The sequence below is a fragment of the Dermacentor variabilis genome, chromosome 4 (genome assembly GCF_050947875.1).
Source record: "Dermacentor variabilis isolate Ectoservices chromosome 4, ASM5094787v1, whole genome shotgun sequence".
NCBI lineage: Eukaryota > Metazoa > Arthropoda > Arachnida > Ixodida > Ixodidae > Dermacentor > Dermacentor variabilis.
In genome coordinates, this window is record NC_134571.1 from 135,045,363 (window position 1) to 135,169,911 (window position 124,549).

The 124,549-nt window shown below is 44.8% G+C and overlaps 2 protein-coding genes and 1 pseudogene across 2 annotated transcripts; 2 read left to right on the plus strand and 1 right to left on the minus strand.

Moving 5' to 3' along the window:
* The first annotated feature begins 4,633 nt into the window (after window positions 1-4,633).
* LOC142578343 (uncharacterized) lies at window positions 4,634-6,066 on the plus strand. The gene has a single exon (XM_075687741.1). It carries the CDS (start codon window positions 4,876-4,878, stop codon window positions 6,064-6,066), a length of 1,191 nt encoding a protein of 396 aa, XP_075543856.1. The 5' UTR covers window positions 4,634-4,875.
* Window positions 6,067-20,872: 14,806 nt separating this feature from the next.
* On the minus strand, window positions 20,873-102,911 carry PolD1 (DNA polymerase delta 1, catalytic subunit). Its single transcript, XM_075690387.1, has 20 exons — window positions 102,706-102,911; window positions 91,275-91,497; window positions 89,312-89,601; window positions 80,508-80,601; window positions 76,630-76,801; window positions 71,489-71,703; window positions 62,547-62,713; window positions 57,653-57,898; window positions 53,608-53,718; window positions 51,357-51,548; window positions 49,177-49,490; window positions 48,520-48,667; window positions 45,833-46,066; window positions 40,782-40,954; window positions 39,394-39,546; window positions 35,839-36,074; window positions 33,607-33,720; window positions 24,302-24,357; window positions 23,604-23,701; window positions 20,873-21,445 (listed from the first exon to the last, which is right to left on the minus strand). The coding sequence occupies exons 2-20, from the start codon at window positions 91,456-91,458 to the stop codon at window positions 21,349-21,351; spliced, it is 3,294 nt and encodes a 1,097-aa protein (XP_075546502.1). The 5' UTR covers window positions 91,459-91,497; window positions 102,706-102,911; the 3' UTR covers window positions 20,873-21,348.
* LOC142580600 (U2 spliceosomal RNA) lies at window positions 40,430-40,590 on the plus strand (annotated as a pseudogene).
* Window positions 102,912-124,549: the final 21,638 nt, after the last annotated feature.

The window sequence follows — 124,549 nt, forward strand, 5'->3', positions numbered from 1 at the left end:
CATAACTGCCACCTGTACGGCCAACATGGACCACACCCGCACCGTCCCGCAACATAGAATAAAGAACCAACTTATAAAGCCCAAACACACGGCTGCACGCACACATCACGACAGTACAAGCGAGACGCCATGCTGCTACGCTGCTACTGTTGCCGGATTAAAACTGACTACTGTCACCAAGTCTAGCAAGCGTCTCAGGAGCTGGCAACCTCGGCGCGTAGCAACATGGCGGCGCTCTTGCGGTTCCCGATTTCAATGCATGGGCCCTATGGGTAGCTTGTCCTCTAGAGTCAGTATAGTAACTCTATGGTGACCACCTTACAATCCATTTTACTACGCCATCGCGCTCGCGCCGCACATCGCAACATTCGAAAATAATCCGCGATTACGGGAGACTTTCAAGCCATTAATACTGCTTTGGAAAAATTCATTGACGAGTTCTTGCCACAGTTCTGGGAACGCACAGTGCAAGAGAACTGGCGATTATTTCAAATGCAAGTCAAAGCACTCATCGATAAATATATTCCGCTACGAAGAATATCTAGCAAGAGGCGTTCGCCGTGGTTCAACTTGTCATTAAAACGCTTACTAAACAGGAAAAAGCGCATGTTCCGCCGCTGCAAGAATGTTATGACTGACAGAGCAAGGTTAGCTTATCAATCTACCGCTGCGGAATATAAACGTGCTCTCGTCGGTGCTAAACACAATTATTTTCATTCAACCCTTCCCTCTTTACTTACTTCAAATCCACGCAAATTTTGGAATGTTATCGGCATGCGCGAATCCGAAGAAGTTCGCTTGAAGAACGATGAAGGATTATTTGTATCAAATAAACAGTGCTGTATCTTACTTAATGACACATCATATTTTTCACATGTTGCACCAATAACCGTTCCTATTATTTCTGCACCTGACTTCTTTCAAATGGACCCTATCCTTATCGATTGGGAAGGCATTTGTAAACTCATTCAAGTTGCGAAGCTTTCATCGTCAGCTGGTACCGATGGTATTAACTACAAGTTTCTGAAAAACACCCCGACTTATTCATCCATTATACTGTCGTATGTCTTTTCTCAGTCATTACAGAGCGCCACGTTACCGGACGACTGGAAGGTGGGAAAGGTGGTTCCGGTGCTTAAATCTGGTGATGTTCATAGCCCCCACAACTAAAGGCCTATCTCATTAACATCAATTCCATGCAAACTGCTTGAACATATAATATATTCTAACCTAATGTCGCATCTAGAATCGAACTGTTTCTTCACACCTAATCAGCATGGTTTTCGCAAACACCACTCCTGTGAAACTCAACTGGTCGCGTTTACTAATGACTTGTTTTCCATTTTGGACTGTTCATCCCTTGTGGATTGCATTTTTTTTAGATTTCGCGAAAGCATTTGATACTGTGTCACATAAACTACTACTTCTCAAGCTTAGTAAACTCAACCTTGATACTAATCTGATGAAGTGGATCGAGTGTTTTTTGCAGGGCCGTACCCAGTACGTTTCAATTAATGACTGTGACTCACCTGTATGCCCCGTAACATCCGGAGTCCCCCAAGGCTCCGTACTAGGTCCTCTGCTTTTTCTAATTTATATTAACGACCTTGCTGATTCCATTGACTCACACATTAGACTCTATGCTGATGATTGCGTAATATATAGACAAATATATAAACCTTCTGATGCAGCCATTCTTCAATCTGATCTGGATAACATCTCCACTTGGTGTCACACCAGGTCTATGAAACTAAATATTGGTAAGTGCAAAGCAATGAGAATAACGCGAACGCCTAGCCAGTCTTCATGCACCTACTTCCTTAATAACTCTTCTTTAACTTCAGTCTCTGATTATAAGCATCTTGGCGTATACATTACTGCCAACCTATCATGGAAAAAGCACATTGCACATATCACTAATAATGCTAACCGCACACTTGGTTTCCTTCGACGTAATTTTTCCCTGGCTCCTGTGTCCCTAAAACTACTTCTATATAATACTCTTGTGCGCCCGAAGCTAGAATATGCTTCTTCCGTTTGGGATCCTCACACCAAATCGCTCATACAAGCCCTCGAATCCATCCAAAATCGTTCTGCTCGTTTTATACTCTCTAATTATTCTCGTTCAGCCAGTGTAACGCTAATGAAGAAAACATTAGATCTTCCTGACCTTTCCTTACGCCGTCGTATTTCTCGATTATGCCTATTTCTCAAAATATATTTCACCACTGACACTCTTAAGCAATCACTCTTTATTACTCCTATTTACTTTTCATCCCGCATGGACCACCGGTTCAAAGTTGGCGTGCCAAGCTGCAGGACTAATCTTTATTTTGATTCGCTTGTTCCGAAGACAAGCGCGGACTGGAACCACCTTCCTGCCTCCATCGTGTCCATCGCAGTACCCGAAGTCTTCAAGTCTACTGTACATGATCATCTTCATTAACCTGCCTACTAAAAATATATTCGTGTATAGCCATTTGCATTTTTGTATAGCCCCTCCTCTCTGTAACGCCGAACGGCCCTGAGAGTAAATAAATGAAATGAAATGAAATGAAATCAGCTTCGCGCCGTTCCTACACGTTAGCAAGACAAAAGAGCTTCGTACGTTTCTCCAGCTTTCGGCTGTGCTACCCACACCTTCGTGTGCAACTGTGCTGTCCGGAAACCGCTTCAACAACACTAGTCCGGTCGAAATCCCGTTCTCGAGTGCTGCCCGAGTATATCTACGTCGCGAGCATCAACGGGCGACCTGACACAATTGCGCTCGAGCGCCTCAAGCCCACCTGCATTGAGGCCACCTTGCAGCCTACTCCGCCGCTGTGCGACTTCACTCTACTGCCTTCCTCCAGAACACCGCCCCAGGTGACTTCCACGACACCCCGCGTCATCTGGAGTTCACATAGCTCGTGGAGTTCTCCTCTATATAGGGGGTTGGGGGGAGGGGAGGGGGGGCTCTGTAGCGGCAGGAGCATTGCCGTCGCGTGAATAAAGTAGCAGACGCTCGCATTCTCGCGAGCGTTGCGCTGCGCTCGGCACGCACCACCACCTAGCCTGAGACATAGCTGACGTGTACTGTCTGCTATCTTCAGAGGCCTGTAGAGAACTACGGGTTCGCAATGTCACCCGTTGCCACAGGTGTACCAAGGGGACGCAAGGGTGCAGGTAGCCTTAAATCGATAGCGCCCCATCCGCAATCGACACGCGTAGAGCGCAGTTCGTTGCAACGAAGTTGAAGCCAGGATACCGTAGGGATAATGGGGGTTGCTACGGCGTTTGAACTGGGGTACTGCGATAACACGATATACTATGCGGTGGTATCATTTAGAATTGTGGTTCGCAGCGAAATTGCCACGTCATCTGTTTGCTGATGTGCCCATAAGGTTTGGCGATTCACGGATGGCATGGGGATATGAAGCAGATGACACAAGAAAGCTATATCGCTGATATTGACGATCATATTCGATTCTCTTTCTGCAATCATTTATTTGTTTTTCTTTTAGGCGTGCACTCATCCAGTCTTGCACTGGTCGTGAGCTTCAGTGAGTACGCCGTCGTCTTTATCCCACACCGTCGTGATGTGCGCGCATTTCCGCACAATTGGCAGGTACACCTATACGCCACGAAATAGAACACCGTTGTGACGTGCCCTCAGTACTTTCGTGATACAGAATGTTGCCGGTGTGGCCTTCTTTGAAACACCGTCCGAGATGGCCTTGACTGACGCTGTGCACTGCTTTAGTGCAGGTATAGCCCAATACTTGTTCTAAACGGAGATTATTGAAATCATAATAAAATAAAGATAGCCCAAAAAGGACACGGAAAGGACTGAACAACACAAGCGCTTTTTACTATATATGCCATGCAACAATCAGCCCAGCCGCAAACCTCGTGGGGCTTCTTGACTTCGCGAATCCTGTACAATTTAATGAACGGCGAAGCGCGTGGGGATCCACATTGATCATTGAGATGCACTGAAAAAACTTGGACCACGCTTAAGCTTCCCCTTTAAGAGTGGAACGCGACAGCGTTCAAAGATCCCCGACTGCTTCTCACGCTTCCCGGCAACCGCAGCTTATGTAGCCGTATTTAGCGGGAAACACTGGCGGCGAACGCATGTACGCAGGCGAGCTTTCTGGTAGAAACGCGGCCTCTTGCGTGAGCCGATCCAGGAGGCAATGCCCACATCGTGCCAAGAGAAATTACATCATTTTCAGGTTTCTCTTATTGTTTCGCACTTTTGATATTTAAGTCTGAGAAGATTTGGCATAAAAGGCATGTGATGTCGGTGTTGTGATTCATGACATTTGTTTGTGGGCTGTCATTCTCAAAATTTCGAGGCATAACTTTGAAAAGAATGTAAGACAAGGTATGAGCAACTTCATTGATGGAGTGGTGTGGCAAGATAACCCGCATCTACCGCACGTCATATAGCAAGGATGCTACATATATACCTAAATATGTACAAGAATGTTCGCTCCCGGATAACTCGGCCCACGCCGACACCGGATTTTCTGCGACACGGGGCCCTTAAGCTATCGCGTTAAAAGATAAGTGACCCCGAACAAATGCGGGCAGCTGTCATACATCAAAACGCGACAGCGTTCCCGTCGACCCGCCAAGGGGTGTAAGACAATGGGCTACAGCGCAGCGACTACGCGCCCCGCATCGGACGCGGTGAGCGTCGAGCAACGCAGCGTTCGGCGCGACAACGAAATGTGCGCCTGAGCAAGCGACGCACGCCTGAGCCTTAGAAACAGCTCGTTTCTAAGGCAACACCGCGTTCACTAGAGGCGCTTTTGTACCGCTTTGAAGCATCGAACTCGTGGCTCAGTGAGACGCGTCTTGGCTACCGAAGTGGAAGGACGTGCTATCATGTGCTCCCTTGTAGGGGCGGTTTCAGCGGCCCGTTTGGGCCGTGGTATCAGGTGTACTGAAAAGCCGGCTGAAGACTACCAGGTTGTTCTGCCTCATCTGCCCACAGGTGCTTCTGTTTTAAACACCGTTTTTTTGCATGCCGATGTGAAAGCCAGGCCATATCGAGTGGAGCATGTCCGAGATAGCCTTGCACGTCTTTCGTTGCTGCCGGAAGTGGTTGCCCTCGGGGCATACCAAATGAATCACCTGTGGGCAGTGACGTTTAAGGACGAGGAAGGCAAGAGGAAGATATTAGAAGCTGAAGCGTTCAACGTTAAAGACCACCGCTGCATGGTCATCGACCCGCGCGATCGAGGTGTCCGACTGAAGCTATACTGGCTGCTTCATGGCGTACCGGACGAAGACGTGCGAGTGGCTTTGGCGCCGTTTGGAAAAGTGACAGAAATTAGCAGAGACAAGTGGAAGGTCAAGGGCTGCATTGACAAAGGATCAACCACCCGCTCGGTGACGCTGAAATTAAATGTGGGCCTCACTGTGGACGACCTACCACACCAACTGCGTGTTGCTGAGGATATGGCGCTCGTCTTCGTTCCTGGCAGAGCGCCGCTCTGCCTCCGATGCCGTGGCATTGGACACATCCGGCGAGAGTGCCGCGTTCCACGATGTGGGGTCTGTCGTCGCTTCGGCCACGATGATTCCCAATGTGTGCGCTCTTATGCCAGCGTTACAGGCCCACTCCAAAGGGACGTAGTATCCGAACACATGATGGACGCCGCAGATGCCGAAGAAGCTAGCAGGGAGGACAACGACGTGGCAAAGACTCCTGCAAAGCCCCTTGAACCCTCCACAGGAGCTGTCCAGGAAGCGAACCTGGGGGGCGAGCCCTTGGCTGCAGCCCCGGAAACGAAGCCAGAGACTGCAACATGCGACGCAGGCGTGAAGGCAGCAAGCGCGTCATCGTCACTGCCGCAAGAAGTCGGCCAGGAAGCAACGGACGTCGAGATGCTTATGACCGGAAGCATCGCTGCAAAGCGTGCTCACGAAGACACTGGCAATACAGGAATAACTACTGCGTCAGGCACCGGCAAACCTCCAACGAAGGCATCGACTACGCGGCGGTCTATGCTTAAACCGAAGCCGAACGTGCCGCCTGGCAGTAGGGTGGCCCCTAAAACGCCTCCGCCCTAGCGGAGGACCCGTTCCAGTAGCCTTCAACGATGACCACAAGAACCCCACAGCAGCGATGTGAGTAGGACGCTTGGCCAAGCAACCCCATGAGATGGCGTCTAACTTTAAATCTAGCCTACGCGTTGCGACATTGAATGTGCGAGGAATGTGTTCGCGCAGGCGGCAGTGTCAGATTAGTCGCATGCTTTTAGAGAATGACGTTGACCTTCTGGCTGTACAAGAAACAAAAATTGAGAGTGAGGAGCAAACAGAACAGATGGTTCAAGTTTTTCGATCTAGATACAGTGTATGTGTGTGCCATGCTGTTGGGCGGTCAGGAGGCTGCGTCATTTTTATTCGCAATAGCATATCGGTTGTAGAAAAAGTGTCCACCTGCGATAGTGGGAGACTTGTCGCATGTGATTTTATTTTTGCTGGTCTACTGTGGCGCGCTGTGTGCATCTACGCACCGAACAAAATTCATGAACGCGAAATTTTTGTTAAGTATGCTGAAGGATTTTTGAAAACAGAACGACATGTTGTGTTTCTTGGGGATTTCAACTGCGTCTGTACAGCTGAAGATAAAACGACTAGCCTCAAAGTACGCGATAGAAGCGCTGAGCTGTTGAACGCGATAGTAATTGAGAGAGAGCTTGAGGACATTGGTTATGCAATGACGCGAGATGGCCAAGCACGGTATACGCACTTTCAAGGTGATTCCCATGCGAGGCTTGATAGAATATACGTACCGGCGAAGTTTGTACCACTGTGTTCCTCTTATGAAACACAATATCTCAGTTTTAGCGATCATAGTTTGGTCTCGATTACGATTGGCGAAAAACGAAAGAGTGTCAAGTTTAATTGGTTCCTGTGGAAGTTCAATGAAAAACTGCTGCAAGATGAATTGTTTGTCACGAGAGCCAAGGAGTATCTTTCAAATGCCCTGCATACGGAAACCAACTGTTTCATATCAGTATGGGAGCAGTTTAAATGCGACATTAAAATTGCTGCCATCGATAGAGCATGCGTATTGCGTCACAAGGAAAGGCAACTAGAGAAACAGTTACACAGTGCACTGGTGTACATGCTAGGGGTAGAACATGAAGTGCCTGGAGCGTTTAAAAAAGAAATACCAGAGGTGAAAGCGAAACTCGAGTTGATCGACGAAGATAAGTACCGCGGCGCAATGATAAGGGCGCGCACTGAAAAGTTGTGGCTGGGCGAAACGCCCACTAAGCGTGTGCTAAGTGAAGAAAAGAAGCATGCTGCAAATAAGGAGATAAATGAAATTCGATATTACAACAAAATTACACGAGAAAGCGAAGAGATAAAATGTGCATTTGTTGAATTTTATACCGAACTTCTCGGAGGAAGAATTTATGACCCCGAGTACTTCAAAGCCCACTTTCTAACTCTTATGCCAAGATTAGAGGACACGGTTAGAGAATCACTGGAATCTGAAATTAGCGTGGCCGAAATCGAAGCGGCAATCGATGACTTGGGTAATGGCAAATCACCTGGGCCAGATGGACTGGGTGCAGCCGTATACAAATTTTTTAAGGCAGAAATGGCAGTGGCTTTACACCGAGTGATCGCTGAATGCTATGAAAAAAAGCAAGCGCCTCTCTCGTTCAGGACAGCGCACGTAGTAATGATCCCCAAAACTGACGATCCTGCAAAATTACTTTCAGTTGAGTCCTACCGTCCCATTAGTTTGACCAATACAGATTATAAAATATACATGAAAGTGTTAGCTAGAAGGCTCCAAAACGTTATTAAGTCCCTCGTTGGCCCGCATCAAACCTGTGGCATTAAAGGTAGAACAATTTTTACGAACATACACATAGCAAGAAGTATTCTGGAATGTTGTGACGCAATGCATGACCGCGTAGCTATGATTCAGCTAGATTTACATAAAGCGTTCGACAAAGTTGTACATGAAGTTCTGTTTTTATTGCTGGAGCACGTAAATGTTGGATCTGTAATTACTGAAGGTGTTAAAATGGTGTATCATGATTGCACAGCCAAATTAGTGATCAACAAAGAATTAAGTATGTCAATTCCTGTGCGGTCGAGTGTGAAACAAGGATGTGCGTTGTCCCCTCTACTTTTTGCGATATACTTGGAGCCGTTTTGTTTACGTTTGTTTGCAACACCATGTATTCGAGGCTTCACTTTTTTCAGCAGTGAAGTTAAGGTCTTAGCGTACGCGGACGACATAGCCGTGTTTTGCACTGATGCTAGAAGCGTGCAGGAAGTTGTCAGTGTTGCTAAGGCGTTCTGCACAGCAACTGGTAGCGTGATCAGTTGGCCGAAATGCCTTGGATTTTGGCATGGCAACTGGCAGAGCACACCCGAGGTGTACTGCAATATGAATTGGACCGTCTCCCCCGGAAAGTACCTCGGTGTCCCGCTAAATAACTACCTCAATGCTGATGAATATTGGTCTGAGGAAAATAAACGCGTCAAAAATGCTACCGATAAATGGGGCGGCCATAACTTTTCAATGTTCGCAAGAGCTTCCGTTTGTAATATGTTTTTAATTGCAAAAGTGTTCTACGTGTTGCAAGTGATGGCCATGGCAAGAACTTCGGTTCAAAAAATTCACCGAGTGTTTGCGACCTTTATTTGGGGATCGCAATGGGAGCGCACAAGCCGGTGCAATTTGTTTCACAAGGTGAAAAATGGTGGACTAGGGCTCTCACACCTGTTTTTCAAGCAGCTGGTAAGCAGATTCTTCTTTGTGCGGGACCAAACTGATGTGTTTTTGAGAACTGTGATCCAAGCACGATTGCATGATTATCTATCTGACTTTGTCGTGTCAACTGTTTCTTTCGGAGCTGGGCCACTCAGTCCTTATTTGCGTGAAGTGGTTGCTTCTGTACGCCTGCTCAAGGCAAGGTTCTCATATGAATACTTGTGTGATGTCACGAAAAAGCGTCTGTATTCTGATATTCTCGATGTATTTTTACCATTACCGGTTTACCGAGCTGCCTACAGGCTAGGTCCTGAGCGCGATGTGCTAAAGCGCGTTAAAAAAATGCCAGTGAGACCCTCTGCTAAAACGTTCTTTTTTCAATTACATACCGACACTCTCCCTGTAAAGCCATGGTTACAAAGCAAAGGTCTTTTTGTACCTTGGTCGGTAAACTGCTTAATCTGTAATAAGCCAGAATCAATTGAGCATATTTTTATTGACTGCCATGACGCCCTATTTCTGTGGGACGTCCTACAAAGAACACTTAAAAAAGAATTGCCGATAAGCCCTTTTGGAATCCGGTTTCTTCCACGTGCAGAAACAGGGGAAGCGCCGAGTGATATGCTAATGCTGCTTTGCATGCACAGCGTATGGAAGACGAGAATGGACATCAGGCATTGTCATATACAGGCTCACTCAGCAAGACACTATTTTGTTGAGAGCATTATATACACACGCGACTTGTTCAGAGCACTATGTGAACCCCCGGAATGGCTTCCTGTACTTGACCAATTGGCTTCTGTGAAGCCCTTTTAAACACCTTACACTGGCCGAGCTGTAGCTGGTGTTTTTAGAATATGTACATGTCGTGTATTTGATCTTTTTGTTGGCGTTTGTGAAAAGGCAATAAAAAAAAAAAAAACTCGTGGCTCAGTGGTAACGTCTCCGTGTCACACTCCGGAGACCCTGGTTCGATTCCCACCCAGCCCATCTTGGAAGTTGCTTTTTATTTATGAAGTGCCTGCCGTGATTTATCGCTCACGGCCAACGCCGCGGACGCCGGCACCGACGACACCGGCTTTTCTGCGACACGACCTCCTTAACGCTATCGCGTTAAGAACGAATTAACCGAGGTCGCTCGCCTAATGCCTCACCACTGCCGGCGTGCAGCCGTGCACTTAGAGCAGGTGCATTTGTTTTCTACCAATAGCTCATGTCTTGAGCAGACACAAATCAGTTGTGCGCCACGAAAGGGCGCAACCTTCGATCAATAAATGCCGATTCTTGAGTCGCGACGAAAGTGCGGCAGAGAGAGAACAAACATTTTAACGCGATAACGTTAAGAGGAAGCTTTAGCTCGGGTGGTCTCATCTAAATACATGTAAAAGAATAATTCGTTTTTCTCGGCAAGCACAGCGCCAAATTTGACGAAGTTTGTTGCATTTAAGAGAAAAACTCAAAATCTAGTGACTGTTGATTTCGAATTCTTGATTTATGTCATACATTCTTTATTACAACTTGGCAAAAATCAAACATTTTCAAAAACGAAACTATCAAGTTTAAAGCTCTGTAACTCAGCAATGAAAAATGATAATACAATCCTGTGAATTATATCTAATAGCACACTTAAAGCGGACAAAATTGATATGTTACACATGATTCTTAATACATTTAGTAATATGGAAATACAGCTTTTGCAGAACCATTGTAAATAACGTAACGAAGTCATGTAAGATATAAAATGACATATCGAATTTCTCCGCTTTCAATGGTCTAATGGATGCCGTTTTAAGAACCGCGATATCTGATCTTTATGCAGCGCTATGAATTTGTAAACTTCGTGCTTCTATTCGTTTTTTCAAATTTCCGAATTTTTAAAAATTCTTGTAACAAAATTCAGGACCTAAATCGGAATTCGGCTTCCGACAGTCACTAGAATTTAACTGTCTCTCTCAAATGCAATACATTTCATTAAAATCGGTCCAGGAGCTATCTCATAAAAACGTTTTTTGGGTTTTACATGTATTTGAATAGGCCGCGTCGGAGTTAAGGCCCGAGCTAAAGCTTCCTCTTAAGAGTAAGTTAGGCCAGTTAGGCTGAGTTAGGCCCGGAGCTAACTCAGACGCGGCCTATTCAAACCGTATACGGTTTGTTCGATGGTGTCGATTATTTCATCGGCGCTGCTGCCCATTGGCACGCTGAAGGTGCCTTGGGTGAGGGTTTACGGAACGCTATCCTCGTCGAGTTGGATGGCTAGATGTAGCCCTGGCTACCACGGCGGGACGCGCGGCGCCTGGGCGTTGCTCACGCTGGTCGATCGCTGAAAAGGCACGCTTATCGCTTATCAGTAGACAGAACTTCCAGCGTCGGCGTCCCGTGTCGACCGTCGTTCCGGCAAAAATTACTCCGAGCGATGCGAACCAAACCATGCATATACCCAACCACGCAGACCCTCCATGTAGAGCAAGGAAGTTACGGAATTGAATTTATGAAAGTAAAATACGTCAGAAAAAATCGTGAAGTACGACTTACACACAACCTACAGACACGATAGCGTCGGAGATTGTAATTTGAATATACGAGAAAACATAATTCTGTTACGCGGAAACTCAAACAAACCCCTTTCCAGTGTTTCAACAATTCATAGATCGGCCACGGCGTCCGCCATTTGCGCGCAAATATTTGAGGCCACGGAGCGGATGGCTGCGTTCCTTGCAACACCTCCAGATGGCGCTCGCCTCCGCCGCATCGTTACCGCATCGCGGCCCACGCAATAGGCCGCGTTTCTGCAAGAAACCTCGCCTTCGTGCATAGCATTCGGCGGCAGCGTTTCCCAGTAAACATTACGCTTACATAAGGTGCAGTTGCCGGGAAGCGTGGGAAGCAGTCAGGGATCTTTGAATGCTATCGCGTTCCATGCACTCTTAAAAGCGAAGCTTAAGCGTCCTCCAAATTTTTAGATGCGACAGCAATTACACGGCCACTGGATAAAAAAAGAAAGGTACCAGTCGGGGTCTGTTGTCCGGGATCGGCTTAGAAGATGCATGAGGAACGCGCTTCGAACGCCGTCGCCTGTGGAAACCAATTAACGCGTCCCGTCCCCGAGAGCTAGCGCCGTTCGGCCCAGCCAAGCGGCCGAGAATGCAACTACGGCTGACACATTCGCTCCCATTGCAGCCCGCCTAACATATCAGGCCGCATCTTTCTTTTTTTTTTTTTTATCCAGCAGCCTTGGCAATTATATGGACACTTGAGGAGAAATTTCGCCTTTGGCGTCGCCGTGATATTCTGCTGTAGGCTTATGCCTCAGGCGCGAAGGAGAAAGCTGACCCGATTATCAACGCGGGAAAAGAACTGCGAGCCGTGGCTTCGCGTGCCACGACCAGCAGCCGTCTTTATTTGCCTCTCATGCGGGCGCGCGCTATCCAGGTTCTAGGCGCTGTCCAAGGGAGGGCGCTACAGGGCCCTCCGCCTATAGACTGGAAGTCGGAACTGGACTGAGGGCCGGCTGTGGCACTCTAGCACGAGGTCAGGCGACGATGCGAGGCTTTCCATCGCGGTCTCCACAGACGTCCGCACGCCAAGTGACATCCTATAGACGCCGGCGCTCGTTTCTCCCCAGGCGGAACGATTTCACCTCCTACGGGTCTACGTCTCCGCCGCTTCCCGGCTTCCCATCAAGGTCGCGCCCGCGCTTAGTTCGCGCTGCGCACGAAACGCCTCTTGTTTGCGACGGCGCCTCTTCGGATGACTGGAAACTATTATCGCGTTGGTAACTGTAACGACAGCAATGTAAATACGAAAGGGTTGATGCCTCCAGTGAAATTCTGCCGATTCACAAGAAAATCGTACGAAAAAAGCAGACGACGGACATGGATTATTGCGGTGAGCCGAAAGAAGCGCACAACTGGCAAACGAGGCGATCTCGTTCATTGATCACTCGTGAGTGTACGACGGTTTTTACATGTAATCCGCATGAATTTCATGATTACTGGGTATATAATCATTTTAGTCAAATAAAAACTTTCACTTGTTCGACCAACGCTTGTCCCGTCTTCTTTCTCGTGTTTCTTTTGTGTGTGCGCTGCCCAAGAATGGAAACCACTTCTGTTGCATGCGCTAGCAGTGGCCGAAGTACACGCGTGCCGAGAAATTGAATATGTGCACGATGCATTCAACATGACCGGAGTTCATTCCTGCATCACCACTGCACCGATCGATCGAGTTACTGGACGATACATGCCCGCGTCTTGGTTGCGCCGGCATTGCTGAAGCAGAAATGATTACTAATACTTTCAACTTCCGTCTTTTGAGCACTGTTAAAAATTGTCGAGTGCAACGCTCATGCCATTCCGTACACTCACTTGCGTTGCGAGGCGGTTGGTCGGCTTCCCGTGTGGCGGCCTCTGCAAATACACACGACTCGATTCGGCATAAAACCGTAACTTTTGCCGCCGATACCCGGCCGCCCTTTCGCAGCCCTACCTTTTACTGGCCCTAAGGGCTCAAATTGCCACAGGCACGTTCGAAATAGCTCTGAAGGCCTGCCAGTACATTAGGCGTATCTATGCTCGTACTGTGACAGGAGAAAACGGGTGCACGCTTGTATAATTTTAGAAATACAATTGTCTCTAACCACTTTTGGTATGCGTCACCACAATACTTCGCGTATGCTTCACCGCGTAACAATGCCATATTGAGGCGACGCGGACTTTCGCGAACCGCATTATACAAAGCGTCGTACGCGTTCCGAGCTTCGAAGTCATTGACGAGGATTACAAAGGCGAAGTTGGCGCCAGTACTAACAGCGGCGAATTTCTTTTAACGAAAAACACGGCACCGAACAGCAAGAAGCTTGGTGGCGAACGTCGAAAAAGCTAGGCCTAGTGTTGCCGCGGTGGTGGCTACGGCTGCTAGCGGATCTGCGTACGAGAGCGCCTGTTCGAGGCGGCGAGATAATCAAAATGGCGGCGGTGGTGGCTTCCATAGGGTTTCTTACAATAATTGTATGAAACTCTATGGTGGCTTCGATCAATGCCATTTTAACGTGACAGCGTTAAGGGCCCCGCATCACAGAAAATCTGGTGTCAGCGTCCGCAGCCGAGAAAATCATCCCGATCGAACGACGCATATTGTACACGGCACTAAAGTTGCTCATACCTTGTCTTAGGTTCTTTACAAAGTTATTCCTCGGAATTTTGAGACTGGCAGCCCACAAACTATACCATGAAACAAAACAGCGACAGCACCTGCCCTTTATGTTAAATCTTAACGAAATATCAAAAATGCGAAACAAAAAATTGGCAGTGGCTTAGCTCGACTATGCCATGCAGGATATATGCAGCGAAAGCCAAGACAGCATGGTTAGCCTTAGTTAATCTTGATTGCAAGTCCAGGTTAGTCTGGTTGTCTATCTATGTTGCGGCGTTTAGCCAGTCGTTCGGCGCGCTGTTCGTCTGTTTCCTGGGCGACTCGTTTCCTTTTCATCTCGTTCCGATGTCGATTCCAGGCCTCCTGCTTATCAGAATTGTCGCCGTCCATACTGCCGCCTCAACTGTGGTTGTGGCGCACGCGAACTATCATCCTTTTCAATCCTCCGACATGTTATCAGGCATGCGACGCAGCTGGCAAAGCGAGCGAAACGACGAGGAATGCGGTGTGACGTCATACGAAACGGAGGAAAGGCGGAACACCTGTGGCTCGGTGCCACTAGTGGCGCATGCGCAGTAGAGACTAGGGAGCGAGAAACATCCGCGGAGAGGCGCGCGTTGTGACGTCATGTGCCTCCTCGGAGCACCCCCACGGCGAAATTCCAAGTTCGCAGCCAGTATAAAGCTTTCGGTTTAATAACAGAAGATCGGCCCACCCAAGAGGCCGCGTTTCTACCAAAAGCTCGCCTTCGTGCATAGATTTCGCTGCCAGCGTTTCCCTGTAAACATTATGGTTACGTATAAGCTGCAGTTGCCCAGAAGTGTGAGAAGCAGTCAGGGATCTTTGAATATGCTGTCGTGTTCCACTCTTAAAGGCGGAGCTTAAGCGGCCTCCAAATTTTTGAACCTGCAGTCATGGCAAAAAGTCTGCAAAATCGGACGACGAAGGGCTTTTGCCTCCGAAATTTCAGACATTCTTATACTCTCTATCGGGTACCGTGGCGGTGCTGCGAAGGCGTCTAAATTATAGGGCGTGTCCGAAAAAAATCGGTCGGTGACTGTAGTAGCATAACCCTACTGAAAATATTGCATCGTCGTGAAAACGCGAAAATACCGCCCTTTTGCGCAGTTGCACAAATGACACTTGAGTGGGCGCAGCCAGGAGCAGGCAAGTAAAATTGTAGCAAAATGGTGCAAATGGCGCAGTTGGACCACCACTGTTTAAATTAATAAGCAAGTTGCCAGGCACGCACAGGCAAACACGAAGACATATCACTTGATGACCGCAGACGCTCGCTTTCAGAACGCTGGCGTAATGAAGAGCAGCAGCAGCGGCGACAAAATTCTCCTTCGCGCTGCCTCTCGCTTCAATGCGAACCAGGCGCGCGAGAACACAGCCCTTGTGAAGCCATCACCTATCTTGGCCTCCCAGCCTTCTAACCCATCGCAGGTTACCTCCAAAATAGGGCGAGTACGGCCGCGCTTTACTGCTGCAGCCACGTTTAGACGAGCACTAACCTGCCCCTCCCCCTTACGCTATTGCACGCACATCGCCCCTCCTTCCTCCCTCGAGTGCGAGAAGACGCCGCCGCATCAAGCCACCATACTTCTTGGTTCACCCTCGCAATCTTTCTCTTGCACCTACAGCATACAGCGCGCGGTTGCGGTGTTTCGCACTTGCACTTTATAAGGAACATCACAGCGACGCCGACGGCGGAAATTTGTCTGGAGTGTCTTTGCTATCGCAATAAAGCGTCCCAGAACTGCGGCCTTGGCCACGCGGAGCTCTGCAGTCACAGCGGTCACGTCCGACACTGCGACCCGCGACTTCGGTCGTCTCGTTGCTGGGCTCGACTTTGCCTGGGTGGTTTTTTCGTCAGTCCGCAAAAAAAAAAAAGGCACTGTGCACTACTCGCAGTTTTATGACGTCTCCCATCTGAGTGGCCCTGGTGCTCATTTGGATGCTCTTTGCAGTGGTTGCTTCAGAGCTGACGAGGTCATCATTAAAGCGGGCGGAGTGTTTGCCAATGCGTCCAACAGTATCACCCGGTCACATTTCCATCCAGCGTGCGGCAAGGTCGAACGGGGGGTCCTTTTGCATTCAGGCGGCGATCTGGCGTCTGCATCACTGTTGTCATCACCATGGAAGCCTTCGCATCAGCAGGCATGTTCTCCATTTCCGAGTCTTTGGAGTCGGAGGCTCGATTGATTTCCTTTTAGAACAGCAACCTTGCTTACACTTGTTTTCGGTTCCTTCTTTACTGGTAGGCCTTTTTTCAGTTGATCACTTTCACATTCAACAGAGCGGAGAGTCTTTAAAGGTGGCATCGATGGCGCCAGAGTTGAGCGGAGATAAGTCCTCCTGCAGTTCTCGAGTTTCTGGCTCAGGAGAGGCGAGTGCTTTGATGAAGACTCTCTTGTTGATGGGGTTATAATGACTGCTGGAACAGTGGTCTTTCCGATGCTAAGTTTTTTTCAACTTCGCTTCATTGAGAGAATGTTTCTTTGAATCTGCAGGTGAGTGCGGTCATGCTGAGACCTTCAGGTTGATGTTCCTCGACAAAGGGGGCATTGTCCAACTCCCTCTGCGACTTTTCTTTCATGGACATTGGCGATACCGGTACAAATGCGAGATAAAAAAATCGCTGCTAAGCTGTGTATCTTGTGAACGGGGTGACTGCGAAAACTACAGCAGCAATGACGATGTCTTCATCTTCTTTGCGCAGTCCAATAGAAAGCATACACATGGTGGTACATTTCTTGTTTCTTAGATAAAAAGAAATTATGCAACTTCAACACACACGTCCTATGTAAAATGCAGGTTCAGTGACGAAATTAATTAAATGTTTTACAACTAACAGCAATGTGCACAACAGTTTACTTTTATCCTATATGCAACACGTAGAAATCTCATGTCATGTTTATGTTTACCCCCTACAAAAGTGACTTCATCTTCATGCAATTCTTCTGTTTGGACATTGCACCACTAGGACATTAAGAGCGAGAAAGGGAGCTGGGTAAATAAGTAATGCATAGAGAAGATAGCCAGCGGTCTACATTGGAGCTACTGATTGGGTGCCAAGGAAAGGGAAGCACAGTCAACGATGGCAGAGAATTAGATGGCGTGATTAAATTAGGAAATTAACAGGGACAATTGGAGATTGCTGGGATGCGTCTTCATCCTGCAGTGGAATAAAAAAAAGTTGGTGATGACACTACACCATTCACATGCTAATAAATTTAACAAGTGGGCTGTAGTGTACCTACATGTGGTGGGTCAATAGCTCTATTTGGTATCAGCAATTCTTTAGCACACCACAGGTCCAGTTGACTTTTTGCCTATGACCCATTAAATGCTTGCGTTCACTCTGAGGCCATCACATGACCTTTGGGCACCAGGAGAGTTTCATCAGTGACATCGTTTTCCGCATAACTTCACTCCCCATCCTCCTCTAGCAGTGATGGCACATGCTGCCGATATGTGCCTACAAGGGCTGAACAGTTCCACACTCCCCATGGTGGGCTTTTTCATAGCCTTTAAAGGACCCCTCAGTAGGTCTGGCCATTTTGAGCTGATGAGCGCAGAGCATACATTGTGATAACAATCATGTCTGCAAAGTAGTACATCGCTACGCACCGCGGAAAGATCTGAAATCTCAATCCGAACGCCGTTTCCCGCTTCACTCGCAGCTGCCATGCTCCAAGCCAGACGGTGATGTAATCGTGCCCCTGCGCCTACGTAATTGTGTCCGCCGTGTGACGTCACTCATGGTGACGTGACCGAGAATTATTTAAGACATCTGTTATCTGTGCGATCTGTTGGTTGAATTGATGAATGGAAGTTTAGAGAAAAATAATAAAACACACAAATGGAATGTCTGGGTGTTTTTTGTTTTACTTCGCACCGAAGTAAGAGATGTACTTCCGCTTCGTCTGCTTGTTCCCACAGTCATGGTCACGTGCATGCCATTTTCTACCGTGTTCTAGTGCGCAATCACGCTTTGCAATTCACTTGTTCTGCCTCAGTATTTGTGTAGCACTGAATTATACCACTAGTCATGTTTCCTTGTGCACAGCACACAAAATCATGCACTGCGCAAACGAGACAACTCGTGCGCGGCATGGTCAGCGGAAATGCGTAGCGCGGGGGGGGGGGGGGGGGGAAAGCAAGGAGAAAAAAAAAATGAAGGCGGGGCGTGTGACGTATGCGTCATGCGATTCTCAAGGTCTGGTATGGGAGAACGCAGGGAAGGAATTTCGCTCGCGAAGGCTAGATGGGGCGAGTGGAGCCCACCTGCCAAAATCATGGGTTCACGACACTGAAATATTTCTATCTTGGCTATTAATGAGCCAATTCGAATATTTTTGTCGCAGAATGCTCCCCAGAGGACACGTAACAACTTCCAGCGTATAACCCAAATTTGCTATGGGGCCTGGTGAGGGGCCCTTTAAAAGGAAAGTCGTGAATGTCCACTATGAGCCCCAACTGAGCCATGCTGCCTGATGAAAGCATGACTTAGTCAATACATGGTGTGCTCCCCTCACATGCAAGTTTATTCGTCCCTTACGCAAATTCCACTTCAAGATCGTGCTAGAAGATGCCACATAGTTTAACAACTACAGTCAATGACAAAAATCAGATAGCTTTTCAAATTCATTTTCAAGCTAAGCCAATGTAATAGAAAATTTTTTATTTCCCAGGTTTGAATCTTTTCTAACCAAATGAACAACAAGCACCTATAATTAAACTATGGCACCGTCCAACAAATAATGTTCATCCCAGAAGGAAACTGTGGCACAAATCCATGGGTGAGTATTTCTTTAATGGCTTAAAAAATGGCAGCAGTACAACTTCAGAAACTGCTAGTAGCGAACATATTCTAGGAAAGAAATGCCTTTTGTTACTTAAACTGACTTTTTTTTTTCACCGATATAAAAGCTGCAGCATACTGTAAAATGCTTTTACGTTGTGGTGTCTTAAGCATGGCTAACTGTGCAAATTGAGAAATTCATGAGATGCAAGGGCGCATCAAATTTCTTGCACAAGGAGTACAATACACCATGTGACACATGCATAAAATGCCGGTTTCTTGGAATATTTTGGCCTAAGGATACATTTATCTTAAGCAAACTTTTTTTGACCAAAATTAAAAACGCCACTCTGACACGTTCAGCCAATCAAGAACGAAAACATTGAGCAATGACAATGCCATGACTCACAAAGACATGCATAGCCGCATTGTGCAAGTTACTTGTTGGATGCACCCTTGACCAGACAAACCAAAGCCACTTGAAGCTCTCACAGCAATGCAGTTTACCAGAGATAGTTCATACAAGAACACTGTAGGGAGAAAATACTGCTACACAAGTTTAAAAGCAAAGGCGCACGCATTAAAGGGACACTGACAAGAAATTATAACTTAACCTAGATTGATAGATCACATCAGTGGAAATGTGACTAGGCCAGTCTTGACGAGAATTGAGGCTTGCCAAGACAGAAAAGGTGAGAAAAAGAAATGGGCAGCTGACGACACTTTAACTTCGTGCCCCATTTCATCGTCACTGTCAGCTTGGCACTAGTGCACAATTTACCAATAAAAAAATTGCATTGCATTTGGAAAGGCTCGCACTAACAAAGATTTCGCAACTCATTCCACATAAATGTGACTTAAGTATGCAAGAATACCGTAGAATCTATGACATTGGGTTTTTGCCAACAGTGCTACGGTTCCATTAAGCAATTCAAGAATAGAACAGCTTGGACCTTTGTTTTATCAGCAAATGGCCAACCTTCTCCCACAAAAGTAAATGTGGGTAGCATCTCGGACAAACGTAATCCACAATTTCAGGCTCATTTCATTGTCTCCTCTTTAATTTAGGCCCTTATAAATTGAAAGGTTCCAAATTTATGTGTACCATAACTGTAGTGACACTCATCAATGCATAAATGCAACAACTCATCAATCATCAATGCAACATTTGCTGGACAGCAAATTCCACAAGAGCAAGGTGACTCTGTACCTCCAATTTAACAGAGCAATATTTTTGACAATTTTCAGCACACGGTACATACGCAGATAGCACTCCGACATTAACATTTTTTTACATAGCTTCTCCAACATTAGCTAGGCAGTCTGCACCAGAAACAGGCATCATGGACAGAGTAACATTAAATTCTCAAGTACTAAAAAAAAAATCAAATGAGCATAGGAACGCAATATTTCTGGTAATGACTGTACATATGCAACACCCTGTTTCCTGGACAGCAAATGCCACCAAATCAGGGTAGCCTAGCTGCACTTCTGATTTAGCAGAGCAAAATGTTTGACCATTTTTAGAAGAAGGTTGTACACAGATCTAAGAACACTATGCCCACTTGCCAGATAGCCCAAAAAATAAGAAAAGGCTTGCTAATTTGAGGCCCTGTAAACAGGACACCCATATGAGCCACAAGATGTTAAGCTCATTTTTATTCCTTGCCCCCTGCAGCTACGCACATTTTATTTCAAGCATGTTTGTTTCCTCGCCATGTGGGTTTTCTTCGAACCCTAGACAGCACTAAGCCTCACAGCACATGCATTAACACCAGGACGTGCACAAACTATAGTACAATGCCATAGATGATTATCTTAAGATAACACTCTGAACAAGAAAAGGAGAGAATGCCAAACCGGATTCTATCTGTAAATGTACGCATGCACACTCCAGTTTTCTACATCAGTTTCATTAGCACACATACACAATCAACACGGTTACTATATTATGGTAAAAAGGCTTTACATGAACAAGAACTAAAAGCTATATACAAGGAATCTTTGCAACTATTAATGCCACGCACACCGTTGCTTAGGAATTACAGCGTGGGTTAAAGAGTTTCTATTTTGCATTACCACAGGCGCTGGCGTCCATTTTTGTTGTGGAGGCACTTCAGATCACAAGCCCAGCCAAAAAAAAAATAATAATAAATAAAATAAAAATAAAAATAAAATAACAACCTTGCCAGGCATTTTCCTTAAACATAAAACAACTAATTCTTGCAGTTGCTAGACAACAAAAATACTCAAGGTGGTCCACTGGAAATTTACAGCGCCATGTTTGTGTGGCAGCACTTATGGGCTTGCATCTAAAAGCACAAATCAGAAGCGAAAGGTAGAAGTGCAAGAGTTTCTGAATGCAGTCTCACTAAAGCACACAACAGTTTACTCGTCTGGAGAGGGAACGACCATAGCAGGCAGTTCTCGAGGCATAGCAGGCACCAGATGTCACAAGACAGCCAGTCCAGAGTTGATGCAGGTAAGACACACCACAGCATTGCTGGGAGTGACACCCCTCACATGATCATGGTGGCACTTGGCTGAAGTTAAAATGCAACACTAGGTCACACGTATATGTACAAATGGAGACAGCTGGAGAGTAACACTAGTAACTATTAGAAGCTGCCTCTCCTTCTCGTCTTCACCATTCTGGTGGCCCAAAGCGATGGACCACCTTCTCTTGATCTGAAAGGTCCTTCTGTACTTTCTTGCGCATGTAGAAGATGGGACAGTCACGGCTGTAAGCAAAACACACAGCGGTCATTCGAAATCACAGTGCTTCATTGCTGCTTCACTGACAACTGGTTTAATGTAGTTATGCCTGAAAAATCCAGTGTACAGATCCACTCTCTACCAAATAAGGTTAAGCATCGCACATCCCCAAACTGGGATGCTTGCACTTTGCAAAACTACAGCAAAACCTCACTAATTCGGAAAATCATATAACTCGGACTCGTTCTCTGGCCCCGGCAGACGTATGAATTATTTAATGGCATAAAACTCCCCTTAATTCAGACGTGTTTGGCTGCACTGGTTACATTGGGCAACCCTTGGAGTGCAGCGAGCACAGAGCGACACAAATGTGCAACGCGAAAGAGCAAAAGCGGCACTAAACGAAGAGCGGTGTTCACATTGCCATAGGTATTAGTGGAAACCGTATGGCAATAAGAGGAATACCAGAAGACTTTGTACCTATTTGTACCTTTATAGCCTTTCTTCTTGCGTTCACCGCCACGTTGGCCTCATGCCTTTGATGATGACTGAAGTTTATTGGCGCAAAGCATCTAAGGCCAAAGAGCGCCAGGACATGTGTTTTGATTTAGCAAGATTGTGAGTTTAGACTATGTCCTAACGTAAAGGCTGTATAGAGGCCTACACGTAAGATAGACCTATAGATATTAGTGCATCAATTCCAAAATAATTACTAAAATAAACATAAGGCCTTAAATGCTTTGGCAACAAGCACACATGTTAAAATATTCTGGATTGTCCGAGTCCCTTGCTGTACAATTCTTGCTGACGCAAGAAGTGCGAGAGCTCAGACATACTTTTGTGCATCAGACCATATCTCACCTGTGAGGCACAATCTCATGGTTAGGATGGAATGAGATGATGTCTAGAAAGTTAACTTGTGCAAGACATTTAAGCACTCTTTTAAAGTTAAAAAGTGCATCGTCTGGTAAGAACATCGAGGGATGGGGGTTGGGGGGGAGGGTGTATATGGTGTGAGTAGAGTTCCCTAAAATGAGCCACTTGCTCTCGGTGAAGTTCAGGACATTGAATGTGGACATGCAGGATGGTTAGGTTCTCACCACAGTGTGTGCATGTCGGCGGGTCACTTGCAGTCGAGAGGTATTTGTGTGTCTTGTGCCTTAGTTTAAATCATTTGCGCTTAGTTTTCCAGTCAACACATGCCTTCAGAACGTCGTGGTCACCATCCATCACTATGTTGATAGCGACCACGTTTTCGTCAGCAGCAGTTGTGGCAAGCAGTTGTTTCATTTTGACTCAGTGCTCTGCTACCACAACATCACAAACATGGCAGAAGCTGTTGAGGATGAAGATCAATCCTACTGTGGCCCAAAAACTGGCATCAAACCTGCCGACTACATCGTAATAGGCGAGTTATCTGCTGCTGACCAGCTTGCCGGCGAAAAAATAATCAGGATGTGCATGCAATAGTGAAATGCATGTCTCCACAGAAGACAGAGACCTTGGGTACCAGCTGCACTGTGAAGGAAGTTGCGAGGCGTTCATGGCCGAGAGGGCTAATCAGTCAAGAGATGACAAGAATTGCAGTTTCCGCACCACTTTTGCGCAAAATAGAAGAAAGATTTGCACACTCATTGAGAAAACAAAAGCCATTTGATGTAGAAAGCATTTGTTTATTTTTCTCTTGATACCTTTGGTGATTCGACACATGGTTAATTCTGACATCTCCGATTCACTGCAGAAGGCATCTGCCAAAACTCTATTGCTATGGAACGATGAACTGCAAGTGAATATTGCAAACGAGTTCTGCAGAAATCCTCAAGGTGAAGGAGAAAAACTGTCGTCCACCCAGGTGTAGCCCAAAGCTGCAAAGAATTCCCGCTGAACCCATCTGCCATATTCACTAACCCTGCTCCTCAAGTTGTCAATCAATTCGCCCTCCCCCTGCGATCTGCTGGCCTCCTGGCTCAACGTGAAGCATGAGCCATAGCCCAGTGAAGGTTGTTGGTTCCTGGTTTGATACCCGGATTAGCACATATTTTTTATCAACTGTGAAGCGTTCCTTCAGAGATACCCATGTGGTTTTCCATTGCAGCCTACCGTACAGCCTACCGTACAATATACCGTACTATGAAAAAAGGAAAAAAAAGAACTAGCAAAATCCTTATCACACCACCCACCCACCTGGTACAGAGCACCTCCTCATGAAGGCTCCCCGAGCAGCGCTGGCACTGGGTCCACAGCTGCGAGAACTTCGACTCAAGGCTGCTCAGGTGGTTCACCTGCACCACACAAACACGGGTTATGCACCACCACCTCCTCATGAGCAACAGCTCTGAGCACAAGCACTTCTTCTTTGCCCACTGTACTCAGCGTATCAAAAAGAAACTTTTCTCTGCCAACTGCTCTTAGGTAAGGCCTTGATACTTGAAGCCTTAACAATTGTTCCTGTACATAAGAACAGCTGAGAAGAACAGGTGTAGGGAATTTGGAATAACCAACACGACAACAAAGGCACTGACCAATAGCATGCAGTTTGTAAAAAAAAAGAAAGGAGGGAAGATCTGTGACTTGGGCCAATACCGTGCATAGACACTAGAGAGGAGTGTCAAGCAAAACCTAACAGCATGAATGAAGTACTTGCACCAGATTGGTATCAGCTAAACCAATTGCATGCTTTCACACTGGCATGCATGCAAGTTGTGACAAAGCCTCATGCATTTCAAGAGTGGGAATCAGCAAAACGAACATCCAAACAAAGAAGAGAGCCAATCAGGACAGACAGACTGCTGAATGTTAACGTGCCAATTGGCCCACCAAGCTATGCTATTCACGCTTTGCTTTACATATAAGAAACACAATGCATAAAAGACACTACTCACCTCTACTAAGTAAATCTCAGCCTCCCTTGCCTTGCAGTGCTTGCACACAGCAGAATCTAGTAAAATAAAAAAAAGTTGATTATACTGGCTGCTATAGAAACTTCGCATATCAAGGAAGTGCTTTCAAAGAATGCAAAGCCTACAAAGTTCAGCAAACATGATTTAGATTACTTATATCCTCACTCAGGAACAGCTCAGTAATCCTAGATCTACTAACATATGTAGGAATATGAAATGATCTACTACTTTACAAATGCTTTTCACAGACGGTTCAACATGTCTGTTTATCACAAGTTAGAAATATTTTCTTAGGAAGGAACATGCGAGTACATTTGCAGCATTACTTTGGTACTAATAGAACAGTTGAATTGCCAAAATTCTTGCACACAGGAAATGACTGCAAGTGGTGCAAATAAAGCTTGATTTGTGCATGAGCAGCAGTCCCTCACAGCAGTGAAGCTCTAAAGCTATTGCATGCGTCTTGTAGGAGGTCGCAGGTCTCCTTTAGTGTTTGCAAGCTATCTAAGAGATGCAAAGGATCAGTGCACCTAAACACTAGCTTACTTTCAGGCTATGGATAAACAACTGGGTTTCTTTGTCTATGAGATAGAAAAGAGTAGTATTTTCAAAAAGCAGCAATACAAGCAACACAGTGTCACTTTAATTCCAATTTTACACTTGCCATACTGCATATACTTGCCACGTGGAACTCACATATGAAGCGTGTACTATAATACGGTAAATAAATCCTTGCCGACACATTACTGTTTTGTTACGTTTCGCAGTCTTTCTTGCTCTGGAAGTCCAGTCCTGTTTATTTTCCCATAGGATCATTTGTATTAGCTTCCTGTTCGTTATGTTTCCCTTCTCGGTCACAGCGCCACATTCGCAAGATGCTGTCGTGACCTTCGGTACCTTGTACACTTACTTTGGTATACATGGCTGCGAGGAAACTGAAAAAGACTGCAAATGCTCGAAGAGAAGCTATTATTATTGGACAGTTGGCCCAAGTGCACGATGGAAATCACAAGATTCATTGTATGAATGAGATGAAGGGAAACAGAGACACTTGATTTTTGTTACTCACAACCATATAATGGCAATAGGCAATGAAGCCAAGGGAGGCATAGGGCCAGTTAGCTGTGGTTGAAATTGAAATATAGAAATTAATGAAAGAAAGGGAAATAAAAGTTAATGGAAAGATAAGTTGTTGCTGGTGGGAGACGAACCCACAACTTTTGTATTATGCATGCATTGCACTACCACTTGTGCTGCAGCGACGGACAACAATCCATCCACTATCTTGGGCATTTATTATGGTAATGAAAATATCTTGTACAGTTGAATCTCGCTAATTCGAGCATGCCTGAATCGAACTTTCGGTTTATTCGAACTGGCGCTGCGGTCTCTTCAAAGTCATGTGTATTTCAATGGGCGAAAGCGCCCGGTAATTCAAATGCACAAGCATTTGCAACAATTAATTCAAACATACTGCACCCCAACAATGCTCTCAGCAGCGCACCAAATCACGCGGCAGTGCCTCTGACCAGCATTTCTCTAACCCCGCCACAGAGGAAGAGCTTAGGAGGGACCCCTCAACGCCGCACATGAAGAAAAAGAAAACCGTGGCGAAAATTTGTGTGCAGGCGTGTGCAGGCGCATGCCACCGATTACTTCTGTAACGACAGACTTTCCGGACCCCCCATTTTTCGGACATCCCCGATAATTCGGACGCCACGTACCACAGAGAGTCAATGTATAAGATCATCTGAAATTTTGGACCCAAAACAACCTTCGCCGTTCGATTTGCCGGACTTTTTACTATGATCGCATGTCCGAAGTGGCATTAATGGAAGTCACCACCCCCGTCATTTTGATTATCGCACCGCCTCGAGCCAGTGCTCTCGCACGCAGATTAGAGCTGTGCACGGGCTCGGGCCGGCCCGAAAGCCCGGACCTGGTCCGGCCCGCGGGCCGGGCTTGGGCCATTTGGAGATTCTCTTACTCGGGCTCGGGCCGGGCCCGGGCCAGGCTTCTCATGTCTTGGACGGACCAGTCGGGCTCCCCGATGTCGACTGCGTACCTTATGCGAAAGTATGCTTGTCGTCTCGCATGTAGGTACAGCAGGAAGTGCAATGTATTTATTCATCAAAAATGGAATCTACAGGGATGGGAGAAAAGTACAAACGCTAACAAAAGGCCAACGAAAGCTAGTGGAGGCTCGGAATGCGTTTTTAGTTCTACCAAGTACCGATGCTTTGGAAAAGCCGCCGCTTGCAGGCGCCTCTCAGTAAAATGGCTGAGAAGGGAAGCGTTTGGGAAGTGAAGATAAGTCTGTGTACGGCGCACGCAGGGTCACCTTTGCCACACATACAAATTAGCCAAGTGGCGGCGGCGTATAGGGGGCTTTTCCAATGGGCAGTGGTATTGCTTGAAGACTGGTCGTTGACCGAAGTCGTCAGGAAGTACACGTCGTCACTGCCCATGCTAGAAAGGTCACTGTTTTCTTTCAGCAGCACCTTAGAAATGGTCGGCGTGGGCCCAGGCTGGGCCTTAACCCGGCCTAAGGCCGAGCCAGGCCAGGCCGGGCGAACTCAGGCTTCTTTAGCGTTGGGCCAGACCGGACCGCCTGTGGTACTGTAGGGCCCGGGCCGGTAGCAGGCTCAGAATTGCAGCCCATGCACAGCTCTAACGCGTATCCGCTGGCAGCCGTAGCCACACCACGGCAACGCTAGGCCTAGCTACTTGCTGTTCGGTGCCGTGTTTTTCATTAAAACAATTCGCCGCTGTTAGCAATGGCGCCGACTCCGCCTTTGCAATCCTCGTCAGTGGCTTCGGAGCGCGGAAAGAATAACGCGTTGCATAATGGCGGTTTCCGAAAGTCAGCTTCGCCCCGGTACAGCATTGTTACGCGGTGAAGCATACCGAAAATTCGAAGGGGCAGTTATCACGGGATGGTGTTTCATTTAACTATACACGCGTGCACCCGCAGTCTCTTATCACAGTACGAGCACCGATACGCCTAATAACTGACTATATTTGTAATACGTGTGAATTAATCTTGTGGAACTTCCTACTCATGTGTTAGCTCAGTGCACACGCACCACTGCAGGCAAGTCCTCCCTTCAATTAGCTTCCTTTAATTCTAACTTCTTTTAATTAGAAAACATTTTCGAGCTCCTTCGAGCTCGAATCATCGAGATTCGACTGTAGTAGAGTTTTAATCGAATATTGAATCGAATATAAGAAAATTTAACACAAACTTTTATGCTACCAAAGGCCTACCACATTATTTAACGGGACTCTTGCTAGCTATCAGTAACTTAAGCACCTGAGAATTGAGATACATGGTATGCTCTCTCTTTATTAAAGGGAACACAAAATTAGTATGCCAGCACTGACAACAACTCGGTTCGTATACAGCTGAACCCACTTATAACAATCTGTTGGTAATAACAACCACATTTCAGTGCATTAGCGATTTTCCGACCCTGACGATTTAAACTGCTTGCAGATATAATAAATATTTTTAAAATTGCGACGTTGCTACAACGAATGCTTCGAACCCAGTCACAGTAAAAAAAGGAAGCATGCAAAGTATGAAAGCACAGAAGCATGACCAAACTGGGCGCACGACAGCACCTGCCCCACTCCAGTCAAACTGCAACGTTGACACAGCCTTCAAGATGAGCGAGCGACTGCCGCATGCGGATTTCGGAAGTCACGAAGAAGGTCACTCGCATTTAGACAAACCTAAAGGGAGGTGGAGGCATACCGCATAAATAGCATGGTGTAATATCGGATGCCACGATGGCTGCACTCTTGTTGTTGCGCAATTGTCTGTGAGGCACCACACGCACTATGCCTACTTCAACGATTTCTTAACGACCATCTATGCTCTTTCACCATGGGAACAATGGCCGCTCAAACATTTCTGTCGTTGCTGTCTATATTCATGCGGCTTAAGTCGGTGCGCTGCCACCACACAATGTTGCCAGGGATAGGCGGTTACCATTACGTTATCAGGAGATCACAGTTCGGTGACGCTTCGTTTACATTTTACAGACTGGTGACAACGGTTCGCGGTCACGTTATACCTTTCGAACATTGAATTTTTTTTTGCCCGAAGTGACATAGGTAACATTATTTAATGGCTCTTGTGTGGCTGACGTGGAGTTGTAATGCAGAGACCCCGATGTCCAAGATGTCACAGTAGTGTCTGCGGTCGACTAGCCAGCAACTAACGCGAGCATGCATACCAAGTTCGTCTGTGTGTTTGCATGTGGCTAGAAAGCTCCAAACTGTGCGAATCTGCGTGCGTGAACTCTGAACTTGTGTATTTGGTGCAATCGGTATGCCTTCCAGTGGCTGCTGCAAACACTTGTGCCGTGTACCATGTTGAAACTCTACTAGTAGCTCGACGTCAGTGTAGTGCTGAAAACGTGCGAAGCGAAAGACTGCAACTCCACTTTAAAAAAGAATGCGGCCAGGGCATCGTCCTAGTTGTCCGGACTGCACCGTGAGCCATGTAGTTGCCGCCTTTCATTGACGGCTAGCAAATTTAACGAAAACCTGTGCGTTACACTTGGGCGACACTTAACAACGTCCTAAACCCTCAACTCGTGTTGCGCAGTGGTGCAATAAATGGCAAATGGTTATGAACACTGATAAAACTGTTTCCATGACAATGACGAAGAAAAAAGGGCCACTAAATTTTGAACATCGCATTAATAACGTACCACTACGTAAAGTGCATGGGTATCGATACTTGGGCCTATCAATAACTTCAGATCTTAGCTGGTCAATGCACATTCGGAATGTCACCAAAAAAAGCTACGAATAAACTGTTCTTCCTTAAATGGCCACTCCGTTGTTCTAACCCCAGCACAAAGCAACTCGCATACATCACCCTCATTCGTCCTGTTCTTGAATACACCAATATAGCCTAGTTTCCGCATGTGAAAAATGAAGCAGCCGTTAGAAAGCGGGCAGCGCGAGACTGTTCGGTTTATCTTCAACAGATACCGTCAAACCGATTCCCCAACGGAACTGCTGCATCGCGCATGCCTCTCAATGCTGAACAATCGAGCAAAGGTACATCGCTTGAAATTTTTATTCTTACCGCTCCACAATTGCTTTAATATTGATTCCTCAGCCTTTATAAGTATCAACCGTTCCAGACACACACATCACAAACATGCTGTCACACTTCAGCAATTTTCGTGCAATAACAACACGTTTTTCTATTCCTTCTTCTAACTCGCAGTGCGCGAGTGGAACAAACTGGATCCGGTAATTACTATACAGAGCTCTTCTGAAATGTTTGTGCAGCTAGTAGAAGAAACACTACTCTGGCCAAACGCACAATGAATATTTTTCCTGATATGACGTCATCATTTTTTATATTGATACCTTTTTTTCAGTGTGTATGGTTACACTTGGTTCTGAATACAGCGCAGTCCACTTATAACGATATCGAGAAAGACAAAAAGTATGATCGTTATAACCGATGATCAATATATCTGGACTGCAGTTATTAAAAAAAAATTTTTTAAATAAACGCGGAACATACCTTTGCAGCTCCGAACTCGAATTCGCTACTTGTTCTAAAGAATAGATGATGTAGAAAGTAGGCCGTGAAAAACAAGCTTTATTTCTAGCGCCAATGACCGTGTCAAGGGTTAGGCGCGCCGAAATAGTCCGAAATCTGCACTTGCTTTTGCGGCAGCTTCAGCTTCACAACCGCAGTGTGCATGGATTCCAGCTGCTGCGCGAGCACTGGCGGCACTCCTTTAGCATGCATAAAATCAATTAAAGAGTCGATCGATGACAGTGCACTTTGCGTGGACATCGAGGTCGGGATCAAGGAGCCACTGTCAATCTCTTTGTCACTGTCGCAGCTGCCGTCGCCACCGTCGCACGACTTTGCCATCTGTTGAGACAGCACATCTTCGGCAATTGCCTCGTCGGTGACCTCATCGCAGAACGAGGCAGCACTGTCTGCAGTCAAAAACTCCTCCTTCGATGCACTACTTCTGTCACCAGTAGGAACGAGCTCCCAGAGCTCGGTTATGTCAGTGACTTCCACCGTGTTGGTCTCAGTGGGTTGGGGAAGTTCGTCCTTACGCACAAAGCCCGCCTTTTTGAAGCAATTCGTGATAAACCACTGGTAAAGCGCCTCTTCAACATCGGCGTACAAAGGGTCTCTAACCTTTTCCGCTGATCGGCATGGCCGCTGATAGCTTCTGCCTTCCCAATCGCGGTGCTCCCGGTTTTCAAGATGGTTGATATTGTTAACTGGGCGAGCTCATACTTCTTCACAAGGGCGCTCACCTTGAAGCCGCATCGAGAGCCCGGCCAAATATCCATCTTCGTGTCAAGCGACACAGCTTTGCGCTTTGTCAGCGCCATCTTTGAACTGGGTTGAACCGTTGGTTGCATGCTGCTTCGGTGGCGTCAGCCTGCTTTCGCAAGAGAGGGACGCGGGATGGGCGCTGCCGCGCTGCTTTGCTTCTTGCTTTTTTTTTTCTTTCTCTCTCTTTCGGAGCGACTGTGGCCAACGCGCATGAAGCAGCTAGCGCCATCTTGTGGCGCGCTACACCTACTCAGCTATTCTCCGGTGCGCAGGCGGGGCGGGAAGCGCTGCGCGGTAATGGCGGCAGATACGAACTTACGGAGGTAAGCATCGCCTCGTCTCAACATCGTTTCAGGGAATTAAGCAACGCAAATGTTATGATTATTTGGCATGGAAAACGCCGTCCAGACGGCAAAATTTTGATCGTTATATCCGATATGCGGTGAATAACCTATCGTTATAAATGGTTTTCTTCCCCCTAGACCTAATGCATAAAATGACACTCTCATGTCGACCCATCATTATAACCGATATATCGTTATATGTGGTATCGTTATAAGTGGACTGCACTGCATATGTTAAGCGCCTTATTGTACCACTTGTTTTATGTACGCACACTGATACACAATAAAAATTCTACTGCTCGCCTATTTGTGTGTAACTTTCGTCGGACTTGCACTGTAATTATTTTAAGCAGTCGATTGTACCGCTCTGTCTCCTGGTATATTTGTTTAATCCAAACTCTGTACCAACATGTTACTGTACCCACCCCTGTTACAATCCCACCAGGGATTGACAGTATCTTGAAAGAAAATAAAATGATAAGTACATCCCGTTGCTAACGAAGTCTTTTTGCATCGTCATTCCTCACTTGCTGGTGGTGGCAGCGCATGCCTGACTGCACGTACTCGTGCGCTGCAACAATGGGTCGATACGAGATCGACAAGACGCTCACTCCGACGACTGACCGTCTATTGTGCGTCACCGAAACATGTTTATCATACCAGGGCCACAACAACGCAACCGAAGAGCGCGAGTTGTACTGCGACAGGCTTTCTTGTCGATGGCACCAACAAAATCAGGGTGCCGACTATCGTTCGACCAAACCCCGTGCGATCGGCCGTCGAACCGACAATACAATAGCGACAGCGTCTTCACTTGTATAATTTATCGTGCTCAAAATGAGTCAAATACACCTGCCAAGTTGAAATGCATAAGCTTTAACCCTCTAAAGCCGTGCCCATGAAGTTTGAGCCAATGTCGATCCTGTTCAGCGAAGGTTAACCTGGCGCCGTCAAGTTCGTTCACCTGCTATCGGTGGACATGAACTGAAATGTAAGCAGTTAGGTAAAACGAAACTGCTTTTAATGTTCAGTTCTGGCCTTAGCGATTTGAAATCAACTACACTTCACTTCGCACAGCGGGTACACAATAAGCGGTAAGCAGCGACACAGCGCTGTGCCAACATCTGTACGTCACCGTACCTGTAGGCTGTCGGCCGCATTCGCTACGCATATGGGTGGGCCTGTACATGTTGCTTTGCCGACACATTTTTCAATTTCCTTTGCGTCAAGCGGCAAACGAGAGACTGTATTCGGTATACAGCAGCATAAACAACCGCCTCGCTCAGTTATACCAATGCCGTGTGAGCGACAACACCCGCGCATTTTCGTGGGAGAACAACACGGCCTACAAATGAGCACTTATGCGAGCACATTTTTCTCTAATAATGTTCTATGGCATGCCAAAACTGCAAGTATGATGGAGTTAAAGAAAAGCGAGAATGAGTCAATTAACAGACCGTAATATATGTCACAGTTGCCGTTGTTTAGGTGGTTCAACCGCTCATATTGACTCGTCTCAAGGTGTAACAACACGGCACATATGCGCAGATATGCATGTTTTGCTACGTTTTGACACTATTTCATCTCAGCGATGCACCTTTTCCACAATATTTGACGATGACAACGATCTGTGGCTGTAGACGTCGACGTAAACGAGTGCACCGCTTTGATAAATCTGATGCAAAAGGCTGCACTCGAATACTTCTTGAGTATGCAAAATGTCTAAATAATGTGTAACAAGAATACAAAAAGCGATGTCCAAGTGCGGAAATCAGTGACAAATTCCAAGGCAGCCGTGTCGCCTCACAGAACTTCGTGTGCCTTTATTGGCTGCACAGTTTGCAGAACAGCGCACTCAGGCCTGCTCACCCAGTAGTCGGCGAGTGCTACACGGCTTCCAGGAACGACATGCTGTCCCAAAGAAGCCATTAATAATGACTTGCGATCCACAAAACGTACAACCGATGCACACTCAACGTGGGCGCAGGTAGACAAATCAACTGGCGAAAGCCCCGGGACCCTTCCAAAACGTTTTCAGCGGCGTGCGACAGAGGGCAGCACAGGGAAATGAAACAGGCAGATTGTCTGCACGTGTGCCATGCAAACCACTTCCTGCTCAATTTAAAAAAAAGAAAAGGAGTGCTTTACAACAATAGGGTAAATACCGTATTCAAACATTGTGAGATACGGTTATTGCTTAAAAATCTGCCTAGGGCGGACGCAAAATAGTTGTTTTTGATGAGAAATGGCATAAGCTCAATGCCCTCCCCCCCAAGGTCTACTGAGACAGACACTGCCACTAAAGTGTCGTGCTGACTGGTTAACTGCGAATTATCTGGCGAATGCCAATTTTAGGATCAAAATAGGGAAAATCAGGGCCCATAGACATGCATAGGTGCCGGCCGGAACCTTTGGCCAGGATCAAATTAACCGAAAAATATAATTAACAGAAGTCGAATTAATGTAAGTCTACTGCACTTATGGTCACATTACGATAATGCAAATGCACTGTGCAAGACTTCCATCCGCTATGCTACCCAGCTCTATTGCAGGAACATTTTCTGTTGCAGTCACAAGAAACAGTACTTTGCATGGACAGTACGCACTCTGATCTTCCAGCACGGCCCGGCAACCGATGCAGGTGCTCTTCTTCTTCGTGAAGGCGGCCAGGGCACCAACCTTGGAGTGCACCACGGTCTTGGTCCGTGTGTGGTCGCCGCCTGCAGTATGGGACATAAGAAAATGAGAAAGAAATTACTGTTGGACCTCAATATAGTGAACATGAATATAACAAATTATCAGATATAGAGAAGTGAATGCAAAATGTTTCTTGACAAAGTACCATATTTACTCGCACAATGATCGCACTTGCGTAATGATTGCACTTCTGAATTTTGTCGTCAAAATTTGATTTTTTTAAAGATTTCCCATGTAATGATCGCACCCCGAACTTGCCGCAGCAATATGTCGTGTGCCAAGTCTAGTTAATATTGATCGTGCTTACCATCTGTCGAATGCTACACTAACGACTCTTCAAGACAAACCAAGCGGTCTACACGCACCAAACATTCTTAAGTAGATGCCTCATTTCATTACTTTCATCACTTTCCGCACTTCCATGACTAAAAGAAAGCTGCAACCAAACTTGCCTTTATTATGTGTAGGCTTTATAACGGTTGTGGTCAGCAACAAAAAGGTGCCTTTCGATTCTTCTCATCTGCACTCGTGGGCACGCAACAAATCGCGAGCGGCAACGATAGTAGCCACGTTTACAGTGATACGTTAAAAGTGTACCCTGTTCATTCGCCGACACTTGTAACACAGCTAAAATATTCACCCACCCTTAGCAGCAACGTGCCATATCAGGATAGTAGTGAAGACAGATGCCGCAGTTTCCACAGCCTGTCAGCCATGTGTTTCTATGTCACTGGCAGCTAAGCGCACCCATCTATTTCTGTCCTCTCAAAGTGGACATGGCTATGTTATTGCCGCGAACTTGCAGATTTTAAAGATATTACTGATTACAGATACGGAAGAAACTGTTTCAATGCACGTAATGTACTCACGAGAAGAAAAAAGAAATCGTGTTCGGCTTGCTCCAGCGGCTGCCACTTTTGTTTTGGTGTTCCGCAGCAAATGCAGGATGAAAAAAAAAATTTTTTTTCTTCTCGCGGGAAACTTAACCCGTGTAATGATCGCACCCCTGATTTTCCGTCAATTCTTCTGACAAAAAAGTGCGATCATTATGCGAGTAAATACGGTATAAATACGGTATGTGTGTAATGAATCTATGCCTACAATTAATAAATTATATCACAAAGGTGTCTTCATCTCAGATGCAACTATGTTGCAAAGATGTTGACTGTACTTGCATCACTGAAAATGCAATGATGCAATTATACATAGTTTCCTTAGATACAGGGCTAGTTAGAAAAATAAACCACAAAATAATTTTTGCTTAGCTGATTGCCCCTCTATTTTTTTAAGAAAGGACTGTGGATGTGCAATGTGTGTTTCTGTTGTATTTTGTTACAGAAGTCCAATTTATTGGTGATTTACTATAAGCACAGCTCTGTTGTTTTCTGCCCTTGAATTTTATTTTCAGACTGCTTTACCTTTGGAGTTCTGAAAACAATACCTGCACTGGAGACTTCAGAATTTTCTATGCTAGCTACAATGTAAGCCTTCAGAAGCTTACCAAAATATGCACTGAGTGGAAGAATGGTGGGATATTTTAGCCTGTGTCTCAAGCAAGAACAGGTTTGGTTTTTTTCTGTTTATCTCATCAGCAGGTAAGTGCAGTTTCACAAGTATCTGCCCTCACAGAACAAGGCAATACTGTGAAGGTGCGCGAGTGTGGACGTTTGATTGATGGACTGACTGATTGGTTGGTGAGTATTGATATAATTGCAGAGAGTTCCAATTTGCATTTGACCAGTTAGGGATATACAATGTGCTGCCATATCTAATCATACAAAATCGATACCAAATTATGGGATTTCACGTCTCAAAGCATCACACGAGCTACGAGAGATGCCTTAATGGGGAACTCTGGATTTATTTCACCCACCGGGGTTTTTGAACCTTCATCTAAATGCATGAGTGCTTTTACATTCCACACCGCTGCGAATGCAGCAACCGCGGCCTGGAATCGGACTCGTGAACTCGTGCCCAGCTGCACAAAGCCACAGCCACTTGAGCACACAAGGGTTCTTATGTTTCAGCACCTTCGGAATGCGATGCAGCCACCATAGCTAACAAATCTGCCGTTGTAATGTACATGCACGGCGGAACGCGTCAACAGTGCAAGAACCATCGCGACTGGCAGGCGCACTCACGCAGCAGCACGGACTCTGCCTTTGCTTCGCCAAGGATGGGCTCGAAGATGCGCATCAGGGGTTTGCTCAGCTGGTTCTCCAGGTAGTACTGCGTGTCGATGGGCACACTGTGCTCCAGCACAAACATGGGGTCCTCCGACTTGAGGTAGGCAGCCGTGCCCTTGGACGCCGCCACAATCACGTAGGGCACACGGTCACCCAAGTTCGGAGCGCTGCCAGCATCTCGCTTGCGCATCCTGTGTAGAGATACACAGTTTCATGAAATTTCGGACAAGTGAAGAAAAGAGAAAGAGATAACGTGGGAAAAAGAAACATTCTGCAAGATTTGAAAATATTAGAAAGATATATTTAAAGATATTATAGCAATACAACTAAAAATCTGTCTGTCAGGATTGTGCTGCTTCTACTTATGTGATGCCTCCCCCACATCAATGCCCCATATATGGCTTGTAAGGCATCTTCAAACAAACAAATAAATGTCAAACTTCCGAGTGTACACCGTAACATGTGCAAAGTGTCCATTTCTTTGTAAGCCTTGGGACCAGAAGGACATGTCAAAGTATCGCTGTATCGTACGTTCAACTGGCTCCTACCACACTCCAACTCGGTTTGCAGCAACACGGAGCCTTCTCGAGATTGGAGCCAGAAAGCCGAGAAAGCCGAGATTGTTGCACTACCCCAGTCAAACATTCAGCTGCTTCCAGTGCAATCAGACAAGCCATGTGATTGGGATGTTCCCTCAGATCTTGGTCGCACTCTCAGCTTGAAGGCGAGTGAACTCCTGAGCACTCTGAGCTGGAGCGGGGCACTCTGAATGAACCAGCTGAATGTAAACTGCACAGTGACAGCGCTTAGGGCGCTTGAAAGCGACCAATCGAACATGCCATTCAAAATTCTGTTTTAGGTGCATGTCATGTGGCCAGAGTCATGTGGCCAGAGGGTCTGCCCTAGGAAATGACAGTGTGAGGGCTCCCAAATTTTAGTCGCAGCAAGCAAGGAAATTCTATGGAGCCTTTCCCTGATAGAATGAAACTTGAAAGCCAAGCCAAGTTCCATGAGGAACTCACTGGAGTAATCTATCTATTTCAATTACAAGCAACCGCTACTGGTGCGATTCTTCTTCTAGTTCTTCGGGCCTTCTTTTGTGCAATTGCAGTTAAAAGCTAGAATGACACTACAGGACGGCAAGCTTCCTTTGAAGCCAAGGAATGAGTTACAAAGCGTAGCTATAAAGAATGCCGCAAGGATTCGTCAGTCTCTCAATTCGCACGTTTTCGACCTCCATGAAGTCAAGTGCTAATTTCCGCCTGCAAGTCCACTCATTCATAAAGCTGTTAAATTAAGCTTTTGCAGACTCTCAGTGAATGATACCATGACTGTCCTTATTGTCATATTTCATCCGTAAAAGGTTTCGTCACATGCCTTGCAACAGGCAAGCATAAAAGCTTGCAGCTTGGAAAAAGGAACTCTGGAGATATCACATAGCATACAGCATCAAAAATGCCACACGTACCAAGCAAAATATATTCTCTATTTTCTCCTTTTTTTTCAGTGTACCTTAATATGTTAATAGAGACCGACAGTCTTTGTTCTTCTGTTTCTTACAGCAACAAAATAAAAGAGAGAGAGGGAGACAACTGCTTGTCTTTCTTTACAAATTCTTCACTTCTGTCAGGAGTGCTTGCAACTCTACTTGCCACTGTTACATAGCCACCAAAGAAGAGCGAAATACAGTAAAATATCATTGATTCGAAATCTCTTAACTCGAACTAATGGATAATTCGAACTGCTCTGTTGGTCCTAGCAAAGTCTTATGTACAGTCGCCGACTGATTTTCTGGACTGCTTCGCGGCACCGCCACTCTCCCCAAAGACCATAATGTATAACAACTGCCGAAAGTTCGGACACCTTGCAACCTCTCGTCTGATTTTTTGGACACTCCTTGAGCCAACTCGATCGAGAGCACCATGCACCGACTCTGACCGGTGCATGGTTCGACTTGCTGAAGGCCATTTTTGTTTTGAACGGAGCCTCCTAGCTGCCCCACGAAGTGGCGCTACTGCAAATCCCCGCTCATCATCATCGTTCATCCTGGTTCGATAGAGTGGTTCTACAGTAGTTCCAATTTCAGCTTAGTAAGCCATGTCAAGACAATCCAGCAGCTGATTTGTTTCTTCGCTCACGATGCTGCGAGTAGGCCACGTTTTTCGTTTGTGTGACTGGTGTCGGCAAGGTGGTGTTTGCTTTGAGTGCTGTGTCGAGGTTCGGGTGATCCAACACGGCATACGGAAACATCGCGTCAAGTGTCTAATGGCGCCGACAGTGCCCGCGCAGACTGCGCTGGGGAATGCCGGCAAGCGGGTGCCAGGAGGCCAAAGATTTGTCGCCTTCCGATGTGCTCCCTACTGACGCGGAAAATGTTCTGCCGAGACCTGAGCAGTAGTTGCATTGCGATTCCGGACACCGTCTCATTTGACAGTTTCACAGGTGCTGACACTGCTTTACTGACATGCACAGAGCTCGACAACGGCGAGATCATTCGTCAGGTTTCTGCTGCACCGCCGGACGATGACTCCCGGGTCGGAAGATGACGCACCATATGCTACGCTGCCGTCGCATGCGGAGAATGTACAAGCAGTGACTGTGCTTTCAGCCGCCTATAGTGACCATACGACCCTCTCAGAGATTCAGGCTTATCTGATTGCGCGTAAACGGAACAGCGTGCAACGGCGCATTCACGATTTCTTTAAGACTACTGCCGAGCCTGAACAAGTGCGTGGAAATAAAGGATTTCATTTTTTTCTTCGTAATCTGCTTTTTCAGACACCTGTCTATTCGGACATTTTCGCAGTCCCCGTGAGGTCCGAATAAATGGTCGGCGACTGTATTTGAATAGAGAGACACTCCCATGAATTCGAACTCCAAAAACCACACAACGGATACTTCGAAAAAAATTATTTCGAACAAAAATCCATGGGACGTTTTTTATAAAAACCTGAGCCAAAGGCGAAGGTTCTATGCGTTGCTACCTACTGTGAAGTTGTGCGCAGTAAAAATCATGAAGAAAGACGCATGGGAAGCTGAGACCGAACCAGATCAAGAAGAGTGTAGTGTGCCCTTCTTTCCCAGCCGGCTTGGAAGGTGCAGGGAGGAGTCTCCAGCGCACGTTTGATCCCATTACCGGGTGCTCACCTATGCCTGTTCCCCGCTCCCAGCACTCAGACTTTATACGGAACCCAAGCTTCTTTCGTGATATGTTGTTGTGCACTGACGAAGCAAAGATAAGATTTTTCCTACGCGAGCCCAGTGTTAGTTTTGGTTTTGCGCAATGTACAACACGACTGATCAGGTGCTGTATTTAAAGGAGCTCCCCTTAATTCGAACTCCGGTTTATTCGAATAAATTTCCAGGCCTCTTGAAGTTTGATTTAACGAGATTCTGTGATACATTCTCAAAAGTTATCTCGTCGTGCCAAGTCCCAGGAATTCCATTGCAACCTTGCTTTAACAGTGAGCAACGACTTCAGACCACTCAACAAGCAGTCACCAAACTCACCGGTGCGCCAATTCCACGTGAGCCTGCTTGGCAGCATACTCGCCGTCGTTCTTGGTGAGCTCCTTGGTGATGACTAGCTGGGAGATGTCCACTCGGTTGCAGAGCAGGTCCGATATTGTCTGCTTGGCAAATTCCACTGCCCCATCGGGGTCCCTGCACAAAAGGAACAGTTAATGCTACCACAAAAGCGACAAAAAGGAAGAGAGAGAGGAAAGAAGAAAAAAAAATAATGAATGTTACCATATTTACACAATTCTAAGACAATTGTTGTTTTACACAGAAATGAAGCCATAAATTAGCTGCGCTTTACAAGTGGACGCAACCGTGTTCACAGCGTCAACAGCAGCTTAAGCACTGAGCCAGTGCCATCACCATTGTCATCAAAAGATGGTGACACAGTAAGTTTCTGCGTAAGTTGATGACAATGACAAATCACTTTCATTATGAAAGCTCATCCAAAAGAAGTAATTTTACACCGCAAGCTGGTTGCAACAGATCCACAATGCATATTATTGGTGTTCTGAATACTTGGGTGCATAGCAGGATGCAATGAATACGCTTCGGAGTGAATTCATAGCTTATTTTGGCAGTGCAATAAGACAAGGCTTGCTTGTACTCCTTTGTTGCACTGCCAAGATAAGCTATGAGTACATTTAGCTACTGTACAGTTCTCTGTGTTATCAGTTCTGAATGCATAAAAGTTTCTTCTCTTGCAATGTACATTCTACTGCATCAGATGTTGTGCAATGCAGGGGCGTGATTACAAAAATCATGAGCCACTCCACTCTGTGAAGGCGGACGACCAGCGAAGCTGTTTAGCACATGACATAGATGTCACACAGAATTTTGAAGAAAGGCATGAACTCATTTACGATGATTTTTATATACAATTGCATGGACGACAGGACTGCCATCCCGAGGAGCCGGAGGAAACTACACACGCGTGGCGTTTCGACGAGACCGCCATCGTGGGAGAGTGGAAGGAAAGTAGATACGCAAGCGCTTGGAACGTTGACAAAGAGACGGCGGTGCGAACTTAGATGTGGCTGATGCGGGTCAAAGTGTAGTATCTGTTCTTATCAGCTTAATATCTGATACGGGTTTTATATGGACCCAAGATATTACACATATTTTTGCAAGCTGGTCGGCCCACGGTTTTCGCACATGTTGAACAAAAATGTGCAGAACCCTAGCCATAAACAGCTGCACTGTAAAGTAAGACACATGTACAAGAGGACTGAGCTCAAATATATATTAAAGACTTTTATGCCCTTTCATTGAGTACACATTTTCCCCTTAATCTTCCTGATAAAGTTTTTTGAAACAACAGGGGCAAACAGCTTGTGCACCCTAAGAAACCCTATCAAGACCACGTTCAATGCCCTCACCGATTGATGAGGATGCGCTCAAGACAGGTGTTAATGAGGTTGGCCACCAAGGGGCAGTTGTCTCGTCGCACCGTCTCAATGCCCTTGCAATCCATCTTGTCGTACGTCTCTGGCCGTGTGTACAGCAGGCCTGCATAGCGCTTCTTGTTGATCAGCAGGTACGGGTAGTACACCTGAGGCCAGCAAAGGAAAGGCAGGAAGGACAAGAGGGATGCTATTTTCATCACTCTATTGGAGCAAACATCCGGGCAGCTCATGAAAGAGTCAACATCAAAACTTAATGCAAGTGAGAGAGGAAGCGAGAAGTGAATGAAAAGGTTGCAGCAAGCTATGTACTCACATACAATAGAACTTAGTTTGTGTGTTTTGGAAAAACACGCAAAAAAAAAATTTACTAACTGTGAAAACGCATGATCCAGTCACTAAAAAGTTCTACAGACTCTACTATGGTTGACATCTGTGTAATGCGAAGTGTTGCAGCACGAGACACCTATGCGTGCTGGCCTGGTGCAGCCCAAGATGCACATTGTCGTTTCAGGACAGCGATGGGAAACAGAAATGAAATTGGGCCGGTGGGTAACACTGGAATACGATGCCACGATGCTGCCAGAACGAAATAGTATGACATTGGCTTAGCACTGCCTGCTGCAGCAGTGAACGGCAGCACGTTTGGGTTATCGCCTAATAAATGTGTGCAGTACGCTTCCTAGGACACGTCCGCTGTGAAACAGATAGGCGAAGAAGCTCATCGCAATGGGTTGGTGGCAAGAGCTGTGAATGGTAACGTGCGATGACCTGCAAGGTCATTTTCTAGTATATAAATAATAAATTGAGTGCGTGGCAGCATTTTAACATGACACAGGGATGCAAGTACTGCAGAGAAGTTGCCAATACAGGCACCCACTTCTCTAGATCGCACCTTTTCTCTTTAGATGGAATACTGTGGACGGAAAACATAACATAATATCACAGTTTGGCGATAAGCTAGACGTTGGTACGGAAAGATAAGTGTTTTCAAGGAACGTATTAACCGGTAAAAAAGAAGTGTAACTGTATTGCATCATATTTTTCGTTCTCGATCGCACACACTGGCGCCATGAAGTCGTACAAAACGGGATCGTATCAACAAGCTTCTGTACATGATGTAACCACAGACAATTTTGCAGGCAAGGCACAAGAATTCCTCATAATATTATCGCACATGTGTATGTGTACCCTTCCTACATCTTACGGGAATGCATACTACAGTCGAACCTCGATATAATGAATTTGTACTCACAGCAAAAAAACTAGATTAGATTGATTAGATTGGAAATTTCATTAGTTAGAGGTTTTAAAGTTTCAGCAGTAAAAGTCAGTTCACAAATTTCTAGAACATTCCTGGTGGATAGACAGTTTTAGAATAGCATAAAATGCTTGCGTTAGCGCTAGTGCGCCATGCAACGCTAAGGCTAAGAAAGGCTGCACTGCATGGCACAAATTAGTCCTTTAGAAGAGCGGAATGGAGTGAAACGCTAACGCTAACGCAAACATAAACGGTGCCATCCAGACGCGGTTACAGCAAACATGAACAATCTTTCTCGTTAAGCCTAATGCGCTGCTAATCGAGGACGTATCTTGAAAACAACGCCTATTTGTAATCTTTATGATGTTGTCGAAGCATCATCCCACAGATCTAAACAAACATGAGCATTAGTGGGGAATGAATGAGCGGAACAGTGCAGGCCGATGACTTGACAGATCCGAGTCGTTGGCCTGCACTTCTCACTTTCACTGGCGCCACCTGTTGCTGTACACAGGGCTCTCCTTGCGTGCGTTAGCATTCAACGCTAAATCCCAAATAAAGTGTACGTACGTAAGAGATCCAGCACCGTTTACATACAATGCATGCGCAGTGTGGAGCACGCAACGCAAACAATTTGCGTTTGCTGCTATACGCTATACTAAAGCAATCTAGTATCTCATCAGTAATCACTTATAAACAAATCGCAAGAAGGTTGGGTTATGATAGCGTGGTTATGAAGATCCATGCATGCGGTGTAGAACGCACTGAGAGCAATGCTTCAGCATGCATAATGGCATCCGTGATTACTGTGTTGCGTCATGTGGCCCTGTAAATCTTGGATGCCATGGCTGACCACACTTGATGCCCACAGTCGTCACCAGAAGGCAACCTCAAGTTAAAAACAAAAGTGCGAGAAGGTATGGATATTTGTCCCAAGAAAAGAAAAATGAAATGTCGCACTTTCACCAGAAAGGCAAAGCATTGATGGTGATAGAAGTAAAGTTAACAGTTTTAAGAGTGTCACGCATGCTCAGGCAAAGATCTGACTAGATGACCAAAAACACACACTCACTGTCGCAACGAGTATAAATGCTTTGCACTGTGCCTCACAAACTTGAGATTATGTGTCCGCCAACCCTAGAAGCCTGGGAATAAAATATGCATTAAGACACCAACCATCTCGTATCAGCTTTGCCTTTGCCAAGGACGAACTCTAAGATACAGCATGTGGTGTGCATATGAACAGCTATGCACAGCTACAGCAGGGGTAGAGGAGAGGATATTGTCACGTGGTAGTGACTGTGAAGAAATCAGCCAAACTGAGAAAGGCGAAACTAGCGTGTTATTGAGCGAACTTTTGCCTTAAAAAACAGGCTACGCTCATAGAACGGCGACAGCGGGCATCGTCAAAAATCTGATCAACGGGTCGAACGCGTCGGCTTTTATACATCAATCGTCGAATGTTCCAGACTAATCGCTGGGACCCGGGTGCCTTCCACAAAGTTCTACATTATTCGCGTCGCGCACACATGCAATCAGATTACACAAGCTTCGGTCAAGGACAATGGATGGAACCATCGATTCCAGAAACTTCCCACACATGCAAGCATAACATTTGTTAGGCGGTGAAACGTGTCACCCAATGAAGACAAGTACACGTGTCAATATGCATTCACTAGGGCAAGAGGACGGATAGGTGTGAGTTTCCTGCCTCCCTCCTTTTCCCCCTCCTCTGTGTGCTTGATCACATTACCGCACGCTCACCTTTTCTCCACCATTTTTTTGCCGAAGGAGCTGTCAGCTCTCACGTTCCTCTGAGTGCTTCAAGCTGCTGCAAGCACTGCGGTTTTCGGAAATTGTTACAAGACAAATGGTGCAGCAGCGTTTCCTGCATGCTGCATCCCGGCATGCGTGCTTCAACAGCGTTTTTGCTGCTGAAACTTTTCTTGTGGAAGAACGTTCGCAAATAACCTTTTCCTCAGCCGACATTTTTATAGTTTCTTTGCTATATTTATCAGCCATGCAGACTACACGTACACGCGTGAAATGGCCAAAAACTTTCTTGAATTGAAACCATGTCACGAAATTACTTCATGAATTTGCAAAAAAATAAAAAGTACATGGTTTTTAATGTAACTAAGATAAGGAAATGAAAACAGTTTGTTACAACACAAATTTCTTTAAACTGAGGTTGTTATATCGAGGTGTGATTGTGCTGCAAGCGTTAAGTCTGCAGACTACAACACTGCTCTTATGGCATGAAGGTGCAGCTTGGAATTGGGATGCGCACTGCATTGGCAGAAGGTGCAACTGCGAGTTTTATCCTAAATGTGTGGCAACATGTGAATCCCACGAAAAGAGACGACTGCAACAGCAATTAAAAGCTTTAAACTAGGTTTACTGTGTCCATCTGTCTGTCCATCTGTTCGTACATCCATTCTTTCCATTGTACCATCCCTGAGAAGCCATCTCATCCTCAGTTTCATTCTCGCAATATGGTGCAGAAAAAAAAACAACTTCACCCACTATCGCCAACACTTTACCTTTGACAGCTTCCAAATAGACAGTTTTAGTCGGACGTCTGCAGCAGTTAGCGTACGCAGGAAACCTACGGAGGCGACAGGGCACATACGCAGGAGCACGCATGGTCTCTTGCATGCACCTGCAGCTTTGCAAAAGCTGCATAGTGTCCGCTGCAGGCTGTGCAACCTTTGCGGGATGTTCTCGCGTGTCCTCACGTGCCCACGAGAGCCCATTTTTGTATATTGCTCTAGCCGAAGTTATGATTCCGGCTTGTGGTTTGACTTCGTGGCGGCTGATACTGGCTACACTGTTTCAGGAGCTGGCATATGGCGGCGCTGAGTAGCACACTACTGGCTCCTGCGCGTGCAAGTAAGCAGACGCCCAGCTAAAGCTGCCTAAGGAAGTGTCTTCAACAAGTAGTCCTTTTTTTCATATTTTTTTTTCTCGGGTAAACTAAGTAACTATACTAACCTTGTCAGAGGAAAGAAAAAGTACTTTTCAGCTCTATTAAGATTCAAAGGTTTACAAGGCTTTAAAAATGTAGGACGAGGAGTGTTGTTTGCTGTAGGCAGACACCTTGCAAAATATGCCTGCTCTGCCATAGCATCACTTATTAAATACCAATAAGGCTCCGGCACCTCGCAGCAGTGGGACTTTCGCCGCATAATCCTAGCCATTACACTGCTTGGACGCAGGGACCACATTATCAGTGCCTCCTGGACTTTATTAGATCTTCAAATCTTTTTTCATTTATTTAATGATCCTTATTCACCCGCATCCCATACCCCTGATGTCCTGAGACATTAACCCTCGCAATAAAAAAAAATGCAGTATAGCCTGAAGACTGTGCACCATCTGGTAACCAACCGGTGCACCATCCACTCGCAAGCCATTCATCCCACCTTGCCCTGTTGAGTCAGCCACAAGGCTCATCATTCACACTCCAGCTCAGTATCGCGGAGGAATTTCACGGGGAGCCGAAACACCTCCCTTCTATATAACCAACGTCCTCTCGGAGACAAGATGACGCACTTGCATGCAGGACTATTCTATGCTTGAGCCAATCTGTTAAAACTTCATGTTCTGTAACAAATTCAGGACACTCTAAAAAATGAAAATGGCTGTTTGGATATTCAAGGGCTTTCAGGACCACGACGAAGCCTAGGGCCAGAAAAATTAGGGAAAAGTTAAACAGCTTTAGGGAACAAGCCTCTGCCCTTTAATCTGACTGCGAGCAACTCACCTTCTCGAACTCAAGGTTGATGGGGCGTACAAACTTGGCGGTGACATAGTTCGCCGCCTCGCGGCCGAGCTCCATGGCCTTCTCGAGCGTGTCGGTACCGAACCGGATCATGACAGAGTCAGTGTCGCCGTAGATGACCTTGGCGTCGTGCTCGTAGCCGTTGGCCCGCGTGTACCGGGCCTCCACTTCCTGCTTGGTCTTCTCAATCATGGTTCGGCCGAATGCAGTGACACTCTGCAACCAAGACGAAGGCACAGAACGCTCAGTGGTTCACGGTCCTCATGTACTCACGGTCAGCACAGTGAGCCTTTCTCCATAAAGAACAACTGCTACGAGATTTCACATTGAATGAACTGGTTATAACACGAGTAGTACTGTAGAACCTCATTCATATCTTCTGGGAAAAAAAACGCAAGAAAAAACATACTAACCGGGAGAACGTACGATCCGAGGTAACTAAAAAGTTTGGTAGGCTCAACCATTGTCGACATCTACAGAATGCGAAGTGTCGGGTGGATCGTTGCGGCACAAGATGCGTTTTGTTGTTTTCTATTACGTGGCGCTTTAAGAGGGCGACGGGAAACCTAAATGAAGTCGAGCTGGTGGGTGACACTGAATGCTACCGAAGTGAAACATGACGCCCACATCGTGCCACCTGCAGCAGGGAATGGCAGCACATTTAGATTATCGCCCACAAAAAGCGTGCAGCATACTACTAACGGCACTATGCACCAGCTGCTGTAAAACAGATAAGCGAAGATGCTTATCGCAATAGGTTTGGTGGCGATAGCTGTGAATGTGGCGGGCAACAACCCAGGTGGAGATTTGCTGGTACTGGAATAAAAAATTGTATGCACAGTCGTTCTCACGCGAGACAGGCGGATGTATACTGTTCTCGATCGCGCGCGCCTTGAGCCTTTTCTTGTTCACATGGTACATCTAGAAGCCGGAAAACATATACGATCGCAGTCTGCAGCAGGGAACGGCAACGTGTTTCGGTTAACAACTATTAACCCTTTGAAGGTCAATGACGTAAATATACGGCGCTGCGAACAAGTCCGAAAATGGTCGATGCCGTATATTTACGGTGCCATCTGTACGTTTAAAAGCGCGCCAATTTCCTAACCTTTTCTTTTCTGTCATGTGCTGCCACTATGTGGGAATACAGGGAATTTTTTTCGTGCGCCTCCCTCTCTCGGTTTTCGTTGCATGATTTTTTTTAGCGCTAGTTCGCTCCCGCGCGTCTATATAGTACCGCCCATGGGTGGGTGGCGGTTCTTATTTTGTTTTCGCGGGCGGTTTCGGCTTCTTGCACTTGCAAAAGTGATGGCTATTTCGTTACTAATCGCTCAAAGGGCGACCGCATCTTTCTCGCTCGTTCAGTGTTCACAGGGTTGCGCATAGGAAGGATGACCCCGTGCATGCGTTTCCGTTGCCTTTTTTTTTTTTTTTTTGACACTCGGGAAAACTAATTGCCTCTGGTTGGCGATAAGATGAAGATTAGCGGAAGTCTGTCACACGTGCTTTTATGGCGGGCACATAACTACACAGTTTTCTTGAGTGCGGAATCTAGCGACCGGAAAACGTATTGTACGATTACAGTTTGGCAACATGCTGAATGTCAGTGCCGAAAAATCATGTCTTCCGGGAATGTAAGAACCGGTAAAAACTCTATTGGGTCACTTTTTGTGTTCTCGATTGCATTGGCACCGGGAAAATATACATAACGGGAATGTATCAATGAGGTCTTACTGTATATGTTATCGAAGCAATCTTGGCAAAGCTACAGGGCTGTAATTGTCCAATTTTCTTGTTCACAGCCTTCTGAGCATACAGCTCATGCACCTGGTAGTTAGTGGATGTGATGCAAATCTCAGAACACAACTTCTGAGATCTTCATTGCACAGCAAGAGCCACCCGATCACGGATATCATTTGCAGGTGGCACGCTGGTCTCAGTTTTCAGGGTTCTGCATTGTTTCTGGCAAGTGTTAATGGTAGAATTTCGTTAAGTTTTGGAGTAAAAAACATCCACCTCTGCTAGCTTCTTGTGATGCATCCCTTTATGTCTCAAACAAAGAACTTGCAGTTAGGCTGCACTATATTTATGCTACCTAAAACTAGCCTTTTTACAAGGTCCAAATTTTGTTGCAGTTTGTTTTAAAGTACCCATTTTTCTGAGAATCATTCTTCCCAGTTTCAACAGGTCAAAATTTATGTTACAGCAGGAGTAGGAAACAAGAGGCACTGAAGGTAAAAATTATGCACACTGAAGTAAAAAAAAAAAAATTCTAGCACAAGTTGCGAGAACACTAGTGGGCAAAAATAACAAAAGTTTCAACTTTAAGACTTCATCGCCTGCTCGCTCCCTATGCACACAAGAAAACACAATGAGCATCTTTGCTAGCAGTGTAGCTAGACTGCTTTATTCAATATTGCCGAAGTATAGTCTGGCCATGCAACATGCTGTTAGAAGAACAGAGGACATGGGTGTTGCTCGAAAGCTTGGGCTACCCCAAGGACAAATAGTTCAAGAACCTACAGACAAACGAAGTAAACAGAGTAAAAATTATTTTCTTGCAACTTCGCCAAAGTTCAAAGGACCAACAGCAGCTGGAGTGAGAGATGGACCAAGTGTTGCTGGTTTGTGACTACAAATAAGCGTCCTTGGGGACCTTGCAGACTCACCTTGGAGATGGCAAGGCAGGGCAGCTTTCCGACCTGCGCACCCGTGAAGCCATAAACAGAGTTGGCGCTGATCTTCAGAGCAAGCTGACGGCCGTCAAGCACCTTTTTGCGGAATGGGTCCGTCTCATTCTTCAAGTCAGTCTTGGCCCTGGACAGTCAATGGAAACGATGCCCATTTAGCTGACTGCTCGTTTATTCAATGTTGCCACATGTGCATTGTTTTAATTTTCGCTCGTAACCGCTTTCACCAAAATTAACCCTGTTATCCCATTAATGAGGTCACTGCTCTTGCATAAAATGCGCCTGCTTGTGAATTTTATCACTTTATTAGCAAGACAAGACCATCCTAACCAGATTTCATGATTACATTGCATGCTGTAGTATGAGGTGGTACCAAAATTTGTGATACTGGTTCTGCTATGAAGAAAGTACAGTATAATCTCGTTAATGCAAACTCCAAGGGGGCCGGAAATTTATATGAATAAAACAGAGTTCGAACTAAGGAGAACCCCTTTAAATATAGCGCCCTATATTTTGTGCGGTACAGCGCGCAAAACCAAAACTGTCTCTCGGCTTGCATTGAAAAAGCCCCACCTTTCCTCCATCAGTACGCAACATGTGCCAGTACCACTCTACAAGGTGCCATTCTGTACTTGCCTTTTGCGAGCACTGAGCAGGTCCTCAAGAATCTCGGGCAGAAGTCCCTTACGGACGGAGGCCTTGACAAAGTGGTCGCCCGATGGAGTGCGGATAAACTGGTCTGGCTTGAGCTGCTCCCTCTGGCGGTTGTCCAGCACAGTCGTGTAGCACAGGTTGTGTGCCATCATGATGGACGGATACAGGGACGAGAAGTCGAGCGTTGCAATGGGCACGCTGTAGAAACCCTTGGCCGGTTCAATGACCGTGGCGCCCTCGAAGTCCTCGCCGGCCTCCGAGTGCACCAACGGCATGATCAGGTCTTGCTCGGCAGCCTGTGATGCACAATAGCATAATGATTGACCGTAACGTCAATGCAAGTTTTCGTCTACAGTCAAACACATAACAAACCTTGATTTAATGAAATTTTCAGCCATTTCGAGCACGTACGTTGAGCTCATACGGCTGGCGAATCTGGCAAAAAGGTGTAAAAATGACGGCTGAGGCAAAAGTTATTGGCAAGCGTCCTTCTGCATGAAAACTTTGAGCAGCAAAAACACTGTCAAAGCGGGTATGCCGGGACGCAGTGTGCAGGAAACATCGCTGTGCCATTGGTTGCACTGATAAACAACTTGCGGAGGCCGCAAGGCACACGGCAGCTCGAAGCGCTCGGACAAACACTTGAACTGAAGATTCTTTCAGCGCACAGGCGTTGGGGAGAGGGTAAAGGCATAGTAATGTGATAAAGGGCTCGCTAAGAGAGGGAAGAGGAGACGGGGAGGCAAGGGTAGAAGCATAGACGCACATGCTAGGAGGACAGGGCAGTAATCGCACATCTGCCCACCCCTAGCAAGTGTATTTCCTCCTCTACCCTTGCCATGGCTATGACATGGCTGCCCATACATGGGCCACCGGCCGTACTTGGTAATATGCTGCAAGTGCAAATGTTGAGTGTTCGCAGTCACATTATATCAAGTATCCGAGACATGGTGCGAAAAGTGCGAGACACGGTGCGATTGTGAGTGCTTGTGGTCATCGATTGAGATTTGTTCATGTTTCCCTGAATGCGCGACATTTTCAATGCAAATTCTACCGGATAATTTGAATAGCCCGTGGGGCTCTATCCAGATAATTCGTAGTTTCCAGCCGGCAGTGATGTGCGACTCTTAGGTTAGAGCACTAAATACAGTCGCCGACTGATTTTACGGACCTCACGAGGTCCGAGAAACAGACCAAAAAACTCGTTCAGTTAAAAAAAATAACACTTGTTAGGCATAGAGTGGCTTACAAAATGTCTAATAATGCCCTGCTTCACACTATGCTTGGAGATGAGAGTGGTTTTCCAAAAACACATTAACCAGTAAAGAGGAAGTATGAGTGCACTGGTTTTTTTTTTTTCATTTTCTATCGCGAACGTTGGCGCCGGGAAATGGTACGAAACAGGATCATATATAGGAAGTTACACTGTATTTCATTTCATCGCGCCACCTAGTCTTCTGCCGTCCTCGACTGTGGAAGACTAGGTGGAGTGATGAAATTAGGAAATTTGCGGGCGCTAGTTGGAATCGGTTGGCGCAGGACAGGAGTAATTGGAGATCGCAGGGAGAGGCCGTCGTCCTGCAGCGGACATAAAACAGGCTGATGATGATGATGACTTATTTAGGGCTGAATTCATTAAGAATTCACAAAAGCCCTCTCATTTTTTCTTTTTTCATACAATTTGGCCAGTGCTCATTCTCATGAATCATTGGCGCTATGGTGTTCCGCTGCCGAGTATGAGGTTGTTTAAATTCTTGGCCACAACAGCTACATCCTGATGGGGGGAAGACTGCAGAAACACACACACTATTAAGCTTTGGGTGTACAACCGTGCAAGTGGCACAGTTAGTCAGAATTAATCCATACTCTGCCAGCAAGACGTCTCTGATGGCCCACGTTGCTTGGAATGTTAAAGCCAATCAACCAAAGAATTAATTTAAACATCCAATCAATCACCCCATTGTCTAATCAATAATTCAATCACTGATTCAATAAATCACACAAGACCTTCCATCTTTCAATCAACCAATCATTTGCTCAATCACTGACTCAATCAATTAATAATTTGAACAATCAATTGTTCAACTGATCACTGAATTGCTCACTCAATCTGTTCTTGTATGCCACATGTGTTCACACTTGCATTTAAAAAGACCGCTGACCTTTCTAAGGAGCTGAGAGATGACCTTGATCTGCTGACCCCGGGACAGCAGGTAAGTCATAGGCACCCCCGTGACACGGGCCATCTCCATGTAGTTGATGACGCTCATGAGCTTGTCCAGCAGACGCAGTGGTAGCATGGCGTCCTTCAAGCAGTAGACAGCCAGGCGACGACGTGTCTGGTCTGTGCCATTCTGCACGAACAAAAGATAAAACAGAAATGACTTTGAAATGCAGAGCAGTCGTAGCGAAGGAGGTCTGCTGTAGAGATTAGTATGAGCTCGCAGAGAAGACAGGCCTGCCTGATCCAAAAGGGTGGGTGCTGGACATTTTTCATCACGTGTGGCAGTCTTGACATGCGAGCCACTCACACAGACAACAGGCAAGCACAGGAGAGAAAGGAAGCAAGGAAGTCATTAATTATAAACAAACATTCGGTATCTCACATGTTACATTTTTTGAAACTTTGGTGTCATATTCTTTTGGCATACACCTGATGGCAGGATTTGTGCTTTAAAACTTCCTTTTTCACATGAAACCTTACCTTTTCCTATCTTTTCTTATGTGTATAGCTACAATTGAACCTTGTCCATACATTTTGAAAAAAAAATGAGAAAGAATGTGCTAATCAAGAAAACATATGAACTGAGGTCGCTAAAAAAGTTGGCAGAATCAGAGCTGTAATTGACATCTAACTAGCACAAAGCATTGCGTGAGTCATTGCGCGAGTTGTTGTAGCACAAGATGCCGACGTGCGCCAAGTTGGTGGACCTATGGACCACATAAGGAGTAAAATCTAGTGGTATGAATTAGCGAACAGAGGTAACCGATATGCTAGCTGCCATTAACGTGAAGAAATAGAGCTAGGCTGGCCATGTAATACACAGAGCAAATAATCGGTTGTCTGTGAGAGTTACGGAATGGCTGCCAAGAGAAGGGAAGCGTAACCGGAGACGGCAGAGAACTAGGTGATGAGATAAAATTAGGAAATTTTCAGGCATAGGATTATGTCAGCTGGCGCAAGACGGGGGTAACCGGAGATCACTAGGAGAGGCCTTCGCCTTTAAACAAAAGTAACGTAGGCTAACGACGACAATTACAGCGTTGGCGATGATGATTACAGGTGCCAGAACCTGCTGGCAAAGAAGAACAAGGGGTACAACAACAGCAGGCAAAAAGGAACCTGCGATTATCCAGATGTACATACAATGCCATAACTCTGGACAGAGAATAATAAACTGATTGTACATAGACCACCTCCGAGTTTCCTGTGCATCTGGCACTGTGGATGCTATCATGAGTAACACAACTACAGCCAAATCTCGATAATTTAAACTCGAAGGGGCCCGAAAATTTGTTTGAATTAAAACAAGGACCTGTTCTTGAAGCATTCGTGCACCACAGCACGATGCATGAACAGCGCATCGCCCTACCAGCTTCGCCCTACCATCTGCTAAGCCGCCTGGTTAGCTCAGATGGTAGAGCGGCTGCCCCGGAAAGGTGGTGGTCCCGGGTTCGACTCCCGGACTAGGACGAATTTTTCTTCAACTGCAAGGCTTTTCTTTCGAGGAACCCATATCGGTTTCATTTGTAGCAATTGCTACGAACGGGTGGACGTCTGATTTTCCCTTTATTAATTACTTCTCTCCACCTTGCGGGTTTCCGCAGAACTATTACGTCTCTGTCCTTTCCTAAGTGTCATTTCCTAATAATTGTTTCTTTTTTTTAAATATTTCTCTAGGCCTTTAACTTGCACAGCAACATCCATGTTCTTGGTTCTGTTCTATTACCCAGTCCAACCCCGCCAGCCCATCTCACACCTTCCTTTTCATTGGAATAGTTTTTGGGTCCCGTTACCTCGAAGTTGCCCATTACAGCTTCTTTGGCACGACTTTTACAACAATACTACTGAGAATATAAAACTTAAAGTACAGCTTTGTGGTAGCAACAAACAAGGTTTAAAGAAATATATGCTTGCAGTAGCATCCTTTACTGCTACAGTGGTGCTTTATGGCTATTATGACTTTGAAGGAACATTTAGACAAATTCTGTGCAGCTTGGTTGCACAAGGTAGGTAGTTTTGCAGCACACACTGGATGGACATGCAAGCTGAAAGAACCTAGAAGTCATTTATGTTTGAAGGGTATTTTGAAAACCTACACAGGATGACGCATATAAGTACTGTAATTGATACTACCGCAAAAATGCAAGAGGAGTCAGTGGTCCTCTCGATGAGCGTGGAAGTGCGCTCACCTGAAGGTCTGTGATGATGCTGTGCTGGACGTCTTCCTTCTGCTCCTGCAGGAAGTGGTAACTGACCGCATTGAGCGTGTACGACCTCAGCTTGTAGTCACGCAGCAGCACCTGGTGAACACAACAGAACACAGACAGAACAAGAGCTTATTCACACCCCACAACCCGAAGGCGACACGTCCCAGATTCAATCGAGTGCGGTTAGCCAGAGAAACATGTTTTTACATGTACACTCTCAGACTTTTGATGCACGCTCAGCAAGCTCAAGCAATTCTTGTAAGGCCGTGCTCACACGAGCTATTAACAAAGGTTGTGCAGTCGAGCAAAATTGGCAACCAAGAAGCAACTCGCAGCGACCAATGTTTACACCAGCACGTGCAACCTGCCAGTCACCATCTGGCCACCCATAAACGAAGTCTATACCTTCATACCGCACATGCTTGCATCCAGCTGCCTTTCGCTTATGTTATTCCATCAGTTAATTTGATGACAAGTGCATAACAAGTGCCTTGAAATGTACAATGGTATCAACTGTGAGAACACAGTCTCCGAGAAAGAAAAAGAAAAAGCCGCACTGCCACCACTATGTAAAGATTAGCGCCTACGTATTCTGACACCTTGCTCTTAAGCACTGCTGACCAGTTCAGCACCGTTGCAATTTCAGTCACCAAGCTGACAAATAGAGCATCGAGCAACCAACCTGAAATTTGCTTGTCAGATTCATGCCATGACATTGGTTGTATTTCACGTATGCAATCATAGCTGCACTAAGCAATTGCCATGCAAAGCACAATCCAGCCGTTAAAAAGGCTTCAAAATCAAACTTTGCTGGTCCATGTCACACTGTATTTCATCATCATTCAATAACAAGTTTCCCAAAGGCTCCTTCTTTTAAACTGTTAAATAATCTTAAAAACTACAGCTTTATGCTTGGGTGTTTCCAGCAACTGATCTGGCTGAGATTTGCAGGGCTGCCAAATCTATGGTGTGAATGTGACCACAGTTATGCTGTAGAAGATGTATCAGAACACATAAAGAGTTAGTTGCATAATTCTCTCCACCACCATTGACACCATTGACAGGCACATTTACCTCAATGTTTCCACTGAGTAAGAATGACTGCCTGTTGTATTATTTTCTGCACAAGAAGAAATTGACAACAGCCCAGAGTTCAACTTTTAAAAACTTTATTTTCTATTGGTGTAGCTGCATAGATAACCACAATGAACTAGCCAAAAAATTATGCAAATTTTCAGAACTCATACATCATCCTATAAACTGCGCTCTTTCTGAATGCACATTTAAAAGCAAATCTGCAAAAATATGGCAATGCACCAAGCTGAAAAATTTCTGGTGTCTAACTATTTTACCAAAAATATGCATTACACTGCATACCAAAACAAGCCAAGACAGCATAGCAATTTAGTGTTTTAGTACAGTGAAACCTCAATATATCGAACACGGATATATCAAATTATTGCATATATCGAACACTTTTTATTTCACACATTTTTAATTTTTTATTTCGAACGGGGTCGGCCGTAAAATGGATATATCGTACTCCACCCCCCCAGACCACGTGCGCTCTGTTGACAGGCGGTGAGCTTTTCCATAATGCCCTCGAAGATAGCGGTGGCACGATGGTCGTTCCCAATTGCTTCCGCACTATAGCTGCACACATCGGTTGTGCCGAGGGCACTATTTGAACGTAGCGGTGTACACGAGGCGGCTTGGCTAGTTCGACGACGTCAACGACGCATTGCATTTGCCACACTGACTCTTCCTCAGTGCAGCGCTCTGCGCCTGCCACAGCTAGTGAAAACTGGCGGTTGCACTGCTCACTGGGCTCACTCATAGACGCTTTGGCAGACGGCACTTAATACTTTGTTATTGACAGTGTTTCAAAATGCTTCGATTGACAGACGTGGAGATTGCAGCAGAAGTAGTGGCCAAACGAGGAAGCTGCCGAGGTTGATCCCGCAAGCGCTGATGTTGCCCCGCTCCCGACTTCAACTGAGGATGTCGCTGCTTTGGCCATTCTAAGCCGCTACTGCGGTGCAATAGAGGGCACCGGCTTATCGCTTATAGATCGTGTAGACTATGTTGAAGACACCACGTTTAAGCATGTGGCTGCCAATGAGAAGCAGGCTACACTGCTGCAGTACTTTCAGCCAAATAAATATTTTGTGTGAAGCTTCAAGTGAGTATTTACTGTGTCACGATTGAGGTGTGATCGGGGATCGTTGTTTGGAGCATGCGTTCGGTTGCACTGCGCGCAATTCACCTAGACTGCGCCGACTTCACGCAGCTGACGAAGTTGAATCGACCGCACGCTCCCGTGGCTCACGACGCCGGCACGGCCTAGGCCAATTGTGTGCAATGCAACCAAACGCGCACTCCAAACAACGATCCCAGATCGTGCTCTTGCAGAAGTTCTTTATATGTTTTTTACGTGATTTTTACGTGATTTTATTGATTGAATTCTGGCTATATCAAACTATTTCGCGATCACCGCGCTGTTTGATATATTCTGAAGAAACAGGGTCTAAATACATAACAATAATATTAAGTCTGTGGTGTCACATACAGGTCAGTGGCACAGCAACAAGGGTGTGCAATTCGGGGAAAAAGATTAAGGCCTTCCCCCCACTCTCTAGTATACAACTGTCTCCTACTAAAAATTGTAACCAGAAATGCACCCAGAGCTTAATATGAATCACGCAATGAAAAGGAAGTTGTGCAGATCCCACACACTGTGGGAATCAAGGTTACACGAAGCATATTATGGGCACCTGGCTATCTAGCATTGTTTCACGTTCAACAAAGCGAAACCAGATGGATCAACCTGTTTGTGTAAATTGAACGTGTGTGTTGTGAACGTACGTCTGTGACGACAGCAGCACGGCGATAACCATGTTGAAGAGGATCGTATGGTGGCAATGCAACACTTTCTACGCCGGCCGTTGGATGTGAGCTTAAAACATGGCAATTGTTGATTTCTACATAGGTAGTGGACGAGCATTAAAAAAAAGAAAAAAAAAAACAAAACGCCCAGATGGTGATGTCATCAGTGACTACGTGCTACACAGTCATGCGTAGCTACAGCTATGTCATGTGGCTTACGTAAAATGACGATGACATTTGTACTCCGGCGAAGGAACGTTAAAAGCATGATTAACTTAAGCTATCATATAGCTGGTACAACGTCGCACAATTTCTACGTAGCGTTCTACGTAGCGTCCTATGTGAAAAGTACTGAGGAAAGTGGGCTGGTCCCGGAGACAGTGCATGGCACCTCAGAGAGGAAGCTCTCAAAAAGAAAGAAGCCGAGGAAGTGGCACACGTCACACACGTCGAACATTTCGAAGAGCTGGCTGGCGTTGGAACGAGAGAAGTATGCGTGCGATTGTGGCCTAATGGTTAGAGCACCGGGCTGCTGTGCTCGATGGCAGGGGTTTGATTCCACCATCGGCCACACATTATTTTAATTTTATTAAAGCGAGGCAAGACACCTACCTACCTACCTATCTACTTACCACCATGTGCCAAGAATGAGGCAAAGGATGCTTTGCATTAAAACATGGCGCTTCTCTTTATCATCCTACTTACGGTACGTCCACTGAAGGGCAAAGGGTTCTTTTAGCAAGCTTCAATTACACTTCTCTTGCATCACCAAACTCCATGCAGAGAATGCAAGTTTCGTAACTTCCAATTGTCTACCGCAATTGACACTGTTTCACTTTCACAGGTACCTAATCTGTAGCTCTAGTAGACCAGCAGTTACAAGCCCTACCCATTACACAACCTACCCAAATCCATTTGCCCCTCTTAATGTCAACAAGAATATCAGCCAACTGCTCTCTACATGACACTGCCATCTTCCCATTTCTTAATGTTACACTTATCGTTTTGTTGTCTGAATCACTCATTGCATGATCCTTGGCTTCCTTTCTATTCGGTGTCCATCTAACAGCATGCGGCAGTGCTACTGTGATACAATTTTAACGGCAATCCTGTAAAAGAAAAACACTGCAGAAAGCCCCACCTGCAGGAGGTCGAACTGGACACGGCCCTCAATGGTGACCACCTTGTTCTCTCGGCGGCCCATCTGCTTGGACTGCATGATGGCGTCCTTGAGCAGTGTCTTGCAGTTGCGGATGCGCCCCAGGAATGGGAACAGGTCTACCCGCAGCTGCTTGGCCCGGTTCATCAGGTAGGGAAAGTCAAAGTTTTGGATGTTGTAGCCCGTAATCACGTCTGGGTCGACTTCGCGCAAGAAGTCCGACCATTTCTGCATGAAAAAGGAGACATGTACCTCAGTTTTGCTGGTGTATCTTGCACCAAGAGTTGGAGAGTTGGAGAAATATTAACAATGAAGTCGTGGTGCATACTATATACAGTTAAGTCTTGATATGAAGGTCGCAAAATTTTACTTCACTATATCAAAATTTTGCTACAATGAAACTAAACTTTCTAGATGAAGTATCATCACCAACCGATCCTTTCTTTTTTTACACTGAAGGGGCACGTTAAAGAATGTCCGAATAATCGGGCAGTCTGAAAAAAAGAATTTCAATCACCAAAACAAAAATACCTGTTAAACTTGAGAGCTGGCGACCACTTTTGTGATTTAATACCACAACGACAAAGTCCTTTTCACAGCAGCCCTATGGCAAGTGGAAATTTGAAAGAATGAAATCAAAGTCCAACGCACTGTGGTGATCGGCGTAAGGGATGCTTTCGCATCCATTCCTCCACTGTGGCTTGCCAACATAATCTCGGGTGTCACCCAGAATGACAAGACACCAAACCGAAATGCTGCTCTTCACAGAGTTCGAGGAACGAAGCATAAAAACCCATTGGATGCTGCAAAAAAAAGGTTTGCTTTAAGATCGCATGGAAGTGAGACGACAACCTGAGTTACGGCAACTTTGTTCATGGCCGTCACCATATTCAGTTTTGAAACATCGCACGTGCTTCCTTTCCGAAAAATTGAGCAAGGGATGGGAGAGAGGCGCGCGGAAATGGCTAGAAAATGAGCGCGCGGCGGCTGTTGGAGCCCACCGTGCAGCGGCTCGAATTTCTCGTTTTCTTCTCTTTCTTTTCAAGGATTTCACATTTCACTACCTTTCGGCTCGGACACCCAACCGTGAATCTTCATTGTTATAACCAATAATGCGGCATCAGGGCATTGTAGTAAGTGGGTTATTTCACCATGGAAAACATTAAAAAGTTGATAGTGCAGCAGCTTCTCATTTTAATAACCAATGTATTGTTAAAACCGGTATCTTTATAAGTGGGTTCGACTGTATCGAACTAGGGGGCCTCCTGCCAGTGCCATAAAACTGTTTAAATGCCACAAATATGGGGTTCAGGAGAGTCGCTGTGTGCAAGAATGCCTCGAAGCGTGCCACAAGCATATCAGGGCTATGAAAGTGAGATCATATTGAGTTGGCATTCTTAACCATGCTAAGAAATTATTGTAGGCACAGGCAGAAAATGCAGACGCAAAATACTGTTCACTATGTCTAGTTTTGTTCTGTGAAAATATATTTCTTTCTTGCTTCTTTCTCTGCTAGAAATGACTACCATATACACTCACACAATGAACATGCATTTTTGAGCACAGCCCTTGGGTGCTCATTCCTGTGCAGAGCATCGGCGTCTTCAAGCAAACAAACAGCGAAGGATGAACGAGTGAATGCAGAGGAGAATGGTGCAGCGGAACCATGAGGCGGAAAGCAGAGGAAAAGGGTTGGCGAAAGTGTGAGAACAAAAGCAGAGTGCCATGCAAGACGGGCTCTACGGCGGCGACGACCGCTACAAGATGGCGCCAGAGTAGCACACTGCTGTCTGTTCATCAATGATACCATCGATAAGGTATGCTGCGAGCGCATCCACTGATACCATATGTGGAAACAAATCACTGCACGAGCGGAGGTCTGTATGCGGCAGCAGCTGCAAATCACACCCGCACGTCACCCTGCCTCTCGCTATCTCCTGATTACAGTGAAATCTCACTATAACGAATTATGCAGGACCGCCGAAAATCGTTCATTATTTTGAGAGGTTGCTGTAGTGAAAGCCCCAAAATGAACCAATCGGTCCATCAACCCATCAATTCATAAGGTGTCACCGTTTCAGCTACACATGAAAACGTCGCTGTTGGCTCTCGGCCCCCACTGTTGCTATTTTCCGTAGATACCACCGAAGCACTGTATAACAGTGACGCGCTTAAAGCAGAGGCTAACACTGAGAAAACTGACAAAAAAGGACGCTCCATGCTGCCTCTAAAGTGCACTGTTTCTTGTTGTTTGTTTGTCTTTAACATCCCTTGCTGTGGACATTGCAACTGCCCCATGCAAGGCATCACCTGAACTATTCCAAAGCACAAGTGCTTGTTAATGACACCGTGCAGAAAGTGCAAAGTGTGACCATGTGGCATGCCCACGAGCACAGAGGTTACATTTCTCCACGCCCGTAACTAGTACGGCCACTGAAAGAAGTACGAAAGAAAGAGGCGTGCACAGAAATAAGGATGAAAGAAGGAAGAGACACACCTCCATTGCCAGGCGACACTTGCCTGAGTGGAGCATGCGCTTGCAATACCTGATGCATCATCGCCTCTGCATGAGATTAAACAAAAATTTTCTCCCACATTTTTTTACTAAGCGCCATCTCAGGTTTTCCAAACCCATTTGCCACAGCGTCCGTTTTCTGCACCTTGTGTGCTAGCCTACTGTCTCAGCTACCATGAAGGATAGACAGAAATCTAAGAATCCTAAGATTGTGGAATATTAGTTTGTAGTATTAGTCTGTAGGAGATTTCTAAAGAGTTCGTTATTCTGAAAAGTTTACGTAGTGTTCACAGTAACGAGGTTTGACTGTAACGAGGCAGTCACAATACACTTCACTCCGTTTGCAAAGTGCCACACGCAACAGATTGTCTACACCAGCCCATATATCGAGAAATGAAAACACGTATAGAGCTGCGGTCAAATTTCGCATTAGGGAGTATCGTGATCGCCAGTGAATTCTTTTCCGGAAAAACTGAAGCAAAGTTGGTGGGTGTACTTATTATTTGAAGTAAACTGGTATGGGAACCTTTCCAAAACAAAAAAAAATTTAAACGTAAGACAGCAATTATTTGAAACATGCATCCTATAACTTACCTTCATAGTAAAAATACACACATACTACTAGCAAACTATAACAGTGTCTTTATTGCACTTTGAATGCGTGTGGCCACCTCCAGCCGTCTGCCGTTGTCGCAAGCATCACGTCGAAGCACTGCTTTTCAGTATATATTTGTTTTGATAACCACGCCAAGCACGCTGTGTGCACTTCTTTCCTCGACCATCCTGCTTATAGCCATGTCAAAGTTTATCAGTGTCTGATCAGAACTTCCATTTTGTGCGCAGATAGACTCTTTGTCCCGCAGCAGGCATATAACTCCACTTACAGGCCCATTTACCACAGCGAAACGAGAGAGGCAGAAAAGCAAGCAACTGACTCGACGAATTTGACACTACGCCTGACTATGCCCACTATGCCGACCAAGTGCCGGCTGACCCTTCTGCAAATGGACTCTCCCATGCACTTGACTCTGCTGCGCACACGGCCAGGCATCGCGCGCACTCTCTCCCCCACGAGGCCAAAGTTGCTGTTGCAGAGAGCGGTTGCGCATTTTTTTGCTCTCCCAAGTCTCCGAGGTGCCTTTTCATTGACACTGGCAACGAGCATGCAGTAAGAACAGGCTGAGCATCATCGCGGTTGCTCTCTCCATCCGATTCCGAGCAACCGTGACAATGCACAGCCTGTTTGCATTCTTGCCACCAGTGTTCTCCCATCATGGCTTTGCCATCAGCTCCTCCATAATCAAACCCATTGCCCCTGCCGCTGTGCCGCCATGGCATGTTTGCTGCTAGCATGAATGTGCAGTCGACATAAGTTAGCTATAGAATATTGTTTATGTCCTTGGTGTTTGTCACATGGTATTAAGTATTTCCAACACAGTGATGGGCAGTGAGTGTGCTTGCTCTAAACACGTGTGTGAGAGCAAAAAATTTTATATCCTGCAAATAAGTACAGCACAGCCGTTCCATCGTGGGACTGCACAGGAGCAAGTTGGGAGTGCATTTATTATGCAAGTGCATTCATTACGGAAGTACATAGGGTCATCCATATAATGAACGCTTTACAAAAGTTATTTCGTGAAAACAAGTTTGGAGTATACAGTGGAATCTCGTGGATATGATCCGCCCGGGAACGGGAAAATAAAACATATCAGCCGAAAATCGTATTATCCAACGCAAGCTCCAAAAAGTATTAAAGTAGGCCTACTCGGCAACCAACTCCATAGCAAAGGTTCATGTGGCGTTAAGTAATACTGCTCCCCATAAAACAGCTTAACTCGATGCCACGTGAACAACAGCCACTGCACTTTTTTTCAGCAATGTTCAAATAGCTTGTCAGTTTACGCTGAACTTCCTTTTTTTCAATGCCCAAAAAGGTTCTGGAATTTAAAAAATAAGCCGCTGCTTCCTCACTCAACTGAACAGCGGCACACTGCGTGTGTTTTTCTTCCTGTGTGACTGGGGCTTAATAAATTGTTCGTAGGTCATTGGAATGTTATTTAAGCCAGTACACTTGAATATAAAGCTATGAGCTTTAAAAATATCAGTAAAAGCCCGCTTTTGCAGTCGAATGACCTAATTTCAGGTGAAAGCACGATCACAATAACCGTATGAGAACACTTCGCTCCTGGAAAAAGAATGTATTATCCTGAAAAAGGCATTCAGCAGAATCGTATCAGTGGGATTCCACTGTATCTAACTATATTTAGAGCATAAGCCTATTCCTGTATCACTGCGCTTGACTGTACGTACAAACGGAGAGGGACAAAAGGGCTAACGGGCCACCTGAAGTTTTCCACCCACCTGGAGCAGGTCCTTTTCCTGCTGGTAGCAAAGGACCTCGCAGCCCGCGATGGGTGCACAGGTGTTGAGGGTGAAGACGTTCCGGATGAATGGGTCCTTCTCGCCCTGGCGCACCACCATGTTGGCGATCTGGATGACGCTGTCCTTCTCCGGCTCTGGGAATATGCCTGTATTCCACGTATCAGGAAGACCACATCTCAATGTAAACCCAACTCTTTCTGCGATGGCATTGTGAATAGAGAGAAGTATGAGGAGAACAGAAGGGCTTGATTTTTAAAAGAGAGCATTTCTCTGACTACCCCACACCACTTTGGTCTGTCTAGCTGGCCTCGACGAGATAACCACATAAAAAAGGATTATTAAAATGTAGCCCTTCATGAGAAGTCGAACCTGTGCCAGCAGCATGGTACGCGAGGACCTATCCTTGGCATCATGCCAGCAGTTCAGAAGGAGCATGGAATACGTGCGACAGTAGAACAGAAAAGCACCGCCGCTGTCAAGCTGTCACGACAGCCAGGCCACTTAAATGACAGGAGAGCAGGGGTACCACCTAAGAATGTAGAACAAAGCCTGTAGCACGAGGTTAGCTTCATATGCAAACCATGTTGCTGCCTTACATTGACATGATCGAAGCGTATCGCCAGGGGCAGCAAACAAGGCCAAAACTAAGCCGATGATACACAACTTTCTTCAAATGGTTCAACCTAGTACAAATTAAGCAATGTAATATCTTTCAATCTTAAACACTCTCACGGGCAGTGTTCTGGGCCAATGCTATAAAGGCGGTTATATTTAGTTACCCTCAAGTATTTTTAGTTACCCTAGACGCTAGAACTATACTATTCCTACGCAACCTTGAGCGATCGGAAAGCGCGTTTTCCACGCCTGGCCGGCGGAGAGGGGGGGCTTCGTTCCGGCCGCGAAGCTCTCCACATCCCCGTAAGGAGCCTGGTGGTGGTCTCGTGCGGACGATGCCCTCTCGGTGAGCGCATATTTCCCCCCTCATCTTTTAAGAGATTCAATACATACAAGCATTTGTCTCGCAAACCAGATTTATTTCAAGGGAATTTTCCACGTCTCAATTATTTCTCTCGTCGTATTCGAGTGCTCATTGCCGTGTTATAGTTTGTTAACGAAGCTTCCCCTCAAGTCTAAATATTGTAAGGCAGTTTGTCGTGTGCGTATCATGGCCACGCATGCTTATATCGCCTTTCCGTTTCTCTACCACGGTTGCGCCTTAAAACCACGGCGCTGCAAAGTTTGCTTTCTTTTCCTTCCCTCTTCTCCGCCCTTAAACTGGCTCTCTTAACTACTACACGCAGAGGCAAGAAACAGCGCGCGCTTTAGATACTATAGATGAGATGAATATTTACAATTATTATTAGGGTTATAATTATATTCGAGTGCTGATTGCCGTGTTATAGTTTGTTAACGAAACTACCCCTCAATTATAAATACTTTAAGGCAGTTTTCCTAGACTCTAAAGCCGCTCGAGTTCACGCTGCTCCTCTGGCGGCCATTTTTCCAAGAAATTATGGCTTCCACTGTAGGTTAAATGAGGCGTACAACTCCTGCGGGACCCGCCGTGGTTGCTCAGTGGTCATGGTGTTAGACTGCTGAGCACGAGGTCGCGGGATCGGACCCCGGCCACGGCGGCCGCATTTCGATGGGGGCGAAATGCGAAAACACCCGTGTACTTAGAATTAGGTGCACGTTAAAGAACCCCAGGTGGTCGAAATTTTCGGAGTCCTCCACTACGGCGTGCATAATCAGAAAGTGGTTTTTGTCACGCAAAACACCATAATTCAATTTTTAATTTAACTCCTGCGGGGACGGTAGAGTATCCGTCTCCAGTGCAAGAGGACCGTGATTCAAATCCCGGTGCCGCGCAATTCTCCTCCGGGAAATACAAAAAAAAGAAAGAAAAAAAAACCCGTGTGTTGAGAAATTGCACAAACAGGCCTGGAGTGCGGCCTGATCCCGGTGACCAGAACCGGTAACGCACTCTCTCACCAGAGCAGGATTGGCCACCCTGGTGCAGTACTTGGCCACAACCTCCTATATGAATACAACAATCAAACCCCGGCCCTCAGTCCCCAGCAGCCGCGAAGCAACTGACCACGGCGGCGGTCAGATCTGTAACGCTGCAGAGGGTGCTAAGAATACCTGGCTCCGGACAGGCCGCCATTGGAATCTGAACCTGGCAACGTTTAACGTTAGAACGCTATCTAGTGAGGCGAGTCTAGCAGTATTATTGGAGGAATTAGAGGGTAGTAAATGGGATATAATAGGGCTCAGTGAGGTTAGGAGGACAAAAGAAGCATATACAGTGCTAAAAAGCGGGCATGTACTGTGTTACCGGGGCTTAGCGGAGAGGCGAGAACTAGGAGTCGGATTCCTGATTAATAAGGAAATAGCTGGTAACATACAGGAATTCTATAGCATTAACGAGAGGGTGGCAGGTCTTGTTGTGAAACTTAATAAGAGGTACAAATTGAAGGTGGTACAAGTCTATGCCCCTACATGCAGTCATGATGACCAGGAAGTCGAAAGCTTTTATGAAGACGTGGAATCGGCGATGGGTAAAGTCAAAACAAAATACACTATACTGATGGGCGACTTCAATGCCAGGGTAGGCAAGAAGCAGGCTGGAGACAAGTCAGTGGGGGAATATGGCATAGGCTCTAGGAATAGCAGAGGAGAATTATTAGTAGAGTTTGCAGAACAGAATAATATGCGGATAATGAACACCTTTTTCCGCAAGCGGGTTAGTCGAAAGTGGACGTGGAGGAGCCCGAATGGTGAGACTAGAAATGAAATCGACTTCATACTCTGCGCGAACCCTGGCATCATACAAGATGTAGACGTACTCGGCAAGGTACGCTGCAGTGACCATAGGATGGTAAGAACTCGAATTAGCCTAGACTTGAGGAGGGAACGGAAGAAACTGGTACACAAGAAGCCAATCAATGAATTAGCGGTAAGAGGGAAACTAGAGGAATTCCGGATCAAGCTACAGAACAGGTATTCGGCTTTAACTCAGGAAGAGGACCTTAGTGTTGAAGCAATGAACGACTATCTCATGGGAACCATTAAGGAGTGCGCAATAGAAGTCGGTGGTAACTCCGTTAGACAGGAAACCAGTAAGCTATCGCAGGAGACGAAAGATCTGATCAAGAAACGCCAATGTATGAAAGCCTCTAACCCTACAGCTAGAATAGAACTGGCAGAACTTTCTAAGTTAATCAACAAGCGTAAGACAGCGGACATCAGGAACTATAATATGGATAGAATTGAACAGGCTCTCAGGAACGGAGGAAGCCTAAAAACAGTGAAGAAGAAACTAGGAATAGGCAAGAATCAGATGTGTGCGTTAAGAGACAAAGCCGGCAATATCGTTACTAATATGGATGAGATAGTTCAAGTGGCTGAGGAGTTCTATAGAGATTTATACAGTACCAGTGGCACCCACGACGATAGTGAAAGAGAGAATAGCCTAGAGGAATTCGAAATCCCACAGGTAACGCCAGAAGAAGTAAAGAAAGCCTTAGGAGCTATGCAAAGGGGGAAGGCAGCCGGGGAGGATCAGGTAACAGCAGATTTGTTGAAGGATGGTGGTCAGATTGTTCTAGAGAAACTGGCCACCCTGTATACGCAATGCCTCATAACCTCGAGCGTACCGGAATCTTGGAAGAACGCTAACATAATCCTAATCCATAAGAAAGGGGACGCCAAAGACTTGAAAAATTATAGACCGATCAGCTTACTGTCCGTTGCCTACAAAGTATTTACTAAGGTAATCGCAAATAGAATCAGGAACACCTTAGACTTCTGTCAACCAAAGGACCAGGCAGGATTCCGTAAAGGCTACTCAACAATAGACCATATTCACACTATCAATCAAGTGATAGAGAAATGTGCAGAATATAACCAACCGTTATATATAGCTTTCATTGATTACGAGAAAGCGTTTGATTCAGTCGAAACCTCAGCAGTCATGGAGGCATTACGGAATCAGGGTGTAGATGAGCCATATGTAAAGATACTGGAAGATATCTATAGCGGCTCCACAGCCACCGTAGTCCTCCACAAAGAAAGCAACAAAGAAAGGCGTCAGACAGGGAGATACGATATCTCCAATGCTATTCACAGCATGTTTACAGGAGGTATTCAGAGGCCTGGAGTGGGAAGAATTGGGGACAAAAGTTGATGGAGAATACCTTAGCAACTTGCGATTCGCTGATGATATTGCCTTGCTTAGTAACTCAGGAGACCAATTGCAATGCATGCTCACTGACCTGGAGAGGCAAAGCAGAAGGGTGGGTCTGAAAATTAATCTGCAGAAAACTAAAGTAATGTTTAACAGGCTCGGAAGAGAACAGCAGTTTACGATAGGTAGCGAAGCACTGGAAGGGGTAAGGGACTACATCTACTTAGGGCAGGTAGTGACCACGGATCCGGATCATGAGACTGAAATAACCAGAAGAATAAGAATGGGCTGGGGTGCGTTTGGCAGGCATTCTCAAATCATGAACAGCAGGTTGCCACTATCCCTCAAAAGGAAAGTGTATAACAGCTGTGTGTTACCAGTACTCACATATGGGGCAGAAACCTGGAGACTTACGAAAAGGGTTCTGCTGAAATTGAGGACGACGCAACGAGCTATGGAAAGAAGAATGATGGGTGTGACGTTAAGGGATAAGAAAAGAGCAGATTGGGTGAGGCAACAAACGCGGGTAAACGACATCTTAGTTGAAATCAAGAAAAAGAAATGGGCATGGGCCGGACATGTAATGAGGAGGGAAGATAACCGATGGTCACTAAGGGTTACGGACTGGATTCCAAGGGAAGGGATGCGTAGCAGGGGGCGGTAGAAAGTTAGGTGGGCGGATGACATTAAGACGTTTGCAGGGACAACATGGCCACAATTAGTACATGACCGGGGTAGTTGGAGAAGTATGGGAGAGGCCTTTGCCCTGCAGTGGGCGTAACTAGGCTGATGATGATGATGATGATGAAGTATAAATTGAAACACAAAATGAGTGACTTTGTGGCTCATATCAGTGGTGCTTTGACAAAATGCAAGGCAGAAAACAATGAAAAATTACAAAACTTAGGTTTCCATTTGTATATAGAAACTGCAAGCATACTTTTAGTGTGTCAAGTGCAATGACATCATTGGTTTCACCACACTTTCAGACTGAAGAAAGACATGGAGGCCAGAAGATTTCCACAATACATTCTATGTACTTGGAAATCAACATAGACAGAAATACTTCTGTCAGTTAAACTCCGGTTAAGTCAATTTGAACCAAAGGTCCCGGCTCCCAGCTGGCGCTCATGCATTTCTATGGGTTCAAACCGTCATAAGTTCGGCCCTAAATTTGGCCTTCGGCGGATAATTCAAACTTTACTGGTAAGTACGCAAGCGCCCTATTCCAGTGGTGACCCTTATAGCAACCCCTTTAGTGGCAGCGTCTGTCTTGCCAGAACTTGGGAGACAGTTAGTCCTTCGACATAAAAAAATGACAAGAAAAAAAAAATAACTCCTTTGCCGAAAACACCTATTTTTGTCCTGCATTAGGAATATTTTCAAGCAAAAATGGTAGTTTGCAATGAATGACTACAGTAATCCCAATTATAACGCACACCTTCCTTTTAATCGGTTTGAAAATTGCCTGCCTGGTGCAATCAGATATGAAACCAAACCGCATCTGCGACATCTGCAACAGTATACCATCAGAGCCAGCCTAGCCAGCATCATCGCCATCTTGTGTCATTGCCATTGCCATTGCCATCACAAGATGGCGACAACAGTACCTAGTTCTTGCATAATGTGACCACAGCGTTGTGTCATTTTTGGTCTTTGATTACGAAAGTCCATTTAAAAGATGACTTATTTTACATGATAACTAGCGACAAGTCATGTCATGCTTTTTCCGTTCAGGATAATTGCATGTGTCACTGGACAAACTAGTGAAATCATTAGTCTAGGCCACCATCCGGTTTGCGATTGTTGCAGAGCTGTTTGATAAATAAAGAATATTAAATGCACAGTAAGCTGTGTAGAGGAGATCTTGTGGTTCACACACAGCAATAAAGTGCTGTCTGAGAATGATGACAAGGGACAGTAGGTGGAAATAAATTTCTATACTGTTTTCTTCTTTGAGAACATAGAAAGTGGGTGTGCATTTGATTTGGGGATACATTAAAATGAAGAGCATACTGCCAAATGAGTCAGCTATGTTTTCGCAGTTTTTTCTACCTCTTATTTGGCCTGTGTAATAATTCGGTCAATTTAGGCAGTCCCATTAAGGTAGAAATAACAAAAATCGACTATATATATATATATTAATAAGAGGGGTAGGAGTGTGTGATTATCAAATAGATTTCAAATTGAATATCAAGTTGAATCAAAAAAAAAAAAAGCTGCATACCAAATCGAATATTGAATATTTTCACAAAATTTAATGCTTACAAATTTTAGGCAAATACGGTGCTGCACACGCTCTGGAATCTCCTAGCATTGCAGAATAAGAATGTTGTAAGCTATCGGTAACTTAGGTACATAGAAATCAAGACGTACAATAAGGGCAACTCTTATTAGAGGGAACACCAAATTAGTATGCCAGCACCGATTACAGCTCAGTTCTAGTATGTATGAAAGCCTGGAAAATATTTTTTTATCAATATAATTTCTGTTGAATAGAATCAAGTGCTCTTTTTCTTCCTCTGTAACTAATGAATTAGTGATGTTCTGTTGTACTGAATACCAATGAGGTTCTCAGTATAACAGTGCACCTGTGTTTTGCAGCAATCTATTATTTATTGCATAAATAGTTTTTTATCCAGTTTTTCTCCAAAATACAGAAGGGCAAAACCACCTTTACGGCTGTTGTGTTATCGTAAGGCCAATCTGCGCAACAGACAATAGGACTCGATCGCCACTCCGCGCATAGCCGGCACCGACAGCAAAGAGCAGGCACCATTTGCGTTGTTTCATTGTCAGGTTCGGCGCGATTTTCCACCTGTCAATGAATTTGAAATCTGGGGACTCCTGACAAGTTCGCATGACGTGTGATACTTTCCCCCTATGCTCCCTTATCGTTCTTCTGCCGTCTTTCGCCTGGCGGTTTGTCAGCTTTCTGAGTGTCGCGTGGCTGCTGCGAATAGATGTGTGTCTATTTGGCAAAACCGTAACTTTAGTTGCCAACATCCAATGAAGCAGCGTCCATTAGGCTTAATGGCGTAGTCAGCGTGGCTGCCACGAATATTTGCCACTTACCGTGTGGTACCGGACCGCGAGCCACCGCAGTATGTTCATACGGGTGACTCATCAGTGACTGTTCCCGAGATAACGTGTGCAGGTTAGATCGACAGCTGTTTGAAGCAACGTGAAGTTCGTCACCACATATCCAACATGATCAGCTTGCCTATCAGTGGCTAATCAGAACCGATCTTCGCACATGCTCTCGCACTTCCCGAATTATGCGCTGCTTTTTGTTGCCGTTCCTTCTGTCCGGGCATCTCGTTATCATTTCGATCGGTCCCGTCAACCCGGCCGAACCTTGTGCTAACAGAGGCAGCCCCGGCCGACACAACGCCATGCCATGTGTGCGATCCCCACATCGAATAGACGTCGGGGAGTGCTTGCATTGGCAAAGTCCACGACTGCGTCAGCCGAGGCGGCCCGTCCGTGGCATGCTCGGCACTTCTTTTGTACCGAGAACGGAGTGAAACACTCGCTTGGGCGAACTCGTGCACGAGGGGCTCCACAGCGCATGCGACAGTGTGCGAGTCTACACTGAATACACCGAACAATCAAGAAATCAAATAGTAGATATTCGATTCGATGCAGTGATATACGTGTGTTTGCATGCCCCTAATTGAAAGTCGCCTTTTTCATTTATGGACAGATCTTAAACAAATTTTCACACCTTGTGTATTTTGATATGCTGACCCAAGAAATGTAATTCTTGTCCTAAGACAAACAACTTCCTGATATACCTTAAAAGCTTGGTTCCTTTGTTTGAAGAAAAATTAGTGTTTCTAAAAATAAAGAAAAATGAACACAGGTGGTTAGGATATAGAAACTGTCTAGAATGCCCACCACATTATGTGCTAGGGTATAAACGAAATGTCCTGAGTGCATTTGAACTACAGCTGAAGCCCATCAAAGTTGCTTGACAAAAAAGAAATGCCATTTTTACATGTGATACACATGGCTATTTAGAAAAATTATCTGAAAAAAGGTATTAGAATAAAAATTGGGCTTAGCGCGTCATCCATGCATCTATATTTTAGGTAAAAAAGGAATTATTACAAGAGCTAAAATAGAACAGAAGCTGTCTTCTCTGTAACAGTGCAGATGCGTCAAAACTGGTTGTTTTAGGAAATCAAGGAAAAATATTCCAAAGCATCTTTATTGGGTCAAAACTTATAAAATCTCATGGAAATCAAGGGTCTTGGAATCATATGGACTAATTTTATGGAAATAAAGGGTCTCGGAAGTAGGAAAATGACAAAACAGAAGATATAAATTTTGCGCCGATTTTCAGCCTTTAATTAAGCTTAAGCTTTCTCCATAAATTCCATGCTTATATCTCTGCACTTATATATTACCATTAAAGCAAAACAGATTATTTCCCTCCCATGAACCATAACAGGGCAAAATAGACTACCCCATTATGTTGCAACTTATGCCCAGTGATTTATTTGCTTCGCTGTCATAAATTGGAGTTCTGTATTCATGACACATATTTGCTACTGTTAATAATGTGCATCTTCCATTACATTTCCATCAACCTTCTGCTGTCATCACTGCACTTTTAATGTTATTGCTCGGAACTGTGGGCATACGATAAATAAATAGTCAAAACACTGCGCACCCCCAGAGTTAACAGTGATGCTGCAGGGGCTGCACAAACATGCACTACACGCACCTTTGCGGCCGGCGCACTCGATGTCAAAGCTCAGGATACGCAGAGGAGCAACACGTGCCCAGGTGCCCTCTGGCGAGTGTGACACCATGTCATCCCATGCCACGTCCACTTCAATTTGTGCCCGTGACACTCGACTGCGGTCGTCACGAACTTTGTACTTGCCCCGGGGCAGCTCGATCCAGCAGCAGCCCACAACGTGCGTGTCCACCATGAACCTGCATGCATGCATCCCCACCCGGATGACAAAAACATTTACCAAGAGAGAAAAGATAGAAAAACAAAAGCCAGCAGATCCCACGCCCTGTGGGAATCGACGTTATGCAAAGCAGTGTGCTAAGGGGAGCCTGCCAAGTTAACAAAATGAACATGAAAGCACCAAGACGTAGGCGGCTGTTTCATGACCTACATGACACGCATGTTATGACATTCATGTTCGTCATACACTCTTGTCATACTACGCCAATTTTGGTACATACCAAGTTAACAAAATGAACATGAAAGCACCAAGACGTAGGTGGCTAGATAGATAGACAGATAGATAGATACTGTCAAAGTTGCAAATGTTCCCCAAGAAAAACTATGCATTTAACTGTCTTCTTTAACGCAGTGTGAAATATTAGTACATTACTGTGACTCTTGCCTTGCCTGCGACAACTCAAGCCAAAATGGAAGTTAGAGACTTTCTTGGGAAACTTTGATACAGCCAAATTTGCAAGTAAGAAAATATTATCCGAAAACATATATCACTTAAAACGACAGAAGTAAATACATACAGAAAGCCACATGCAAACACATTTATCTGTCTTTCCGCTTCTGGAAGTTATCAGCTTCTGCTGGTGAATGCTCAGAAAGGCACAGTTGTCTTTCACCAGACAGGAACTCCGTCTGGCATTTGCATTGTCCTTTACCATGAAACAGTTTCGGAGTACACCAAATTCATCAGTGACAGCCTGAACAGAAGTAGTCAATGAACATACGGTAGAACCTCGTTGATATGTTTCCATTACGCACGTTTTCCCAGCACCAACGTTCGCAATCGAGAACAAAAAAAATGACAAATAGAGTAACACTTATTTTTTACGATTAATATTTTCCCGGAAAACACGATATTTCGGCCACTAGATCCCATGTAAACAGGAAAATGCATGAGGCGCACACGATTGAGAACAATATATAGCTGCCTTACCTCATCCCCCCCCCCCCCCGGTCCTACGTGAAAAAATACCGGTGTACACTCACATTTCTCATTTCGGTACCAGCAAATCTTCTCCGGGGTCGTCGCATGCAGCATTCCAGAGCTATCACCACCAATCCTATTGCGATAAGCATCTTCGCCTATCTGTTTCAAAGCGCTTGGTGCCATCGCAAGCGTATCGTACGATTTTAACAGGCGATAAGCGAAACACGCCGCCATTTCCTGCTGCAGACTGAGATCCTATACGTTTTCCGGCCACCAGATCCCATGCGAACAAGAAAAGGTGTGAGGCACGTGTGATCGAGAACGGTATATAGCTGCCCACCTCACATGAAAATGATGGAGCGCACAGTTTCTTGTTCTGGTACCAGCAAATCTCCGCACAGGTCGTCACAGACCGCATTCACAGCTATTGCTGCCAAATGTATTGCGATGAGCATCTTCACCTATCTGTTTTACAGCACGTAGTGCCATAGGTAGTGTACTGCACATATTTTAGTAGGCGATAATCACAATGTGCTGGCGTTTCCTGCTGCAGGCGGCACAATGTTGGTATTACGTTTCGCTTTGGCGGCATCTGGATCCGCCCATCAGCTCGATTTCGTTTTGGTTTCCCATCGCCCTGTTAAAATACCATGCAGTAGGAAACCAACAAAATCAGTCTCGGGCCAAATGGAGCACCCCCAGCTCGATGCATGTTGGTGTCTCGTGCTGCGACGTTTCACATTACGTAGATGTCAATAGTTGAGTCTGTCAAATTTTTTAGTTACTTCAGATAACACATTCTCTTGGTTAGCACGTTTTTTTCTTGCGTTTTTTCCAAAACGTATGAACGAGGCTCTACTGTACTTCTCGTAAGTCGTCACCAGTGTTGCTTTCGTCTCAAGTTTTGTCTTCTTGCATTTCCACCTTGACGTCTACACTTGGTAGCTTGTATGTCAGAATTTCGTTGCTTGCATGTAAAAATTTCATTGTCAAGTTCCATGAATTCTTCAAACACAAAACCAATACCAATGAACTGCAGTTTCTCTTCTAGGTCGTGGTCATCACTAATGCAACAGTCAGGCACCACGGCTTCTGGTTGACACCAAAAAGCACACTTTTGGAACCAATCTTTCATGGTTTCATGACATGCTCTCTAAACATACAATCAGAGTGCATTGCATCAAACAATGTTCGCCTTTCCAGGCTCCTCTTCTCAGGATACCGTTTTTACCCAAGTAAGGCCCACTCAGTTTAAAAATTTATGAAAAATTGGTTGGTCCCACTTTCAAACAAATTGTGGTCATAACACAAAAGTGAAACATGTATTCTACGAAGCAGTGGCAGCTTAGCCAGCACATTCCCAAATACAAGTTCATAAATGTGAACCGCCTTTTATTAATTACGGTTTCACTCGAAGGGCAAAGCAATGACAGCGAAGCAAGCATGCGAGGCCTGTGCTGCTGCGCTGCGCAAACAGCTCCTCGAAGGCTACCAGGCATCACAGGTATGCCTGACACGATGATGAGTGTGTATGTGACAAAACTGCGTCATTGAAGCTCTGACAGAATTGCGCACGAGCACCCATCCGTATGTTCAAAGGTGAGCAGGTGCACGTAAACAGCGTGAGCCGTGGAAGCACCACCAAGCAGTGACGGTTGTTGGGGATCAAAAGTGTTGGATGGGCTGTATAAATTAAAGCCCTATTAACTCGAAGCTGTAAAAACTGCAAAATATGTCAAGATAAGCGGAGTTTCGAGATCAGCAAAATCATGAATACAGAAGCCTGTTGGATGAGCATAAACCAGGTGGAGCTCTTCCATTATGCCGCCAGTAATACAGTCAAACCTACTTATATCACTCGTTTAACCGCTTCCTGGCCGCTCCAATTGCGTGTAATAAGCCGCGGCTGTCGGCGTTAAAGAATGGCACTGCTATAACAACTGCGAAGAAGGATCATGGGTGGCAAACTATATGCGAGCACCACCGAGGCATTGCGTTGGTGGCCCCAAAAGGGGCCTTTTAAAAATTGCGAGAAGGCTGTCACAGCAGCCTGTCAGCTTGAGAAATCCAGAAGAAACGCTGAGGCGAGATCGCCACACGCATCTTGCCACGCACTTCTCACTGGCTAGCATGAGAAAACCCTATGTCCGTCAGCCTTGCATGCTCCACAAGAAGCTTGCAGACATCCTTCTCTAAGGCATCCCGGTTCTCCAAGTAGTGCAGTGGAAGGTTCCTCACGAAAACGAAGCCCCGGAGGGACTGAATCCTCTGCCAGGCCTCCTGTGAAGACAACATTTTGGAAGCCTGCCCTACCGCGTCATCGCTGCCGTCGTCGCTGTCGCTATCTGATGCAAGCACGTTCGCGACGATCGCCTCCTCGGTTAGAAGCACTTAGTTTCCAAATCTATAGCCGTGTGCTTTCTTTTCACCGGCAATGTCATGCTTTGCCGATGACTAGCGGGCGGATCAGCCATCTTCCGCTTCGCCGGCGAGTCAAACCAACTGTTGGTCAAACGAAGCTGAGAAACGGTGTGGCCAGGAACGATTTCGACGCAACCAACAAAGATGAACGCGAGTGAATAAACTGTTTGCAGAACTGCACTGAGTGAGGAGCCAGCGAGCAATCTGCGAGCAGTGCGGTTGGCGCGGTCCATTCGTGTTTTGGAGGGTGGAGTGGCTTAGAGCTATGGGTGCAGCCCATTTGTTTTCCGAGGGGTGGAAGGGCGAAGAGAGAGAGGCGTGTGGAAATCGCTGGTAGATGAGCACGCGGTGGCTGTTGAAGCAGTGGCCCATAGTGCAGTGGCCCGAATTTCTCGTTTTCTCTTTTCTTTTCAAAGATTTCGCATTTCCCTACCTTTTGGCTCGGGCACCCAGTAGCCACACTTCGTTAATGTTAACCGATAATGCAGCATCTGGGCATTGTAGTAAACGGGTTATTCCACCATGGAAAACATACAAAAAGTTGAAGGTGCAGCAGGTTCTCATTGTTGTAACCGATATATTGTTAAAACTGGTATCGTTATAAGTGGGTTCGACTGTTTTCTCGGCCACCTTCAGGTGCATCGGCATCTACGGGCAACAGCTTTACTTGCGCTGTGGCAAGACTGTGTGCTTGGCACTGAGTTAAGACGACTGATATTAGTGCAACATTTGAAGCCAATCATCCAAGCATAACCAGTTAACAGTTCCAGACATCCAAAATGCTGACGCTGATACTTTATTCATTGTAATGAGCTCCAGACAATTTCTCTTAGAAAAGGGAAACTGAACTGGGAAAGAGCGCAACTGTCATGGCCGCGGCAGACTTGGCATTTATGCCTCACTGTCGCATGCTCATGAAGCAAGCGTCCTTACTCAGCTGCAATCTCATTTAAATGCTCTGGGATCGCATGCTGGCTTCTTTTGAGTGTGGACCAGTCATGCCTGCTCAAAGGCGCCAATTGTCTCATCAGAGTCCCGGTTAATACACTGCGACCATATTGAGGCGTCACTGATGGCATCCTAAATCAGAGGAGAAAAAAGTCATCGCTGCTGCGTGAGGCCACAGCAAAGTAGCAGCTAGCAGCTGAACAGGTGCAAGTGAGCAGTGATACAAAGAAAAAAGTGGAAAGGTGTGCCAGGAGCAAGGCCCGATGCAGCGTTTGGCTCAGCGCCAGCACAACCACTTGATGCCACAGAGTGAAAAGCTAGTGGAAGCAGAACTGCCCTGTTGCCTTTTGTCTGGTATATTCAATGAAAAAATTTTGAGATATATCTGGAGTCCGACACAAGAACTTTTCAAGATAAGGGGTGAAAAACGCATGGGTTGACACCACCACAGCCTGAAAAGAAATTTCAGCTTAACTGCCGTCACGGTACTAAGTCACAAAACAAAAAACAAAAACAAAACAAAAAACACAGTCAGACACAGAAAATGTCATTCTGCCAGCAAGAGAAGGCAATGCGAAAGGCACTGAATCACCTGATTTCAAAGTCAACGTTGCTCTCAAAGATGCGGTAACTGGGTGCTCCATAGTGATCTACAGACACACTGCCTGTCTCCAGCAGCCGCTTGGCTGGTGCAATGAGCCGGGGCAGAACCATGGTGACCTTGAGAAAGGGTGTCTTGCCCTTGCTGTTGTAACCATAGATGCCTGGAAAAGTTTCAGTAGGCTAGGCTTAGTAGATTCAGTGGTATCGAATTATGGCCAACACAACACCAGAAACAAACCAGCATTCATTCTTCTTCAATCAATGTCAAAGTGCTTGTATAAATGACATTTCATAATCGCATAGCTTTTTTAGAAAATATAATGAGAAAATAATGAAGATTAAGTAGTCCTCGTTAAACTGAGCTTACTGAGTGCCTTTTACACCACGTTGGCGTTTTTTCTCCAATATATGCTGCTCTCGGGAGAGTGTACAAAAGTTTCTAATAAAGCGAAATTGTCATTTTTTTTTTAAATACAGTCAAACCTTGATACTATAACAAACACAGATACAGTCGAATCTTGATAATACGAACTCGAAAGGACCCGAAAATTTGTTTGAATTAAACGAAGTTCAAATTAAAAGAAGGTCTTGTTCTTAAAGTATTTGTGCACCATAGCATGATGCACGAATGGTGTGAGTCGTGAAATATTGCGGTATGCAAGCACACAGCGAGCGAGGACTACGAAACTGCCCACGCCAGCCAACACTCATTCCCAATAACGGCAGAAAACGAAAGTTCAAGGAGTGGGCTAAGCTGGCGCCGGGCTGGCTGCGCTGGCAGTGCCGGCGTGGAGGTGTGTGCGTGCAGAGACAGTCGAAGGTGAGTGAATTACGAGGGAGTTGAGAGGGAGCGCAAGGGTAGCGTAGTTACGAGGAAGGGTGGGAAGGACGCGGATTCGCTTTCCCACCAGCTTATCGGATGGCACTAATTACCGAGGCCAGGACTGGGCCTCCGCTACAGCTTTGCTCTGCATGCTCGCGTGTTTTTTCCTTCGTCTGCTGAGAGATCGGCGCTGCGTTTACATTGTTCGTATTGCGTTCCTAATGCGAGTCATGCCTTATAAAGATGAAGTCAGTGCCACTGATCGTAATCATGTTGGTGTGCTCCCTTCTCTTGCAGCATCATTGCGTTCAAAAGACAAGGAGAATGAGATACTGGGTATTGCCTTCGTGTCCTTGTATTCAGGGTCTGTTCTGTCGTCCAGAATCAGATATGGCACACTGTCTCCAAGAACCTTTTTTGGTTTAGACCCACCATTGTGAAGAAAAAAAGCGCGAACGGGACCAAAACAAACCAACCAAAACAAGTGTGAGCGGGAGATGACGCGAGCAGACGATAGTGCGAAACAAGCGGTTTGGTTGAATCAGATGCAAGTACGAATAGAGCGGTCGGGCGGGTCTGCATGATACCAGTTTCCCGCACGTATGTCACTGTAGGATCCATTCGTATTGGTCTCCTCCGCTCGCGGCTTACTTGCCGCCACGGCGAGCCATTAAAAATCATCCCAGGGTCGATCTCTCCTGCAGTGCGCATTTTACCACTAGTGTGGCTGGGGCATTACGACGCAACACAGATGCGGCGACCTTGCCATTTGAGAGAGGGTAAAATTTTCGCCACAGTCCTTTCTTTTTTTTTCATGCGCGCCGTTGAGTGGTCCTCTATGGCTGGGTCAGAGCAACACTGGACGGAAGCACTGCCACGTGATTTGGCGCGTTGCTGAGAGCATTGTCAGAGCACAGTATCTTAGAATTAACCATCGCAAATGCTTGCCCGTTTGAATTATCGGGTGTTTTCGCTAATTGGAATACACAACTTTGAGGGACCACGGTGTTAGTTTGAATAAATCGGATGTTCAAATTAAGCGTGTTTGAATTAACGAGATTCAACTCTATAAAGAGTAATTGGATATAACAAAACAAAGTAGAAATTTTGTTGGTCATGTGTTGTTTCTTTGAGTATTATTCTGCCTAGTGAAGTTGAAAATACAGGATCTAACACAGTACTGGATATAGCGAAGCAAATTTTAGTTTAATGTTGCCCAAAATATGTATTCTGGTAGCAAAACTGTCAAGCGTGGCCACCAACCAACTTTCATGACACCATATTTTTCAGACCTGTGCGATTATTCAGACTTCCCAACAGCACACCACTACCTCTAGAACCAACGTAAAAATGGCAAGAAAAATTTTTGGACACCACACGGTATGCTGCTTAAGATTTTCAGACATGACCCGCATGTACGATGCTGCAAATGGCAGCCGTATTAGCAACAGTGCAAGCTGCATGTCAGTAAATAACTGTTGTTCCTGTGCCAAGAATTGGCACAGCAAGCCGTCGATAGGCCGTAAATATCTGGAGGGGACCCTTTGCTAGGCTGTCAGAGACATCGGCTTTTCATTTCTCTCACACAGACCTGTTTGAAAATTTGCTTTTTTTTTTTCCTGCCAATATCTGCATGTATGCTTATAACGAATAACAGATATGGCACAGGTATTTTTTTTTTCATTAAAACTTCATCACAATGAAGTTTGACTGTACTTCCCCATAGCACTTTCTGTTTTATGATTATGTGTTGTTTTATGTTTGTGTTCACCAGCTCACTTGTATGAAATTTATAAAACACCCGTTGGACCAAGACAAAAGCACTGAGCTGCTAGAGAGTGACAAGAATCAAAAGTAAGGAACTCGAGGGATGACCATCACCACAGCTCAATTTGCAGACGACCGGACATGTCACGTGGAGCTTGTGGCTTTGGCTCCTACCAGGTTGTGGGTTTGGCTTCTACCAACAAAAGAGTTAGTCTTTTCTAACAATTTTATTTCCTTTTATCCTTACTACGAATGTGAAGTTAATTGCACATTCAAGCCTCACCCATAATTATTTTTACAGTTCAGATAAAAAAAGACACTTCATTTCTTCTTTCTTTTTTTGTTCCTTGTCTGTTGGCTTCATAGGTTGCTAGTGGTCACTTGTACCAATAAAGATTAAAGAAATCAGACACCCTTTTTCAACAGAAAGTGAACCTCATGTCTGCACTGATAATTTCAGCACGAGATTAATTAGCAGAAGGGTAAACACAAGCTGGCAATAACTTAGCCTACTGCTATGGCTGCATACAAGTTGAAGCAGGCTGCACCAGTAGTGTGTTATGATGAGGTGTCAAGCGACGCATCGAAAATGACGAAGCGGTGCAAAAGATATGCAAGCATGTGCACCGTCCCCAACAAGGACGACGCCTCGCTGCACGTGCACTTGTGGGGTGGCTAAGGAATAAATCAAGAAAATAAGAAATAATCAAGGAGAGCCATACAAGGGTATCAGCGAATGAGAAGAGAAGCAGGGAAGATGCATTGGCTTGATCGGGCATCAACATTCGAGAGGCCCCCCCGCAGCCTGGAAGACCCTGTCGAGCGACGACGCCCAAGAGGGCCTCGAAGCAACATGCCTTCCCCTGTAGTCCCTCAGCAGATACACAGGATTCTGCGAGAACCCGCCTGCCGTCTCTCCTCAAGCAATCCATCGAGCGAGGCCGCCATGTCAGCTTTGTTGTACGCAAAACCGTGTCCACATACAAATGCTGTGCCCCTTTGTGCCCAATGTCGTGTTTGTGTAGCTTGCTATTTTTATGCATGAACATATGCTTGCGTGCTGCGCCTGTCGCCATTTCTTTCTTGCTGCCCTTGGAGGCGTCTCTGACTCTCACAATTAAGCCTGCTCCTCGTACCGAATCTTAACGTCAGTGGCGCAAAGTTTACCGTAGCCTGAATCTAGTCAATGCAAGCTGCTAAGACCAAGTAAGCAGCTTGAGAAAAAGGCATCAGATGCACAAGGACAGAGAGAGGTACAACAAAAAAGTGGCACGCACTCTGCTTTAAGACCATGTCGATGCCAACAACTGTGTCTGACAGGTTGTTCTTGTTGGAGCGCATGTCCTTCAGCACAGCCTTGTTCAATGCTTCCTGTGTCCAGAAGGGAGAAAAATGAAACACATAAGGACTGTAACACGGAACACGAAACTCTGACCACCAAATTACAGACACACACACGCACACACACATGCATGAACACACAAGAAGCACTGCTGAGTGTTTTACGAGGTTTTACCGTACTATATGTCTCAGAGTTGTTTTCTTAATTCAAATTTCACGGGAACGAAAAAAAAATTATAAATGGCAGAAATAATCGAATGTCAAATTATCGAGGGTATCAAGAAAACAACAATATTAAATGCTTGCTGTGCCAATTCGCCTTTATTTACTGAATAAATTTGCATCCCTTGCTTCTTTTTCACGCAATATCAGAGCAAAAGTGGCAATTATCATCATCGTGTGATTAATTAGTACTTGCACCGGCGAGGGCCTCGCGACTTCCTTTGCAGCGAGGCCTGTTTGGCCATGGCGCAAGGCCTGTGTCTCCATCCAAATACGTATACATGCTTTTTACTACCGCGCGCACATCTCAGTTACTTTTTTTTCCAGTGAGCTGGTCAGCAACAGATGCCAGCATGTGGGGCGTGGTAGAATCAGTCATCATCCTCATCAGCTTCAGTCGTGTTTCTGCCATTGTGCATACATTGCACTGAGTCAAAGCAGAACTACTGCTCACTGCAGCCACTGTGAACAAAACCATGGTCACTATTGGCACAATCAGAGGATGATGACTGCGCAGTTCTGAAGGCATATTTATTTATTTATTTCAACATACTGTCAACCCTTTGACAGGGTTATTACAGGAGTGGGGTACAGAAAGAAGCAGTAATAACAGTAATTGTCAGGGGCCGATATGTTAAACAAGTACAAATATGTGGCCAACGCAGTGTCATGTGAGGCAGTAAACATATAAATGCACAAATAGACACAAAGAGTTTGGCTTTTCTTTTGTTCCCGTATGGTTTCCTCTGATTACTATGGCAACGCATACTCCGCCGCTTTGTTTAAATTTGCTGCTTGAACCTCTTTGCTCTTTTGCGGCACACATTTGTGGTGCTCTGAGAGTTGTCCAAATGAATCGGTGAGCAGTCACATACGTCTGAATTAATGAGTTTGATGCCATTAACCAATGCATGCGCCTGCCGGGACTGAAGTTCGATTCAAAATTATCCAATTTTCCTAATTAACAAGAGTTGAATTAACTAAGTTTTACTGCACAGTAAACCCTAATTATAATGAAATCGCTTCATTCAAGGTATTTCACATTTGTGTGTTACCGTGAATCTCCTATAGCTCCCTCACTTTTAACGCAATACTGCTTATAACGAAGTCAGTTTCTTGTCCCAATGACTTTGTTACAAGAGTTTACTGTATATCTCAATGTGACACTTTAGCTAGCCGAGGCATCGAGGAGGGGAGAAAAATTCAAAATGCAGTCAGCGTGAGAGCTCATCAAAGGACGTGGAATGCGACAGTCATAGCAAGATTGGTTCATCTTGTGGCCTGAGCTTGGACTGGAGAAGTGCACTGTCAAACATACTTCCAACTCTCAAATTGTAGATGTGGTTTTGCATCCCTAGCCTACATTGTGGGTTGCAAGGGGTGCATTAGTGGAAGGCTCCAGATTATTTTGACCACTTAGACCCCCGTTGCCATGCACCCAATGTGCGTCCGTCCTTGTGTTGACGCACGTGCGCATGTCCTTTACACGGCCACGTTTTTCACACTGTTCCTGCTTCAATGTAGATCGCTGGTCAGCTGTTTCTGTTTCAAAAAAAGGCTGCGATCTGATGCCTATTGCTGATACAAATTGCTGATGATATTGCTGTTCCCTTCTGCTGCCTTTGTGTTTTATGGGGTAGTAGGACTAGACAAGCTGCCGTCAGGCAGCTTTTATTCCCCTATCCCTTGCCACTTATGTACATTGTGGCATCTACCAATGCAGTGAAAAATAAATCAACTAAAATCAAATCAACACTAGCTACAGCCAGCATGGTCATGTACACTGCATGCTATCAACGAGGTCAGACTTCAGAAGTGTCTTTTGCATTTCACTACTTTCGCTCTTGTTTCTGCAACCAATATTTTAGCGTAAATAATTACTATATGCTCTCAAAACGAGATGCACAGAACACTTGAAATAACGATTAAATTTTTAAAAAAGCATTGCAACCATGACACACACAACTTTGAAAAAAGGCCATCAGAGTAGCACAAAACGACCGGCAACTTTCACCTAGACCAAGCAGCAGTGACAGAAATGCCTTGGTCCTCTGCGTCATTACCTACTAATGACCAAAGAAATATACAAGATACGCGGGTGGAGCATTTCAAGAAACAAGCCAAGAAAAGTGCAATTGACAAGGCCCTTCCTCAAACAAGACACACAAATTCGGACATCCATGACGTTTTTTTTTTTTCTTCTTGTGATGATGATATGTGGTGTTTAATGGCGCAAGGGCCAGGTATGGCCAAAGAGCGCCATGACAAGTGGTGATGTTGACGATGTATTATGGACATGTGACTTGGCTGTAAAGTGGCCTAAAAATAGTTGCTGTAAAGTGCATAAAATCTACGTGATATAAAATTATGGCGATGACTAATGACGAATACTGTGAAGATTAAAATCCATCGTAAAAGAATGATGCATTGTTTAAAATATTCGAGACGTTAAATTGCTTACAGCACTACTGCCTCGCCAGAGCCCTTGAACCACAAGGGCCTAGAGGCATGTGCTATTCAAAATAATTATCGTAGCGGCATCCTCTGAAGAGAGGAAGCGCTACGAGCATGTGGGGCTAATAACATGCAACACAACATCTTTCAAAAAAGCTAAGATGGCGTTGGTGTCAAAGAGTGGTTCTGGACCAAGTAACATAACAGGATGAAAGGGGATGTGGTGCCTGTATGCTAAGAGAAAATGTTTTTTTTCTTTCGGGTTCGGCTTCCCGACACTCCAGTAGGACGTGGAGGACGGTCAGCCTCTCCCCGCATCTACCACAGGTTGGAGGCTCGTTTCCCGTGAGTAAGAAGTTATGTGTGCCAAAAGTGTGTCCTATTCTTAGACGGCAGAATAGGACATCTGTCCGGCGGGATTTTGTTACAGGAGGCCAGAAACCTAATTGTGGCTTTATTACATGCAGTTTATTATTTGTTTCCATGTCCCACGAGCGTTGCCAGTAGTTCCGCAGTTTTCTGCGCAAGTAGGGCCTCAGATCTGTGACAGGGACTGCTGCGGTAGGATTTACAGAATACGATGCAATTGATGTGGCCATCTGGTCCGCCAGAACATTGCCGTCGATGCCCCTATGACCGGGCACCCAGCATATGATGACATGCTGGTTACATATATACGTTTTACATAGGACGGAATAGAGTTCGTTGATGACTGGGTTTTTGTGCTTAGAAAATGCCATTAGGGCCTTCACAGCACTTAGGGAGTCCGTATATATAACTGATTTCTCGAGTTTTGATTTCTTTATATACTTTACAGCCGACAGCAGTGCGTAGGCCTCAGCCGTAAAGATGCTTGTTTCCGGATGCAGTACATCGGATTCCGAGAAGGATGGGCCGACGGCTGCATAGAACACCCCCTCGCGTGACTTCGATGCGTCTGTGTAGAACTCCGCGCAGGAGTGTTTGTATTGGAGTTCCCGGAAATGCATTTGTATTTCAATCTCTGAAGCGTGTTTTGTGACTTGCATGAATGATGTATCGCATTGTATCAACTGCCACTCCCAAGGAGGTAGCAGCTTAGCTGGAGGCATTAGGCGAAGCTCGAGGAGTGGAACATGCATTTCATGACTAAGCTCCTTAACACAAAGCGAGAAAGGCTGTCTTATGGAGGGACGATTATGAAAGAGTGTAGCATGTGTCATGTCATTAACGGTATTATAACACGGATGTTGAGGATTAGAGTGCACTTTCAGAAAATATGTGTGGCTGATGTATGTTCTCTGGAGATGAAGTGACCACTCGTTCGATTCTGCGTATAAACTTTCAACGGGACTTGTCCTGAAAGCGCCCGTGGCTAAGCGGATACCTAGATGGTGGACAGGGTCTAGCATCTTTAACGCACTCGGGGCGGCAGAATGATAGACCACGGCGCCATAGTCTAATCGTGATCGAATGAGGCTTTTATAGAGTTTCAATAAACAATTCCTGTCACTACCCCATCTAGTCTGGGATAGGAGTTTCATTATGTTCATCGTTTTTAGACATCTTTCTTTAAGATGTTTTATGTGGGAAACGAAAGTGAGTCTGTGGTCAAGTGTAACACCTAGAAATTTGTGCTCTTTGTTTACGGGTATTTGTTGTCCACCCAGTTCTAAGCTAGGATCTGGGATCATTCCTCTCTTTCTTGTAAAAAGAACGCAAGAGCTTTTGTTAGGATTGATCTTAAATCCATTCTTGTCTGCCCACATCGACACTTTGTTCAGGCCATGCTGTACCTGTCTCTCGCACACTGCGAGGTTACAGGATTTGAAAGCTATTTGTATGTCGTCCACGTAGACAGAATAAAAGATTGCCGGTGGTAATGAAGCGCGAAGCGTGTTCATCTTCACGATGAAGAGTGTGCAGCTGAGCACGCCTCCTTGCGGTACACCCGTTTCTTGCGTAAAAGGACGCGAAAGTACGTTACCGACTTTTACGCGGAAAGTACGACTGGACAAATAGCTTTTTATTATGTTTAGCATGTTGCCGTGAATGCCCATTTCTGACAAATCTCGTAAGATTCCGTAGCGCCATGCTGTATCGTACGCCTTCTCCATATCAAGGAATATCGATAAGAAAAACTGTTTGTGTACAAACGCGTCACGAATATGTCCTTCAATACGTACAGGATGATCGGTTGTGGACCGCCCTTCTCGAAAGCCGCATTGATAAGGATCAAGCATTTTGCTCATTTCAAGGAAATGGATCAGTCGCCGATTAATCATTTTTTCAAATACCTTACAAAGGCAACTTGTGAGGGCTATCGGGCGGTAACTTGGCACTGAGGAAGGATCTTTACCTTGTTTCAAAACAGGGACCACAATGGCTTCCTTCCATGCGGTTGGAAGGTACCCTGCATCCCAGATGGTGTTGAAAAGTGTGAGTAGTGTAACTTGCGTGTCATCGTGTAAGTTTTTGAGCATTTCATACATGATTCTGTCATCTCCCGGTGCAGAGCTCTTGCATGAGCTCAAGGCAGCTTTCAACTCGGCAATACTGAATGGGCAGTTGTAGGATTCACTCTGTGGACATTTTCTTTTGAGTAGCTTACATTCTTCTATTTGCTTATATTTCAGAAAGGATTTCGAATAATGTTTTGAACTTGACACACTCTCAAAGTGCTCCCCAAGTGAGTCTGCCTGATGTTGCAGCGTATCACCCTGTGTGTTTACCAGAGGGAGTGAATATGTTTGTCTCCCTCTAATTCTATTTACGCGGTTCCAGACTTTCGCCTCATCTGTAAACGAGTTGATGTTCGATAAAAACTTTTGCCAGCTCTCTCTTCTGGCCTGTCGGCGGGTTCTCCTGCCTTGAGACTTAACTTTCTTAAAGTTAACGAGATTCTCTGCAGTGGGCGAAGCGCGTAGCAACCCCCACGCTTTGTTTTGATTCCTACGTGCGACTCTACATTCATCGTTCCACCACGGGACATGCCGTTTGCATGCCGAGCCACTTACTTCACGTATGCATTTAGATGCGGCATCTATAATAGAAGCTGTAAGGTAATCCACAGCAGCATCAATTTGTAACGAGGACATGTCATCCCATGATATGCTAGTTATGGTTCGGAATTTCTCCCAGTCGGCTGTGTCGACCTGCCACCTAGGAGCCTGTGGTAGATATTCGTTTTCTTTAAGTGTTCTTAATAGTATGGGGAAGTGGTCGCTTCCGTAAGGATTGTTCGCAACTTCCCACTCCAGTTCAGGCAGTATAGACGGGGAAACTATGCTGAGATCAATTGAAGAAAAGGTATTATTTGCAAGACAGTAATAAGTGGGTTTCTTCTTATTCAAAAGGCACGCACCAGAAGAAAAAAGGAACTGTTCAACAAGACGACCTCGCGCATCTATACGACAGTCACCCCACAGGGAGCTGTGCGCATTTAGATCGCCAAGAACAACATAAGGTTCTGGCAATTCGTCTATAAATGACTGGAATTCATGTTTGTTTAATTTGTAGTGTGGGGGTACATAAAGCGAGCTAATGGTGATGAGTTTGTTTAGGAGGACAGCTCGAACTGCCACTGCTTCAAGAGGCGTTTGGAGCTGTAAATGTTGACACGCAATGCTTTTGTGGATAACTATAGCTACACCTCCAGATGATGCGATAGCATCATCGCGATCTTTGCGATAAGTTATATACTGTCGGAGAAAGTTTGTGTGTTTTGATTTTAGGTGTGTTTCCTGTAAACACAGCACTTTTGGGTTGTGTTTGTGTATGAGTTCTTGTACGTCATCCAGGTTTCTAAGAAGACCTCTGACGTTCCATTGGATAATTTGTGTATCCATATTTATTTTAAATAAGTACTGTGTCTACGGAAAGGGAGGTGATGCCTTAGGTTACAGAGCTCTTTCAAGGCCCTGTAACCGGGGTTTTGTTTTTTCTGGAGCGCTCGAGGGAACCTCGCCGCTCCTTAGGCGCTTGCTGCGCCGTAGGTATAGGTGTTGTGTCCATTGCCTCTTGTGAGGCGCCGGACACGCGCTCTTGCGAGCGAGAATTTTTTCGTGAGAGTCTCACCTCGGAAGGCAAGACCCCTGCGCCCACCAGCCCTGAGGTCGATGGGGCTCCCTGTGGGATTTGGCTGCGCCGGCTGTTGCCAGCGCTGGGAGGGGCCGGGGAGGTCGAGGCAGCCTCAGCTGCGCCTACCTTCGTGGCCGCTATCCGCCCTGCGGGATCGCTGCGTGCAGCGCAGGTTTCCGCAGATAACTCTTGTGGGACCGGCAACCCAAGGGTAGCCGGGCCTGGTTGCTGGTTGGATGGAGTAGGCTTACCTACTTCCACCCTGGGGGCAGGAGCCAAGGGTGCCTGCTCGCTGCACGCGGGCAGGGCACTCGGCGATTGCCGCTGCGACGCTGCCCCCCGACGCGCCGCATCAGCATAAGGTGTGCTGTGGAAAGGTGAGCACCGTTTACGGGCTTCCTTAAACGAAATATTTTCTTTGACTTTAAGGGTGATTATATCTTTTTCTTTCTTCCAGTTCGGACAGGAGCGTGAGTAAGCTGGATGGTCGCCACTGCAGTTCACACAGTGAGGTGTGCCACTGCAGTTCTCGGAGGGGTGGCCCTGCACTCCACACTTTGCACAAGTTGTCTGACCACGGCAGCTCTGCGAGCCATGGCCGAACCTCTGACATTTGAAACACCTTCTAGGGTTGGGGATATATGGTCGAACGTTTAATCTGATGTATCCTGTTTCAATCGTTTCTGGCAGTACGCTGGATGCAAATGTTAGGATAAGATGCTTTGTGGGGATTTCCTTATTGTCCCGTCTAATTATAATACGCTTTACATCGGTCACATTTTGATCTTTCCATCCTTCCAGCAGTTCAGCTTCTGTCAAATCCTGAAGGTCTCCCTCTGAGACGACTCCGCGTGAGCTGTTCATTGATCGGTGTGGCGTAACAGAAACTGGAATGTTGCCAAAGGTCACCAGTCTGTCTAGCTTTTCATATTGATTTTTCTGTGGGATCTCAAGAAGAAGATCTCCACTTGCCATTTTCGTCACCTTGTAACCTGACCCTAAGGCTTCGGTCAAAGATTTTGAAACTGTGAATGGTGAAATGAGTCTGGCCTGTTTTGCAGCATTCTCACTATGTACAACATGGTATTTCGGGTAGTTCTCTTTAGTGCGGGTCAAACATGTGCTGAATTCTTCGGTGCGTCCCCTCTTCTGAGGGTGACGATCAAGTAGGCGGGGAAAAGCGGGCGTTCCCATGGTATTTTGGTTTGTGTTCGGCAGCAATGGCGGCCACCCACCACGGAGCCCAACATGGGGACGCTGCAGGCCTTAACGCGTAAGGCTGCAGGCGCCAGCCGTACATTGCTACTATAACCCAATATATTATACCCAAGGGAGGGCAGATACACAAGGTTAACCCTTGCCGCCGTGGAGAAAGGAAGTAATAAGAAGTGAAGAGAAGACAGGAAAGATGTAAAAGTGGGAGAGAAAGTCGAAGATTGGAGAGGAGGACAGGAAGAGGCGACTACCGATTTCCCCCGGGTGGGTCAGTCCGGGGGTGCCGTCTATGTGAAGCAGAGGCCAAAGAGGTGTGTTGCCTCCGCCGGGGGGCCTTAAAGGTCCAAACACCCGGCATCGGCTCAACCCCCAGGATCCCCCTTTCCCCAGACACGGCTAAGCCGCGCACGGCTACACGCGGGAGGGTCCAACCCTCGTGTGCTCGGGTCCGTGGTGTCGCAACACACCAAACGCCTGCTTGCGCAGACGCCCCTGCGGGCTTTTTTTTTTTTTTCTTCTTGTAAAGCTGCCGGTAGTTCCTCTCTTTCAAAGGTATGTTATGGATTAAGTCAGGAACAGCTACTCACTGTTGGCTACTAAGCCACTTATTTTTGCTGTTGAATGTGTAAACTGCCATTGACAATAGAATCTTTCACAATGCGAACCTGTCACTGAAAATCGTATACATCCTGAATGAGGCTTTTTTTAACCTGTGCCTGTTATAGTTATGGTTTATGGTTTACCTTCAAGACTTATGAGTGCTGCCAAGTGCCTGTAAAGAAAGACGCACCCTGAAGGTCCAGCAGTGCTCCTTGCGGAAGTTTGGTGGTGCCTCGATGTAGAAGTAAGGCAGGAAGCCGTGCACGTGGCAAAGCACGCTGTGTCCATCGTCGGTAACACCAAACATGCGCACAATGGGGATGGGGCCCCGGCTCATTCCGGGCATGCCCGGCAGTGGCTCGCCCAGGTAGTGGTCCAGGTCCAGCTGCTGGAACTCGAGGCTGCGCGCCGCGGGGTCCCATGGTGCTGCCAGCGGAGGCCGTGCCCACCGCGCACTCGTGCAAACATCAGCAGGTCCAGCTGCATTCAAAGATTGTGGAGTCTAATGTCCCGAGCCTGCACTCTGGGTTATGATGGATGCCTAGAAGAGTGGTCTTAATTTTGACCCCCTGGGGTTCATTAAAGGGGCACTATAGAGAAACACTAAATTATTTCAGACTAACGAAATTGAAAACTTTGTTCTTGTTAACTTCATAGTGAGAGGTAATTTACTAATGTGAATAAGTGGAGGCCAAGCTTCAAGTTCGCATCGAAACACCACTGCTGGCCTGTCGGTGTGACGTCATGGATTTTAAATGATTCTCTCATATTTGGGCCATTATGGCGCAGTGCTAAGCCCTGACACAGTAAATGTTCTCAAAACTCCCTAAATTCAGTCTCTGATTCCTTCAGAATAGAATGTAGCCCATGCTTACTGATAAAAGAATAACTAGGTGGGCCTGAGCAGATGACCGCGAAATCCCTGATATCACTGTTGCCTGCTACAGTGACTACCGTGGCAGCGATGCAACCCATCTTTCATTTTTTTCGTCATATCTAGCTTATCGAATATCATGTTATGATAGCAGTGGCATTTCTGGAATTCCAGAAGGACCATTTGCTAATACAGCTCAACTCCCTTTACTGTTTATTGTCCCTCTAACGTGCACCTATGGCACAGTAAATCAGTGTTTTTGTGTTCCACCAGCATCGTTATGCAGCTGCCGTGGCCAGGCATTGAATGTGCAATGCCGTGCTCAACGTTATATCTACTGGCTTGCTGTGGCCAGTTCTGCTACATTGCACCCAAAAAAATAGCCTTCGACACAGCTGGAAAATGTGCCTTGGAGGTTTGCACAATGCACCTAACCATGGTGGAGAGATGTCTATCTTATGGCTATATCCTTAGCATGCTTCTCATTTAGTTGATCAACATCGCACATGGAACATTCGGATTCGTGTGTTCACCAAACCACCAATGTTATATTTTTGCTTTGTCTTCAATAAGTTGACTTCAATTTAAAGCGCAGCACAGCAGTGAGGAAACAAATGCATTTGCATTTGCTGAGACATGAGGCACACCGCCTAAAACACCATCTCATTTCTCGCAAGCACAGAAGGGTAGTTGCTGATTACAAAGTGGATAGCACACAATGGAGGATGATTAAGTACCCAATAACAAGATATTCACATCAACAATTAATTCTTGGCTACGAAGTGATGACAACAGATATGGTGATAATGACAAGTAAAGTAGGAGGAAGTTGATCAACAGATGTGGCAAGTGGAGAGTGGAGAGCGAAGGAGGAAATGAGGATGGTGATTACACAGAATTGAGACACTCACATTGATAAAGCGGCTATTAGGAAACATTTCTTGCTTATACCTACAATCTCTCAGGAATTGACAACATTCGTTTGACCTGCAAATCATGCCTGACCAATCCCATGTGCAGGATTCGATTCACTTTAAAGTGAAACTAAAACCTCCACTATGGTGACGCAGTGACCGCCAGATTGGATGGCTTTAATGGCAATTAAAAACAGCATGTGTTCCCTCTTGTGTGGGATGGCGCTCAATGACGGCTGCTGTGCTTTTCTTCTAACGATTGATGAAGATTCCAAACCAGTTATTCATCTCACAGACCCTGCAGGAGGGCTCATTTGCAACTCATAAAAAACAACTGAGAATTGAAGAGCATTAAACACACTCACCAACAGACTCCTGGGACTCTACATCATCCATTGCCTGCTCCTCGCTGAGCTGCTGCTCCATGAGGGCCAGCTCTGCTTCAAAGTCCATCGGCTCATCGTCGTCATCATTTTGCCGCCGTGATTTCTTCATGCCACCCTGCTGCGACGAGCTCAGTCGTCCCGACTGCTTCCGTTTGTAGTCCATCGCAGGCTAAACAAAACAAGGGCTGCGCCACAGGTGGCCCTGCACAAGGTGAACCCACACGGCAACTGTCAACAGAGGAGCAACAGTACCGGTTAATCATCGCTGTTGGTCGTCAGCCTACTCTATGTTCTCTGCAGGATGAAGGCCTCCATCCGAGATACCCAATTACCCCTGTCTTGCGTAAGCCGACTCTGTCTTATGCCTGAAAATCTCCTAATCTCATTGCACCATGTAACTTGCTGCTGTCCTTGCCTGCCTTTCCCTTCACGTAGCACCCATTCTGTTAGTTTAAAGGGATGATGATATGTGACATTTAATGGCACAAGGGCCAGGTCTGGCCAAAGAGCGCCATGCAAGTGACAACGAGTATTTAATGGAACAATGAAGTGGAAAGCATTGATGGAACACGGCTGTATATGGGCCTAAAGAAAGAGTCAAAGCATTAATGTAATTATGACAATCACTTTAAAATGTCATGTGAATATAAAACATATGTTTTGAAAAAATGGTTTCTAAAATATGCACGTGCCATTGGTACTGCTGCCTCATCAGAAACCTTGGATGCAAGGCTTTGGAGGCCCGTGCCATACAAATGCTACTATCGCAGAAGTAGCCTCTGTTGAGAGGTCATGCTACAAATTCATCGGGCGTAGAACTTGTAATGAATGAACATCATGTAAATAGTTTAATAGTGGTTTGCTGCGGAAAAATGAGTCCACATGAAAGAACATAGCTGGATGAAGAGGAATATTCTGCCTGTAAGCTAGAGGAAAGTGCTTTTTTCTTTCAGCTTGTGATACACGGCACTCCATTAGGACATGTAGGTCAGTTAGCGTCTCTCCACATTTAGCGCAGATGGGAAGTTCACCACCAGACAGCAAGTAGGAGTGGGCCCCGTAGGTATGACCTATCCTAAGTCGGCAAAGGATTACTTCAGTTTGCCGTATTTTTGTTGTTGGTCACCAATTACCCAACTAAGGCTTAATCAAATTAAGCTTATTCGACATTTCAGTGTCCCAAATTTGCTTCCAGCATGTCCTATATTTTTCTGTGGAGAAAAGGTTTCAAGTCTGTCACAGGGACAGTCACGAACGTATTGCTCGCTTTCGCCGTAACAGATGTGACTATCTGGTCTGCCAGCATGTTACCTTCGATGCCTCTGTGGCTGGGCACCCAGCAAATCACAAAAAACTGGTTTGATATGCACACTGTGCACAGAAGTGAACAAAGCTCATTACAGGATTTTTGTTTTTGCGGAATGACATTAAGGACCTCACTACACTCATAGAGTCTGAATATATGATGACATTGGATAAGTTGGTTTTCGTGATACATTTAAAAGCCGACATTACTGCATATGCATCTGTGGAAAAGGTACTTGTTTCGAGGTGCAAAACGTCAGATTCTGAGAATGATGGACCAACCGCTGCAAAAGACATGCCAGCATGGGACTTTGATGCGTCAGTATAAAATTCTGAGCATGAGTGCTTTCACTTGAGTTGTAAAACGTGCATCCAGATGTGTTATTCTGGAGTGTGCTTTGTAACACAAATAACAGACAGGTCACACTCAACACTTTGAGGGTCAATGACGTAAATATATGGCACTGCAAACAAGTCCAAAATGGTCGATGCCGTATATTTACGGCGCCGTCTGTAAGTTTAAAAAGCGCACCAATTTTCTAACTTTTTCTTTTCTGTCATGTGCTGCCACTATGTGGGAATACAGGGGAATCCTTTTCGCGCAGCTCCCTCTCTCGGTTTTCGTTGCATCGCTTGTTTTAGCGCTATTTGCTCCCGCGCATCTATATACTACCACTCGTGCATTGGCGGGCAGGCGGCGGTTTGGGTTTTCTTCCGCGGGCGGTTTCGGCTTCTTCGCTTAGAAAACTGATGGCTACCTCGTTACTAATTGCTCAAAGGGCGACCGCTTGTTTCTCGCTTGTTTAGTGCTCACAGGGGTGCACATAGGAAGAATGCCGCCATGCACGAGTTTCTGATTTTTTTTTTTTTTGTAGACTCGCGAAAACTACTTGCCTTTGGTTGGCGATAAGATGAAGATTAGCAGAAGTTTGTCACACGTTTTTCTTTTTTGACAGGCACACAACCACACAGTTTTCTTGAGTGCGCGCATGTACACAGTTCAATTATGCTATGGATGTACATATTAGTGTAAGAGCAGGAACATTTGAGTCTTGCGAAATATTGTCGTGTGCGGATTTTGAAAACCTTGAACTATAACAATGCACCAAATTTTTTATTCTTATAAGTTAATTTCCTTTTTTATTGTTGTTATTCATGAATGAAAAGTACATATATACCAACACAAAATATTTTTTTCTCGCTTTACGGTCACCCTAGAAAGATTATGGTCTATTTTTTTTTTAAATAGGTCCCGAAGAAGAATTGGAATCAGCAATTAAAAAAAAAGGGGGCCTGCACGGTCGCATATGGCAAAAAAGATCTACCCTCAAAGAGTTAATAAGCTGCCATTGCCACGGTGGTAAGAGCTTTGCCAGGGCCTTTAGACGAGGTTCTATAAGTGGGACACCCATTTCATCACTGAGGTTCCTCACACGCAGTAAGAATGGCTCCTTAACTGAGGGTCAGTTACGAAACAGTGTGGTGCATGTCATATCATTTATAGTAGCGTAAACGGATGTTAAGGGTTTGCATGTACCTTCAGAAAATATGTAAAGATGGAGTATGGTCTTTGCAAGTTAAGCGACCACTCATTCGATTTCGTGTAGAGGCTTTGTGAAGGACTTGTCCTGAACGCACCTGTGGCCAGGCGGATACCTAAATGATGAATCGGATCCAGCATCTTCAACGGGCACGGTGCGGCAGAGTGGTACACCATGGCACTATAGTCTAAACGTGCACATATAAGGCTTTCGTGCAGGTCCAATAGGCACTTCCTGCCGCTACTCCATGTGGTATGTGACAGACCCTTTAGGAGGTTTTGTTTTCATGCATTTTGTTCTGAGGTATTTGATATGGGGTATAAACGTTTGTTTTGAATCCAAGGTAGTACATAAGAATTTATGTTCACTGCTGACAGTGAGTCAGCAGTGAACATTGATAAATATACTAGGGATTGGCGTTGCACTTCCCTTCTTGGAGAAGAGCAGGCAAGTACTTTTCTGTGTGTTCAGTTTAAACCCGTTTTCATTCACTCATCTAGATAATTTGTTTAAACCAAGCTGGACCTGGCGTTCACAAATAGCAACATTGCATGACTTAAAACATATTTACACATCCTTGGCATATACAGTGTGAAGATGGGTTTGCACAAGGCTCATCCTCCAAACGACGGTCAGGAAAGGGCACGATGCTCCTTCACTCTGAAATGCACAAAGGCGCTACAGCAGGGTTCATTGACTCTCGACCTGGCGCAGAGAAGGCTCCAGAGTCAGATGGCCAACAAACATGGGTTTAATCACCTAAGATACAGAACAGTGCGACAGTCACGGCGTTTAGGGGCAAAGGCTCACCGCAAGACCGGTTGAGTATGCGCGCCGGTAGTGCTAGGGCTAACCGGGAAGCGGCCCATCAAGCGATAGAACAAGAAGTCACAGGAGCAAAGGTCCCACATAACCAACTCGTTGCGGGCCTGTGAGTTGGTTCTTTATTCTATGGTCTGCCACGCCGACAAAGCACTCAGCGGAAGAGAGCTCAGGTGGAGAGGCCAATCAGGGCGCGTCCCGGTGACGCTTGCAAGGCGATTCGACCCTGGGAAGCAGAAGCACGGTTTGTGTGGGAAATTAGCTCCGGTGCGCTAGCTGTGTTTGCCATGTTGCCATTACAGAGGCAGTTCCTGGAGATCGGGCTAAGCATAATGTGTGAGCTAGGGGATGAGGCACAGGAAGGCACTTCGATCCCCACAACAGAAAATATGGTGTGTGGAATGACTGTATGAGGTGAATTTATTTTTACTACAAAGTGTGTGCAACTAAGCACGCCTCCTTGTGGCATACCGACCTCTTGAGTGAATGTTCTAGACAAACGTACATGTAAACGCCCACTTGTACATGAAACGTGCAATCACAGAGATAGCTTTCGATTGGGTTGAGCATGTTGCCATGGACAACCATTGCGGAAAGGTCCTGAAGAATACCAAACTGCTATGCGATGTCGTATGCCTTCTCTAGGTTTAGAAATACTGAAAGTAGGAATCGTTTATGTATAAAGGCATCCTTGATGTTGGCCTCGATGCAAACGAGGTGATCTGTTGTTGACCTACCTTCTCGGAAACCATACTGGAAGGGGTCTAGTATTTTGTTATTTTCAAAGAAACAAATTAGGTGCCGATTTATCGCTTTTTGAACAGCATTCACAGACAGCTTGTTAGAGCTATTGGTCTGTAACTAGTGGCCAGAGATGGTTCCTTGCCTTGTTTAAGTATGGGGATAACAACAGCTTCTTTTCAATCAGATGGAATGTACCCAGCTGTCCACATAGCATAAAAAAAAGAGATAGAAGCGTTTTTAGAGTTTCTGAGTGTAAGTGCTTGATCATTTTATAAATCGCGTGATCGCTACTTGGGGCCAAGTTTTTGCAACCATTCAGAGATGCCTGAAGTTTCGCTGAACTGAATGGGCAATTGTACACCTCATTTCTTGCACACTTGCGTTCAAGGTGCTGTCGCTCTGCGTGTTCTTTGAACCACAGGAAAGTTTGTGTAGTGCAATGCACTCAATATTTGTTCAAAGTGCTCACCTAGAAAATCTGCCTGATTTTCCAGGCTGTCTCCTTGGGCATTTACTAGGGGTAGACGATGAGAGTGCCGGCTTTTTAATTTGTTTACCCAGTTCCAGATCTTTTTCTCATCAGTGCATGCATTAATACAAGGTATATAATTTTCCCAACTATCTCTCTTAGCTCGGCGACGAGTTCTTCTGCCCTGCAACATAGCTTGTATAAAATTAATGAGGTTTTCAGCAGTTGGGCAGTCATGTAGCAGCCCCCAAACTTTGTTTTGCTTTTTCCTTGCCTTTTGACATTTGTCATTCCACCACGGGATGCAGTGTTTATTAGACAGCTCGTTCGTTTATTGGATGCATTTTGGGACAGCATCTAATATAAAACCTGTCAAGTAATTCACAGCATTGTCTATATGAATACCAGTCATTTTCTCCCTGTCTAAATGTGTATGTTCCCGGAATAGTTCCAAGTTCGCTGAGTCAACCTTCCATCAAGGAAGATATGGGGAGCATTCATCCTATGTTGTAACATTCAAGGATATCAGGAAGTGGTCACTTCCGTAAGGGTTCTAAATAATGCCTCACTCGAGGTAGAACAGGGGTGTGCTGAATACTATGCTCAAGTCAATTGAGGAGTAGGTGTTGTGTGCAATGCTATGGTATGTCGACTCCTTATTGAGTAAGCATGCACCAGATGAACAGAGGAAGTGTTCTATTAAGCACCCTCTTCTGTTGCAACGGGAGCCTCTCCACAAAGTGTTATGCGCATTTAGATCTCAAACAACAATATATGGCTCAGGAAGTTGATCTACTATGTAATTTTGAAATTCGGTTTTATGAAGTTGATAGCTGGGAGGGATGTATATGGAGCTGATAGCTACTAGCTTATTAAACACCGCTTGGACCTAGGGGCATACGCAGTTTTAATTTGCGGCAGGTTACACCTCTATCGACTACAATAGCCGTACCGCCAGATGACGCAACGGCATCATCACGGTCTTTACGAAAAATAGAACATTGTGGAAGAAAATATGTTTGCATGTGTTTGAGGTGTGTTTCCTGGTCACACAGCACCCTGGGACTATATTTTCAAATGAGTTCCTTAACGTCACCATGATTTTGAAGAAGACGCCCAACGTTCCGCTGAACTACTTGCATTCCCATGTTGAAAAAGAAATTTGTGCCGTGTGCTTAGGGTACAATTAGATTATAGAGCCCGTAACGCACAGTTTCTCTTTTTTGGAGTGGTCAAGACACTCCCGCCACTCTTTAGGCTCTGGATGCACTGGTTGGCTGGAAGTTCTGTCCATCGCCTTTTCTGGGGCACTGGGCACCCGCTCTTGCGAGCGGTGTATTCACCTTGAGGGCCTTGCCTCAAGAGACTAGACCCTGGAGGCCACCAGCCAGGAGGTCGATGGCCCCTCCTGAGGTGGTGGCACAGCGCTGGCTGTCGCCACCAAGGGGGCGGACATTATTGCCGCCAGCCCAGTACGCCTGGGCTGGACAGTAACTGGAAGCTATTGTGATGCTCCCCCTGACGCGCCACTTTGGAAAAGCTGTTCTTTAGTGGGAACAACACCCATCCTTATATCTTCTTAAACAATAGGTTCTCTTTTACCTTAATTGTCACAATTTCTTTCTCTCTTTTCCAGGATGGGCAGGACTGTAACTATGCGGCATCCTCGCAGTTTACACTATCGCAGTTTACACTATCGCAGTTTACACTATCGCAGTTTACACAGTATAGAGCGTTTTCACAAGATTCAAATAGATGTTGGTGTGCACTGCATTTACCACAGGTCAGTCAGCCTTGGCAGTTGTGAAAACTGTGGCCGAATCTTTGGCATTTGAAGCAACAAAGAGAGTTTGGGATGTACGGCCTTGCTTTGATTTTAATGTACCCTGTCTCGATGGTCTCTGGCAGCATATTGGAACCGAATGTGAGAATTAAGTGCTTAGTGAGTGAAACAACTTTATTAGGTCTACAACAGACGCGACAATTTCTTTTGCGCCCCACTTTATTTTGATTCATCTTACATTAAAAATATTTTGTTCTTTCCATTCTTCCAGAAGTTCAGTCTCGGTGATCTCCATCAACTCATCATCGGAAATCACACCATAAATGGTGTTCATGGAGCAGTGTGGGGTCACTGAAACTAGTATGTCGCCGCAAGACACTAGGTTACTTAGTTTTTTTATATATTTTGCCATGAAGTTACAAGAGAAGGTCACTACTAGCCAGTTTTGACGCCTTATAGCCTGGGCGAATCATTTGAGCTAGAGATTTGGAAACGAGAAAAGGCAAGATAATTCTCATTGTCTTTCCTCGTTTCTCAGGGTGAATGACTTGATAGTGGTGGAAGTTTTCAGTGTGTCGGCCAAACAATTTTAGTACTTCTTTAGTATGCCCTCGTTTCTGAGGGCGATCAGGGAGTTTTGGAAAGGAACTATCGATAGGAAATGTCCGGTTTTCGGCGGTAACGTCAGCCGCCCACCATGGTGCCCAACAAAGGGACGCCGCAAGACTTATAAAAAACAAGTCCTGTGGACGCCAACTAGTGTTGCATGCTATATGTTATTTATTTTTCAACCTCCCCCCCCCCCCCACTCATGTAATGGCTCATGAGGACCTCGGGATACTTAAATAAACCTTCTTTCTCGTTTGGTATTCCTTTAATACCTGTTTAGCTTAAGCTGCATGAATCATCACCCCCTCCCCTCCCTTAAATTCTGTTAAATAACAGCCACAGGTATTTTATGGGCAGTGCGGATCAAAAGTGCATTTTTCTATTCACTGTGTGTGAGATGAAGGTCACTGCACTCATCATAATATTGGCAATCATCCACCCCCAAAAGCAAACTCATACAATGCACAAATGTTCATTTTAGAAACGGTGCTACAGGAAAACACAAACACGAAATGGCAAGACAGCACAAACACCTACGCATCTCAGAGTTTTTCACGGCAAACAAACCTACACATAACAACTCGTGGTTAAACAAAGTGATAAGTTAGCCATCCGAAAACAAAAGTTCCTTCTTGTGCAACGCAACTGAAGGAAAGCCAGTACATGTATCCTTTTTTATGGTGTGTAAGTGCCAAGTTTTGCCTGCACCAAGTGCCTGCCAAGTGCCTGCACCACCTGAACCAGTTCACAAGGTGCTGCACCCTGCCACTTGTTTCAGCAGTGCAGCAGTGGCGCCGGCTGAACCACGACATTCGTTTCAAAATGTGCAGGAAAGGTGCAAGGCTGGTCCATGATTTTGCTGCACCCACTCGACTGTCGGTGCCGACTTGTTGCAGGCGTACAGGTAGGAAGCAGCGGTAAAGCAGGTGACGCAGCACACAGGCACAGGCACAGTTAAAACCCTGCTTAAGCACGTCTGATGTGTATACGCAACTGTGGTGTGTATTAACGCCCCAGAGCGCCGCAGAATTTATGCTCGATCATACCTGCAGTTCAGGACCTCTTTGAGCACATTAGTGTGACATAACATAACGCCTGTACCGTGTCTGCACCTTTGCATTCGTTTTCGAGTGTCTCGCTGGGCCTGCACCTCAGGAATCAAGCTGCACAATTTTTGAACTTCTCGTGAACTGCCGTGAACTGGTTCACAGTGGTGCAGGTGGATCGAACAGACCCCCAGAGTAATTTGACTATGATACCTGCCGACAACACTTGATAACAACGATTGTTGTTTGTTGCAAATAAATCACAAGTTGAAAGTCGGCGCTCGTGTTATCGTGTCATTTCATTTACTCTATGGCGCTGTTTCCAAAATGAGCCCATACCAACACGCCAAACTGTCAGTTTCTCTTAATGCACAAATGATTTCGATCCAAGCTATCGATTATCAAAGGGTTGACTTAGACCACCTGGGGTAAATTAATATACAGCCAAAGCTCGGTGCGCGCGTTACTGTAATTTACTCCCTTCGAAATACTGCATGAAAATGAGCCCGTAACACTGGGCTCACCAGCAGTTAAAGGTGCAGAAAGTTTCGTAACGTAGGTGACAAACTAGCGCCATGGGGCATACAGCAACGTCGACTTTTTGTTCAATGTTCTATTGCTTACCTAAGTAGACAATTGATTCACCCTCGTCCTGCCACTTGCTAACCTACTGGTTAGCTCACTTGGTAGAGCGATCGACTGGTGTAAAGATTGATCCCCGAAAAAGGGTGCTGCGAAGATCCTTCGGAGCTTCGGCTACATTAGGTTTAATGCTAATTTTTTCTCTAGAGAATAAATGCTGTGCCACAGAGTCCTTTCCAGAGGCGATTCCGACATCTAAACCCGCTTGTCAGATTTCACAAGCTATGTGACAGCTGCATAGAACTCGCACAAAGCATGCGGCTGTCAAGCAGGATCAGTCCATCGACAGGCGACGATGACGGCCGCAAGCGACAGTGGACTACTGCTGCTGGCGCGTGAAAGAATCGCATTGAAGTGTAGATGCGAATTCACAGACACGATGGCCCCTCGTCTTCTTGCTTTCTATTACCACTGCCCTATGTTTTAACGTGTTTGTTGAAATATGAACAGTCACTCCCGAGTCCCGCTCATATACGGTGTCTAACAACATTGCACGTCAGCGGCTCGTACTGTGTTTGCAACTCGGCAAGGTTCTGACTATTACCAGAAGTTTGGGTGCGCAGGACACGCGCACACTGCTGGATGGCAGTGTTCGTCCAGTTTGGGCGATATGTTGAGCTTTTGCCAGAGTTAGTGCTGCCAAAAACCTAGGTAGTAGACTAAAGTAACTCAAAAATATAACTACCACTATAGAGGCTAGAAGGCTATCCTAGTGTCGTGAAGGCGCGTGCCGACGTGAAATACTTTGCTATGCTCCGGCAGATGGCGCCAGCGCTCGCTGGCGGGTTGCTCTTGCGGGCTCCGGCGCGCTTTGCAGCGGGCGCTCGCAAGTGACCGGCGCTTTCCGCCGATTTGCAAGTTCAGAAAACAGGCACGCAATAATCTATGAGGGCTAGTCAACCTTACAATATTGGCCAGTACGCTTATCTTGACGAGCGGTGAAATAAAACCGTTTTGGGCTAGTTCGCCCATAGCTGGTTATGATGGCAGCGTAAGAGATGAAGACACACAGAAACTAGACGGTGCACTTGTCATGTGTTTCTATGTGCCTTGTCTTCGTCCCTGTTGTGCTGCCATTTTAACCAGAGTGACGGAAGCTACGCAAGCGGCCGTAATAAAATGGGGTTGGTATATTTTTTTTTCTACGGGATAAGCGACACTAATCAGCCCACAAGCGTGGAGAGAAAATGGAGTGCATTCCGTTTTTCTTTTGCATATAGTTTATTGCAGCTTTACAAAATTGCACACTATGGTCCGCAAAAACGCTGTATGGGGAGCGCTTTCAAAACCTGTTACAAGTTTTTTTTTTTTTTATTGCACAACGAAGGTAGGTATGTACAAAAGCAGGGAGCATTCTCGTGACTGTCATTCTACTGGCATCGCCTCATTTTCAGGAGCTTCTGTTTTTCTCTTTGAGTGCTCCGTTCCGTGTTCTTTGCTTTTGCAAAGAAGTGCAGCCTCGTCAGTGCATATAACTTTATTATGTTTGTTGTCAAACACCGCCCATGCTCACTGCAACCCACTTCTTTAAGCTTCGCTCCCTGAAGGAAATGCAAAAAGCAGACCATGCTTTCAGCATGAAGCTGATTCCTGCTGAAATACACAGTAAATGTGTCCTCAACTTTACAAACAAGCTCCTCAACAGCTTTGGAAGGGTAGATCAAGCCCCCATGATCAAACTGCCTGGTTAGTATAGAATTTACATCAGAATCTGCTTGTAGGGGCAAAATACAAAGGCAAGAGGTACACTCTGGGCATGGAAATTTTTTTAAAGACTTTCTGACAACATAGCCGGCTATATAATATACTAATCTACTGTCACTGTGCTTTTCGACACAGTTGTCATGATCAAACTGCTTGCCTTGTGTTTTCAACACAGATTCCGCACACTCCAAATTGCCATCATCCAATAGCTCAACAATAATTTCTGTTAGGTGGTCAGCCTTTCCTTTTCCAACGTCTCTCTTGATGTTCCTTGCCCAGGCCTTCAAGCGAACAGGGTCGGATGGAGCGCGGAACAACGACACCTTTTCTATAGACTACTTGTAACCGCCCTTACAAAGGGGAACGAAACATGTCCCTCTCTTTCTTTTGAAGGCATTATCACAGAAGTTCAACGTCGCATCGCACCAAGCCGTGGCACTACGGTCTCAACGAAAATAAAGGCTGCAACAAAGTGAACTACGTCGTTACACGTGCTACCCAAAACTGACGACGATTTGTGTCTGCATTCCTTCGGCTGGCGTCGGTAACCCGCCACAGGAGCGCAGCGCCCTCTTCGAACTACCCCGCCAAGCATCCAAACTTGTTTCTCCGGCGCTTCGGGAAAGGGCGCCCGCTCCCGACACTAGGATAACCTTCTAGCCTCTATACTACCACCTCACGTTGCCACTTTCGCAACTCATGCGAGTACCGCGCACCTTCCGTCATTTGAAAGCGAAAATCGTACCTTGCAAGGGCAGCAGCAGTGAAAAACGCCGCAGGAAAATTTCAGCCGCGCCTTCGTCACGAAGATTAACGCGACTTCAGACTACGGGATTAACCAGTACAAGACGTACAGCAAAATTTGTCACCGTTCCTGCTAGTTAGCGGCAGCGCAATGCAAACACGCGCACAGCCAGATCGTAATATTTCGCTCAATATTTTGCGCGCCAAATAGAGCAATGTTGCTTTCTTTTTTGTTAGTTCACGCTAAGGTAGGCCATTCTTATGCCTTTCATATGTGCTTTCAAGAACCCGACAGAGCGTGAAATATGTGTTTGAATATAAAACAAGACAAATAATGTAAGACGAAATATTTCTTGCTGTTGTCTACACTCTTAAACAAAATTGCACAAGTTTTTTTTTTTTTCATTTGAAAAGGTGTTTTGATTTGGCCGGCGCTGGGTGCACGCACGTGGCAGCAGACGACCCCAAGTGGGGTTCGCTGCTGCCACGCATGATGACGTCACAAAAAAAAAGTTTAATATAAGAGACATGAAACGCTAATATTTTGGTTTTATTGTTAATTATACTGCGTTTAAATAGATAAGTCGTTTTACTTGACGCCGTGTTTTAAAATCGAAAATGACTGTCGGCGTTTACACGCGCGTGCACGCAGTGGGGAATCGCTGTGGTTCCTAGTGGCCGTGTTGTGCGTGCTTAGTACTGTGTAGGATCTGCTAGTACGAATAACGTTGCTGTTACGAAGATAGGCAAGCTTTCAAGGAACTGTAATGTATCCATGAAGTGGCACTACATATCGCCTGCTATCGATTGGGGGTTTCGAAGAGTCGTGGTGGCACTGCGCCGCCGACTGCATGGTGCCGGCACAGATAATTCGTGTATTGCGTCGTGTGTTGCTCGTTTTAGTTGTGAGTGCGTCTTCTGATAAAACTGGATGCCATTTTGCGCTTAAACACTACGTAGAGACATTGCTCACGATCCACTGCTCGAAAATGCATAAGTCGCACACCAGTATGCATTGACGGTCGATATAGCATGCATATATATACGTTTCCTCGCTATCTTTCTGTAACCAAGGGACCTTGCAAAATAGGAAAGCATTTTGTCGATGAACAAATTTCAATCATGCATTTCGTGCCTCTTTGGGCACGCAGAATCCTAGTAATTCGGGCAAGCCCACGGTCAGATACCGTGAGAATTGTGCACAAAATACAAGTACCATACGGGTAAGGAGTAGATGACACCACCATCATCCGTCTGTTTTCTGCGCAACTAATATGAATTGTGACCATTTGGCCCATATTTCAGTTCTGGTGTCAGCAAGTGTTCGTGACGAATTTTGAAGTGCGTGACATGTATACATCACAGTTGACTGCAGTGTAGGTTGCTATTAGGTTTTCGTGCACTGAGACAGAAAATTACTTGTAGAAGAGATACCGATGCGATGGCTTTTTTTTTTTTTTTTTTGAATAGTGATTGTCATTATATAACATGAATGAGAATGCAATACCACTTCACTCTCTGCGCGTGTAAACGTAGTTTTAATATTTTCCGAGCGTGATATATATATGTCATCGTACCTTCTGTCGTAAATTATTTTCTGTGAATGATACCCATTCATCAGCCATGTCTTCATTAAATTTGCAGTATTTGGGGTTAATAAACATTTAACCCTTGAAAACAAGTCTTATTTGTTGTCCTTTCAACTTTGCAACGTCGAATATTAGAACACAAATGCAAGAAAAGAGATATACACTGAGGTAGTGTTTGTCATCTTTCTTGTTTTTTTTATTGTTCTGCACAATGTTTTCTTAATTATCATGCAAGACCAACTAGCCGGTTCTCATAGAGCATGCTTAGCTGCAACGAAATATTAAAAAAAAAGTTATTGAGCCCTTCGATGAACAACTTCTGCTATAAGAAAAAGAAAGGGGAAAGAAAGAAGGAAAATTTCATCTATAAAGTGACCTCTCTCAATGTAATTAGAAAGTAGGATTCAGGTACTGAATTAATTGCATCAAAATCATATTTTTCTGGTACACAAGCAAGTGTTCATTGCCAGACCTGTCTGTAATTCACATATTTCCTGCATGACATATACCACAATGACGTGGGCACTCAGACAGTGTATGTGCATTAAATACAATGTTAAGGCTATTACACAGCAGTAAATATTAAGAATGACCTCTGTTATCATTATGTGGCACATTGTACTCATACTTCTAAAATGTGTAATCACTAATAAAGTTAAAGAATGGCCAGGCTTAGCTTGGTTAAGCCAAGAAAGCGTTGCATATTGTGTTGGGGCCCAGCTTTTCCTCCGGCTGTCGTGACGTCACGTCACGTGGTTGCGCTAAAGGTCAATGGTGGCTGCCCGGCCGCGCCCAAGGGCTGAACTGAGTGATTGCAATATGCAATGCATAAAACTCTAGTGTAGGGGTATGAGCCACCATAGTGGTTCATACCCCCAATGGTGGCCGCCCGGCCGCGCCCAAGGGCTCAACTGAGTGATTGCAACATGCAACGCATAAAAGAAAGAAAAGTATAATCCACATCTGGCAGTGCTCCTAGTGATCTTAAAGGGGCCCTCAAACCATTTTCCAACGAATCATAGGATGGCCTCATTATTAAAGGACATATCAGGAATCTCTTGCCACAAAATTTGTTCAAATCCTTCACATATTAGTGGAGTTAACGCATCGATACATGGCTTTCTCTCTCTTTTCATCTCGGCTAGCAAGCTGGAAGCTACACAGAGAAGAAGCCTAGAGGAAAAAGCCGTGCCCTAAAGTTGAGTGTCTCAGTAGTGAAAGGGTTTGCTGTGGCACCCCATAGCGACTGCCCTAGTCTATGCCATGCAAAATGCCACTATCCTCTTGTACACCACATGTAGACCGGCAGTGCAAAGAATAAATTATTTTCCTCTGTTTTTGAGGTGTCATACATGTATAGGTTTTAACTAAAAATAATCAGTAATGTATTTCTGAGAATGCTCTCGCAATCCCAAAATCAGCCAATATGAAGTGCTGGTGGGATCAGCCGCTTGCACTGACGTTGCTTGATGACAGTGCAAATGCAAGAGCAACCTATTTTTTGCTGTCTTTGATATGAGATTTTAAATTTCCTGCTGTGTGCAATGTTATAATACTTGGCTCACATTTTAACAACAGCCTTTACAACAGATTGGCAATATTTTTTTGCTATTGATACGGAACAGTTGTGTGGTTGCACTGAACAAGATGAAGACGACATCTTCCCGATTGATAAAGAGTCACCATCATAGGCTTATGTGTAAATATATTGTAAATAGCCTAATGCATCAGCTACACATAACACTATGTTTAAAAAGTCTCAAGACCCCATTAAATGATCACTTCATCTGGAAGTTTAAAGTCATCAATTGGAATGCGGCCAGCCCTAACAATTTCAGGAGGATCCGATAAACATGAAAATTGTCTGCAAGATAATTAGATGCATTAATGTTAACAGAAAAAATAAAGAATTCGGGAAAAGCTGCAATGAGCAAGCCTGCTTGTTACTGGAAAGATCGCATATAAAAAAGACTGGGGAGCACTGTGCTAGTGGGCTTTCCATTTCTATGTATGAAAAAGAAATCGGAGTCCTCAAGGCATACATCAAGTAATCAAATCCTTTTTTTTTCTCTTTCTAATAACGTGTCTGCCCATGTGCATATCATATACATATTTCATGACGACATTGTGGAATAAACAGCTTACATTGGTGCTTGTCCCATGTCTACCCTTTTATTTCATGCCATGCCTGCTTTTTGCATTCATAAATCACGTCATATATGCACAGATGTGTGCATACTTGGTCAGCATACAAGGCTTATATCACCTCGTTTTCTGTTTCTTTCATTCGGCACAGAGAGTGTTCGTGTATATATTGGCAAATATACCCGCTGAGATAGCGACTAATTCAACAGTAGCCTGCAATCAGCCACGTGAAACCCAGGAAAGCAGGCAAAGAAAGATTCTTTTTAAAAGTCCAAAAAAATAAAGTTCTAGCAGCATCAGTGCTTGAACTTAATAAAGCGGTCAAGCACATGCACTGTAGGAAGAGCAGATTATGAGTGAAAACATTTGCTTTATTTGATAAATCGAATGAACTAACATTTTTTTTTGCATAGTTATTAGGTATACACTTTAATCTGTACAAAGCATCAAGCTTGAGATTGGTGAAAAATAAAAGTATTGTAAATGTAATCACTCTCTATTATGAATAGAACATTTAAACAATAAATTTGTACACCATCACAAGGTATTGAAATAACATAACTAATTCACATACACCAATGCCTGTCCTATAAAATTTTAATTGCTTGATGTTCGTAATTTGATTGTATTTAGAACCTTACAGTGGGCTTTTTATGTAGTAACCAGGCTCAACAGATCATTTTCATATTGATCATCAGCCTATTTTTATGTACACTGCACGACGAAGGCCTCTCGCACCAACCTCCAATTACCCCTATCTTGCGTTCGCTGATTCCAATTTGCGCTTGCCAATTTCCTTATTTCATGACCCCGCCTAGTTTTATGCTGTCCCCAACTGTGCTTCACTGCCCTTGGCATCCAATCAGTAACTCTAATGCTCCACTGGTTACCTACTCTATGTATTACATGGCCGGCCCAGCTCCATTGCTTTCTCTGAATGCGAACTAAAATATTGGCTATCCCCCTTTGCTGTCTGATCCCGACCTCTCTCTTCCAATCTCTTAACGTTATGCCTAACATTTTTCATTCCACCTCTCTTTTCATGGTGCGTAAGTTGTTCTAGAGCTTCTCTTTAACCTCAAAGTTTGTCCCATATGTTAGCACCAATACAATGCAATGATTGTACACTTTTCAATGGAAGTAGTAAGCTCCCAGTCAGGGTTTGGTAATGCCTGCTGTATGCACTCCAACCCATTTTTATTCTGTAAATTTCCTTCTCATGATCAGGGTCGCCTGTGAGTAATTGACCTGGATAAACGTACTCCTGTACAAACTCCAGAGGCTTACTGGCGATCATGAATTCTTGTTCCCTTGCCAGGCTGTTGAACCCAACCTGTCTTCTACCGATTAATCTTCAACCCCACTCTTACACTTTCTTGGTTATGTCTTCAATCATTGGTTGTAATTCATCTGCGGTGTTGCTGAACAGGACAATGTCTTCTGCAAGGGAAAGGTTGCCGAGATATTTGCTGTTGATCCTCACTCCTAAGCCTTCCTAGTCTAATAGCTTGAATACTTCTTCTAACCATGCAGTGAATAGCACTGGAGATATTGCATTTCCTTGCCTGACCCCTTTCTTGATAGGTAACTTTCTACTTTTCTTCTGGAGAACGAAGGTAGCTGTTGAATATTTGTAGATATTTCCCAAGATATTCACATATGCCTCCTGTACTTCTTGATTACATAATGTCTCTATGACTGCTGGTGTCTCTACCGAATCAAATGCCTTTTCATAATCTATGAAAGCCATCTACAGCCCCGCAGGGGCGTCTGCGTCAGCAGGCGTTTGGTGTGTTGCGACACCACGTACCCGAGCACACGAGGGTTGGACCCTCCCGCGCGTAGCCGTGCGCGGCTTAGCCGTGTCCGGGGAAAAGGGGATCCTGGGGGTTGAGCCAATGCCGGGTGTTTGGACCTTTACGGCCCCTCGGTGGCGGCAACACACCTCTTTGGCCTCCGCTTCAAGTAGACGGCACCCCCGGACTGACCCTCCCGGGGGAAATCGGCAGTCACCTTTTCCTGTCTTCTTCCTCCACACGCTTTTTCTTTACCCTCTTCTTTCACACCTGTCCTGTCTTCTTGTATCTTCTATTCACTTCAATTTTTCGTAGGTGGCAAGGGTTAACCTTGTGGGGCTAACCTACCTTGGTTATGTCGTATTAGGTTATAGCCTCGATGTACAGCTGGCGTGTGCAGGACTTGTTCGCATGTTCCTGTCGCGTCCCCTCGTTGGGCTCCATGGTGGGCGGCTGGCACCGCGGCTGAACAATATATTTTTTTCTATGGCTCCTCCTTTCCCCCAAAATGATCGCCCCTCTCATAAGAGAGGGCGGACCGAAGCAAGTGAATTTTTCCAGAAAAGGAAAGTTACCTTCCCGAAATATCATGTAATACATAGCGAAGTACAAGAAAAGCCAGCAAGAATCTTGTCCCCATTCACAGTATCCAAGTCCTTGACAGAAGCCCTCGGCCCTGGCTACAAGCTTTCAAAAATGTCTAGTGGCGATTTGCTGCTTGAACTTCGTGACAATGTGCAACACACAAAACTGTCAAACCTCGCGTCCATTGGGGACACCCCTGTCTCCATTACATCCCACAGATCCCTCAACACTGTCCGCGGTGTAATATCAGAAATCGACTTCGTTCACCTAACAGAACAAGAAATGCTTGAAGGGCTCACCGACCAAGATGTCATAGACGTTCACCGGATCAAAATCCGGAAGGACAACAAAGAAATCAACACAAAACACCTGATCCTCACGTTCAACAGCAACACACTTCCTGAACAAATAGAAGTCGGCTACTTAAACATACCTGTAAGGCACTACATTCCTAACCCCCGCAGATGCTTCAATTGTCAGAGGTTCGGCCATGGCTCACAGAGTTGCCGGGGCCGCAGAACTTGTGCAAAATGTGCTTCTAAAGAACATACTTCTGAAAACTGTGACGGTGCAGCGCATTGCGTAAACTGTGAAGGAGAACATGCCGCGTACTCCAGGGCGTGTCCGTCCTGGAAAAAAGAAAAAGAAATCATCACGTTGAAAACCAAAGAAAACATTTCATTCAAAGAAGCAAGAAGGCGCATCACACTGACAAACACATTCTCTTTCAATGGAAGAAGCAACTTCGCTGATGTGGTGCGACGGGGCGTAGCGCCACACCAACCTTCGGCACCTGCTGAGGCCACAGTTACCGAGCCTCCGGCAGAGCCACCCACGCCCCAGACAGAGACAGCACAAGCTGTCCTGCCACCTACAAAACAGAGCCCGCCGGCCCTCAAGTCGGCGGCCCGCAAAGTTTCTCCCCAACGGGAGAGGCCTGATACACGCACACCCGCGGTGTCGCGGACCTCCAGTGCCTCAGGAGAGGCTATGGAGACAACTTCTAGTCCGCCCCCGCAACTGCGGAGGCACAACTCCCTTGAAAAAAAGAAAAAAGAAAGAACCCCAATAACGGGTCCTCAAAGACGAGGAACCTAATCCTTTATAGCCACACCCCTACAAAATAATTAAACATGACGTTCCTAGTACATTGGAATTGTCGTGGACTCCTTAAAAACTACAACGACATAAAAGACATCCTAAACTCATTTTCTCCTGTGGCTTTATGTTTACAAGAGACTAACTTAGGACCACAACATAACAACATCTTAAAAAACTACAAAGTATTTCGTTGTGATAGAGAGCAAGCGAGTAGGCTCTCAGGAGGTGTCGCGATAATAGTAAAAAATGGTGCTGCTACTCATGAAATCAGGCTTCAAACGAAATATGAAGCTGCAGCAGTCACCGTCCTTGATTTTAAAACAATTACAATATGTACTGTGTATCTGGAACCACATATAAATGTTACACTTCATGATTTAGAAGCACTTTTTAAACAACTACCAGAGCCATATGTAGTAGTAGGGGATTTTAATGCTCACTCATCTTTTTGGGGGAGTGACCAAACAGACACTAGAGGCCGTATCTTAGAAGATTTTATTTTATCAAATAATGTCTGCCTGCTCAATACAGGAAAGCACACATATTGCTCTCCGAGCTCAGGCAAGATGAGCTGCTTAGATTTATCTTTTAGTTCCCCATTGCTTTTTACAGATTTTAAATGGGATGTTGTTGACAACCCTTACGGAAGTGATCACCTTCCTGTAAAAATTAACCTATCATCCCCACCACAAATCATCCCAAGCAAACCACGTCGTTGGAAGCTACACTTGGCAAACTGGGCACTATTTCAAGAGCAGGCCACCCTGGAAAAAGTTTTCTCAAGTAATCTAAATGTCAATGATCAAAACAAACTGTTCACAACATGTATTATTAATGCCGCGCGGCTAGCTAACCCTCAGTCCTCGGGAGTGGTTCGACATAATCAAAAAACCTGGTACACACAAGGATGTAAGGAAGCAAAAAAGAAACAAAACAAAGCCTGGGGCATCTTCCGTAGATACCCAACCAATGAAAATCTTGTAAATTTTAAAAAGGCGAAAGCCAACGCACGCCGCATCCGTCGAGATGCTGAGAAAACTTCCTGGAAGAACTACATATCTTCTATTAACAGCTCAACCACATCCAAAAAAATGTGGGAACAAGTCCACAAATTAAATGGCAGCTTCTCCCCTTTCACAATCCCGTTTTTAACAGCTCCTGGCACACAAACAAGTATAGAGGAACAGGCAGACGTACTAGGGGAACATTTTTCTAATGTTTCAAGTTCCTCACACTACACCCAATCGTTCCTAAAGCACAAACATACAACCGAAAAACAAAAACTTCCTACAATTGGCTGTACAAATGAGCCCTATAATACATTAATCACATTTCACGAAATCCAAAAAGTACTGTCCGCAGGTAAACAGACGGCACCCGGCCCTGATGAAATACATTATGAAATGCTGGCTCACCTCTCAGACGCTGCTGTGAACGCACTTTTACAATTCTTCAACAAAATATGGGTATCGGGAAAAATACCGGAGGCTTGGAAAATATCCGTGATTGTACCGTTTCTGAAGCCTGCAAAGCCACCAACCAGCCCTGGCAGTTACAGGCCTATAGCTCTCACAAGTTGTCTCGCAAAATCATTTGAAAGTATCTTGAACATGAGGCTGATGTTCACTCTTGAATCACGTGAACTCCTTGACATCCACCAGTGCGGATTTAAAAAAGCGTGTTCAACAACTGATCATCTCGTCCGCCTAGAAAATACAGTCCGAGAAGCATTCGTACACAAGCAACACTGTTTAGCAGTCTTTTTCGATATCGATAAGGCTTACGATACCACCTGGAGGTTTGGTATTCTCCGCGACCTAGCAGAACTTGGTATTCGTGGTAGGATGCTGAACTGCCTGAAAGATTTCATGTCCGACCGTTCATTTCATGTGCGCCTGGGTGCAACCCTTTCGAAGAAATTTGTCCAGGAGAATGGAGTGCCGCAGGGTTGTATTTTAAGTACGACACTTTTCATAGTAAAAATGAACTCCATAACAAAAATCATTCCTAGATCCATTATGTATTCTGTATATGTTGATGACCTTCAAATAGCATGCACATCCTCCAGCTTACCAACATGCGAGAGACAGATACAACTCACATTGAACAAACTCGCGATTTGGGCAGACAAAAACAGGTTTAAATTTTCGCCCCAAAAAACAGTTGCTGTCCTCTTTTCACTCAAAAGAGGCCTACAGGTTGACCCCACCCTACATCTAAATGAAACCGTACTTCCAGTAAAGAATGAACAAAAATTTCTAGGTCTAACTTTCGATAAAAAGCTCACATTCCTACCACACATAACCACTCTCAAAAAGAAAGCTTCCCAGTCACTAAATATACTCAAAGTACTGTCATATAAACATTGGGGGTCTGATAGAACATGCCTACTACACATTTACCGTTACTTAGTACGTTCCTCCTTAGACTATGGCTGCATAGTGTATGGTTCAGCAAGACCGACATACCTAAAAAAACTTGACCCAGTACATAACTCAGGCTTGCGTATTTCATGCGGTGCATACCGAACGTCTCCTATAACGAGCCTTTACGTAGAAACAAACGAACCCCCACTAGAAACTAGAAGAGCGGCTCTAACCTGTGCATATATTCTTAAGATACAATCTCTACCAAAACACATTTGCTACCCACTTGTAACAGAATGCCCTTCACGAGTAATTTTCAACAACAAACCACAAACTACAAGACCACTGCTCCTGCGATTTGAAGAGATGTGTCGGAATCTTGGCATAGTGGACACATTACCTGGCATTACCCACAGACAAAATCCACTACCCCCATGGTTCATCTTTCCCACAGTTTGCGATCTCACTTTAACACAGTTCCGGAAAGCACAAACTCCGCCACAACACATAATTCAGGAATTCCTTGCACTAGAAGAAAAATACAGCAGCTTCACAAACTTTTATACTGATGGTTCAAAAACGAACGAACATGTTGGAAGTGCAGTTGTACAAGGGAACTGGGAAAAAACAGTAAGACTTCCGCAGTGCACATCCATTTTCACTGCTGAATGTTACGCCATTTCTGTAGCCATAGACAAAATAATAAAGGAGAACCTCGCAAACAGTATCATATATACAGACTCCCTAAGTGCACTCACAGCTCTTCATGCCAGAAATGCAGTCACACCATTATTAGGAGGCATTATACACAATTTAATAAACGCTACCACACAAGGACTGAACATTAAATTATGCTGGGTTCCGAGCCACGTCGGAATCAGTGGCAATGAGAGAGCAGATGCATGCGCGGCACAAGCCCGGCACAAAGAAATCACAAAAGTAAAGATACCTCCTAACGACTGCATGAAGTTAATACATTATAAACTAAGGCAAAAATGGCAGTCTGCTTGGAACAATGAAGTAAACAACAAATTACACCTTTTAAAACCCGTGTTAGGTGAATGGAAATCTTGCAAACACCAGGAACGTTTCAAAGAAGTGATTCTGTGCCGTCTTCGCATAGGACACACACACCTAACACACAACTTCATTCTAACAAAGCAAGACAAACCCCAATGTGAACTATGTGGAGATGAACTAACAGTAAACCATATCCTATTTTCATGCAGAAAACTTGAACCATTGAGGAAGACGTTTTTCACCATATTTTACAAAGAACACATCCCTTTTCACCCAGCTTTGATTTTAGGAGAACATGCGCTTGTTGATGTATCATGTGTTTTTAGCTTTTTAAAAGAAGCAGGAGTTCTCATAAAACTTTAAAACTTCACAGAGCGTTAAACTACATAATACAGAACACCTCATCCACCTTCTCATCCCTGAGAAGAAGGCCGAGGTCTTTAGCTAATTTGTTGGGACTCTCCGGGCTCTTGCCCAGACAAGGACTCACAGAGGTGTCCCAACTTTTTAAAAAGAATCTATGCCTAGTGTTTGGCGCATGATAGCCTAAGTTGCTTATGTGCCACTAAACTCAACTCAACTCAACCCATCTACAGGGGTTGATTATACTCTGCAGATTTCTTGATTACCTGATGGATGGCATGGATGTGATCCATTGTAGAATATCCCTTCCTGAAGCCAGCCTGTTCTCTTGGATCTCCATCCTAAGGATCTCCACAAATGATCCTGAAAAGTGCTCCATGTGAAACACCAAAAGATGTTCTATGGATGCACCAACTAGGCCTTTCTTTAGATGTCATTGGGACATTAGTCAGATGTTGAATCCTGGCATATTCTTGATGTTAATAATCACTTGTTTGTTGATGCTACAGTACCTGTAGCTCTCCAGGCATGCAATGTGTCATAGAGTCACTGTGAAACTTTCAATGCTTTATTGCAACTGCTTATAATACAATGTGTCAATTAGTACCTCCAGCAAAAAATAATGAATCTATCCCTACTTTACAAACCCTAGACAATCTTCCAATAAAGATCTCTATTGGTCTCATATGAAATCCAATAGGAAAACCTACAAGTCCCATATGTCCAAGTGTACAGGTCCTATAAATATTCTTGCCGGTGCTGTGCCAGGGCAGTACAATGTTCTATAACACAAATAAAATGTGTGATAGTGATACAAGCAGTGATATGAACTTGTATTGGACAAATAAACTGCTTTATAGATCCCAATAGATGCAATAGAATTAGTGATCATAACATAAACTTGTATAGGTAGCAGTGCTCGGCAAGAAGCAAACCAAGCGGACGCGCCCAACATAGAGAATGGAGGCACAGAAGGTGTCGCTTTAATAAAGCAATTATATGCATTCCAAGCTGCATATTCGTTGTACTGTAGATGTTGGTACAATTTGTTGTTTCACTGTGTAATTTCCTAGAGATCAGAGCTGGCTGCTAGCACATCTGTAAGAATGTACAGATGGGGCTATATATAGGCCAAGATTCGTTATGTAAGTGTGGTCCTATGTGTCAGCTGTTTGGCTAGGCAGCAGCAGCAACCACGATGAGCAGAGGCCAGGAGGGTTTGCCTAGAAAGCTTCGTAAAACAATTTGGTATACATCATTCCTGTCTACACCAATCTAGAAGTTGAGCTAATACACAAATACAGGCTATTAGTTTTATCAGTGTACTAAGTCTGTTTCATAAACCACTACAGGCTATCATTGTATCAGGTCAAGTTTATACTCCAATAGGTCAATACAGGTTATCAGCATCATTAGTGTATCAGACTTATCATTTCATTATCCAGTAATATGAAACCTATAGAAACCAACCAAATATTTCTATTCCAATTTTTCCTAAGGAAATATAACACAACACAAGCAGAATTTAGCATAAACACAGCTGTCCAATGTCTTTTGCGAGTGTTTACAGAAGACATTTGCAGTCCATGTGGTAGACACTGAACACTGTGCATTGCATCTATATCTTTTTATTTATATTGTTTATTTAGACATACATTAACACAGATGAAGGGACTAAAGGCAGATGCAGCTGCCTAAGCAAGGCCCTCCTACCTGTACATTGCACAGAGGTGGAAAGCAACAAGAACACAGCGAAACAATACAGAAACAGAGAAAAACCAAAATCTGTGCAAAAGGCAACTAAAAAAAATTACACAAGAAGCTACAAATTGTTGGAAATCTATACTTGCATCATTCTCAGTAAAGCCTAAACAATTAGGAATAATTCTGACAAACAACAATGCTGAGCAATTGTGCAAGAGTTTAAACAATAAATAAGGAATATAGAAAGGACTGACATGACCACAGCAGCACTACGTATCGCACGACAAGCATTATTCAACAGCTTAACAAAAGATAAACTTTTTTTTTGTTAAGGCTATAAACAAACCTGCATTGGCGAATCATATTAGCACTTTCACGATTTTTGATTGCTAGGTAATCAGGTATTAGGATGAGCAAGTGCCTGTGTCCCATATTTACTTCTGAACATTGGTGTCCTAAGTCAGCTATGCCTAAGATGGTACTGTGTATTATTGTCAGGCAGAGAAGATGAGGAGGGAGTAATATACTGGTCACATAGAATGTTCTTCTGTCTATGCATAGGAAGCATTATTTGGAACAGCTAGTTAACTTTGAGTATGTTAAGCTTAGGAAAGAATAGTGCTGTGTTGGCCTTTTGTTCTATATTTTTTATAATGCAGTGCAAATCTCTTTTTTGTAGAGCTGTGCACTGCACAGCTCTACAAACCTGTCTAAATTTGTCTCAGGAGCAATATCCCAGATGAGTAGCCAGTAGGAAACATGAGAATGAACAAGGACATAATATAACTGAAGTTTTAACCATTATGGCACCAAATTTCGAATATTGTTCATTATTGATATTGCCCTACAGATATTTGCATGGAGCTTGTTTATGTGAGGTGTCTAGCTCATGTTCTCTTCGAAAATAACACCTAACAATTTTTAGGTTTGTACTCATTCAATAGCACAGTTAATAAATTTAGTAGAAGCATTGTAATTTGAAAATAATAAAAATAATTTTCCTAATATTCAATTGAAGTAATTTAAATATAACCAGTTTCACAATTCAATCAACAGTCTAGTAGCTACCTTTCCAAGATAGAGTAAGTGCATGTTTATCTGCAAAAAAATGTACTAGTGTCTTTTGCATACAGTAGCATATATATAGCATATAGTAGTGTAGTTTGCATGTAGTAGTTTGCATATATATTGAGGAAGTTGCAGTATATTCACAATATCTTTTGTTTATTTATTTATCAAATACTTCAGGCCCTCACAGCAAGCCCTAGCAGGTGTGGCATAACTATACAACAATGCATAATATGAATTCAGCGTAGTGACAGCACAAAACATAGGAGCTCATTTACAATGGGACAGGTTGTACAGTAACAGGAGAAAATTTATACAGTGTGAAACATGACTATGAATAAAAAGCAATCAATTTGTCAATAGATTCAATGGTCATAATCACATCAGAAGGCAGCTTGCACCATTCCTCAATTGTACGGGGAAAAAAAGAATACTTAAAGGTGTTTATTTTGGCATGGTGTGGAGTTAGACACTGATCATGATGATGCCTTATACGACGAGTAGTAATGGGCATAAGATAAGGTTGAGGACTCATAGAAAGTTTATTGTTCTTAAGTAAAAATAGAAATTTTAGTCTTTGAATTTTCATTCGTGCTTGCAGCGATGAGATGGCATGCTCTTTCATTAAATCAGAGGGCGAGTCTGTACTGTGGTATTTTGAAAAAATGAAGTGTATGACTTTCCTCTGGGTCAACTCCAGTGCCTCAACATTCTGTTTAGTGTAGGGGTCCCAAACTGTACAAGCATACTCTAGTTTTGGTCTGCTGAGACTATATATAGTATACTAAATGCTTTATCCTGGGAGGAACATTCTTTAGTTTGTGGTGAAGAAGACCAAGTTTTCAGTAGGAAGACAAGAAAACATTGGTAACATGATTGTTCCAGCTTAAACGGTTTGTTATGGTAACACCGAGGTATTTATATTCATTAACTCCTATATAGTGGATGCGATGGAAGGGTGTATGGAAAGGAATGCACAAGTTTTTTGTTGGTAATCTAAAGTCCTAAAATAACCTAAAGTCTTAGGTAAATTTAAAGACAGCATCTATTTGAGAAGAGGACTTGCAGATATCTGACACGCCATCTCCTGATGCACATTCACCGAAAATATTTTGCATGCTGATTCCTTATCCAAATTATGCCCATGATGCTGCATTTTGAAGACCTCACCGAGTACAATGTCTCTTCAAAGTCCACCAGACGTCTTGATTTGGATGTGGGACGTGTGGATCTTTTTGGGACATCCATGGGGACTTTTTGTGTCATCTCGCTGGAATCAGTCAACCTTACAAACGAATTAAATGACAAGTCATATTTAGTACATCCATATTTGTACATGTCTGCACCACACAGAGTGTAATGCCAGTAGTGCAAATATTAATTTTCACTTGGAAAATTATTTCCACCGAAACACATGGTGCATTTATGCCAGCATTAACTCTCACACTTCTGCACTAAAAAAAAAATCTATACTGTTACTCACAACAAATGTTTACCTAGGTATGAACAACAGAACTTAACAAACAAACCTTTTCACTTTCTGAGCCTAAGCTACACTCACCCAACTTGTCCAAGCCATATATCTCCTTTCAATTTTGTTGCAGAATTAGCAAATGATGTTCATTCAACACTAAATTGTGGAGCTAAATTAAGGTGCTCAAGCAGTTTTGGGGCAGTTAATTGCTATATTCATGCTGAAAACTTGGTGGAGAAGCAATGAGTAAGAGAGAGACAATACAAATACTGACTTTTGATTGAAGGTCTGTTTTTGAAACATTGGTTAACATACCAGAAAAACTCGCACATGTTAAGAAAATCAAGACAAATTTGGGCCTCTGTTAATATATAGGTCTAAAGTACCTCAATGTCTTCCCACACCAAAATCATTAGAAGGATCGCTCGTCACCATAAAAAACACTAGATGGCTGGCTGACATACTTTCCGCACATTTTCTTTATGTGGAATTGCTCACCGATTTCCTCATCAACATATGTCTCTATGTTGGAAATGCAACAATGTATGTGCAACATGAAACACTCTGCCTTAAGGGTGTGCACATTTTCTTTATGTGGAATTGCTCACTGATTCCCTCATCAACATATGTCTCTATGTTGGAAATGCAACAATGTATGTGCAACATGAAACATTCTGCCGTAAGAGTCTATGAGCCATTGCATCTTTGCTTGCTTACAGCATATATGAGCCATTGCTGATGATAATATTTTTTTGTACCACTCGACTAGACGCCGCATTCTTTAGATGTGAGCCATTGCCCTGAGCCACGTAAGGCTTTGCATCATGGAATGTGCAAGTGTGACTGAACGAGGACATAGAAAGAAACAGATAGACAGAGACAGCACTACTTTCAACTATAGATTTTATTTTCACAAGCATCGATAAATATATACTGAACGAGCAGAAACAAATGAGACAGCAAAAAAGAACATTTAGTGGTGCATGTCGATGAACCATACACATGTCCAAGGTATGGTCAAAACATGAACTGCAATGGTTACTACGATAAACCGAGGAATCATATCTCTTTTTCAGATATCGACACTAATGGCTTGCTCATGCACCTTTCCTCTAATTTTCCGATTTCATAGGCCTCCACAATCTCCCTTGTCATCCTACTATGAGCACTATACAAAATAGGAGTTCTCCCTAGGTAAAATTCTGACAGAAATATTTTATTGGTTTCTATATAGGTTTCATCTTACTGGATTATAAAACGACAGACCTGATACCCTAATAAAGCTGACAGCCTATATTGGTATATTGGACTACAAAATAGTATGCCTGAACACTGGCAACACTGATAGCCTGTATTGGTATAGATGTAGATATCGTATCAAGGTGGTTTGTTCTACAAAGATGCATTAATTGTTCATTCTAAAGCGAATCTTTCTACGTGAACAACGTGAACCCTCCCAGATTTTGCTGTTCTTGGTTGCTGCTGCTGCCTTGCCAAATAACTCACACACAGGACACAACTTATACAATGAATCGTGGGCTATATATATATATATGTATATGTATGTTGAAACAGGCATGTTCGTCTTGTCAACATGGGCACAGCATCTGGAAAAGGGCCACTAACACAAGGCAGTCACAGCCCGAAAAATCGACAGAGCAAGACACACACGACCGTCAACTTCTTCCTCCATGCTGGCACAGAACTGGTGCCAAAGTGCTCCGGTACAACATATACATGTATATATAGCCGCCGCATCTTTTCTACCCCGACATGTCTGCTCGAGGCCAGCTCTGATCTCTACGAAATTACGCAGTGAAGCAAAAAATAGTACCTAAATATCCTCAGCACAACAAATAAACAGCTTGGAATGCATAAACACTTTATTAAAGCAATGCCTTTCCCACCCTCATTCTCTATGTTTGGCGCATCTGATTAGTTGGCTTCTTGCCAAGCAATACTACCAATACAAGTTTATATCATGATCACCACTTCTATTGCATCTACTGGGACCTATAAAGCATGTTATTTGTCCAATACAAGTTTATATCACTACTTCTATTGCTTCAATTGGGACCCATAAAGCATTTGGTTTGAACTCTCTATTGCCTTGATAGAGGACTGTAAAAAATGTTTATGAAACCTGTATATTTGCTATGGGACCAGTAGATTCTGCTATGGAACCTGTAGGTTTTCCTATTGGCCCTATATATTTCGTATAAGACCAACAGAGGACTCTATTGCAATTTTCCCTAGGGCTTTCAAACATGGGTTTGCAGGGACAATCTCGCCAATGAATGCCCAAATGACCCGAGATTACTCTAGTGACCTTATACATTGATACTCTTTTAGTATCTCATTGATGCATCTGCCAGTTTGACCAACACATGTTCTTGCACACAAAAGTGGAATGGCATAGACAAAGTTATGAGTGCCGGTTACAAATTGCAAAATTAGAGGAAAAGTTCGTAAGCAAGTCATCAGTGTCGCTATCTGAAAAAAAAATGATTCCTTGGTTTATCATTGTAAATATTGCATTGTATGTCTGGACCAAGCCTTGGACATGTGTACAGTTCATCGACATGCACCAGTGAATGGTCTTTTTTGCTCTCTTGTTTGTTTGCGCTTGTTTGGTATATACTTATTGATGCGTGTGAAAATAAAATCTATAGTTGAAAGTAGCACTGGTGCTGTGTATCTGCTTCTTTCTACGTCCTCATTCATTTGCACTTACACATTTCATCATGGAATCAAACCAACTAGCCCGCCAACATGTTTTAAGGCTTGGTAGGAACTGAGGACTATTCTGAATAAGTCTGCTGAAGGGAAGCTGTGGTTGCTATACATGAGCGCTAGTTCTTGAGCAAACACAGGGGTCAGAGGTGTTTGATTTTGGCAAAACAATTTATTATTTGGCCACTTGCATGATGTATCAATCATTTTAAAACAATGTGCAGTGCTTTAGTATTACACTTTTCTCCTTGAACAAACTCAACATTTTCCATGGCTCCAGATGTGCTATTCCAAATTTCTTTTTTTCATTACTGTCATTGCCATGGCATACCACGATAACTAAAAGTAGTTGTTTCTCATTTATGCGCTCCTCAGTTGACTGGACATCTATTTTGCAAACAGCATAATATGCATTTATATGTGCCTGTAAACAAGCCAAGTAAATAATGCCAACACACTTCATTTTTTACAACTAGCACTCTACACTTACTTTATATTTCAGCAACTTTAGAAATTCTAAATTTGATTCAGTATTTGGAGGTTGCTTTCCTCAAACATATGTAGATGCAGTAAGAAAATTTCATTATTTGAGCACCCCTACTTCTTTTCTGAAATGACACTATTAAATTATTTTAATCTCCATTGAGGGAGGGAGATAAAAAAAATAGGAGGGGCTGTTACATCACTTTTTGTGAAGTCAGACAATGCCATTTGGTCATGCAGCCCAAGCAACTTCTCCATCTTTGTAGGTGCTGTCAGAACACCCATGTATGTTTTCTGTTTCTATGCTACTGTGCACCAGCTTTGAGAGTCTGAGTGCATCACCTCTGTGGCCACAAAGCTCAGTATGAGCAACTGTGATGTATTTTAAGGTTACCTTATGAAGAAATGGAAACTACCCAGTTTTGCTGCACTTTGCATGCATAGTACTACGATACTGTGTAACTTGACAACAGATAGCTTCTTTTGTGTGCACAAAGAACTTGGAAGTGTGATAATTCCCACAATAATTTCATTATTTTTAGTATGCAATATTTTACCCAACTTTGTCATTGGCCATTGGTGTTTGCAGGTGTGCTACACATTTTAAATGTGGTACTATTAAAAAATAGGCTGAAACCTATTTATGGATGGTGCTGCATGTTAATTAAAAATTTTACCTGGTAAGAGGGAGTGCAGAACTTAAATCTGTTTATTGAAAAAATGTTTGAGTTCAACACAAGGTTTAGTAGATTTACATGGTAACAACTTATGAATGGGGTGGGGACGTGGCCATAGCAATTGTTCTGTCTCTAAAGTGCTACCTAGACAAGAATAGATACATGGTAATTGAACAAGGATTCTCACTGAAGCCATCGTTTTGACAAAGGGACTTGTCTTCATAAGGCCAGCAACTGCTACAGATGAACAGGTCACTTTTGTGAGTATATATATAATGAAAGTTTACAAGAAGTTCCAGGCATGAAATAAGATGGAAATTATTTGCGTTATGTTGGCTTATTTTGAGGAGATAACCTTATTTGGTATTTACAAAATGTCATTGTTAACACAAACTTAGCATTTGTAGCCATTTTCATGGCTACTATACTGAACTGTACCCCCTTCAGTCACGAATGATGGTATTCTGCCAGGACATTTTTCGAGCTTGCAGGTATGAATGTTTCAGGTGTCCAGAGTTCGAAAAAAAAAAATTCCCCTCTCTAGGAATATTATTTTGCAAAGTCAATCGCGTCCTCATATGGAGACATCGTGACTCAATACTTTCTATCGCAAGTTCACTATGCCACTTTAAAGGAAGAAGGGGCATTATCTATTCAGGGTTGTGCGAGTGGTGCATCGACTGGTTGACAGGTTGTGATATTTGAAGAAGTGATCCTGAGCTGCGATGCACAGAAAAACATCGCATTTCCGGCAGTGGCCCCGGTTTCTACCACACACTTCTCATACTTGCTTTGCTAAGGAAACGGCAACTGGACTTGCTGGGGCCAGTGGTCCTTTGCATCCTACCTCACACAATCGCATCATGTTTAGAGCAAGGATGGTGACTCAAAATGAGCTATTCAGGTTGGACATTAAAAGAAAATGCTAAATTGCAGCACAGACAAAATTCTCAAATACAAAAACAGAAAACAGTCTGTACTGCTTCTGCAGGTCAACTTCGCCCAAACAAAATTCTGTTGTTCTGGGACCAAACTAGGAATCTCTCGTATCTGGACAACCATTCGAGGAAGCGACATAATTGCCAGACTGACGTTGTTCGTTTCATGGTCCGGAAATGTGAGCATTTACCACCTTCATGACGAAACAGTGCGTACGACGATTTGTGCATTTAAAAAATGCCACCACTTAAAACTAAAAGGAACACTGAAAAACACAGTTTAATTCTTCGACGGTGAACTAGATTGCCCAAGAAGTCCAAAAAGTGTCGGTGGTTTTAAGTTTTCGCACAGTGGCTATGGTTCGCCGGCGTGGTAAAAAAGATTGAGTGAGTCACAGTGTCTCCGAATGGAGACTCGGATGAAAACAGGATCAAAACTATTCAGTAATAGAACTATGAGTATTGTGCAACTGTTTTTCTTTAAAAGTAGCTCTTTCTTCACATAAAACAGGGTTTTTAACCGTTCTGAATGTTTGAGGCTGCTGCAAAAGAGAAATTTGAGCAGCGACAAACCAGAGCTTCCGTAAAACATGGAGTCGTCCGTCTTCAAACATCTTTTTCTCTAGTAGTGTTTCGTCGCTTCATCAGATGGCGTTCATTGCATTTATGTATGCTTCCCATATTATCCCCACCAGTGTGCAGTGTCACTCCTTCGCTTTTTGATGAAAAACGCAACATAGAAAGTCGTATCTTCATATGGAGACACCGTGACTAAAAGGGGTACCGTACCCATAACAGCCATGTAACCATGATTGGAAGTAGTAGCGAACAGGAAATGGACGTTCAATGTGTAACTATTGATCAGGTTTGAAGGGCTTCGCAAGATAAGTCCAAGGAAAATGTGGCAGGAGAAGATGAAATAACAGTTGATTTGATAAAACATGGAGGAGATATTGCACTGGAATCTTGCAGTTCTTTATTCACAATGCCTAACAACGCTAAGCATACCAGACTTTAAAGAATGCGAGCATAATTACAAGAATGGAGGTGTTTAAGAATTGGAAGAACTACAGACCCATTTCTTTAGTCTCAGTATTGTACAAGATATTCACTATCAAATAGAATAAGGGATACACTTGACCACAATATTCCATGATGGATCTCATCCAATAAGACATTTGAGACCGTAGCCAACCTCTCTGTATGACCTTTGAAAAGTACATATTTGGTTCAAGAGACAATAGTGGTCATGGAGGCATTGCAAAGAAGTAGAAGCATACATGTATGCCTTATTGCAGTAGCGTAAAGTCACGCTTTCTCAGTGCATAGTTTTAGGCAGGCACCCTGAACAAAGCTTATGGAAAACTTTTGAAGACATTATTGCCATCCATAAATATTCTGAAAATTGTGTCGGCATGCCTCCACTATCGCTACACAGCTGTAAAATCATGCATCTATTCAGCCTGTGATTTCGTTCTCTTAACAATCATATTGTACGTCATCATCTGTTTTTTTCTGCACCAAATTGTACATCCAGTATATATTGATATCAACATGCAATAAATATTGGTTCTAGTCAGCACAGTGTTGGATCTCCTCTCATTGTCCTGTTTTTAGCACTGTTCCCTTCAAGAGCTTTATTAATATTTTACCTTCAGGTACCACATACAAATAATAGGAAACATGGAACAGCAATGCAAAACTTTTTACATCAGTGATTTCTTTGAGCAGTGTTAAGGTTGACAATTTTGCCTCCTTCAGGAACTCCGTTGAATAAACTTCCTCTAAGCATCTGCCATCCTG

Coding starts and splice junctions, on each gene's coding strand:
- LOC142578343 (XM_075687741.1), top strand. CDS start 4,876: ATGTGCTCCCTTGTAGGGGCGGTTTCAGCGGCCCGTTTGGGCCGTGGT.
- PolD1 (XM_075690387.1), bottom strand. CDS start 91,458: ATGGACTACAAACGGAAGCAGTCGGGACGACTGAGCTCGTCGCAGCAG. Junction 89,602..91,274: donor AGAGTCCCAGGAGTCTGTTG/GTGAGTGTGTTT, acceptor CTTTGAATGCAG/CTGGACCTGCTGATGTTTGC. Junction 76,802..80,507: donor CGACATGGTCTTAAAGCAGA/GTGCGTGCCACT, acceptor AAACTTTTCCAG/GCATCTATGGTTACAACAGC.